Source organism: Cotesia typhae, unplaced genomic scaffold, assembly GCF_013202065.1.
Source record: "Cotesia typhae breed Kobodo isofemale line unplaced genomic scaffold, CoteBio_Ctyphae contig_26, whole genome shotgun sequence".
NCBI classification, from domain to species: domain Eukaryota; kingdom Metazoa; phylum Arthropoda; class Insecta; order Hymenoptera; family Braconidae; genus Cotesia; species Cotesia typhae.
This window is the reverse complement of record NW_027423732.1, coordinates 1713234-1852330: the sequence shown is the minus strand read 5'-3', so window position 1 is coordinate 1852330 and position 139097 is coordinate 1713234. Positions and strand designations below refer to the sequence as shown.

The 139097-nt window shown below is 28.3% G+C and overlaps 21 protein-coding genes and 1 pseudogene across 44 annotated transcripts; 11 read left to right on the top strand and 11 right to left on the bottom strand.

Moving 5' to 3' along the window:
* Positions 1–682: 682 nt before the first annotated feature.
* Positions 683–12374, top strand: P5cs (Delta[1]-pyrroline-5-carboxylate synthase). Of its 3 annotated transcripts, XM_074239642.1 has the most exons (6): positions 683–891; positions 1098–1431; positions 1511–2976; positions 3106–3396; positions 11996–12175; positions 12243–12374. In XM_074239642.1, exons 1-5 carry the CDS (start codon positions 796–798, stop codon positions 12152–12154), a joined length of 2346 nt encoding a protein of 781 aa, XP_074095743.1. In that variant the 5' UTR covers positions 683–795; the 3' UTR covers positions 12155–12175; positions 12243–12374. The 3 variants fall into 3 exon arrangements, with proteins under 3 accessions (XP_074095743.1, XP_074095742.1, XP_074095744.1); XM_074239641.1 differs by lacking the exon at positions 12243–12374 and having other exon boundaries at positions 11996–12220; XM_074239643.1 differs by lacking the exons at positions 683–891; positions 12243–12374 and having other exon boundaries at positions 1299–1427; positions 11996–12220.
* Positions 7651–11980, top strand: LOC141525248 (uncharacterized). Of its 2 annotated transcripts, XM_074239648.1 has the most exons (3): positions 7651–9068; positions 9165–10127; positions 10500–11980. In XM_074239648.1, exon 2 carries the CDS (start codon positions 9381–9383, stop codon positions 10077–10079), a length of 699 nt encoding a protein of 232 aa, XP_074095749.1. In that variant the 5' UTR covers positions 7651–9068; positions 9165–9380; the 3' UTR covers positions 10080–10127; positions 10500–11980. The 2 variants fall into 2 exon arrangements, with proteins under 2 accessions (XP_074095749.1, XP_074095748.1); XM_074239647.1 differs by lacking the exon at positions 7651–9068 and having other exon boundaries at positions 9122–10127.
* U4-u6-60k (U4-U6 small nuclear riboprotein factor 60K) lies at positions 12024–14942 on the bottom strand. 2 transcript variants are annotated; one of them, XM_074239646.1, is made up of 3 exons: positions 14778–14942; positions 12228–13825; positions 12024–12162 (listed from the first exon to the last, which is right to left on the bottom strand). In XM_074239646.1, exon 2 carries the CDS (start codon positions 13807–13809, stop codon positions 12229–12231), a length of 1581 nt encoding a protein of 526 aa, XP_074095747.1. In that variant the 5' UTR covers positions 13810–13825; positions 14778–14942; the 3' UTR covers positions 12024–12162; position 12228. The 2 variants fall into 2 exon arrangements, with proteins under 2 accessions (XP_074095747.1, XP_074095746.1); XM_074239645.1 differs by lacking the exon at positions 12024–12162 and having other exon boundaries at positions 12185–13825.
* Positions 14943–15618: 676 nt separating this feature from the next.
* Positions 15619–17032, bottom strand: Uba5 (Ubiquitin-like activating enzyme 5). Its single transcript, XM_074239537.1, has one exon. The coding sequence runs from the start codon at positions 16945–16947 to the stop codon at positions 15787–15789; it is 1161 nt and encodes a 386-aa protein (XP_074095638.1). The 5' UTR covers positions 16948–17032; the 3' UTR covers positions 15619–15786.
* Positions 17033–20783: 3751 nt separating this feature from the next.
* On the top strand, positions 20784–43628 carry Creba (Cyclic-AMP response element binding protein A). Of its 2 annotated transcripts, XM_074239535.1 has the most exons (6): positions 20797–21402; positions 22592–22742; positions 35079–35361; positions 37119–37717; positions 39697–40026; positions 43589–43628. In XM_074239535.1, exons 2-5 carry the CDS (start codon positions 22680–22682, stop codon positions 40024–40026), a joined length of 1275 nt encoding a protein of 424 aa, XP_074095636.1. In that variant the 5' UTR covers positions 20797–21402; positions 22592–22679; the 3' UTR covers positions 43589–43628. The 2 variants fall into 2 exon arrangements, with proteins under 2 accessions (XP_074095637.1, XP_074095636.1); XM_074239536.1 differs by having other exon boundaries at positions 20784–21402; positions 39700–43628.
* Positions 43629–49454: 5826 nt separating this feature from the next.
* LOC141525597 (spermine oxidase-like) lies at positions 49455–57732 on the top strand. Its single transcript, XM_074240149.1, has 8 exons — positions 49455–49734; positions 50202–50475; positions 53132–53345; positions 53563–53922; positions 53989–54188; positions 55000–55123; positions 55204–55310; positions 55405–57732. The coding sequence occupies exons 1-8, from the start codon at positions 49470–49472 to the stop codon at positions 55424–55426; spliced, it is 1566 nt and encodes a 521-aa protein (XP_074096250.1). The 5' UTR covers positions 49455–49469; the 3' UTR covers positions 55427–57732.
* On the bottom strand, positions 51020–53044 carry LOC141525600 (uncharacterized). The gene is made up of 4 exons (XM_074240151.1): positions 52871–53044; positions 52364–52797; positions 51234–51726; positions 51020–51157 (listed from the first exon to the last, which is right to left on the bottom strand). Exons 1-4 carry the CDS (start codon positions 52882–52884, stop codon positions 51031–51033), a joined length of 1068 nt encoding a protein of 355 aa, XP_074096252.1. The 5' UTR covers positions 52885–53044; the 3' UTR covers positions 51020–51030.
* Positions 57629–62783, bottom strand: LOC141525599 (spermine oxidase-like). Its single transcript, XM_074240150.1, has 8 exons — positions 62492–62783; positions 61270–61531; positions 60416–60629; positions 59987–60223; positions 58645–58767; positions 58360–58562; positions 57976–58096; positions 57629–57913 (listed from the first exon to the last, which is right to left on the bottom strand). The coding sequence occupies exons 1-8, from the start codon at positions 62703–62705 to the stop codon at positions 57803–57805; spliced, it is 1485 nt and encodes a 494-aa protein (XP_074096251.1). The 5' UTR covers positions 62706–62783; the 3' UTR covers positions 57629–57802.
* Positions 62784–63323: 540 nt separating this feature from the next.
* On the top strand, positions 63324–67315 carry LOC141525601 (uncharacterized). Of its 4 annotated transcripts, none has more exons than XR_012478869.1 (3): positions 63324–63475; positions 63757–64249; positions 64819–65474. XR_012478869.1 is itself a non-coding variant. In XM_074240152.1 (3 exons), the coding sequence occupies exons 2-3, from the start codon at positions 63918–63920 to the stop codon at positions 67241–67243; spliced, it is 351 nt and encodes a 116-aa protein (XP_074096253.1). In that variant the 5' UTR covers positions 63332–63475; positions 63757–63917; the 3' UTR covers positions 67244–67258. The 4 variants fall into 4 exon arrangements, 1 of the variants encoding a protein (XP_074096253.1); XR_012478868.1 differs by having other exon boundaries at positions 64816–65474; XM_074240152.1 differs by lacking the exon at positions 64819–65474 and adding an exon at positions 67225–67258 and having other exon boundaries at positions 63332–63475.
* A 94-nt stretch (positions 67316–67409) lies between these two features.
* Positions 67410–79568, bottom strand: Remo (Remoulade). Of its 4 annotated transcripts, none has more exons than XM_074240147.1 (7): positions 79286–79568; positions 78958–79075; positions 73736–74199; positions 73458–73529; positions 73275–73346; positions 73022–73105; positions 67410–71924 (listed from the first exon to the last, which is right to left on the bottom strand). In XM_074240147.1, the coding sequence occupies exons 3-7, from the start codon at positions 74152–74154 to the stop codon at positions 68132–68134; spliced, it is 4440 nt and encodes a 1479-aa protein (XP_074096248.1). In that variant the 5' UTR covers positions 74155–74199; positions 78958–79075; positions 79286–79568; the 3' UTR covers positions 67410–68131. The 4 variants fall into 4 exon arrangements, with proteins under 4 accessions (XP_074096248.1, XP_074096249.1, XP_074096246.1 ...); XM_074240148.1 differs by lacking the exon at positions 78958–79075 and adding an exon at positions 75003–75305; XM_074240145.1 differs by lacking the exon at positions 78958–79075.
* Positions 75998–77008, top strand: LOC141525478 (1-phosphatidylinositol phosphodiesterase-like). The gene has a single exon (XM_074239993.1). It carries the CDS (start codon positions 75998–76000, stop codon positions 77006–77008), a length of 1011 nt encoding a protein of 336 aa, XP_074096094.1.
* Positions 79569–80229: 661 nt separating the features above from the next.
* On the top strand, positions 80230–87400 carry Cyca (cyclin A). 2 transcript variants are annotated; one of them, XM_074239753.1, is made up of 5 exons: positions 80230–80341; positions 80497–80781; positions 83177–83707; positions 84242–84670; positions 85842–87400. In XM_074239753.1, the coding sequence occupies exons 2-5, from the start codon at positions 80608–80610 to the stop codon at positions 86169–86171; spliced, it is 1464 nt and encodes a 487-aa protein (XP_074095854.1). In that variant the 5' UTR covers positions 80230–80341; positions 80497–80607; the 3' UTR covers positions 86172–87400. The 2 variants fall into 2 exon arrangements, with proteins under 2 accessions (XP_074095854.1, XP_074095853.1); XM_074239752.1 differs by having other exon boundaries at positions 80248–80781.
* Positions 87401–88161: 761 nt separating this feature from the next.
* On the top strand, positions 88162–91638 carry LOC141525283 (uncharacterized). Of its 4 annotated transcripts, none has more exons than XM_074239704.1 (7): positions 88162–88309; positions 88581–88643; positions 89735–90003; positions 90863–90955; positions 91030–91101; positions 91182–91304; positions 91388–91638. In XM_074239704.1, exons 3-7 carry the CDS (start codon positions 89748–89750, stop codon positions 91432–91434), a joined length of 591 nt encoding a protein of 196 aa, XP_074095805.1. In that variant the 5' UTR covers positions 88162–88309; positions 88581–88643; positions 89735–89747; the 3' UTR covers positions 91435–91638. The 4 variants fall into 4 exon arrangements, with proteins under 4 accessions (XP_074095805.1, XP_074095806.1, XP_074095807.1 ...); XM_074239705.1 differs by having other exon boundaries at positions 88162–88313; XM_074239706.1 differs by lacking the exon at positions 88581–88643.
* A 901-nt stretch (positions 91639–92539) lies between these two features.
* Slx1 (structure-specific endonuclease subunit SLX1) lies at positions 92540–96492 on the bottom strand. Of its 3 annotated transcripts, XM_074239700.1 has the most exons (4): positions 96457–96492; positions 94973–95294; positions 94844–94895; positions 92540–93737 (listed from the first exon to the last, which is right to left on the bottom strand). In XM_074239700.1, the coding sequence occupies exons 2-4, from the start codon at positions 95146–95148 to the stop codon at positions 93189–93191; spliced, it is 777 nt and encodes a 258-aa protein (XP_074095801.1). In that variant the 5' UTR covers positions 95149–95294; positions 96457–96492; the 3' UTR covers positions 92540–93188. The 3 variants fall into 3 exon arrangements, with proteins under 3 accessions (XP_074095801.1, XP_074095802.1, XP_074095800.1); XM_074239701.1 differs by lacking the exon at positions 96457–96492 and having other exon boundaries at positions 92540–93629; positions 94973–95621; XM_074239699.1 differs by lacking the exon at positions 96457–96492 and having other exon boundaries at positions 94973–95610.
* A 144-nt stretch (positions 96493–96636) lies between these two features.
* LOC141525280 (uncharacterized) lies at positions 96637–98926 on the top strand (annotated as a pseudogene).
* A 2150-nt stretch (positions 98927–101076) lies between these two features.
* LOC141525296 (TD and POZ domain-containing protein 1-like) lies at positions 101077–104791 on the top strand. Of its 3 annotated transcripts, none has more exons than XM_074239723.1 (3): positions 101077–101205; positions 101730–101995; positions 103560–104791. In XM_074239723.1, the coding sequence occupies exon 3, from the start codon at positions 103580–103582 to the stop codon at positions 104528–104530; it is 951 nt and encodes a 316-aa protein (XP_074095824.1). In that variant the 5' UTR covers positions 101077–101205; positions 101730–101995; positions 103560–103579; the 3' UTR covers positions 104531–104791. The 3 variants fall into 3 exon arrangements, with proteins under 3 accessions (XP_074095824.1, XP_074095822.1, XP_074095823.1); XM_074239721.1 differs by having other exon boundaries at positions 101202–101225; XM_074239722.1 differs by lacking the exon at positions 101077–101205 and having other exon boundaries at positions 101661–101995.
* A 926-nt stretch (positions 104792–105717) lies between these two features.
* On the bottom strand, positions 105718–108454 carry LOC141525345 (speckle-type POZ protein-like). Of its 2 annotated transcripts, none has more exons than XM_074239798.1 (3): positions 108348–108454; positions 107134–108279; positions 105718–107063 (listed from the first exon to the last, which is right to left on the bottom strand). In XM_074239798.1, exon 2 carries the CDS (start codon positions 108216–108218, stop codon positions 107136–107138), a length of 1083 nt encoding a protein of 360 aa, XP_074095899.1. In that variant the 5' UTR covers positions 108219–108279; positions 108348–108454; the 3' UTR covers positions 105718–107063; positions 107134–107135. The 2 variants fall into 2 exon arrangements, with proteins under 2 accessions (XP_074095899.1, XP_074095898.1); XM_074239797.1 differs by having other exon boundaries at positions 108358–108452.
* A 708-nt stretch (positions 108455–109162) lies between these two features.
* Positions 109163–110827, bottom strand: LOC141525344 (speckle-type POZ protein B-like). The gene is made up of 2 exons (XM_074239796.1): positions 109413–110827; positions 109163–109337 (listed from the first exon to the last, which is right to left on the bottom strand). The coding sequence occupies exon 1, from the start codon at positions 110642–110644 to the stop codon at positions 109415–109417; it is 1230 nt and encodes a 409-aa protein (XP_074095897.1). The 5' UTR covers positions 110645–110827; the 3' UTR covers positions 109163–109337; positions 109413–109414.
* An 886-nt stretch (positions 110828–111713) lies between these two features.
* On the bottom strand, positions 111714–114845 carry LOC141525445 (uncharacterized). The gene is made up of 5 exons (XM_074239957.1): positions 114492–114845; positions 114164–114316; positions 113561–113915; positions 112980–113249; positions 111714–112880 (listed from the first exon to the last, which is right to left on the bottom strand). Exons 3-5 carry the CDS (start codon positions 113609–113611, stop codon positions 112107–112109), a joined length of 1095 nt encoding a protein of 364 aa, XP_074096058.1. The 5' UTR covers positions 113612–113915; positions 114164–114316; positions 114492–114845; the 3' UTR covers positions 111714–112106.
* Positions 114665–118673, bottom strand: LOC141525446 (uncharacterized). 2 transcript variants are annotated; one of them, XM_074239958.1, is made up of 6 exons: positions 118331–118673; positions 117541–117954; positions 116685–116891; positions 116324–116417; positions 115864–116070; positions 114665–115620 (listed from the first exon to the last, which is right to left on the bottom strand). In XM_074239958.1, the coding sequence occupies exons 1-5, from the start codon at positions 118436–118438 to the stop codon at positions 116012–116014; spliced, it is 882 nt and encodes a 293-aa protein (XP_074096059.1). In that variant the 5' UTR covers positions 118439–118673; the 3' UTR covers positions 114665–115620; positions 115864–116011. The 2 variants fall into 2 exon arrangements, with proteins under 2 accessions (XP_074096059.1, XP_074096060.1); XM_074239959.1 differs by lacking the exon at positions 116324–116417.
* A 269-nt stretch (positions 118674–118942) lies between these two features.
* On the top strand, positions 118943–127865 carry LOC141525444 (uncharacterized). Of its 2 annotated transcripts, XM_074239956.1 has the most exons (14): positions 118943–119058; positions 119141–120625; positions 121022–121225; positions 121382–121506; positions 121864–121975; positions 123823–123968; positions 124467–124606; positions 124910–125081; positions 125712–125838; positions 126416–126490; positions 126740–126824; positions 126894–126991; positions 127119–127284; positions 127584–127865. In XM_074239956.1, the coding sequence occupies exons 2-13, from the start codon at positions 119167–119169 to the stop codon at positions 127268–127270; spliced, it is 2895 nt and encodes a 964-aa protein (XP_074096057.1). In that variant the 5' UTR covers positions 118943–119058; positions 119141–119166; the 3' UTR covers positions 127271–127284; positions 127584–127865. The 2 variants fall into 2 exon arrangements, with proteins under 2 accessions (XP_074096057.1, XP_074096056.1); XM_074239955.1 differs by having other exon boundaries at positions 118989–120625.
* A 1297-nt stretch (positions 127866–129162) lies between these two features.
* On the bottom strand, positions 129163–138203 carry LOC141525443 (uncharacterized). 2 transcript variants are annotated; one of them, XM_074239953.1, is made up of 13 exons: positions 135362–138203; positions 134761–134964; positions 134480–134604; positions 134012–134123; positions 133167–133312; positions 132728–132867; positions 132244–132415; positions 131484–131610; positions 130821–130904; positions 130489–130573; positions 130323–130420; positions 130030–130195; positions 129163–129731 (listed from the first exon to the last, which is right to left on the bottom strand). In XM_074239953.1, exons 1-12 carry the CDS (start codon positions 138066–138068, stop codon positions 130044–130046), a joined length of 4152 nt encoding a protein of 1383 aa, XP_074096054.1. In that variant the 5' UTR covers positions 138069–138203; the 3' UTR covers positions 129163–129731; positions 130030–130043. The 2 variants fall into 2 exon arrangements, with proteins under 2 accessions (XP_074096054.1, XP_074096055.1); XM_074239954.1 differs by lacking the exon at positions 129163–129731 and having other exon boundaries at positions 130028–130195.
* Positions 138204–139097: the final 894 nt, after the last annotated feature.

Sequence of the window (139097 nt, the reverse complement as noted above, 5' to 3'; positions counted from 1 at the left end):
AAAATTTCATTCACTGGTAAACCTTGAGGTTTAAAACTACTTTATTGTTAAACATAAAATCCGAATATTCAATTGGGCTTTCAAGTTGATATGAAATAGAGTAATAACGCAAATTCGCAAGTGGCATATTTATCGAGAGAATCGAAGCCGCTATAAAAGTAAGCAGCTCAAACCGACTGATCAATATTTGATGCATTAAAGCTTATTTGTTTAGAATATTTTATTAAAAAGACTTTTTTAATAAAGAAAAATTAATTTTTTTCATCTCTTGCTAAGCTGCAAAAAAAATCGATTTCTTTTTTCAAACATTTTTCGCTGTTTTGCTTATAAATGATCAATTTTTCAACATCGATCATTTCTTCCAATAAATAAACATTTCTTAATCAATTAACAGTTTTCTTGATAAAAAAAACAATTTCTTCGTTGAAAAGCTTCCTGATATCTTTTCTGAGATCAATAGGTTAACGTCTTACGATTCACGGGTTAGTGACTTACATTGTCATTAGATTACAAATTAATCGTAAGAAATGAAAAAAAAAAAAAAAGTAAACAATGAATCAAATAATGATAAAATAACAAATAAATAATCACTTGCACTTTACTTCGTAATCTACGTTTCGATACCGATAAGGATGTCTCCCCCTCGGTGCAATAAGCGTTTGCTGGCAATATCATAGCTGCAGTAGATTATTGTTCGATCGTCGGAAATATTTTTTTTTTTGCCGTTGTGCGTTAGTTTGCCAGTATCCTTAGAAATAGCCACATATTTATATATTTTTTATACTTAGTGTAGAAATGTATACGAATTTGTTAATAAAATTTCCAAGGATAAAAAAATATTTCCAATCTGTCTGTTCTTCAAATTGGGCATGGTTGCCCAATAAAAAGCTCGTAAGTAATTTAAAAATATTTTTTTCCTCAACAAACTTTGAAAAAGATAGATTTGCGTTGGTCCAAACCGACCATGTGTTAACCTTATTGGATGTAAAAATTTCCGAGAATATAAAGCGTGTAAAGAAATCAATAACGCTCCCCTAGGGAATGGTAGATGTCTTTCACATGCCACTGTAATTTATCCAGCTGGTATTATATTCCAGGCACATCGCACAGATTTGCACCGTCAAGTCCAAACAGCTGAACAACCTCGCAAAGCGACATTTACTGACAGAAATCAGTTTAAATACGCCCGGCGTCTTGTTGTGAAATTGGGCAGCGCCATTATCACCCGAGAAGATGAGCAAGGATTCGCATTGGGGCGTCTTGCATCAATTGTAGAACAAGTCGCAGAATGTCAGATTGAAGGCCGTGAATGCATAATGGTGACAAGTGGAGCAGTGGCTTTTGGGAAACAAAAATTAACCCAGGAATTGTTGATGTCCTTATCAATGCGCGAGACACTCAGTCCACTTGATCACACGCGCAAGCATGTAGGTAAGATAAGAGTGATCTTTGAGCTCGCTATCACAAATAGATTGCAGATTTGATAAGTAATGTCATTGCAATTTTCTAGGAAATCTGTTGGAGCCTCGTGCAGCTGCTGCGGTAGGACAATCAGGTCTTATGTCACTGTATGACGCAATGTTTGCACAGTACGGCGTTAAACTTGCTCAAGTATTGGTAACAAAAACGGATTTTTTTAATGAAGAAACACGTAAAAATTTGTTTAATACTCTAAGCGAATTGATAAGCCTTAATATTGTCCCAGTTATAAACACAAACGATGCTGTGTCACCGCCTCATCAAGCTGATGAAGAAGTAGGTGGCTTGCATGGTAGACGAGGGATATCAATAAAAGATAACGATTCCCTGGCTGCTATGCTGGCAGCTGGTGTGCAAGCCGATTTACTGATCCTTATGAGCGACGTTGACGGAATTTATAACCTTCCACCTTGGGAAGACGGCGCTAAATTGCTTCATACGTTTAGCTCGGACCTGAGGGAAACGATAAAGTTTGGAGAAAAGTCTAAAGTCGGAACCGGTGGCATGGACTCAAAAGTAACGGCTGCTTTGTGGGCGCTAGATCGAGGTGTCTCAGTTATTATTTGCAATGGCGCACAAGAGAAGGCCATAAAAAGTATCCTTACTGGTCGTAAAGTAGGTACTTTTTTCACGGAGACATCAACTTCGTCAACGCCGATAGAAATAGTTGCAGAAAATGCGAGAGTTGGAAGTAGACTTCTCCAAGCTCTTAAACCTGAAGAACGGGCCTCTTGTATTAATTTTTTAGCGGATTTGTTAGAGACAAGACAGAATGAAATTCTGGCTGCTAACGCCAAAGATCTTGAAGAGGCTACTAAATCTGGATTAGCCAAGCCTCTGTTGCTGAGGTTATCATTAAGCCCAGCGAAATTGAAGTCCCTCAGCTCGGGATTACGTCAGATTGCTGCGGAATCTCTGACTAATGTCGGAAAAGTGCTGAGACGCACTCAAATTGCTGAGGGGTTGGAATTGAAACAAATTACAGTGCCTATTGGTGTTTTGTTGGTGATATTTGAATCTCGGCCGGACAGTTTGCCACAAGTAGCAGCGTTAGCAATCTCCAGTGCTAACGGATTGCTTCTAAAGGGCGGAAAAGAGGCTAAGTTTAGTAACAAGTGTCTTATGAATTTGGTCCAAGAAGCGCTGAGGTCGGTAGGCGCAGCTAATGCTATTTCCTTGGTCTCAACGCGCGAACAAGTTGGAGACTTGCTGTCGATGGACAAACACATCGATCTTATAATTCCTAGAGGCAGTTCCGAGCTGGTCAAGACCATCCAGGAGCAATCAAAGCATATTCCTGTTCTTGGTCACGCAGAAGGAATTTGCCATGTCTATGTTGATGCAGACGCTGACCCAGATAAGGCAATTGCTATTATTAGAGACTCCAAGTGCGATTATCCAGCAGCTTGCAATGCTATGGAGACACTATTGATTCATGAAGAACTTATGAGGGGTAATTTCTTTACGGATGTTTGCAATATGCTTCGTAAGGAAGGTGTAAGTTAATGGAGAGTTTAAATTCTCGATTATTCTCGAGTTTACTCGAGTTAATGGGAGTTTATAGAGAGTTTATCGAGGACTGTTCAAAGTTTCCAGTATAATTTTGGTTTGCCTTTTTCTTTACAGGTTAAAATTAACGCGGGACCAAGGTTAAGAGAGCTTTTGACATTCGGGCCTCCCGCTGCTAAGAGTATGAGGACTGAATATGGTGCTCTTGAGTGTACTATTGAAGTTGTACCAAATATTAATGAAGCTATTAATCATATTCACAAACATGGAAGTGCTCATACTGATGCTATTGTTACTGAAAACAACCAAAGTGCTGAATGGTTTAAGCGGCAAGTTGACAGTGCTTGTGTTTTTCATAATGCGAGCACCAGATTTGCTGATGGGTATCGATTTGGACTTGGTGCTGAGGTAGGTGTTTTATTTATTTAGTTTTTTTTTTTTTCGAAATTCAATAATTTTTGAAAATTCGAAAATTATTCATTTTAATCCAAATTTCAAAAATTGGAAAATTATTCATTTTAATCCGAATTTCAAAAATTGGAAAATTATTGTATTTTGTTAAATTTTCAAAATTTTTTTAAAATATTGATTTTAGTAAAATTTACAAAAATTTGAAATTTGTTGATTTTGAGAGAAATTTCAAAGATTTGAAAAATTATTGATTTCAGTCGAACTAAATAAAATTTTAATGTTTTTGATTTTGCCCAAAATTTCAAAAATATTAATTTCAGTCAATTTTCCAAAAATTTATCAATTTATTATTGATTATAGTCCAATGTAAAAAAATTTGAAAGTCACTAGTTTTGGTCAAAATTTCGAAATTATTGTATTTTGTTAAATTTTCAAAAATTAACAAAAAATATTGATTTTAGTGGAATTAGAAAAAAATTTGAAATTTGTTGATTTTGACAGAAATTTCAAAAATTTGAAAAATATTGATTTCCGTCCTAAATTAAAAAATTAGTCAATTTAATCAAATCAAATCAAATTTGAAAGTTTTTGATTTTGACAGAAATTTCAAAAATTTGAAAAATATTGATTTTTGTCCTTAATTGAAAAATTATTAAATTTAGTCAAATTAAACAAAATTCGAAAATTTTTGATTTGGGCTAAAATTTCAAAAATATTAGTTTAAGTCAAATTTCCAAAAATTTCTAAATTATTGATTTTAGTCCAAACTTTATGTCTGTTCAAACTTGTCATAATTCATTAGCGACTTGACTCATCAAAACACGTATTGCAGTATTTAAAAAAAGTTCTTTGAACTTAAATTTCTTAAAAATTTGAACCAATTTATATCAAAAATTTTTTTTAAATCTTAAAAACAAAATTATTCTTTAAATAACTCTTAAACTACTATACCAATCAATTACAAAATCTAATAAGCTCTCAACTTCAAAAACTGGATTGAATGCCGTAAATTGCATCTCAATGTTTTGGTTTAATCAGGAAATTCTAACAATATCTGTTCTGAGAGTTTCGGTATATACTTATTTAGTTACTTATAATTCAATTTCAAACTGCAGATGGAATGAATCTATTTCATTACAGTTGCGAATCTACTAGATTAGTTTCGCGTAAATTTAACTTAATCACAACAATATGTATTCGTAAGAATATATATATATATATTCTTGGTAACTTGGATGTTGTTTTTACTCGATATTGATTTTCAGTTGCCCGTTCCAGCTTCAGATATTTAAATTTCAAGCTTTGTAGTATAGTAGGTAATTATGAAAAATATAGAGTGAGCTTTAGCTTCCGGGCAGCGATTTAGATTAAATAAAACTTGCGGCATTATTTTAGCCAATTTTTGTTTGCGCTTATCTACCATCACAATATTTTATACCAATAGAGCATTTGTGGGTATAAATTTATAACAAAAGAAGAAATTGTGAAATGTTGATCGTTTTCTGTGGCAGGAAAAAAAAATAATAAATGATCGAAATTTATCGTGCGTCAATGTCGCTTTTAAAAGACTTTTTTACGTGACACGTTTAAATAATTCTCTAGGTACTTTACGTCGAATCGACGCGATACTGCACGATCAATTGAAACTCTGAGATAAAAAATTCTTCTAAAAAAAGAGCATTGTTGCGAAAAGAAATTTATTTATAGAAAATTTTAAACAATTTTATTTCTTAGCTGAAGTAATAAAAATTTTTCTCATAGTAACATTCTTGTTGACAAATTTTTGTTTTATTTGGAAAAAAACAATTTTAGATAGACAACTTGAGAATTTTCACCCAAAATTCTTTTTTCTCATATCTAGAAAACCTTTTTTCAAGAAAAAAATTACTGTGAGAAAAATTTTGATTTCTTCAGATAAGAAATAAACTTATTTAAAATTTTCAACAAATTTTCTTACTAACAACCTATAGTCACTATACGATTGCCAAGATTTATTTATTTATTATCTATACATATATATTAATTTATATTTATTAAAATTTTTTACACTATTTTTAAATCGGATTTATTTATTACTTTTTAATCTGGTTTTCTATAAAAACGAGTTTTTTAGTTTTTTTAAACTATAATTATTTATTAATAACTAGCTGTTATCCGCCCGCTTCGCTGGGCATATTATAGAATTATATTTTTAAATCTAAACTTGAAATTTAATTACAGTATTGTTTTGACTTTCAGAAATTCCAAATTTCATCGAATTAACATATACCTTTTATCCATGTAATTATTCCAGCTAATATTCATTGTAACTTTCAATGTGTAATCATTATAATGTTTGCGTGGCTTTTTTTTCAAAAATAATAATTGACACGAAGAAAAAAATTTGAAATTAAAATTTGGAGTCTATAGGAACTATAGCTTGGAAATAAAAAATTTTTAATGTTAACACCCACCTTCGCAAATCCCTGTGAGATGAGCTATCGTAAAATTTGCCCATAGACTTTTTCTACATCTTTTACAGAAGATTCCTACCAAATTTGGAGTCGATAGGAACTATAGTTTAAAAACGGGAATTTTTCATTATTAACGCCCCCGCAATCCTCTTTGGGGTAGAATATCGTAAAATTCGTTCATAAATGATTTTTTCATCACTTACAGAAAATTCCTACAAAATTTGGAGTCTGTAAGAGTAATAGCTTGAAAATTAAAAATTTTGATTGTTAATACCCACCCCCGCAACCCTCTGTGAGGTGAGATATCGTAAAATTCGTTTATAGATTATTTCTACATCTCTTACAGAAGATTCCTACTAAATTTGGAGTCGATAGGAGCTGTAGTTTAAAAATGGAAATTTTTCATTGTTAACGCCCCCGCAACCCTCCTTGTGGATGGAATTTTGTAAAATCCGTTCTTAGCTGACCTCTACTCGGCGAAAAGAATATTCCCGCCAAATTTCAAGTCTCTAGGTCTTATAGTTCCAGAGATATCATGATGAGTGACTATATCTACAGAAAGTCTCCTATATATATATATATATATATATATATATATATATATATATATATATATAGATTTTTGATCAATAACCATGCTCACATGTAGAAAAAAAAATAATTAAATGAATACATGACCTTTTATGCGAAATTCAAATCTATTTATAGCTACTTGGAAAACTTATCCTAATAAATTTGCTATTGCTGAAAAGCAGATGAAACATCAAAAAGGCAAAAATTCGAGTCACAACCTTCCCAATTATAGTAAATTTAGTTGAGAAAACTCATTTTATCATATAAATACGCCAGAGACAAACTTTTTCTTATTTGATTAATTATATAGATTACAACATTGCTTATTTTTTTCAAAATCAATTTTTTCTCTAGGAGTAGAGCATTTTTTTTTTTTTTTTTTTGATAGAATAAAAAAATTGGAAAGGTAATAATTTGGAATATCTTCTGAATTATTGATACATTAAAAAAAAATCAGGATAAGAATAGAAGAAAAATAGAACAGAGAAAAGGAAAAGATAACTTTCTTCTATTTATATCTCCGGTTTTCATAAAACAATGGTTTTTTTATTATCTTTCTAGCACACATTGTTTTTCGCATCATTTGTCCCATTCGGCGGACCAAACCTCGAAATATAATTTTTCAAGATACTTTTCACGCTAACAAAGATCGGTAAATGTATCATTGTATTCACCGTATTCTGTTTTGAAATTTATTTTATACTATCCAAGGTTAGATAACAATCTTTTTAACTCAAAAAAATATGCAATAATAAATTGTTACGAGTGTTTCCTTATTAAAACTGAAGTTACGAATTGAAAAACTAAGTGTATGCATTATAGATTTTTATAAACCTACATTGATAAAAGAAATTAGTTTAAGAAAAAAATCTTGAACCAAGAATATCATTTTGAACAAAAAAGTCGTTCTTGAATCAAGAAAAAAAATCTTGAAATCAAGTAAAATTTACTTGAGTAAAAATGACTTCTTTTTTCAAAAAATTTTTCACTTGATTTAAAATGATCAAACTCTTCAGAATGATTTTCTTTTCAAGAATTTTTCTCTTACAACAAATTCATTTTTTTTCATCAGTATACAAATTATAATGAGAATAATATAAATATTACACTTATAATATTTTCCATAAGAAAATTAATTAAACTTTAGCAACGATGTAACTATTTAAAAATTTTTTTAATTTAATTCTGGGAAATTTTAAAAAGTCAAAGGACGATTTTGAAAAGTATTACAATTTTAGTTTTCATATTGTACAAAAAAAAAGGATCAATTATAAACTAAAACCTGCTATAAGTACTTCCAGTTCACGCGCGAGTTTGTACGAACACTTCCGGCGCTCTATACGAGCATCAGCAGACCATAAATTTGTTTTCCTAATATGAGCTTCTCCCATGATTTCGATGGTTTAAACGTTGCGGTTAAGTATATGAGTGATTGGAATATAATTAAGTTTTAAATAAGTCATTTGTGACTTAAAACAATTTAAGGGGGATAGCCACTGTAAAATTTCGGAAAAAAAATTTTTTTTTTTTTTTCATTAAACTGAAGTTTATATATTCAAAATTATGTATTTCAAATTTTATAGAAAAATTCCGAATAGTTTTCGAGTTATAGTCATTTTTAAGAGCGCGTTGATTGACCGTTTTACGCGCGGCGCTTCGACGAAAACGTCGCCTGCTCGCTCCGTCTTTGATTCGTACGGGTTGGCGATTGTTTTCCCTCACGATTGTCAACCGTTACAATTATTTGACTTTTAACGTATATTTTTTCTTATTGTTGAGATACTGTACCTCATAGTTTAGTTGTTTTGTATGAATACACACTCGTTCTTTAATTTATTGAGTTTCTTAGTGTACTCGTTATTGTTTACTTACTTATTTTTTTTAAATCTTCTGATCTTTTTTTTTTTTTTGTTTATTTAACAAAAAAATTTGTTAAATAATGGATCGTAAACAAAGTAAAGTTATTAAAAACGAAAGAAAACTGCCAAACGACAGGAAAAAATTTAATCGACCGCTCAACAGATATGAAACTGAAAAAAATACTGGCTCTCAACGACGTGATAGTGCTTCCAAGAGGAAATTATCACAAAAATCTGATTGTACAATTGATTCGAGTATTAGCTACAAAATTATAAATTTTTTTTCGATATTTAATTTACTAAGTGGCTGTGTATCGTGTAAAAAGTGTGGTGGTGATGTAAACTTTACTGAGACAAGTATTCGAGAATTAGGTTTTAAACTAGTTGTGAATTGCAAAAAATGTGATCCAGTTTTGATAAATTCATGTCCACTCATCAAGAATGCGTATGAAATTAATCGCCGTTTCATCTTTGCAATGCGGATAATTAGTATTGGGTTATCTGGAGCTGAAAGATTTTGTGCTTTCATGGATTTACCACGACCAATGTTCCATAGCTTTTACGATCGTCTGGTCACACAAATCAGAAATGCAGCTAGAAACTGTTGTGATTTAGTGTTGAAAAAGCTGCTAAAGAAGAAATCCAAGAAACCTGCAAGCATTTAAAATCCAATGACATTCCTGGAATTTCTGTCTCCGGTGACGGTAGTTGGAAGAAAAGAGGGTTTAAATCTTCATTTGGTATATCTTCTCTAATTGGTTACTTCACTGGCAAAATCGTAGATGTAAGTATGAAATCCAGTTATTGTAAGATGTGTGCGCTAATGAGCTCAAAAAAGGAACAGCTGAATACGATCAATTTATGCAAGACCATGCTCTAGACTGTCCAATAAACCATGAAAATTCTTCTGGACAAATGGAGGTAGATGGAATAAAAGAGATGTTTATGCGATCAGAGTTATTACATAACGTTAAGTATGTAAACTATATAGGTGATGGTGACACTAAAACGTATAAAAATATTTGTGATGCTAAACCGTATGGGGACATGGTGAAGATAAAAAAAAAAGGAATGTATTAATCACGTGCAAAAACGAATGGGCAGTCGACTAAGGGCTTTGAAGAAGCAACGAACTAACAAGAAGACAAAAACAGGAAAAGAAGAAAATACACAGAAAAGTTTAGGTGGGAAAGGTCGATTAACGGACAAAGCAATTAATGAATTTACAAAGTATTATGGTTTAGCAATCAGACGTCATTCTAATGATGTTGATGAGATGTATAATGCTATTTGGCAAACATTTTATCACAAGTTTTCATCACCCGAAGATCCGCAGCATTTTCTTTGTCCTGAAGGTGCAAATTCGTGGTGTCAATTTCAAAAAGCTGTGGCAACAAATACTTTGGACTCATTAGTTGAAAAACCACCACTTCCTGCAGATATTGCGGAAGCTTTAATACCGATTTATGAAGATCTATCGAATCCAGAGTTATTGGAACGATGTGTCGGTGGGTTTACACAAAATAATAATGAAAGCTTCAATGCATTAGTGTGGCAGCTCGCCCCAAAAACAAATTCTTCTTATTCCCTTATTGTTGAAATAGCTTTATATATTTCAACAATTACATTCAATGATGGGGCTCTAGCAACTCTGAAGATATTAGAGAATCTCGATGTTAAAGTAGGACCAACACTCTACTCATACTGCGCTGAGCGCGACGCTACTCGGGTTAAAGCTGCTGAAAGCCGCATGGAAACGGCCAGTAAAAAAAAAAAAAGTCAAGGTCAATACTAAAGATAAGGAGGAAGAACCCTCATATGGCCCAGGACTTGATAGTTTGATGTGAGTATGAATATTTTGTGAAAGACTAGATTTTAAAGTTGCGAGAATCTTCTTAAAACTTTACTCGCGTTTTTCTCAAAACGACTTTTTCAAACTTTCCGGTACTGTAACTTTCGTAAATATGAACCGATTCTCAATTTTTTTGTTTCCCCGTATTCGTCTACTTAGTGGCTATCGTCGCACGTAGGGGATTTTGAAAATTTTAATTTTTAAGATTTTTTAAGGCTGTTTGAGTCCAAAAAATGAGGAAAAAGACGAAAAAATTTTCAATATGGCGCCATTTTTTCTCAAATCAAAATTTTCAAAATCCCCTACGTGCGACGATAGCGACATTCCTATAGATTAAAATGCCGTTTGGTTTTTTTGTTTCAGATAATCCGTTTTTGAGTTACAGTACCGGCAATGGAGGGGGAAATTTTTTTGGTGCTCTACAAAAATGTTTATAACTTTGTAATAACAAAATATTTTTGAATAAAAATTTAGGAGAATTATCCTCAACATATACTTTATAAAACAAAAAAAACCCGATCCCCAAATTCCTTTATTATCCTAGTAAAAAAAATTCCCGAAAATTGCCTATTTTTTCCAGCGTCACAGTGGCTATCCCCCTTAATTTTTACACTTTTACTTGAGAAATAGTTCATTTTTATAAATTTGCAACTGGTTCTTGGAAATTTTTATGTTAAAAATTATAATGGGAAAAATGTGGAATTTTATAATACAAATTATTTTTAATAAAAATTTAAGTGGTAGCAAATTTGAATTGTATCACATCTAGCTGCTATTGATTATTTAAAGAGCTTACAATTAATTGATTCTCCTCAGTAAGAAGCCAATTTTTGGAAATTTTTATTTTCGATCAAGTTCGTACTTTTGCTAAGTAAAAACTAAAGTTTGCTAAAATTTTTGGTAAGAAAAAAAGTTTCGTCTTTAAAAACGGCTGCGAATTTAAAGAAGAAAACTTTCTACGGCCTTGAAAGCCTGAGCATGTATATTTAAGCATGTGTCCTCAACAGATACTTTGATATTGTAAATTCTGATTAGTATTAATATCATAAATTCCAAATTTTAAAAATAAGAGAGAAGCTTACAATCAAAGCATGATTTGTTAGCAAAAAAAGAAAAATTTGATTTCCATTTCGGTAGTTTATAGTCTTTGAATCGCTTCTTTTCGTCCATGAATATACATTTAAAGAATGTTATTTCCGAGGAAATTACATTTAAATATTTTGTTCAATCAAAATGTGACCTGCCCATTAATATGTATCAACAAAATAATGTTTTGTCCTTTACAACCAATCAAAAGTGAGATTATCCCGGCATCATGCTCCGACAAAACATTTTTTGAATGAACTACGGAAAGCAGAAGACCTCTACTTGCCATTAAATAAACTTTCATTTTTATCTTCGCATTTAATTGTTCAAGAAAATTCGTCTTAGGGTTAATTTTTTATTTGAAAATTATTAACGAACATAGATGTTCGGAGAGCTCAAAATGAAACGAAATATATTTTTGAGCTCGAAGAGCTCAAAAACGTAATGAGTGCAATTTTGAACGCGTAATTACGGAATTAGCGGGAAGTTGCGGGGATGGCTTTCAGGGTCTACTGTTTACCTAATTTTTCTTTTTTAATTTCTTTCGGCCAAAAAATTCCAAAATTTTTTCGCAATTTAACAATAAAATAACAAAAAAAATCACTTACCCTCACGCGTACTAAAAAATAATATTATTTTTTTCTTCATTACAATAATCAAAAAATTCTTCTCTCAACATTCACCAACATTCAAACTTCAGGATCAAAAACTACATTAACAAAAATGAAAATATAAATAGAATAAAAAAACTGAAATAAAATAAATTTTTCTAGGTGGGAATATCAACCTCTCGAATCCACGCACGAGGACCAGTAGGTGTCGACGGTCTGCTGACAACAAAATGGATCCTCCAAGGAACCGGACACACGGTCCAAGATTTCACCGAAAGCGGCTCGCTGACTTACATCCACCAATCTCTCCCCATAAATTAACCTCAAAACTAAAATAAAATTGTAAATACATATTTTTATTTAAATTTATTAAACAAACCAACAGCATTCATACTTTACAAATTCTCAGGAGCCCAGAGCTTAAATGTTCGATCATAAGAGCTAGTAGCAATATACTTCTGATCCGCAGAGACATCAACCGCCATAACTTTTCCATCATGCCCTTGAAGAGTCTTCAGAGGCTGCCAAGTTTTGTTCGACCAGATCTTGGCCGTATTGTCGTAAGACGCAGTCACCAAATAGTGTCCATCCCCCTTCTGAAACTTAACATCGGAAAGGAGATTAGTGTGAGCTGGAATCGAGTACAAGCAAGTCCGTTTTCTCAAATCCCAAATCTTGCAAGTATTATCATCACTGGCAGTGACAATCTGGAACCCGTTCGGAGAAAAATCAATCCCGAAGATGCTCTTGGAGTGTCCGTCCATGAACATGATACACCTGCCGGTCCTCAAATCCCAGACGCGGCCAAAGGCGTCGTGGCCTCCAGTAGCAGCAACACTCCCGTCAACCTGAAAGCTGATGCAGTGGACAGCTTTTGCGTGGCCTTCCTGATGAAGAACTTCCTCCTGCTGCTCCAGGTCCCAGAGCCTCCAGGAAGCATCGTGGCAGCAAGTGCCCAGAAACCTGCCGGAGGGATGAAACGCGATCCTGGAGACGCGTTTGTCGTGGCCCTCCAGGTCAGCCAGAGGCTTGTCCCCCGAGCCACCTGCCCAGAGATTGACCTTACCGTCGGCGTCGCAGCTGGCCAGGACGCAAGTCGAGCCAGCAATCGGTCCGACGACTTCCTCAGAGATGGTCGCCTTGGGGTGGAAAACTATGCACCCAGCCAACCTGGTGTGTCCATTGAGCGTCCTCAGGAGTCCACAGTCAGGAACTGACCAGAGCTTGCAGGTTCCAGACCAGGAAGAAGTGGCAAGAATTTTAGAGTCTGGACTGAACTGGCAGGAAGATATGGGACGCGTGTCTCCAACCTGGGAGCAGTAGGTTGACAAACTCTGGAGCTTCCTCAGGAGCTCCTGCTGGTGCGCGGTTCTGGTGGCGCCTGGAAGCGCCAAATCTTCCCTCGCACGCTGCAATCTTGCTCCCGCTCGCCTCAAAGAGTACTCAGCGATCCAAGCGCGAGCTATCTGTAAAGATTCTGGACCTTCATGGTACCAGGTGGTCTCCATCTCGCGTTCAAGGGGTCGGACGTGTTTGTCATCGTCATCGTGCTTCTTTTTTATTACATCTTCCCCGCGGCTGGCTAGCAGCTCTCTTAATCGAGCGCGACGGTCTGCTGGACCCTCCCCGAAGAGACAGATCGGCTCACCTAGGACTCGAAGGGTTCTACGTACCTCGGAATCGTCTGTTGATACGTTTATCTGTCTTGCTTTTTTTCGACGCTCGAATTCTTCGAGCAAAGCCTGCTTGTCCTTTGACATTTCATCTTCTAATTCTAGGTACTCGTTCGACACGTGAACATTTCCTTGAAGAGCTAACGCTGATGATGGGACTGTTGAACCGGCCTCTGGCGAGTCTTTCGTGTCGTCCGATGCTTCTGCGGCCAGTCGAGCGCGCTCGCTGTCTTCCAGGGATCCATAGTGGACTGTCTTGGATTTACGGACGTACACCAGATCTTCGTCGTCAGACATTGTCATTTTTTTTTTTAATTTGCTGAAAAATATTTGTCGTTTTATTTAACAACTAAATTAATTCTAAAAAATTATTTTTAAAAGATTGCATTTTTTATTTTTTTGAATTTCTTCATGTCAGTTTTTTTTTTTTTTTTTCAATCAGACTTTTAACAATTATTTTTGTTTTTTTTTTTGTCAATTTAATTAGAATTAAAAAAATATTTTCAAAAAATTGCGGTTATTGTTTTTTAAATTTTTTAAATGTGGAATTTTTTTTTTATTTTTTTTTCTTATAACAAATTTTTCTATAAAAAAAAATTCTAAAAATTGTCAAATGTCTGCTAATTTTATTTTTATTAAATTTTATAATACGCAAATTGATATCGGATAATTTTTTTAACAAATAAATCATGGTAAAAACAATTAATTTAAAAAATTAAATCTTTAAAAAATTATGAATGCAATTTTTTAAACCTCGTTTATTTTTAAAGAAAAATCAAAAAATTGTCAAGTGTCTGACATTAGAACTTTTTAAGTAAATATTTTATTTTAATTTAGAATGACATTGAAATTAGCGGTCTCTTGGCAATTTTTTAATTTTTACTTAACAAACAAATTCGTTGCGAAAAATTGTTTTTAAAAAATTGCATTTTTAATTTTTTAAAATTTCCACATGTCAATTTATTTTCTTATTTTTTTTACATAAATTCATTTGTTAAAAAAATTTTTTAAATTATGAAATATCTGCTAGAATAATTTAGAAAAAAAATCAAAACATAATTCTGAAAAATTAGTTAGCCGACGTTTTTTTTTTTTTTTTTCCATTTAATCAATTATAACAAAAAAAAATTTTTTTTAATTTTCTACTTGTGAAACTTTTTCTTTTAATTTTTTTAAAAACAATTTTTCAATAAAATAAATTATTAAAATTTTTAAATGTTGACTAACTTAATTATCGTTGAATATTAACCTATATGTTGATTTTTACTTACCACTAAAGAATAATAAACTTCTTAACTTTTGCCTCAAGCAATTAATTTTTTATTTTTGTTATTCATTAATTATTATTAATATTATTTGATTAACTGTTTAAATAAATATACGTATTTAACAGGCCGGCAAAACGTAAACAAACGATGTATACCATGTTAACCTTGGATCGCCATTTTGAATTTTAAAAATTCTCAAGCGCATGCGCGCTAATATTTGCGCGCTAAATTTTTAAAATTCATAGAGAAAAAATGATAAACATGATTTTTAAGAATTAAATTTCTAATTATTATTGAATTTATGTTCTAAATTTCAAAATTCTAAACTTAATGATTATTTTAAGAATTCTGAATGCATAACAAATATCGTATTTGGTTTACATAAATAAATTTTTATAATTTCACACTTTTAAAAAAAAACTAAACTTAAAAAAAAAAATTTAGCAAGTAAAATTTACTTAAAACAAAAAAACTTCTTAAGTTCAAAAATGTTTTTTAAATCAAATTGAATTACGTCTAAAAAATATTTATTACAAATTAAATTTAATCCAAAGAACAATCATAAAATTATTCATATCATTTTTTTTTTATCTTGGAATAATTTAATTTTTGTAAATCAAAAAATCACCAGTTGCATTTTCCAATCCATTTCTATGAACCAAATACAATAAAAGTTCTCTAAAATTTCAGCTTTCAACTCTGAAAAATAAATGACATTAATATGAATAAATAAAAAAAATATTTCAAAATAAAAATATACTTACTTTAAAATACTAAATCATCATAAGTGACCTGGAAAAATTTTAATTAATAAAAACTAGCCTAAACAAAATCAACAAATTAATTTAAATAATTAAATATAAAATTTAATAAAAATTTTTCATTACATCATAAATTTAAACAATTTATCTGACTTAAAATAATAATTTTGTTTCTAATTTAATCATCAGACGCTTAACAATTTTTTTCGAAAAAACTATCAAAAGCCTGGTGATTTCTTCTCAAGATCAACTTAAATAGTCTTCATGGTAGCCATCAGCTCTTCAAGACTAAGCGCACTAGCATCAACAACATTTTCCTGAGCATGAGCATCAGGAACAACATACGCCTGCCTGAGACCTGGACAAAGTCCCTGAACATTATCTTCTTCAGCAACATCAGCAGTTTCATCAATCAGCGAAATTCCCCAGTCGTTGTCTTCATGAACCGGAGCTTCTTCAACCGCTTCAACCGCGATTTCTTCTTTGGGCAGTGCCTGGAACTCCTGCTGTCTCTGCCTGCAGAACCGGTCATCGCAGTTCGGATTGGGCCGGAGGACCATCGACGGGAAGAAATCCTCCATGGCGTTGTACCCGAGGTAGAAGGAGGTGTTGCCAAAGTTCAGCAGGAACTTGAGCGCGTTTTGAGTGAGGAATCCTGCTACGATGCCCATGGTGGTGGGCAAGGAAGCAGCGCAGACTCCTTCGCGCTTGAGGGTCTTTTCGTCGATTTTGGAAGCGACCACCAGAGGAGGAGCGCAAGCGAAGCACGCGGACTCCCCGGGGACGATGAACTGGATATGGCCTGAGACCGCGTTCTCAGAAACTCCGCTCTCGAACCACTTGAGGTTCAGCTCATTGCAGGCGGTGTTGATCGCCATCCTCGCTTCGAAATTGTCCACGCAGCTCAGCACCAGGTCCACGGGTCCGTTGGTCAAGCTCCCGGTGCTGATCGCTGTCATGAAGCTCTCAAAGTGTTCGACAGTTGTGATGTTGTAATCATGAGTTTCCACGACGACATCTGGGTTGATGGTCGTCAAGGTCCTGGCTGCTGCGTTCACTTTGCTAAGTCCGACCTGGTGCGGCTGGAAAAACAGTCGGTTCATGTTTGCCAGCTCAACTTTGTCGTAGTCAAAGAGAACCAGTTTACCAATTCCGCAGCGGGTCAACATTTCTGCGGTGACACTCCCGACTCCGCCGACTCCGACTACTGCTACAGACAGGGTACGGATTTTCTCGTAGTTGTCGACTATTCCCATACGCTTCAGAGCCATCAAACGGCTATAGGGGTTCGTGTCAACTACTTCCGAGGATAATACTTCGATTTTTTTACGCGACACATTTTTATTACGCTCTTGAGAGAGTTCTAGTTCTAGTTGGTGGATTTTTTCGGTTAACTCTTCGACACTGGACATTTTTACGGATTTTGACACTTTTTAGTCGACAGAATGGAGATAGACTAAGATGTTTAGGTGGACTGACGTAAACAGATGGTTTGACAATCAAGTTTTTTTTTTTTTCGACGACACGTGGATATGAATCAGTGGTTTTGATGATATCTAGAAATGGTTAAGAAGAAATAGATAATATCGTTGGTCGATTGTGAAGAAATCATTGTTATTGTTATCATCATTATTTAGTATTATTGATGTTATTATTATTATTATCGATATTATTATTATTAAGTTATCGAAATTTTCTTCATAATAATAATTATAATCGTGACTTAAGATTTTTCTACAATTTAATAATAATAAATTGAAAATTTTTTAGCATTATTATTATTATTTTGCTATTAAATGCTCAGGGGGGTTATCCCCGGAGTCCGATTCTCCGAAGGCCCAGCCTGAGCTCCATCCGTTACTGCTGGACCACTCCGCACAACAAGGCGGTTAGTGATCACAGCAGGCCAAAGTCATTTCCCTTAAGAGACGGAGAGAACCAAGTATAACAGCCTTCTGCATCCTAACTGCCAAGAACTCAGCTTTTGATGAACAAGCTGGAACTTTGGCAAGTGAGGATACAAAAGACTGTTTCATCCCTCCTAGGACGCCAACAATCAGGACGACAAGCCTGACACGGTAACCTGGGTAAAGTTTGCCAATTTCAAACAGGAGATCCTGATATATTTGTCTTTTGTGCTCTTCTTTGGCTGAGATGTTGTATTCAGCCGGGGCCGAGAACTCAATGACATAAATGTCACGAGTGGCCTTGTCGAAGAGCACAATATCAGGTTTGTTGTGATCTATCCGCCGAGTTGTTGCAAATGGCATGTTCCAATAAATTTTGTAACTGTCATTCTCAACAACCTGGGGAATATCTCCTGGCAGATAAGGCAGCACTGGTGTCACGTCAATTTTATTATTATTATTATTATTTTATTTTTTTTTCCTTTTTATATATATATTATTTTTATTGTTTCTTCCTTTTTTACTTTTACATAATTCTACAAAATTAAATATGAACTTACCCGCTTAAAAAAAAAATCGTCTTAAAATTGTTGTTTTTTCAAGATCTTGAACGTGACACAAACCAAGACTATTCTAAGACTTTTTAAGACATCAAAAAAAAATTCCGAGAGCAGATTTTTGAAATGTGGTTCTCGAATTTGTTATGAAAATAAGACGATATCACAGCGACAGCTTCGGATAATTATTATATATAGAGTCTTAAAATAATCTAAAAATCGTCTTAAAAAAATCTTAAAATAGTTTTAAAAAAATTTTTCAAGACTATTTTAATATGAGCTAAAACAGCGACAGAGTTCCGGAGCATTAAAACGGAGCGTCTTAAAAAAGTCTTAAAATTTTCCGATAATAAGTTTTCAACAATTTCAAATTCAATTTAAAAAGAGCGTACTCAAAAATGTAGCGGTTAGAAAGTCGTGAAATCGTCTAAAAATTAATTTTCATAACAAATTCAAAAACCAAATTTCAAAAATCTACTTTCAGAATTTGTTTTTTTTTTGGCGTCTTAAAAAAGTCTTACAATAATCTTAGTTTGTGTCACATTTAAGATCTTAAACAAACGAAAATTTTAAGACAATTTTTTTCTTCACACGGGTAACTCAAAAATATTGCTACATAATAATAAACAATATAGTTTAAAATTTAAAAATAATTTTGTAGATTATTGATCATAAAAATGTTATTTTTTTAACATAATCAAACTATTGATTCTGTTCTTAATCAGTTATTCATTTATTGAATCAATGTTTACTAAAATTTCTTAGACTATTTTTAAATTTACCTGTTAGATCAAGCTTTAAGATGTAGTTCACAGAAATTGAATAAGATATCACGTTTAATAAATACATACATATATAAACTTTTGAACCACCTGCATTTTTTGAATCCGCACAGTAAAAAATTTTGCGTCATTGCGTCAAAAAGTTTTGAGTTAACATTTTTTGTGTTAAATATTCAACACTTTTATGTGTAAATTTAATATTTATTGTGTTAAATTAACACAAAAAAAGTGTTAAATATTTAACATAAAAATTTTTAACACAAAATTTTGTCACGCATTGACGCAAAATTTTTTACTGAGCGCTTGACGAGCTGAGTCGAAATATAGTAAAATTTTTTGAAAGTTCCTTCATAAAGACTAAAGCAATAGATTTCTATAAAATCTACGAAAAAAAAAATTCATTCATAGATAGAAGATATATTCAGTAAAAGAAAATTTCGATAAAAAAAAACATTAGATTGTTTACTTAGTTTACTTAGAGTAATGAAAATAAATCAAAACAAAAATCCAAAATCTAACAGTTAATGTGTTTCAAAAGAGAACTGTTGACAGCCAAAAGATTATTGTATATTTTTATCTATGATTTATTAATTTCTTAGTCATATTTGAATAGATAATTTTTTGTTTCTATTTATAAAAAAAAACTTCATTTTCAGCAATTAAAATCGTCTATGACGCAAACAAGATTGTATTTGACCATTAACTAAGTTATTATAATCGATGGATAAAATAACTATTACAATATCAAACCATGACATTTTTTTTAATTTCTTATAAATTGATATTCATCTTCAGAAGACATATTTTCAAAATCACAATTTTTAACCAAAAAAAAAAACCAATTTCCTCAAAAATATTAGGCTCTTGTTTAATTTCGAACTTATAAAATCAATAAATTTTATTTTAATAAAAATTCCTTAATCATTTTTGCTAAATAAAATAAATATCTACTATAAAAATTAAAAATAGACTTTCTTTGTTTATTTATATTTGTATTACAAAAAAAAAGTATTACAAAAAATTAAAAAGGCTGTCCTTAAATGAAACTTCTAAAAAATTTCAACAGTTTGACAAAGACAAAGAAGAAACAACTATCTTATCTCTTCAATCTCTATCTCGTCAAGTTTAAGTATGTGCGTTAATGATTCTGGAAATTACATCAAGTTAATTATTATCTATTAGTAATTTCAGTAATAACCCTGAAGCATTCGACGAAGACTCCTCAAAAACTTTTTAAAAAAACATTAAATTCTATCAAACATAATGTGTTCTTCAAAAACAAACTATATACTTCACTGTAAAAAATAACTTAAAAATTCCACCTTTATTATACTAAGGCCTTAATTGCTTTCGAATAATTTTTAAAAAATTTAAAAATCCATATTTTCTAAATATTTTCACCGACGTCGAAAATTTTCATTAAAAAAAAACATTACCGTCCTAAATAAATAAATATTTACAACCGACCAAATAAAATAAAAAATTATCTGACGCAAATAAATATTTGAAATCAGTTCTAATAAAAAACTAATCTTATCCGACAATAAAAAACGTAAGAGATAAAAATTATTTTCCTCATGGTCTAAATTTTCTAAAAAAAAATAATGATAATAACAATAATAAATTGTCAGAAGTAATTTTTTTTTATCGCTAAACAATTAAATAAAAACTATAAAATTAAATTTAAAATTCAAAAATTCCCGCCACGCGCAGATCTCAATTTTTAGCTTATGCGCACTTACTTAACTGCGCATCTTTTTCGATGCACACAAGTCCCACCAACAGAACGTGTTTTTTTTAGGTTAACTGAATGAAATAATTCACCGTCGGGAATAAAATAACGCGAAGAAATAAAAAAATAACTAGTTTTTTTTTCTATACCGGCAAAGTCATATTGAATTGGAATTTCTCTGGATGCGCGCGCAGTGGTGAGCGATAAGCACGACAGTAACAGGTGGTTAATCGTGGTTGGCTGATTCCGTAACTTCAAAAGTATTGCCGGGATACCACGTGCATGCGTCGTCCGTTGTTATTACGAGTTATTACAATCGGCATTCGTGCTTCAGATGCTTTAGAACTACGACGTGCTGTGTTAGTTTCCACTACTCCCTCTTTCTCTCCTTTCTGTCTCTATATTTCTATTTTTAAACGGACCACGTTACTGAGAGGCTATTTTACTGTTTCCGTATTGTTTTCTGTGTTTGTTTTAAATATTGTTATTAAAATTATTATAACTGGATACATGTGCGCATGATAATAAATCACTAATTAAATACATAATTCATTGAAAAAAACAATAATAAAAATATTTACTAAATATACAAACATATTTTTGTGTGATAAGTAGTGTCTGTTAAAGTGAAGTTTTTTTTAGTAAATAGAAATACTTAGTGTTTTTTTTATTCTCCGTGTGTCGAACCCGTGCCGGTGCGGGTGTTGGCTGATATTGATATTGATTATTTTTTTTTATTTATTTACATAAAATATTTATTGTTTTTCTGGAACTGCTCATTTCAAGGACTTGAGGCTATTTTTTGGATCACTATTTTTGGACTACGTGATTTTTTTGTGAGATAAATGGTATTTTGAACCTCCTGGATTGAGGACGACCATCTGCACAGGTAAGTTCAATATGGTAGAATTTTTTCAGACGCGGGAAATTAATTATTTATTTTTTTTTTGTTTTTAGAAATTTTTTTCAAAAGATTTAATTTATTTTTAATCAAGATACAATTTGGAGAATTTTTGGAGCATTTGTTTTCTTTATGGATTGATTTGTTATTAAAATAATTTTTTGATTTTATTTGGAAAATTTTTTAAAAATTAAATTTAGTTTAATTTTTATTTAATAATTACAATATTTTTATTTATTTTTTTTTATCCTGAAAATTATTAGTCAATTAATTTCAATTAAATTATTTTTTTTTTTAATTTAAAAATATCAATTCATAATTTTTTGGAGTAAATTTATAAATTTTTAAAAATCCATATTTTTGCTTAAATTTTTTTTTTTAATTAAATTTTTAATTCTTGGGATTCAAAAAAAATTTCTAATTATTTTAACAAACTTAAAGAAATCAAATAAAATTAAATTAATTTCCTAATTTTTCATGACAAAAAAAATTATTAATTTTCAAATTGTTAAAATTTTTTCCAAAAAAAAAAATCAAAATAATTACAAAATATGTCTGTATACATATTTTATCAAGTACTTCTATTTTATAAAATTTCATCATGTAAAAATATGAAGCTTGTTTGCTATTTTTAGTATGACCGGTTTCAACAATTTAATTAAAAATTTGAATTTTTCATTCAACATTTTCTCCATATTCATCAATTAATAATTATTTCTATGAAAAAATAATTTAACCACAAATTTTTTCACTTTTTCTTAAATTAAACAAATTTTCAAAAAAAAAAAAAAAAAAAAACTAATTTTATTTTATTAAAAATTATAATTAATTATTAAAAATAAAATTTTACTGATTACATTAATAATGATCAATCTATAAAATTTTATACTATAAATATACCATATGTGAGCATAATAACGTGTAAAGATGCGTTGATTAAATCCATAATGATAATAAATATTTCTCACATTTTTGCTCATTAAACATACACATACACAGATTTTTTAATACTTAGTTATTGAAGTTATATTTATTTCGTAATCTTAGTATGTATGTATATTGTATCTTATAATTTATTGAAATTTTTAAAAGAAATTTCAATAATTCTCAATGATAATAAAACTGAAAATTTAAAAAGCGCATAGGAAGAAATAATAATAAAAATTTTCTTTCCCAGAAAAATGATTTTTTAAAATCATCAATAAATCACCGACGCCAAGGGTAAAATTCACGAGGTACAAAAGGGACTAACAATAACAACAATAATGGATATATATGATATGGGAAGTGACCTGCGGGATCTTTGGGAATCGTATTTGGGCGAGCCGGTAAGTCATATATATATTTTATAAGCTACAATACATAATATAACTTTTCACACCCATTATTATCGTAATAATTATTAATATTGTTATTATAATTATTATTATAATATATACCACAGGTTTTTTTATGCTTCAACTGCCCGGCGACCTATAAATATAAACATTAAATTAAATCGACTGCATGGTATCACCTGTTCAAATGATTTAAAATTTTTTTTTATTCCATTCAGCGTAATAAAATAAAAGTGCAATAGATTTACATAACATACTTATAATAAGTCTTACACTTGTTAATAATTTATTTCTTCTTTTGTGAAAAGTCAAATAATAAATTGGTGCGTGGTTAACTAAACTGTGTAAACAGTCTTTCACTTTGGTACATTTCCGGGAAGCTACAGATAATACTTGGCCCTAATTGTCGTCGTCATACTTGTGATCTTTATCGTTACGAATAACGAATCGAGTACAATATAATAGTTTTAACAAATTATATTTATCTTCTTCAGATATGTTTATTGATTATAATTATGTTATTTCAAAATTATGTATTCATAATTTTGATATGATTTTTAATTATTTTTTTACGATAATAAAACAATTAAGATTAAGTATTTCTTCATCAAAGGAAGAAAAAATAATTTTATAACTAGCCCAGAAATTTGGGTATTTTTTAAATTGGAGAAAAAATTGTTTAAGGAGATCCTTTCGCCATCGATGTTAAATAAAAATTATTAGATTATCCATAAAATTAATTTTTTTTTACTATATTTAAAGTCTGCTCTCAACAAAGTATCTTAAAACCAAAAACTAAAAAATTTTAATATAATATTGACCAAGCATGATAAAAATTTAATTTTTTTTTAATCTAGTGATTTAATTTTATATAGTCAAAATTAAAAAATTCTTGAAAATTTATAAATTTATTTACGTAGCCTAATAATTAATAAAAAAATTAAAAAACAGTATTTTTCCGTGATATTTAATGAAATGAAAAGTCTGTTCAAATACACAGAAAAAAATTTTTCTTCCTAATTATTTTCTTGAGCAAAAAAAATTTTTTTTTGACAAGAAATTTCACTTATTCCAACAAAATTAATTCTCTTGCTTTAAGAAATACGTATCTTGATTCAAGAAAATTTATTTAAGTCAAGAAAATCTTATTGTTTTGAGAAAATTTAGCCTCTTGCTCCAAAAAATTTTGTTCTTGATGGAAGTAAATTTTCTTGCCTTGAGAAAATTTTTTCTTGCTCCTCGATAGTAAAATAGTAAAATATCTCGATAGTAAATTTTCATTAATATTTTATTGACTAACATGTCAAATGGGAAGATCAAATAATATTGAATCATTTTTTTTCATTGAATATATATAATTGCAAGCTAAAAGAATATAAAATGGGTATCAAATATTCAAGAGAAAAATTTTCTCATGGTAAGAAAATTTTTTTCTCAGCTGAAGTAGGTGGCGCTATTTCCCTAAAGTATCTAAAAATTTTGATCAAATATAAAAATTTATTGTATCAAGTATTTATGATAATTTAAATTAAGAAAAAATAACTTTCACCAAGAATAGAATTTCACCTGAAAATTTTCTTGAGCCAAGAATTTTGTTCTCCAGTCAAGAAATTTTTCTTTCTGTGTACAAAAAATACTATTTATCAATCAGTCATTGCTTCATATTTGGACTACTGTAGCTCACTAATGTTCAATTTCAGTGAAAATAAGCTTAATTTAAGCAGAAAGTTCAAAAAAGGGCAATGAGACTTGTATTAGGTGTGAACAAATATATTACCATAAATAATATAATACCTACAGAGAAATGTTTAATATATGAAGGATTTAAATTATATAATAAGATCCCTGAACGCATTAAAGCAGAAAATAGACTTCCTCATTTTAAAAGAAAACTGAAAGAATATGTAAAAATTTTATTTTGAAAAATGTGATATGTTTATATTTTAAAATCTTATTTTTTGATGGGGAGAAAATGAACTTTTATAATTTAACAATGATTCAAGATTAGTAAATGATTCAACTCGTAGTAAAACTAACTTAAAATCAATACTATTCCCCTATCTAAACTACATGTTGCGCTGGGTAAGAAAATTATTTAATTTCAATAATACATTGTTGATAATAAAATATTGTCTTGCTTTATTAGTAAATCTAAATTCTGACGTTTATAAAAAAAAATCTTTTACAAGTTTCAAAATTAGTAGAAGAAATTTTAATTGAATAATTGCAATCATTGAGATTTATTATTTATACTCAATGGTTTTAATTTGATATTTTCGTGTAATGTTGCAATTTTATTGTTTTTTTCCTTAAAAATTCGCTCAGTGTAATAATAAAATTTCAAGGTTTATTATTAATAATAATATAATTTATAATCCACACAATTTCGTAATAACATTCATGATGAGTTAATTTTGAAGGTTGAAATTACTCTTACTAGTAAAGGATAAAATTTATAATTAATTAAACTGAATATAAAAATTTTTTACAAGATTGAAATTAAAATATAAAAAAAAAAAAAGTGAATTTAGATTTAATTCCAGGAGAAATAATAAACCCGCATTGGTCGAAATAAAAATTTTACAACAAAAAAAATTATTCTCATATATTGTATTCTTAATTCATAGATATTATGAATGAAATGCATGAGTCGGGGAGTATTGATTTGTAGAAAAGTTTGATGACATCTGTTGCAACTGAAAATCGATTTTCACTGTCATGTATTATATTTAGAGTGCTCGGAAATTTTGTTAGTTTTCCCCTATTTTTTTCATCGGAAGAATTTTTTTTTATTTTGATTAGATAATTGGGAACGGAGATTTTGAGAGGAGACTTCTGAGAAAAAACTTGGGATCATGTTCATCGGGTTTCAAGATAAATGCATCAAACGATTGAATAGATAACTCGGGGGCTTTGAAAATTAGTTTCTATGCTTGAGAATTAAATACGATCATGCTGTTTGTTATGTTTGAAGTAACTCCGGCCAATGTTTAACTTCTCAAAGTCTTTAGGCTGTGTTAAATATTTTTTTTTAATTATTTTAATTGAAGAATATTTCTTGCAACAAATTTGGGTAATTGTTTAATTAATTTTACAGTTGCCTGAGTTTTTTTTTTTTTTTTTTTTTGGTAAAAATAAAAAAATTAACAATTTTGATCCTTCAAATTATATTTAGCAGCAGATTTACAATAAAATTAATAAGAATTTGTAAAAATATAATTCTTTATTGAGTTTCAAAATTTTTAATATTAGCAATAATTTTATTTCGACCAAAAATATTTTTATGAAATAAATTTATTGATGTTTAGTTTATTATTTTATCAACTTTTCAATAAAAATTACCATTTTAAAAAATTATTTTACTTTTGAAGAACTTCAAGAAAAAAAAATGATTCAAATAAATTTTAGCTTAAAAAATTAAAAAATTTCTGAAATTTCAAAAATGTTTGATGAAACTTGAATTTCTTAAGAAGAAATAAAAAATGTTAATATTTACAATTTGATTACAATTCTGTGAGAAGTGTACAGCAAATCCTAAACTCAGGTGCGTGTTTGCGCGCGCAAATTTGAATTCTAGTATCTATATATATGAATACTCTGTAGTTTACGTCTCCACGGGTACAGTCTTGCGTAAAAATTATGGATTACTCAGTTAAAAGTTTATATACTTTTTCGGCGCGTATAGTCTCTCATTTTTTGACAATATTGTATCACTACAACCACCTTAAGGGGTTATATCCACTTGTAAGTTCGAAAAAATGTATTTTTTTGTTAATTTTTTCTGGAGAAGCTTTTTATTGAATATATATATAAAATATATAAACATTTAGCGAATTTAACGTATTTTAAGAATTCATATTTTATTAATAAAAATATTGGGTTCCGTCGTTCCTGTAGAAGATCTCCTGAAGGTCCTCTACAAAAAGGTGTCAAGCGGTGAGAAAGATATCTCTGATCCAAATTATTTAAAATAAAAAAAACCAAAAGGATTACTTTTGGGATAGATAAATACAGGTAATGATCGAAGAAATAGTCAAAATTTTGATTTTAGACAAAATGGCGGCTTCCCAACAAAAAAAAATCTTTTTTTGCACGAAAATTTACACTTTAAAGTGACTTAAAAAATCGAAATTTTTATCAGAAACTTTATTCCTTCGATCATTACCTGACACAAGTATCTAAGAAAATTCTGTGAAAATTTCAAGTCAATCGGTCAAGCCGTTTCGGAGAAATATTCCTCACTGACTTTGAAAACATCGTTTCGAGAAAAACGCATTTAAAATTTTGGCTATTATTTAAAATTACGGTTCCACTTACTTTCAAATGCTCGGAGACGTCTTTACAAATACGCTCATTACTCCGAAACTATTTACCGGATTACTTTGAAATTTACAGACAATATTCTCGAATATATATATATATATATATATATATATATATATATATATATATATATATATATATATATATATATATATATATATATATATATATATATATATATATATTCAAAATATGCAAAAAAAAAAATTCGATTTTTTCAAAATTACGAGTGGATATAACCCCTTAAATGTAAAAAACATAATTTTTCATTTTTTCCTTCCATTCAATCTTCTATGACTGAAATTATATTACAGCGAATTTCTAAAAACTTTCCGGTAATTTTAAACTTGATTTTAAAAAATAATTTGAAGAATAGCACAAAAAAATTTTTCAAATATTTCTAAATGATTTTTTTACATTTCCATTTTTGTTACAAGTAAATTTTTTATACACAGTAAAAAATTTTGCGTCAATGCGTCGAAAAATTTTTTGTTAATAATTTTTATGTTAAATATTTAACACTTTTTTGTGTTAATTTATTACTTTTTTATGTTAATTTAACACAATAAATGTTAAACTTACACATGAAAGTAAATATTTAACACAAAAATTTTTAACAGAATATTTTTTGACGCAATGACGTAAAATTTTTTACTGTGTAAAATACAATAAAACACTAGATAAATTTGGAAAAGGGAGAGAAAAAAGGATGAAAGAAAAAAGGAAAGGGGGCACTTCGTGGGAATTTTTTTAGTAACCGAAAAAATAATTCGGACAGCCCGGTCCGGGAATCGAACCGGAATTTTCCAGTTACACGTCCAGAGTTCTCCCGGTTGCGCTATCTGCGATATTTGTCAGTATAAAACGTATTCATGCATACCACCAGCGCCGCGGAAAAACGCGGTTGGAATTTTTTCAGAAATACACAACTGCACAACACAATTTTCTTTAGAGTAATATAGATATCAGTACGCGAATCAGTGAGTAGCGTTCATCATCGATTTTTAAGTGAGTAGACTGTCTAAATTATTTCGAAATTTTTTCTAAGTAAAAAACATTTTTACTAAATTGTCTTTCAAAATTTTAGTTTAGTTTGTTTTCGCAATTAATTTTCACTTGTCTGCTTAAATATTAAAAACTTAAATATTTGAATACAAAATTTCTTACACCGAGGGAAAAAATTTCGGAGAAAAATAAATTGCAAGTAATAATTTAAATTGTAAGTCAACCATAAAATATTTCGAAAAAATTGAATACATTAATGATGACATTTTAAAACACTTGAGTCATTAACAATTGTGTAAACCTTCTAATGTAAATATTGAAGTATTTTTTCTTTTAATTATTACAGCCCAAGTATTATATCGATAATATTAAAATTATAATTATTAATTCCAATAACTGTAATTAATAATCGGTTAAGTTTTGTTACATAATTACTTAACCAACAGAAGTTTACTATTAACATTTATTTTCTGTGCTATTTTTTTATTTATTTCTTATTATGAAAATTAATTATAAAAACAATGCGAAGGTGTTGAATTACATAATTGTTGTGTTTACTTACAAGTCTGTAAATAAACATCTTTATTAAAACTATCGACGAGAAGCTGAGTTATTAATTACTCGTGATCGATAATTTATTAATTATAAAATTTAAATGATAAATAAGTACGAAATGTCAGGGCTTGAATAAGTAAAATATTAATTGAGAATTTTGTTGCATTAAAAATAATAATTATAAATTATGCAGTTAATCGTATCTATCCAATCTAATTAGAACACGAGAAAATTATATTCTTACCCTCTTTACATTGTTATTATTTATTGACATAAGTAAATACGATTTATGAATGGTTTTTTTCTAACCCTGGACTAGGATCGTAGTTCAGAGCATAAAACTTTTGCATACATTGTCGAAGATCTTTGATCTCAATATTTCAATAATTTATAATAATTATTGTAATACAGTGATTATATTTTAGTGACAATTTATAAGAATTTTTTGATTATTGTAATGAAGAAATAAATAATATTATTTTTTAGTACGCGTGAGAGTAAGTGATTTTTTTTTGTTATTTTATTGTTAAATTGCGAAAAAATTTTGGAATTTTTCGGCCGAAAGAAATTAAAAAAAAAAAAATTAGGTAAACAGTTGACCCTGGAAGCCATCTCCGCAACTTCCCGCTAATTCCGTAATTAAGCGTTCAAAATTGCACTCATTACGTTTTTGAGCTTTTCGAGCTAAAAAATATATTTCGTGTCATTTTGAGCTCTCCGAACATCTATGTTCGTTAATAATTTTCAAATAAAAAATTAACCCTAAGACGAATTTTCTTGAACAATTAAATGCGAAGATAAAAATGAAAGTTTATTTAATGGCAAGTAGAGGTCTTCTGCTTTCCGTAGTTCATTCAAAAAATGTTTTGTCGGAGCATGATGCCGGGATAATCTCACTTTTGGTTGGTTGTAAAGGACGAAACATTATTTTATTGATACATATTAATGGACAGGTCACGTTTTGATTGAACAAAATATTTAAATGTAATTTCCTCGGAAATAACATTCTTTAAATGTATATTCATGGACGAAAAGAAGCGATTCAAAGACTATAAACTGCCGAAATGGAAATCAAATTTTTCTTTTTTTGCTAACAAATCATGCTTTGATTGTAAGCTTCTCTCTTATTTTTAAAATTTGGAATTTATGATATTAATACTAATCAGAATTTACAATATCAAAGTATCTGTTGAGGACACATGCTTAAATATACATGCTCAGGCTTTCAAGGCCGTAGAAAGTTTTCTTCTTTAAATTCGCAGCCGTTTTTAAAGACGAAACTTTTTTTCTTACCAAAAATTTTAGCAAACTTTAGTTTTTACTTAGCAAGAGTACGAACTTGATCGAAAATAAAAATTTCCAAAAATTGGCTTCTAACTGAGGAGAATCAATTAATTGTAAGCTCTTTAAATAATCAATAGCGGCTAGATGTGATACAATTCAAATTTGCTACCACTTAAATTTTTATCAATACATAGTATAAAACAAAGTCGCTTTCGCTGTATGTCCGTACGTATGCTTAGATCTTTAAAACTACGCAACGGATTTTGACGCGGTTTTTTTTAATAGATAGAGTGATTCTTAAGGAAGGTTTGTATGTATAATAAATGCATAATATAGTAGAGAAACACTGATAAATTTAAAGGTTTCTAATGTGATGTCGTAAATAAGCACGTTTTTTTGCGCTTATATTGCAAACGCTGGCTGAACCCTACGGGATAGATCAAAATAATGTACTACAGTATTGTTCACCTTAAAAAGTTCAACAAAAAAGTCCGCGATGGTATATGTCTATCTCTTAGGGATAACCCAGCATAACCATTTTTATTCTTTACTAAAAATGGTTACACTAAAAAAATTCATAATAGAGTGCACAATACTCACCGGATGTGGTACCGGAGAAGATGTACTAATTCCCCGAATTCCTCTGATACCATCAGATTTACCGTTCCAATTTAAACGCCTACAATTTCCGGTAAAGATATCTTTTGCAATGATCATTAATAAATCGCAGGGTCAAACTTTTAACGTTGCAGGATTAGACTTGAGTGTTGAGTGTTTTTCACATGGCCAATTATATGTCGCGCTGTCAAGAGTAACGTCTAAGCAAAACATGTTTGTATTGGCTAATGACAAAAAAGCTGTGAACGTTGTGTATAAGGACATTCTGTAGTAGGTATATTTTGCATTGCACCCGTGCGAAGCCGGGGCGGGTCGCTAGTTAAAAATAATTTGTCTTATAAAATTCCACATTTTTCCCATTATAATTTGTAACATAAAAATTTCCGAGGATCAGTTGCAAATTTATAAAAATTAACTATTTCTCAAGTAAAAGTGTAAAAATTAAATTGTTTTAAGTCACAAGGGACTTATTTAAAACTTAATTATATTCTAATCACTCATATACTTAACCGCAACGTTTAAACCATCGAAATCATGGGAGAAGCTCATATTAGGAAAACAAATTCATGGTCTGCTGATGCTCGTATAGGGCGCCGGAAGTGTTCATACAAACTCGCGCGTGAACCGGAAGTACTTATAGCAGGTTTTAGTTTATAATTGATCCTTTTTTTTTTTGTACTATATGAAAACGAAAATTGTAATACTTTTCAAAATCGTCCTTTGACTTTTTAAAATTTCCCAAAATTAAATTAAAAAAATTTTTAAAGAGTTACATCATTGCTAAAGTTTAATATATACACATATTCTTAAAGTGGCTAGCGCAAAAGTTATAACTTATAACACAAGTCTTATCAGTTATCGATATCATTTTAACATTAACTCGTACAAAAGAGTTAGAGTCTCGCCTTGACTTCAATCCTATCAACATTACATCGTGCTGTGCTGGTATCGTTAAATATTAAAAAAAACTAACTAAATAAAATATTATTTCTATTAACATATTTACTTACTCAGTCGCTAGATGAATGAATTAAAATAAATTTATAATTAAACTAATTAATTAGTTAACATTTTTAATTGGTCTAATGCTTTTTTGTTTTTAATCATTATGAAAATTTTAGATAAATTTATTTGTAAATCAGCCTACTGCAAAAGAATCTCTTTGCAACTTACAGAAAATTTTGCGAAATATTTTATTTAGAATTTAAAAAAATAACAGAAAAGTTTGAAAGCAATCCTTAAAGAATCTTGAAAAAAAGTTTCAAAATTTCTGGAAACATACATTTTTTAATCATCAAAAATTATAATTATCAAAAAACTTTTAAAAGTGATCACTAAATTCGTAAAATTTATCTTATAGTTAATTTAAGGCTTAATTGACGTAGTAACTTACGTCTGATAATTTTTCCGAAATTGTCTCGAGCTTTAGAAATGATCAAAAATATCGACGAATAGTCACTGTTATTCGAGTTTGTCTTAAAATAACTTCCGAATGACAAATCGTATCTTGATTCAGGAAAATGGATGCGATAGCTTCGGTAACAAGCAACAATTTACACTATCAAATGTATAATCTCACTAGAGTCTAGAATTTCAGTCGAGCACTCTAAAGGTAGCTTCTAAAATTATATACAGTTAAATGAATGATAATGTTGCGATTTCTTAGCATCCATTGTTGAGATATAAAGCCTTAATTTGAAGTTACAATTCAGTGGTCAATAAAAGTCTAATTAAACAGTAACTATCGGTGGATTAACAATGCAAGCATTGTTGTGTATTATTTCGACTTGATCGTCACTCTGCATTTTAAAGTTTTTGGTTGTAAGATCAGTTATAAGCACCGAAGTGTGTTTAACTTAAAAATAATTTACAAAATTTGCTGTTTCCTTGGTAACATTTTCGATTTGAATTTTTAGATTATGTTCTTTTCAAAAACAAATTAGGAAAACGGTTGACCCTGAAAAAATTTTCTGATAAAATTTTCTGTTTTCTTATTAAAATTTTTGATGCAGAGTTTTAGATTGTGTTCTTTACAAAAAAAAAAAAGTTCTTAACTTTTGGATATTCTAATGAGTCTAAGACTAAGATACATTTTATCTCAACATCAAAATCTCGTATATTTATACGATTTTTAAAATTTTAAGACAAAAAATGAATGTAATTGTCTTGAATTTCTCCACACCGGGCGTGGTCAACATCTCTGGTCGATATCTCCTGAAATTTGAATATTAAAAAATGATCTTTTTCAAAAAGTTAATAGAGGAGAAAATTTATATGAAAAAGAAGATAATGTTTGAAAAAAGTAAGCCTTGTATACCTGTATATTAAGTGTAGAGTTGTCCAATATAATATGAGGGACTTGACTCTCACTCAGACTTGAAATATCTTATTTTTTTTGTATCGCCGTCTCTTTTTATCAGCAATCGCCAAGTCCCGGTAGTTTTATCTCTTTTATTTGAGTGAATTGAGAAAGGATAGAAATGGAGGTGAGTCTTCATTCCAGCTCCTGTCCTACCTGAGGACGTTCACCTTTTTTCGTGACTTAACTTGTACTTGTATATACTTGTGTATCGGGACTGCTTGGCCGAGTCATTGAAACCGCTAAGAAACCTTTACACCTTATTCCAGACCAGTTAGGATTATTTTCCTTTAAATTTATATCCATTGTTTTATTTCTAAATCCTTCGTCATGCTTCATTTTAACTTGATAATTTACAGGGATATTGTTTTTAACTTTCCCTTCCTCAGTTTAGATTTTTGTATGGGTCAAATTTAAAAAAAAATATTTTTATTATTGTTATTAACATTGAGGTCAATATTTTACGATTGATAACTTGAATTCGTGACTACTAATATTGAAGAAATTTTTTAATAATAAAAAATTAAAATGCTTAGTGCGAAAATAATTCGAGCTAAATTGCTATCCTTTGCAAATTCATTGTCTTGCGGTTTTATATATTCACGACTTTGCATTTCTGTTGGTTCTATCAGATATTAACAGGTTTTACATTCTTTGAGAAATACATTTTTATTATTAATTAAAACATTTATCACTTTCTTTTTTAATTATTTTAACATCTTTTTCACTGAAATATTTTTTATTAAGAAAATTATAATTCTAAAAAAATTAAAATTTTTAATTTTTATCTCTACTTGTTCAATTATAAAATTTCTGCTTGATTTACAAATTTAGATCCAGCCATTTAAAAATTTTTCTTAACCAAAAAGAATTACAAAATTCGTACAAGTAGTTTTTTAAATGTTACAATTTTTTCATAATTATACTTGAAGTATTTTATTTAAGAACATAATTCTAACATTTTTTTTACTAATTTCGGAATCATTTATAAAAATTTATTTTTTTCTAAAAAAATTCAGTTTTTAATGATTTCAATTAAAATATTAATTATTTCATCAATAAAATTAATTGAAAAGAGTTTTCAGTCAAAAGTTACTTTGGCAACAAAATCTTTTAATTTTTTTCTCTTTTTTCAATGTTGGCAATTCGGAAAATGACGTACATAGGTGGCGCATGGAAAACGCGCGTAATTTGAATTATCACTTGCTCAGTATCATTTAAAATAATTTTTTTTTTTTTAAATATAAAGCTTATGTCTTCTTTTATTTCTTCTCAAATAAATCAATCTTGAAAAAAATTGTAAAATGCTCAAAAATTCTTAAAAATGATCTTTGATGCAATAAAAAAAATTATTTTAAAGCATTTAACGCTCATTCAAGTTAAAAAAGCAATTTTTCTTAAAAATTTGTAATTAAAATCAACTATTTTAATTTTCTAAACTCAAAAATTTATGTATAGACACAAACGGTAAGCGTCAAAACAGCGGGAAATTTTGGGGTCTCTTAAATTCTTATCAAGATTTATTTTCTCAATAGTTCGTAAAAATTCTGAGAATTTAACAAAAATTTTTCTGAATAAATAGACTTAAATTTTTTTTTAAACTTTCTCGACTTATAAAAAAATATCGTTTCAATTTTTACAGGCAATAACTAGCTTACCCATAACTTTAGGGTTACTAATAAGGCCCTAAAAATCGGAAAACAGTTGATAGAAAAAATGACGGAAACACGGTTAAATAAAATTAAAAGTACTATATATAAAAGTGTAGTTAACCTTGAAATGCAACAGTTCCGCATAGTTGGAGCATAAAAAGACTTTTCTTCCCCTTGAATTTATCAACTTACTTATTTTTATTATTATTACGTCTTTAAGTAAAATTTATTTTCTATTTAATGAAAATAACAATGAAGAAATAATAAATAATTTCACAGTATAAAAATACAATAAAATAAATGAATAATATTTAACTTTTCAACCTTAAACTTGACCGGCCCTTTCACTCATGTTATTATGCAGGAGTGATGTAATGGAGTCTATTTTTAAAACAAGTTCAAAATACCCATTTGTATCTTTAGACTAAACATGTCTGGCAGGTTAATGAATTTATGTTACTTAATTTTCTACCTGAAGTTAGTTACTTAGTTTACAATTTTTTTTTATTAATTATTTTCCGGTTTTCACAGATATTGGGCCAAGACATTCTCAACAAAGACGACGACTGGAATCTTCTGGGAGTGAAAGAGAAAAGCTTAGAAGTTGTCTTACGTGATCGTTTGATGACTGACGCTGCTCTAGATGGCACAAGACCCATTAAAACAGAACACAGTTACAGTTTATTGGCTTACAGTCCACCAGCATCTCCAGTTACTACTAATTGTCCGTCACCATCACCCACAGTCAATGTTTCTTCTAACAAACGGGAAATTGATATCGAAGGACGTATAAGAATAGCCACTAAAATGGATGGTGAGGGCTTTTATTTTTAAGTTAACAATAAGCTTATTTCAATTATATTTAGAACTTTTGTTCAACAACTACAAAGACCCTTTAAGACAAATTGGGGGAACTTATTTTGTTTATTTTTGGCCAATAAAAAAAAATATTGGCACTGGATTTTCAAAAAATTGACAATTTTGTGTTGTCACTTTACTTTTTGAAGACTATGTTAAGAAGAAATAATTTAAACAACGGTTTATCTTCAAATGTACAGTTTTTTGGTTTTAAATTCTTGATTAAAGATTTTGCACGCCTCATAAGCGAAGCGTTGAGGTTGTGCTCTACTCTCGACATTTCAAAAAAAGCAGTTTTCTTGTAACTGAAATTGATTTTTTGTTATTTATATCGCACTTACAGGTTAATATGAGTACACTTATATCAAGTCAAATAATTTGTCAGGCACATTAAATATATTTCAATAAAAATTTTCGGTCATTTTTTGGTCAAGTTTTTAATGATTTTTTAAGTCGTTTTATTTATAATTTAGCGGGAATCGCCATTAAATTTGAAAAATGACCGGTAGTTATTTTTTGAGTTGGTCAATTGACGTCAAATGACGAGCACGTGCTTTATTTCACATCAATATTTCAAAGTAAAACTTATTCGACCCTACTTCAAAATATAAAAATGTAATTATTAGTTCAAATTAGTGATTTTCGTGAAAATATAAACAATTTTGAGTTGATTGAAGCTACTACACAATTGTTCAACTACTACTCAATTTTGAATTGAGTAGTAGTTGAACAATTAATTCAAATTAATTAAATTAAAGAAATTTTTAGGAGAATTTAAATTGTTTTCAAACTAAAAAATCATTATCTTAAGATGAAAAAATTTTTTTTAAGGTAGTACCCTCGCCAGAGTCGTTTTCTTAAGATTTTAAAAAAATTTTTGCAGATTAATGTTCATATAATTCTGCATCGATTGGCGCAATTTGAAAATTTTTGACCATCTAGTTTCAGAGATATTTAATTTCAAAGTTTGAGTTTTAAACGCTCTTATAGTTTACCTACAAACATTTTTATATCTCAGAAACTTTCCTTAGGATCTTTTTAAAAAACTAGAGTAACATTAACTAACAACTAAACAATTTTTTAAAAATAATTTCATTGATAATTACCACACAGTTTCACAAATATTTATTAATAAGTAATGAAAAATTTACTAGACTTTAGCCGAGGAAGGGATACGTTAATAAAGCTATGGCAACAACGCCAATTTTGTGAGCCGCGAAAAAAGTATGAGACGCGCATGCGCTGAAAAATTTGAAAAGTTTAATGTACCTCAGGTGTAATATTATAGTTATTAATTTTATTTATTTAAAAAAAAATAACAATGATTATTTTATGAAAATAAGTATTTTTCTATATTTATTAAAAATTCAAAAAAGTTAACAATTTTAATATAATAATATATATTAATCTTTGATAATTTATAAAAATAATAGACAGATGAAATAATAAAAAAAAGTAAAATTTAAAATCAGTTAATACATCAACACAAAAAATTTAATTACTGATTTTTCTGAAAAAACAAAACAATACTGTCAATTATTTTTTTTTCAGACATTGTAATTATATTTCCGAATAAATGTATGTAAATAAATAAATAAACGCGTGTATCAAAACAGAGGTTAGTCTACAGCTGGTCCAAAACACTAGAGTGTAACCACTATAATAATTTTTTTTTAAAGAAGAAATCTGATGATTTTAATTCTATTATTGTAGATATGGAAGAAGAATGTTTCCCAGCAATATCAATGAAGAAAGCATCCAGTCACGGTCGCACATCACCTTCAACTTTATCAGAAGTCCCTAACGATATTCTAGAAGCCGTCGAAGAGTACATGGAAATAAAAGAAGAACCGGCGCAATCAACAGAAAATGCCAACGACGAAATAGAAATCGATGTTGACATCGACGACAAAAATTTTATTGAAATGATTTCACCGAACAGGTTGCAGTTGAATCTCAAAGTCAAAGAGCGTCCTTTGAGTGACAGTGAAGCTGACGATGAAGATTACGAAGATGCTGTTCTTGATGAGTACCATGTCTCTCAGTTGATAAACAGTAACAGTAGCTGCAACGATGATACTCAAACGTCATCACAGAGCTTACCACCGACACCACCCAGTAGCAATAATTCTGACAGTGAAAGTGGAAGCAACGGTGGCGTATCAGCATCTTGTTCGCCAATAAGACGCGCTGATAATAATAATATTTGTACAGTACCAAATATACGGGGTATTTATGGACCACGTTTGTATGTTACCAATGGACATACTACCAGACAACCTATTCACACCTCGTTAATATCATGCCAACCGGTAATTTTATTTTTTTATCTATTTTTTAGATTTTACGAAAAAATTTAGATTAAAAAAAATTTTTTTTTCTTGATTTTTTAAAAGTTATGCTTCAGTTACGACCGACGTTTATCATAATCTAAAATTAAGAATGTCAGGTTCAAAAAAAAGAGACTTTGAATAAAAAACAAAAGGTCAATTTATCCTTAGGTAGGATATTTTTTAAAGAATGTCTCGAGGGGAAAATCGATAGGAAAAATTTACTTTTAAGAAACCCCGATTAGAGTCAGGAAACTCGCTTAGCGGGTGGATTGTCCTGACTTTAAGAAGATGGAACATGATACAAAAAAGATTCAGTTATTCGATAAATATTTTATTTTTCGGAAAATTTTCTTTTTTAATTATTATAATAAATATGAAAAATGTGAATTATATATTATATAGAGATGAATACATGATTTATTAATAATAATAATAATAATAATAATAATAATAATAATACTTTATATTCTTAGTTTTATTGGCTGTCTAGTCTAATACAACAATTTTTTCTCTAATTTTTCGTAATATTGTGAGCCTGTGTTTCTCTCCAGGCATAATCAATTTATCTTAAATTCATATCTAGATAAAGATAAATTTGACTGAAAATTTGACGGTCCTGGTCTGGTTTTTTTCAGTCAAATTAATTTGAAAAATTGTTATTTTGTAACTAAAAAAAAATTTATTACGAAAGTAAAAAAACATTTCTATTTGGAGGATTGAAAACTAAAATGAAATAAATTTTGGTTTTTTTTTGCTATAAATTCGCAAACCACCAAAATAACAGTTCCCTGGGCTGTCCCATTCCCAAAATTCAAACTTAAAAATTAAATTTTTAATTATTCGTCCATAATATATAATTTGGTCCATAATGTTTATAAACTTAATTAGTTAACTGACAATCTTCTTCAATAAAAAGTACCGAAAATTAATTTGTTTCATTAAATTCATTAAACCAAAGTTTGTCCCCGGCGTTTTAAGAACAGTCCCCTGCCAGAAGTTCAAAGCCAAAAAAAAAATCCAGCGTGTTATTTTACCTTTTGTAAAGTTTATAAGGATCTAACTAGCCTTAAGTTAATAACCATAGGGCTGTTAGCGCTTTATCGCCATTTTATTTAGTGTCAAAAACACCGTTTGTGCTGGAAACATTTTTTTGGGCCACGAGAAACTCAGTCCCCTGGCAACTATTTTTATTTATAATTTATTTATAAAATTGGATCCACAAGTCTTAATATTATTCTAATTAATGTAAATATTCATTGAAAACTTGAAAAGTTGAATGCATTGAAATAGTTTGCTTGATTTTTCTCAATTTGATAAAAAAAAACAGTCCCCTGTCATGTTATATGGCAAAAGATACACAAATATCGAAAAAACAAAAATTTAATCGGCTGTGTATTTATTATCATTAAGCTGATAGTTTTGTAGCCCTTGTTAATTTTTTTTCTAATAAAATCAAAAATAATTTGGTCGGACAATTTTGTACAGATTTAAGACGTCTTTACAGAGAATCATCCATATATAATGTATATAAATATATGAAAAATTGATGTGGGTTCTCAAATGAAAGGTCTCTTAATTATGTATCTATAGAGCATTTTCAAATTTAGCCTAAATACTTATCATAATAAATTGATTAACGGTGAGAATGATATGAAACCTTGAAAAGGCACAAATTCAAGTCAAAACCTTTTATAAAAAAAAAAACCGATTTTATCATATGACTATCCTGGACACAAAATTTTTCTTCTTCTTTTAATAATATAGATTACGTAATAATTGACTTGAATTTTTTGATAGTTGTTCTATTAAAAACTACCAAACTACGGAGTACTTAAAAATAAACAATAAAAATAAAGACATAAAATAACTTTAACAACTTAACAACTTTAACAAAATAAAATGTAATTATTAGTTACCAAGCGATTAAATAATTATAATTATTAATATTTTTATTTCAGAAGGGATCTACCGGCACGTTGATACTTACCGAAGAAGAAAAACGCACATTAATAGCCGAAGGTTATTCAGTACCAACAAAATTACCATTAACAAAGCAAGAAGAAAAGTCTTTGAAAAAAGTCCGCAGAAAAATAAAAAACAAAATTTCCGCGCAAGAGTCCCGCAGGAAGAAAAAAGAATACATGGACGGCTTAGAGAGAAAAGTTAGTTTGCTGTCTAACGAGAACATTAATTACCGCAGTCGCGTCAATACACTCGAGCAAACTAACCGGGAATTAATGAAGGAGCTTGAGTGTCTCCAAGCTCTTGTTGCTCGTCAAAAATCTTAGGTAATTTATAATATTATTTATTTAAAGTTAAAAACAATAAAAAATCAATCATTACATTAGAAAAAATTGGTCTTGATTTTTTTTTTTTTTTATAGTTTATCAACTTATTAGATGGTAGTTTAATTAATTGATTAATTTATTTATTCACTTTTTGAGGAATTTAATTATGTTTTATAGATGATTTATAAAGGATCAACCAAAGTTTGTAGAACTGATTTTGTTTAAGAGAATCTTTGAAAATTAAATTAATATTTTTAGTAAATTTTAGCTCGGTAAATTTTTTCACGCTTCAATTTTCTGTATAAATTTAATTAAGGAGTTATTCTGGTTTCGATGCTCGAAAAAAAGCCAATATTGATGACTTTTTCAGAAACTATTTTATATATTAATATAAAATTTATTTAGCTCAACAAATACACTCTTGAATAACAAAAAATATCTAAATTTATTTTATTTTATATTTTTTTTATTAAAAAAAAAAAAAAAAAAACGAGTGGACGGAGATTAATATTTATTGATAAATAACAAAATCACGGAGATTTAAAAAATAATGCTTTTTTTTTTTTTTTTTCAAAGTTTTTAGTCCTAAAAAATAGTAAAAATCAAAATTTTGATTTGGTTGTAGCTGATGCAAAAGATACTAAGGTGAAGTAGCCAGTAGTTGAACAGATTTCAAAGTAAAACGTATTTCACCTTACTTGTACTATTTAAAGATATAATTATTACACAGAAAAAAAGGTTCACTGAGCCAAGAAAATATTTTTCTTCCTAATTATTTTTTTGAGCGAAAAAAAAAATTTTTTTTGACAAGAAATTTCACTTATTCCAAAAAATCAATTCTCTTGAATTAATTTGCTGGAATAATCTTCGATTTTTTTCAAAATCTCCCTTAGCTAGGCCTTATTACCCGCCGGTACCTTACTGTTCGTTATTTCTGACTTGGAATAACTGTTTTTTAAAAACATTTAAAGACGTTTATTCGCAAGATTTGATAGTAGGCCAAAAAAGTGTCAATTGAACCATTCGACTTAAAAAATCAAAAAAATTGAAAAAATGCTTCATTCTCTCAAAATTAAATTCGAGGAAATTTTTTTCAAATTTTGCTTTACATTTTGAAAAAATTAAAAATCCAGCAGATTATGGATGGTGTGGGTTAAATTGCCATAACTTTTTCAAAAATTGACTTATCAGGACGTTTTTTTTTTTTCAAAATTTTTTTAATTAAATTTTCTTTTTAGGAAAAAATAGAAAAAAATTATTCAAACCTATCTTCATCGTTATTTTTTAGATTTTCCAAAAAAACTCCGAATTTCTCAATGATAAAATTTTTTAATTTTTTTTTCTTTCATATGAAACTGATATTTTCTACAAATATCCTGAAAATTTCAAAATAGTGTTTTTTCGATTTCTATTTTTTTTTCAATTGAAAAAAAAATTTTTTTCATGTCATAAATGAATTTTTCCTATGGATATTTTTATCATGTTAATAAAGAAAAAATTTGTATGTTAACATTGGGAAAATAGGGGAGATCCCTATTTTTTTTTTCGCCGTGTGTATCATTAAATAATTATAATTATTAAAAAAAATTTATTTTCTTCCACTCGAACATCCACATAAACATCATAAAATAATATAACTGTAATGATCCGATGACTTAAAAATTTTCACAATACTTTTATACGTAAAAGTGTTTGAAAAATGTAAAAAAAAAATTTCTTTTGAAAGTTACGAACCAGAATGACCCCTTGAAAAAAATCAAAATTTTTTTTTAAATTACTAAGATCTCCTGTTAAACAAAAACCATGTCTTCCTGTAATCTCATATAGCTTTCTTCATTTATTCTTGTTAATGTTTATAATAGATAAATAATTAATAAATGAATAATAAATAATTAATAATTCCGTGCCTAGTCTACCAATTGACAATGTAACAGGTCAATTATTTGTGCAAGAGTCTTAACTTCCAAAAACATATTGAATATTAAAAAGATACAAAATATATTTATCACAATTCGTCCATAATATAAAATAAATAATATAAACAGATTTATAAAGTTTGTTAAAATAAGAATGATATTTTTTAAGTAATGATTTTTATATAGCTCGAAAAAAAATTAATCAATTAATTATATTATAATAATGACACTGAAGATTGTACAAATAATCATTTAAATATAATAAGTGTCTTATTAATTTAAGAATTCAATAAATTCTTTTTATACTTCATTTGTTGAAGAAAAATCTTTTAATATAATAAACAATTAAAATTGAATTCTTAACGAAATAGTAGATAAATACTGATAATAATAATAAGTACGATAAAAAAAAAACGTTGATAAAATTTTATTTAAGAATATAATTAGTTTTTGTTCTAAAAAAAATTTTTTCTATTAACTGAATGTGCCTCGTTAAGAAAAACAAAATTTTTTGTTTTTATTTTTTATTTACCATAAATTTTTATAAATTCGCACATTTTTTTATGGAAAATTAATTTTTTTTTTTTTTCAATTTCGAAATCTTTTTATAATTTTATATCTTGATATGTATCATAAAAGTTTATATTTTTACCATGCATAATAGAAAAATTTTATTGTAAGGTTATGTGATAATTTTAATGTAAGATTAAATTGTGCATTAAATAGACTAATGTATGAAAAAAGACCGACTAGACCAAATGTAGAGTATTTTTCTTACACTTTTTATGTTGAATTTTAATTGTAAAAAATTTTAGTATAAAGGGAGCGGAGTATAAAGGCAGCACTTTCGCGTTTAGGTAGCAAATTTTATAGATTTAAAACAATTATAAATTTTACAGCTGTATTAAAAATTTTTAAATGATTTCTTCTTTGTAAAGATACATTTTTTAAGTTTTTTATAATGAAGTTCTTAAAAATTTTATTAATTTATAAAATTGATATAATTTTTACCTCACGGCTGAATTTTAACAGTACAAATTTTCATAATTTTGAAATTTAAAAAATTTATAATGATAATGTTAGTAATTAAGGAAAAATGAAGAAATATTATCTATTATTGTAAAAATAATTTTATTAATTAAGAATGAGCACGGAAAAAATGACTCATTTTTGCCTCGAAGTTTAAATTTTTGCCGATAGGTGGCAGTATATGCACGTTCCTTATTTTACCATGCTGCTGAAAAAATTAATTTAATTTTGTTAAATTTAAATTAACAAATTTTATTTAACTAGAATTTGAATTTGCGCGCGCAAGCGCGCTCTTGAATACAGAATTTGCATATATTTTCATGCTTATGATATATTTGACCAATCACATTACGAATAAATTGATGCCACATACATTTCATCTCAATTTTATATTAAGGATTTTTTTAATGATAATTCTAAATTTTATAAATTTTTTAGTCTGAAAAAAAATGACGCAGTCATTTTTGCTTTAAAATATAAATTTTTGCCGACAGGCGACAGTCTATGCACGTTCCCTATTTTACCATGCTGCAGAAAAAATTAATTTTGTTAAATTTAAGTTAACAAATTTTATTTAATTTTTTTAATGCTAATTCTAAACTTTATAAATTTTTTAGTCTGAAAAAAAAAAAAAAAGGAAATAACAGGTTTTTTTTTAATATAACAAAAGAATAAAGAAGACATCTAATAATATATTAAAACTGTGAGAAATTTTTCAATCTCATAAATGTAAAATGAAAACCTGTTATGCAACGGAGTGCATCAGAAAAACTTTTATGGGCCGGTTAATATCTGAGGAAAAATACAAAAGAGTAGCAGGTACAAAAGATTTTAAAAAAAGTGTAAGAATTTATTCTATAGATAATTTTTATCTTTTTTAAATCGGGTGTATAAAATAAAAAAAAAAAAAAAAAGAAGAAGAAAACAGCTCGCTTTAAAGAATTAACCACATTTTTTAAAAATTAAATTAGTTTGTAAACAACATTTATAATTTTGTAAATAAATTTTTACTATTGGTAGTAAATTTTTTATATAAAATTTGGAGGCTGATTAATTTTATGAAAGCGGGTTTGTGCATTAAATAAAAAAATGCAATTGTCTTAAATAATTTGACACTTAATAAACAATTCATAGTATATAATTACAATTATAATCATTATTTTAATTATAAAACAAAAAAATCCCAATTTATTTTTCATTAAAATGTAAATAATGAATTTCTTCTTTTACCATCGCATTACACTATTGTTATAAAAATTAGTTATAAAATAAAATAGAAATAATTTTTGTAAATAAAACTTTTGTTTTTTAGCAAATTAAGAAAGTTGACTTTAAAATGATAACTATATTCCATTATATTAAATAAGAAGATATATTGTTTGTGAAGAAATGATGTAGCTAATTATATATTTATAAAGTGTGCTGAATAATTTTAAAAAATGAAATCTATATTTAAATAAAATTATATATTTGTAGAAAAAAAATGGATATCGTTATAAGTTGTTAAATAAATATAATATTATAAAAATTATGTGATTTTTATAATTACTTTTTACATTTCTTAAGTAATTTTTAATTATTTATTTGAGGGGTTATTTTTAACAATTTTTTTTCAATAGAAAAAATAAAATATTTTATTCTTCCTACGGAGATTATTTCATTCAAGAGATTATTTTTTTTCTTATTTACACTATTATTAATTTATATTTATTAAAATTTTTTAGACTATTTTTAAATCGGATTTATTTTTTACTTTTTAATCTGTTTTTCTATAAAAAACGAGTTTTTCAATTTTTTTAAACTATAATTATTTATTAATAACTAGCTGTTACCAGCCCGCTCCACTGGGCATTTTATAGAATTGTATTTTTAGACCTAAATTTGAAATTTAATTAGAGTATTGTTTTGACTTTCACAAATTCCAAATTTCATCGAATTAGCATATACCTTTTATCCATGTAATTATTCCAGCTAATATTCATTGTAACTTTCAATGTGCAAACATTATAATGTTTGCGTGGCTTTTTTTCAAAAATGAATAATAATTGACACTAAGAAAATAATTTGAAATGAGAATTTGGAGTCTATAGGAACTATAGCTTGGAAATTCAAAATTTTTAATGTTAACACCCACCTTCGCAAATCCCTGTGAGATGAGCTATCGTAAAATTTGCCGTTAGACTTTTTCTACATCTCTTACAGAAAATTCCTACCAAATTTGGAGTCGATAGGAGCTATAGTTTAAAAACGGGAATTTTTCATTATTAACGCCCCCGCAATCCCCTTTGGGGTAGAATATCGTAAAATTTGTTGATAAATTATTTTTTCATCACTTACAGAAAATTCCTACCAAATTTGGAGTCGATAGGAACTATAGTTTAAAAATGGAAATTTTTCATTATTAACTCTCCCGCGACCCCCCTTGTGGGTGGAATTTTGTAAAATCCGTTCTTAGCTGACCTCTACTTGGTGATAGGAATATTCCTGCCAAATTTCAAGTCTCTAGGTCTTATAGTTCCAGAAATATCGTGATGAGTGACTAAAGTCTTCTATATATATAGGGGAGAAGGGGGTCAAATGAACCAAAAAAAGTTTAGTAATTTTTTACTATTCGAATTAAAACTAAATAATAAATTTTATTTTCTTGGAATGTTAGTTTATTATGTTATGGTTACTATCATTATCAATACATAAATTAGTCAATAAACAACGTGAATTTTTAAAAATTATTAATTTATCCAAACGCGTCGAATGGTTCAATTGACCCCCGCTCGGAGGCAATTGAACCACTGCTTGGGGTAAATTGAACCAATAATATTTAAAACTCAAGCCCGAACTTTTAATAAATAATATATTAATTGTTACTTGCTAATATTACTGCTACACCGTTTTAATGCACAGATATTGTATTAAATAAATTAAAAATCAATTTAAAAATAATTTTCATTATAAATTCAATTCATCAAATTGTTAGGTTATTTCCGTAAGTTTTTTCACGTAGAGTCAAGATGCGCGCGCATGTCCCATGCTTCTCCGTATGGTTCATTCGTCCCCGGGACTGCTGGTTCAATTGACCCCATATAATTTTATAACAATTAATAGTAAATAATAAATAAATAAACTATTATATCACTATAAACAAAGTTGAGGATTATAAAGTATAAGTATATAGAACGACTACAATTCAAACTTTATCAATTAATTCAAAAATTGAAATATTATTAAACAATTTGTCACCAGCCGAAAAAAAAGTTTACATGCCTAAAAATAAAAAAATCTCAATTTTTCAAAATTTATTAATCGCAATGATTTCAAATTTTGATCATATTCAAGTTTAACATATTAGAATCTAATTACTTCTTTATTATTTTAATGAATCTTAAAATATTTCGTACATTATTATATAAAATTATATTTTATTTTAATTTTAATTTTAATTAAATTAATGTTATTAATTTTATAAATAATAATAATATTGATTAATTTTAATATTATTATTATTATAAAGTTAATTTTTTAAATTTATAATTTTATAGAATTATATAACAAAGAAAGAAATAATAAAATAATAAAACGTTAAAATATATGATACAACGCAAAATAAATTTTTATTCTAAAATAAATCGATCGAAAGCGTCCGTATAAAAAATATCAGTACGTCGACGTAGATGACACTAATAAGCGATGTTGACGTAAATTAGACGTCAGTCAGCCATATGTATTTTGCCTCTGAAAATCTCCGATTGGATTAGGACATCAGGAACGGAGTGAAGTAATCAAACAAGTTGTAAAAATTAATGATACTTTCTTTTATGGTATCCTAATACTATTAGGATAACATACGTGGCAAGGAGTGTGTAACTTCAGACGTGAATACGTCTAAATCTCTCTAAAGCTTCGCAGGTTGTCTTCTTTGTTCTAGTCAGTAACTTTCGCAGAAAATGAGACATAATACTAAAATATACAGAGATTTTACTGAAAACAGATACTCTTGTGACTTATGTTCGCCTGGTAGTACTAGGATCGCATGTGAAGGATGTAGAAGTGAGTTATTTAAAATTTCTGTATAACTTTTAGAAGAAACTCCTGCAGCTTCATGATTCCCTAATCCGATCTGCGATTTTCAAAGCCCAAAATGAACGTACGCATTTTATACTTTTTATTGCCATGGATCTTTCGAACAGTTTAGGTCTATTGTATCGATGATGAGTGTTGGAATTATTTTAAATATAATTATTAATGCTGATGTTTTGTATCAATCATCTTCTTTTGATACAATTTTACGATTCTTAGGAATTTATTTATTTTTATCATTAATTAATTGAAGAGTTGTTATAAAAGAAAAATATTTTCTGTGCTGAAATTTATAAACTTCCTGAGATTGTGGTAAATGCGGTATGTAACAGTAGTTTAATGGGTAAGAGTTTTTCTTTAATTTTATGGTAAAGTTATAAATATAAAATTTTAAAAAATATTAAAAATTTTTTTTTCATTTATTTAAAGTTAAAATTCAAAAATTTCATAGATTTAGTATTAATTTATAGGGAAAAAGGGGGTCAATTAAACCATTCGAATTAAAAATTCGAAAAAATTGAAAAATCGCTTCATGCTCTTAGAATTAGATTTTAATATGTTAAACTCAGATATGATCAAAATTTGAAATCATTGTGATTAATGAATTTTGAAAAATTGAGATTTTTTTATTTTTAGGCATGTAAACTTTTTTTTCAGCTGGTGACAAATTGTTTAATAATATTTCAATTTTTGAATTAATTTATAAAGTTTGAATTGTAGTCGTTCTATATACTTATACTTTATAATCCTCAACTTTGTTTATAGTGATATAATAGTTTATTTATTTATTATTTACTATTAATTGTTATAAAATTATATGGGGTCAATTGAACCAGCAGTCCCGGGGACGATTGAACCATACGGAGAAGCATGGGACATGCGCGCGCATCTTGACTCTACGTGAAAAAACTCACGGAAATAACCTAACAATTTGATGAACTGAATTTATAATGAAAATTATATTTAAATTGATTTTTAATTTATTTAATATAATATCTGTACATTAAAACGGTGCAACAGTAATATTACCAAGTAACAATTAATATATTATTTATTAAAAGTTCGGGCTTGAGTTTTAAATATTATTGGTTCAATTTACCCCAAGCATTGGTTCAATTGCCCCCGAGCGGGGGTCAATTGAACCATTCGACGCGTTTGGATAAATTAATAATTTTTAAAAATTCACGTTGTTTATTGACTAGTTTATGTATTGATAATGATAGTAGACATAATAAACTAACATTCCAAGAAAATAAAATTTATTATTTAATTTTAATTCGAATAGTAAAAAATTACTAAACTTTTTTTGGTTCAATTGACCCCTGTCTCCCCTACTCAAGTTTTAAATTTCTAAAAAAATAATAATAATCAACTGTTTGGCCTAACAACCTTGAAGGAGATAACAATTCGATTGGTATGTAACAATCATTAGAAATAAATTTATTGACACTTAATTCAATGTCCAGCACGATCCTGCCGAAATGATATTATTTAATTTTATTAATGATTGATTCATTTTTTATTCATATATGAGAATGAATAATTTTTTGTTTCTATTTATGAGAAATAACCTCATTTTTCATGATTAAAATCATCTATGACGTAAACAAGATTACATTTAATCATTAACTATAATTATTGTAGTCGATAGCACAATTTTTACGATAAGAAACAATAATCTGTCTTTTAATTTCATAAGATAATCATTGTTATTTTTTTATAAATAAATAACTATAATATTACACCTAACTTACATAAAACTTTTCAAATTTTTTAGCGCATGCACGTCTCATACTTTTTTCGCGGCTCACAAAATTGGCGTTGTTGCCATAGCTTTATTAACGTATCCCTTCCTCGGCTAAAGTCTGGTAAATTTTTCATTACTTATTAATAAATATTTGTGAAACTGTGTGGTAATTATCAATGAAATTATTTTTAAAAAATTGTTTAGTTGTTAGTTAACGTTACTCTAGTTTTTAAAAAGATCCTAAGAAAAGTTTCTGAGATATAATAATGTTTGTAGGTAAACTTTTGGATATCCCGTATACCGTAATGTATAAGAGCGTTCAAAACTCAAACTTTGAAATTAAATATCTCTAAAACTAGATGGTCAAAAATTTTCAAATTGCGCCAATCGATGCAGAATTATATGAACATTAATCTGCCAAAATTTTAAAAAAATCCTAAGAAAGACTTTACCTTAAGTAATGGAGAGATGAAATATTTTTTTTCTTATTCAGAGAGTATACTTTTCAATTTCAAATTAAAAATTTTAAGTTTGGCGCTCTTATTCAAAGAGTATATTTTTCAATTTCAAATTTCAAATTTCAAATTTGGCGCCTAAAAACTTTGAACTTTTCGCTGCGGAGCTTACCAACAAAAAAAAATAAAAGCAACAAAGCAGAGGGAGGTTAATGTACGACAATGTACAGCAATAAAGTGATAAAATTAATAATTGTTTATTTGGTTATAGATATAATAACTGTATTTAAAGGTTATTCAAAGTATGCTCAAGGTAATAATCTAACGAGACGTGGCAGTATGAACATCAAGACAAAAGTTTTAATTATTGGAGCCGGTGCATCCGGTATATCAGCTGGCTGTCAGTTGATTAAAAATAATTTCAATGATTTTATTATTTTGGAAGCAAAAAATCGCATTGGTGGCAGAATTTTTACAACTAAATTTGGTAAGTTTTCTTTTATTATTATAAATTATTTTTATTATAATTTTTAGTCATAACATTGAAATTTCAATTAAAATTACGTCAGCCGACATCTAAAAATTTTATGAGAATTAATTTAACAGATATTTATGAATTTTTAAACAAATAAATTATGGCAAAATTAAATGAGAAAAAAAAATTGACATTTAGAAATTTTAAAGAATTATAAATGCAATTTCTTAAAAATAGTTTTTCAGAAAAGATTTGTTTATTAAATAAAATTAAAAAATTATCAAGTTGCTGCTAACTTTAATGTCATAAAAATTTTTAGAATTTTTTCTATTGAAAAAATTATTACAAAAAAATTTGATTAGTCAAAAACTTTAAAAACTATTTGTACAATTTTTTAAAAATGTTTTTTAGTTATAATTTAATTAGTTAAAAAAATTAAAAAATGCGAATTTTTATAATTGAAAATAAATTTTTTTTAGGTGACAATGTAGTTGATCTAGGCGCTCAATGGGTCCATGGAGAAAAAGATAATGCTGCTTATAAATTAGCCCATCCGCGTGGATTATTAGAATCATCAAGTAAATTACACAATTACAATAATCATGTTTTTGCCATGTCTGATGGTAAAATTGTTCCATCTGAAGAAACTGCTGAAATTTGGAGATTGTATTACTTGATAAGTGATGGAATTCAGGAAAAGTTAAAAGGAAATGAAGATAAATTTAATTCCTACGGAGATTATTTCATTCAAGAGTAAGTATTCATTTAAGAGCACACAAAATTCAAATAAATATCGAATTTTTTTGATTTTTTAAAATGAGATTTGAAACTAAGGAAGTTGCAGCGGTCATAAAAAATCGAGTTAATTTTTTCAATTAAAGAGATTGATTTTTGGAGAAATTTGAAAAAAAAATTTTTTTTTAAATTAAAAAAAAATTTTTTTTTTTTTTTTATTCAAACTTCTTGAAAAATTAATCTTTTTGATTGAATAAATAAGATTTTTGAGAAAAAAAATTTTTTTCAAAAATTGTTAAAATTATCGAATATTTGCTAATAAATTAATTTTCATAAGATAAATCTAAAAAATTTAATTCACGAATTTATTTGTTAGAAAAATTATCACATGTCTCACAGTTACATTATTATGTTAATTTTATATATTTATATATACGATTTTATTTTATTCTAAATTAATTATTGAAAAGAAATTTTTAGTAAATTTTCAAAAAAACAAGCAATTAACGTAGTTACTAAGATTACTGATAAGTAAAATAAATCACTCCTAAATTTTTTATAAAAAAAATTTTATTAAAATTTCTTCAACAATATATTCTTAGTAAATGGATCAATATCAGAATATTTAAACCACGCTTGCAGACAGGGATGTAAATCAGCTTTAATTACATCCAATAAGTTTTCATTCGGAACAATGCATCTAGACAAAAAAAAATCAATAGATCATTAATAATAATAAATCAATTAATTAAGGATAATTAAAAAAGAATAATTACCTGATTCGATCGTTATGACAATTATTTTTACAATACTCAAAACGCATCAAAGAGTATAAATATTTCACATATTTGTGGTCCAAATTACTGACCAAATTTTCTTCATCATGGTTATTGGTCAAATTGTTGATATGATTAATATAACCAGTGGTTAAAATTGGAATAATATAATTAACTTGCTTAAAACAATCATCGATAAATTCTTCCACGCGAGAGTAGACAAATTTTTCTTGCTCTTGTAAAATCAAAACACCGATTTTAGGATTTTGCTTCCGGAATATTTGACAAATATTCCTGGATATATCTTCACCGTCTTTTGTAAATGTCAGCATCACAATACTCCCATAACTTCGTTCATTTACTTTCTTCTTTTGACTAGTGCTGTTTAAGGAGCTTAATTTTTTTATTGGTGGATTGGTCGAACAAATATTCTCACTTATCAGTGGCTTTAAAACTAATGGCACTCGGGGTAGTGTTTTCGGCCTTTGAATTCCTGGAATTAAAAATGTTGTTGAATTTTTTTAACATTATTTTGATTAGTCTTTTGACTAGAAAATTCATGTTTTTTAAAAAGTAATCTCTCAAATTAAATTATTTATTTAAAGTCAATCAAAGTCAATAACCCAAAGTTATTTATTTGCTGAACTAAATACAACTCAAGTATTAAAAATATATATTTATTTATTCCTTATTATTCAAATTATTTTTAATATTTTAAAAATAAATCTTTAGGATTAAAATAAAAACAAAAAGTTACCGCACTGTCTAAACTTACAGTCAACATCACCCAGCTTAAATTTCATGTATCAATTATTGAAATCCATTATTGCAAAATTAATAATTATTAAACAGATTGCAAATATTTAATACTGTTGATTTTCCGTTTTTTTTTTTTTTTTTATTTATTATTTATAAAAAATATAATGTAAATAGATGAAAAAAATAAACTTTTTATTCGAGCGCTTTTCTTCAAAATAGTTAAGGAATTTTTTGTTCACGTCGAAATAGATTCGAGTAAACTTTTTTTCTTTATTAATTAATATTTATATATTCTTCATGACTATTACTTCTTTTATTAATTTTTAAATTATTAAAAAAAAATGAATAATAAATAATTATAATTTCTGTACCTTGGCAATGAGGATCTACTGATAATTTATCAATGAAGACATCTAAAGGTCCTATAATTCTATTGATGACATCAAAGCGTTTTATATCACGACAAGCTATCAACAATTTATCAATCGTTGACTCCGACAATTGTGCAAAAGTCAACAAAACATAATAAGTCGGATCTTGGAGCCCCTTAAAATTATATTCAATGCACAGTAACTGTTCTCTCGTCAATCCAAGCTCACTTCCAAAGTCTTGCCATCCTTTGTACAGTTTTCCAGCAGGCGTTGAACTCAATAACAAGCATATTAATTGCAATAATTGTTGATTTCCGTCAAATATAAATCCAATATGAATATTGCGTGTCTTTTGCTGTAATTTAATCACCGCTGTGTCTAAATTGGGCGGCCTTGCTATTTTATCTTTCAATTTATCAACTTCTACATTCGTCCTGAAAAAAATTGATTATATTATTAATATTTTCAATATTAATACTTATTATTATTATTTTAAAAAGTACTTACCGTCGCAATTCCATTTTATGGAAACTTTTAACGTTCGACAATAAATTTTAGAGGCTAAGTCATTATTTTTTTTATATACAAGGAAAATATTATCGCAGTATTAAAATCGTTGTATCGCTTGTGACGTCAGTGATTGTAAATTATTGCAATAATGATAATAAGAAATAATATTTTATTCAAGGCTGCTTATTTAAATAAATGGCGGGAATATTTAAAAAATCATTTATTTTTTTCAAGTTAATATTTTTTAATATTTTTCAGATACAACAAAGTGTATGAAAAAAACAAATATACCAATGAAAAAAGAGCTAAAGAGTATTTGGGATGGATGGAACGTTTTGATGACAGTATACAAGGAAGCGATACATGGTACGATGTATCAACGCGTGGTATTCTTGAATACTGGATATGTGAAGGCGATTTGCTGTTGAACTGGAAGAAAAGTGGATTTCAAACAATACTGCAGTTGATGATGGTAAATATATTAAATATAAAATATAAAAAAGGCGTATAAAAATTTTTTTTTTGTCAACCACTTAGCAAACATTTTAAAAGTTATTCAAAAAATTTTTTATGTTAATCTTGACGTTTTGAATAATTTTGAGTTGAATGCCATGCAATATTCTTGAATTCAAAATTATAAAAAATTTTATTAAACACCAATTAATAAAAAAAAAAAATAATAATTACAGAATGATAGTAAAGTTAACTCAGATGTGAAAATAGAAGACAAAATAAAACTATCTCAAGAAGTTGAAAACATAAATTACACGAACCCAAATAAAATAATTGTAACTACCGCTGATGGTAACAATTACACCGCATCAAATGTAATTATAACGACGTCGTTGGGTGTTTTGAAAAATTATCACAAGAAGTTATTCAATCCTTCATTATCTCCAGTAAAACAACAAACTATTGAAGGATTAAACTTTGGATCGGTAAATAAAATTTTTCTCGAGTTTCCGTACCGTTGGTGGCCAGAAGACTCAGCAGGTTTTGGGTTCATTTGGCAGGATCAAGATAAGAAGAAATTTTTGGCTGGCAATGAGGTGAGTTTAATGATTGTAAATTATTTAGAATGTAAAATATTTTATCAATTTGAATAACATTTTTAGGAAAATGAATGGTTACTTGATGTCTTTGAATTTATGACTGTTGACTACCAATCGAGGATACTTTGCGGCTGGATAATTGGAGAAAGTTCTCGTTACATTGAAAAATTAAGCGACAAATACGTTGAAGATCATTTATATGAATTGTTGAAGAAATTCTTGGGGAATTCATATGATATACCACGTCCAACTAGAATTTTAAGGTAATGTTCCTAGATTAGAGTTATATAGGGCAAGTTTGTGCACCCAAGCTTCAAACTAGTGCCAAAATTAAATGATAAGCTATTGCATAGCATTTTTTATCAACTTATACAATTATAATTATTTATTTATTTTATTTATGCAGTATTTTTTTTTCTTTGATATTAATTGAAGTTACACTTTTTTAGCGTGGTGACCGATAAGAAAACAAATTTTTTTCTTTTATTAAATAAATAAGAAGTTAATATTGTTCAAAATATTTTTATTATCTTACAATACATGTAGGTTATTCAGGAATATTTATCATTGAAACTATATGTTTATGGTAAGTGAAATAAAAAACATAAGTTTCAGTTTCATTTCAAAAAATCATTAAAAATTCTGCTATTCATCGATAGATGGAAAAACTAAAAAGTATCACCGAAGTAGATAGAATCGCATACCCTGCAGGGCTACGAATATCGCTCACCTAGGTTCCTGTTAATTATGTTGAGCATTTGTTCGAATGCTGTGACCGTAAAACGATATTTCTTGGATCCGCGTCTATTATTAAGAAAATTGTGTTTTTGAGCATTTCCAGCTTAAAAATTTTGTATGTACTTTTCTGAAAAAAATATATCAAAAACATCAAATAAAGAGAAAATAGAAATTTTATCCAAATCCATTAGAGCCAAAATTTTTTCCTACTTTTGAAGGCAAAAAAGCTATCGAAATCTTTATTTCTTCCTTTGGAAGTTGAATGCTTTGTAAAATTTAAATGAACCTTTTTTTTGTTAAACTTACAAATTAACTATGAAAAAAAATATCTTTCAGATCGCAATGGTCAACGGATAAACATATACACGGTTGTTATTCATTCCGTAGCTTAAAATCGGAAGAATTAAACGCTACTGCTAATAAATTAGCGGAACCTATTCTTGCGAAGAACGGAAACCCAGTAAGAACAATTTTAATACAAAAAGATTAAAATACTATATTTATTTTGTTTTTATATTTATACTTCTTTTTGTGTCAAAGGTAATTATGTTTGCCGGAGAAGCAACACATGATCACTACTACTCAACAGTTCACGGTGCAATTGAAGCTGGAGAACGTGAAGCTAAACGTTTGATCAATTTTTACCGGTATGTAACTATTCAAAAATTTATGTAGACAATTTGTTACTGAAATTTATTATCATCTTTTTTTTTTTTTTTTTTTTTTTTTTTTTTTTTTTAGGCAAACGTCTTCTCGCTTGTAGAAACAAGTTTCTTCCATTTATGAGTATATATAATCAAATATGTAAAAAAAAATTATTTTGAAATTTTTTAATAGAATTATATATTTTATATACTACGGATTATTAATCTTTTTTATATTAATTATCTATAATGTTTAAAAAATAATTATTTTCTTAGTAATTTATTCAGTATTTTAAGAACAAATATTTTTAATGTCAATAAAAACAATATTTTTTATTCAGTACAATTTTAGATTATAAACTTTGTTTAAATGTTTTTGTAGCGACTTTTTACATTTAATTTCTTTAAGTCTCAAAAATTATTTTTTTATAATGTAAGAAGAATAAATACATTAAAAAAATATTACTATTTTATTTTGTAAAATATTTTAATTATTAAATGATGTAATTAATTATTAACACAATATTTAACACTTCAACTGAACAAATAAGCATCTTTTACTTAGGATTTATATCACTTTCAAAACAGTTTAATATTAAAATGATTATCAGTATAATAGACAATATCGAAATCTTAATATCGAAAAAAGTTTATTCAAAAATGTAAATTTCGAGTTTTGTTCTCAAGATGAGCATGATTCTCATGAAGTAAAATATAAATCGCGACATGGCCAAGCAATCACAATAAAAAATACGCGTCACTTTTATTTTTTCGAAAGTTACAATAAAGCCTCCCTAAAGTGTAAAATTTTAAAGATTATGAGATTTATGACTGCATGACTAATTAGTTACTTCGCAAAATTATCAAACAATCGAAAATTTAGTAGTGAAATTAAATTTTAAGCAGCTAAGCTCTAGCATGAAAATCGAATAAAGAATTTATAACTGTCTGAAAATAAAAAAAATAGATCTTGAGGGTGAGAAATTGAAATTGTATTATCTTCTTTCCAACTATAAGAATAATTTGGTAAAATAATTTGATTACAAAACACAGGACTCCAGAGAGTAATCCAAAAGCTAGAAATATAAATGCAAAACAGAAATCTCCAAATTCAACAGGACGGTAGTAATTTTCGGCGCGATCTTGAATTATTTTGAATTTTCTTCTAATCGATTGATTTCTATTTTCGTGCCAACGGGTTAAAATATGAGATTCTGCCCACTTTATTATGACTTTGTTCACTCGGTCTCGCAAGCCCCAATTTCCTGGCATCACTAGTATAGAGAAGTCGAATTTAAGATACGTCTTCGATTTGTGGAGATTGTATTCGAGTATTAACGAATTTAATTTTTCTTCATAATCAATCAAAGATATACCATTGCCATCGCTTAACCAGTAATTTCTGAAGAAATCTTTATTCATAAGTTTATCCATCAACAGTTTGTCCGCGATAAAGTCCGAGTCATAAAGTCTTATTGGCACATAAATGGATCGGTAATGAGGATCTTTTAGGTCTTCAAGAGTCTCGACATTTTTTTTATGCACAGGTTTAGTCAAGAATGCCGCAAGATGCCCGAAAAATGTCGCCTGTATGATTAAGAAGTAAAGAAATATATTCTTTAATGTCGAAACTATCCCGGAGAATATTAAGAATTTAAAAATGTATTTAACATCGAAGTCGATAGAATCTCGTACCCTGCAGAGCTACGAATTGAAATTCCCCGCTTTTTTTAAAACATTTAAATATTTTGAAATTTCCCGCTTTTTTTTAAAACATTGTAATATTTTAAAATTTCCCATTTTTCTTCAAACATTATAATTTCATGATAATTGTTCATGTCTTTAAATTTTATAATTACTATTTCTTAAAATAAAAAGCGAGAAAATAATCACGCGTACTTTATTGTTTTTTGGATATATTTTCTTTTGTAACTTAAAAAAATTGGACAGTTGAGGTTTTACGCCGCTACTACCACAGAAAGTTTTTTTTTTTTCACATTTTTAAACTACGATTATGTTCCTTTGTAAACTGGCCGAAAAAAAATTACACGGGAAAAATTAGATGGACCTGTTTCTTCATGTCAATAGAGTAGATTAAACTCTTATTAATTTTTCGTCACTCTAGAATGTGTCTATTTAAGGTACACATCGCGTTCATCTTCCATTTTTTGATGAACACCGAGCTTCTAATTTTTAGAAGATTAAACAAATTAATAAATATATCAAACTACCATCTAATTAGTTGATAAACTATAAAACCAACGTTTAGGAGGAGCTCTGTTCACCCCTTTTTTATTCACACAAAAAATATACGAAAAAAATAAATTTAGATATTTTTTTAATGATTCAAGAGCGTATTTGTTGAGCTACATAAATTTTTTATTAATATTTATGATAATTTCTGTGTAAAAAAATCATAAAAATTGGCTTCCTCCTTTAGGAAGCTCTTCATCCCTTAATCTAAATTTTTGCACTATTATCATAACATAATTCTATTAATTTTCATATAATTTAATTAATCGATCAGCTTCCCTCCAACCTGAATGAATAGCTCCATGTACAGTTGAAAAATGTTGATCCGTAGCTTCTCCCGCGAATAAAACCACCTAGAACGTTAATTTATTTATTAACAAAACTTTCAGATAAATAATTTATCTTGATCACTTACCGGTCTGTCATTTTTCATTATCGGCTCAGCTAGATCTTTATTCTGTGCATTTTTCAAATCTGAAGTTACACTTCGATAACTATAAGTTCCACGGAAGTTATCATTTGTGTTCCACATTGATCTAAGAAATTTTTTTATACATAATTAAGGAGGTTCGAGCGAATCTTATATGAAAAATAATTTCCTACTTTGAGCTTTGAAATTAAGTATAAATAAATACGTCATTTATCTATCTAGAATTCAAATTTGCGCGCGCCTTGACTATAGATTTTGCATATATTAACATGCTTATCATATATTCAACCAATCACATCACGAATACAATCAAACGCGCTGTTGCCAAATCTGTTTTGCTAACTTACAACTAGCGAAGTTATTGAATACCTCTTTATAATAGAAGGCTGCGTTAAATTGTACAACTTTCCGAAAAATTGATTAACAAAATGCAGTGTTTTATTATTGAATTCTTCTTCTGGTACTTGTTCCATTTCTGTTACATATGGACCTGTCATCCACAGGCATAAGACTTTTGGTTTATGCTCAACTTTCACCGCCGTGTAATATCCTAACAACCATCTCTTCGCCGGCTGAAATTACACACTATTGATAATTACGAATTAAACGAAATTTTCATTTTTTTCATACTTAGAAAAGATTATTTAAATTTACATCAGCCTCCATTTGTTTCCTTTCTTCATCATTCCATAGTATAAATTTTACAAAAATTTCATCATGCCACCATGGATCTTCGTAGTACAAATAAATTTTTGCTACATGTCCCATTTCAAGATTCTATATTCAACAATAAAAAAAAAAAGGAATAATAATATAATTTAAAACTTCTAAATTATGAAAATAATAAAAAAGTAATTTTGTAGATTATAAATCATTAAGATTTCATTTTTTAATATAATTGAACAATTCATTCTGTTTTTTATCCGTTATTTATTCATGTAATCAATTTTTACTAAAATTTCTCAGACTATTTTTAAATTTACCTGTTTTGAAAAAGTACACTCTAAATTAAAAAAAAAAAAAATTAATTTAGACACAGAAGATATTTTTAGTAAGAAAAATTTTGATAAGAAAAAACGTTTATAAGATTATAAATAAATTTTCATATTTATTTTCATATAAATAGAGTTGGTAACAGTTTTGGGTAAAACCGATTTCTTAATAATTTTTAACAGGCTGTATTTGGTATGGAATGACCGATATATAAATCGTGTACGTAAATGAATATACATTATTAAATAATATAATTTTAGAAGCATGTGAATAATTGCTTGAGCAAATATTGCACAATCTAATGGTTATTGTATTGACAATAGACGAAGACAGATGGCGTAACAGTAGAACTTTCTCGCATGTCCTTATGCATAGGGTAGTTTCAATATATAAGAATTGACACCAGGGACCCTCAAGGCGGTCCAACAAGTCATGGTTGGAAACCTGTAAAGGCTCGACGATGCAATTGAGATTTCAATTACGAGTAAATGGGGTACTCTAACGGATTGAAACTCAACAGCCTCGGGGAGATGAGCCCTTATCGGGGAAGAAGTAATGCAGCTTCCATACCGTTAAGGGGTGTGCTTTGAATGGCTTTACAGCGATGTGTCGCCGTCATCACATGAGTAATTACCATCTCGTCCCGTGAGGAATCCTTTGTCATTTTTTAATCATTCACTTTGTCATGAAAATTTTCCTTAATCAAGTAATTTTTTTTATTAAGTTTCGTCTAAGTTATTGTAATCGATGGGTATAACGATTTTTGCGATATCAAATAATGATATTTCTTTTAATTTTTCATAAATTTAGTATTAAAGCTGACATATTTTTAAAAATATAAAATTTCAATTTTTTAAGCAAAAAAAATCTAGTATTTTCAAAAATTTCATTCAACATTACAAACAATTTTTTTATTTCTTCCATAATAAAAAACTTGTTATTTAGCAATGAACGATAATTTATGACCATAATAATGTAGCCAACAATAATGATAATAACTTACTTGAATAGCATTAATTTGTTTATCTGGTAAAGGTGGATTGAACAATTTTTCATGATCAGCTTTTAAAACTCCCAAAGACGGAGTTACAATAATATGATCAGCTAAATATTTTTTACCATCTTCAGTGGTTATTTCAACGGGCGCATCTGATGAATCATAATTTATTTTAACAACTTTTGAATTTAAAATCGTATTATTCAAAACTGGTAGTTCTTCTGCCGGATTTGGATATTTCTTCTGTAAGATTAATAAATTTGTAAACATAAATTATCGCTAATCTTATCTCAGTCAAAAATAATGTCATACATTTTTATCTATAATTTAAAAAATAACAATATTTCTTCTTGAGTCATATTTCAAAGAACTACCGCCACAAGTGTAAATTTTAAGAGCTATAAGATATATTAGCAAACCAAAACTATAATTTACCATCAGTATATCCAATATTGTAGTATAAGTGCGTTCTTTCCAATTAATCGACAAATCGCCTTTACAAACTGGGTAATCTCTAGCCATTTTAGGTGAAAGTTTCGTCCAATCATCAGAACCATCGGAAGATCCTTGTACCAAATTAAAAAGATACAAAATCGACTTATTCATGTCATCTGTAACTTCTGGCAATGTTTTAAAGTATTCTTCCATTCTAAAAAAATTAAAGGATCAATTAAGGGAATTCTGTGGTAGTAGCGGCGTAAAACCTCAACTGTCCAATTTTTTTAAGTTACAAAAGAAAATATATCCAAAAAACAATAAAGTACGCGTGATTATTTTCTCGCTTTTTATTTTAAGAAATAGTAATTATAAAATTTAAAAACATGAACAATTATCATGAAATTATAATGTTTGAAGAAAAATGGGAAATTTTAAAATATTCAAATGTTATAATTTTAAAATATTACAATGTTTTAAAAAATGCGGGAAATTTCAAAATATTTGAATGTTTAAAAAAAAGCGGGAAATTTCAAAATATTTGAATGTTTTAAAAACAGCGGGAAATTTCAAAATATTTAAATGTTTTAAAAAAACCGGGAAATTTCAAAATATTTGAATGTTATCTATCATTGTGATTTTTTTTACGTAATTTGTTTTTGATTGATTCATTTTCTATTTGTTTATATTAAACTTTGTAAATGAGGCTCTTATTTTAGCATAACTCGTCTTGTGAAACTATTATTTAACATTTGGTATCAAAACTACAATTTTTTTTTTAATTGTTAATTTACTTGTTAACATAAGTTAATTGCAAATTTTTAGTGTAATATTAAAAGAAGAAAAAAACATACTTTGCTATTATGAAATCTCCATAAGACTCAGCTTTTGCAATATCATTAACATCAGAATTTTCCGTTAGATTAAAATAAAAATAAGTCACATTGCTCAGTACTTCTGGAAGCAATTGTTCACCAGAAGAATTAAAGAATCTTGTGGTAAAAACATGACTGCCATTAAAGTGTTCAAGGAGTCCTAAAGGCCAGGCTAGTTCGAAGGCGACGTTATCTTCTTCACCGTGTACCCATTGGCCTCCCATATCCATCATATAATCGCCTACAGAAGAAATATACTCAACAATTAGTAACCAGCAAGACCTGTGCTCAGAACTTTAAAAATTTTTTTACTCAACCTAAAAAAGTTGTAAATTAGAAAAAAATGAATTTTTTTTTAAATAGCCAATTTTTTTTCAAAATTCAACTTATTGGAACGTTTTATTATTTTTTTTAAATGTATTTTTTGAAAAGAAATACAAAAAAATTATTCAAATCTATTTTAATTGTTATTTTTTATATTTTTGGAAGAAATCATATTTTTGATTTTATAAATTATATTAAATTTCAACATTTTCAAAAATTTTAAGAATTTCATCTTCTTAAAATCAACTTGAATAAAAACAAAAAATTCTTAAATCAAGTAAAATTTCTTCATTTAAAAATTTTTCTGTTTAATTTAGATCAAGAAGATAAAATTCTTCAAAATTATTTACTTGATTAAAATAAATTTTTTTTTCTGTGTAGAAAAATGCTTAAACTAAGAAATTTTCCTTAATTCAAGAATTTTTTGTCTTGATTCAAAACAATGAAACTCTTCAAAATTATTTTCTTAATTAACAAATTTTTCTCTTGCTTCAAGTTAATTTTTTTTTCAGTATATTCTATTTTTTTAAATTGAAGAAATAAATTTTTTTTTAGTTTTGGCTCATTTCTCATTTCTTCTTCTAAAAACTTCTCAGAATCTTCGAAGAAACTAAATAATTTTCTATTAACTTTACATTTATTATTGGCGCCAATTTTTAAATTCAAAATTTTACAAAAACAGGAGGAATAATAAATTAACTAAAAAAATTGATATTATTGAAGATGATATTATCCTTAAAATTATATCAACAATCTGAACAATAAGTTTGTGATTTCTTCTTAAAAAGAGTGCAAACATCTTGAGCTTATTGTATTAATAATGATGATGATGACGAAAGAAGAAATAAAAAATAAAAGAATTAATAAACAATCTCACCGATTTTGACTGCCCAAAGCCGACCACCAGTTCGGTTTTCCGCTTCAATAATTTTGACATCATTAAAGCCATTTTGAAGCAATTTCGACGCAGCCGCTATACCTGCTGCTCCTGACCCAACAATAATTACTCTTGCATCGTGAACTGGCTCTGCCAATACAATGTTGTTTATTGTTGCGGAAATAACAAACAAAAACAAAGGAAGCTTTGGCATATTCTTCGCTAAAATTCACATTCATACGTTCCAAAAAATTTATTATGAATTTACACGAATGAATTAAACAATATCAGTCTGCAAGTAAGACTAGTCGTCGCTTGCTACGATTTATCAACTTTATAATCTCAATTTGACCATGACTACTTGTTATTAAATGAATTGTGAAGTAACTTTGATACACTTTACTCTCTATGCACTTAGATAATATGTTTCGTTCTATTATGTCAATAGTTTAAGGTCACGCTCAGCGAGTCTTTTATTTTTTAAATAATAAATTACACTGGTCATTTGTTGATAATGGTTTTTCCTATCTGACGTCCAAAGTTTTGCTATATTATGCTGATCAAGCGATATTTCATCTATTTGTTGATTTCAATTAAGACAAGGTTCTTAAAATTATTAATTACAAAGACGAAATGATTTTATGATATTACAAATTTTTTTTATAAAATCTTTTAATTCATAAAAATTAATAAAAGAAGTAATAGTCATGAAGAATATATAAATATTAATTAATAAAGAAAAAAAGTTTACTCGAATCTATTTCGACGTGAACAAAAAATTCCTTAACTATTTTGAAGAAAAGCGCTCGAATAAAAAGTTTATTTTTTTCATCTATTTACATTATATTTTTTTATAAATAAAAAAAAAAAAAAAAAAGGAAAATCAACAGTATTAGATATTTGCAATCTGTTTAATAATTATTAATTTTGCAATAATGGATTTCAATAATTGATACATGAAATTTAAGCTGGGTGATGTTGACTGTAAGTTTAGACAGTGCGGTAACTTTTTGTTTTTATTTTAATCCTAAAGATTTATTTTTAAAATATTAAAAATAATTTGAATAATAAGGAATAAATAAATATATATTTTTAATACTTGAGTTGTATTTAGTTCAGCAAATAAATAACTTTGGGTTATTGACTTTGATTGACTTTAAATAAATAATTTAATTTGAGAGATTACTTTTAAAAAACATGAATTTTCTAGTCAAAAGACTAATCAAAATAATGTTAAAAAAATTCAACAACATTTTTAATTCCAGGAATTCAAAGGCCGAAAACACTACCCCGAGTGCCATTAGTTTTAAAGCCACTGATAAGTGAGAATATTTGTTCGACCAATCCACCAATAAAAAAATTAAGCTCCTTAAACAGCACTAGTCAAAAGAAGAAAGTAAATGAACGAAGTTATGGGAGTATTGTGATGCTGACATTTACAAAAGACGGTGAAGATATATCCAGGAATATTTGTCAAATATTCCGGAAGCAAAATCCTAAAATCGGTGTTTTGATTTTACAAGAGCAAGAAAAATTTGTCTACTCTCGCGTGGAAGAATTTATCGATGATTGTTTTAAGCAAGTTAATTATATTATTCCAATTTTAACCACTGGTTATATTAATCATATCAACAATTTGACCAATAACCATGATGAAGAAAATTTGGTCAGTAATTTGGACCACAAATATGTGAAATATTTATACTCTTTGATGCGTTTTGAGTATTGTAAAAATAATTGTCATAACGATCGAATCAGGTAATTATTCTTTTTTAATTATTCTTAATTAATTGATTTACTATTATTAACGATAAAAAAAAAAAGCATGAATTAAGAAACAATTCAACGATCTTAATTATAAATATCTTTAATAGCCGATAAATGAATATATTTTGATGAATTAACATAAATTTTATGTATTTCACTTTATCAAGTACAAATTATTTACAGTATATATATATATATTTATATATATAGTAAACATTCATTCATTAAACATTAGTCTATAAATTCTGTTGTATAATTTCGTTGTAAAAAAATTTCGTTTTCAGTCTTAATAAAAAAGAAAATATAAAAAATTTTTCAATTAATTAAATTAATTGATCGATAAAAAAATAATTTTGTTCTTCCCAACGGTTATATCGATATGTAAAAAAATTTTTAAATAAACATTCCATGATTATAAATGCACACAATTAAATTGTTAAAGCGAGCACAAAAGCGTATATTCTTATTTTATATTTTTATATACTAAAACTCTAACTACAATTATCAATATTTTGTTTTTTTGCAATTAGATTATATACAATATGAATTTTTTTTAGTAGTATGACTGGTTGGAAAAAAAACAGTGGAAAGTTGTAGTGAGTAATCAAATCACTTGGCACAAAAATATACAATGGAAGATCTCTTCTTGAATACCATGGTATGAGAACAATGTGTAAATGGAACAATAAAAATTGTTGTATTTAAGAATTTTCAGTGCCATATCAGGTAATTTTTTATCATCGCATAGATGGTAGTAAACAATAATACCATAATTAAAATTAAAAAAAAAAAAAAAAACTGTTAATGTTTTTTAATTTTTTAAGTAGTTTTCTTCCCAAAAGATAAATTTTGAGTTGGGCATTATTGTTTCTTATCGTCTTCAATTTCACAAAATTATCAACGGTTAAAAATTTTACTATACCCAGATAGCCATATGAACTGAAACTTGACTTCAATCTCATCCAGAATCGGCAAGAAAAACGGAAAGAGTTGAAAAAGCAAAAGTTTCAGTTTAGTTGACCGTAAGTTGCTCTGCAATTTGAAGTCAAGAAAGCTAAAAAATAGAAAATACATTTTGATAAATTTAAATTAAGAGTAGTGTTAAAAATTTTGATAAATACAAATTAATTCTAGTGTAAATAAGAATAAAATATATAAAATAAATATAATAAAAATTCTATTTTTTTTTTTTAAGTCCAAAAAAATTTTTAGTTTGAAGAAAAATTTTTTTTTTCGGAAATCAACGTATTTTTGTATGAAACGTGAAAAAATGCAAAAAAAAACTTTTCTCCAAACTAAAAATTTTTTTTGGACTTAGAAAAAAAAATAGAATTTTCACTATACACCGATTTTATTAAAATAAAATATATTTAATTCTAATTTACACTATAATTAATTTATATTTATCAAAAATTTTAACACTATTCTTAATTTAAATTTATCAAAATTTATTTTCTATTTCTTCGTTCGATTTTCTATAAAAAGCGTGTTTTTTAATTTTTTTAAAACTATTATTTATTTTTATATACTTTGTTGTATCTAAAAAATTTTAAAAAGCAAAAAAAAAAAACGCGCTCTTTTAGCTTGCAAAATTTTTTTTTGAATTTCAAGTTTAGAATATTTTTGCAAAATGATTGCTTAAAAAAAATTTTAAACACGCCCTTCTGGCTTTTATCACTTTTGTTAAAGTTCACTATAATAACTTGTACAGTTTTCTTATAGTCAACTTTTACTAAAATTGAGAAGAAATTTTCAGTCAACTCCACTGCACACTTTGCCTTTCCAACTTTCTTTAAATTTACAAATTCCGGTCCCAGATTTTATACAAGTTTCCATCACTAATGGCTATCTGGGTATATATCACTTACACTATCGCCTACGAATCCTCAGTATTTCTTCTTTACAGCCTGATCTAATAATATTCTAACTTTATATAATATATGATCATATATATTTAATATCTATCATGATTTTGTTGTATATTGACGCATAACCACAGTTTATAAAATTTAAATCTCAAAAGTCGTATATAACCCTAAGGTTATATCAAAACAGGTTATTATTAATTATCCTTAATACCTATACAGTCATTTTTAATGAAACTTTTATCTATTTACGGATGACCACTAAATCTATTAAAATTTCAATCTTTTTTCTTAAGAAAAGCCCATATTTGATCACATGAACTCTTTCTTCCCGAATTATACAATCGTATATGACTAAATAAAATCATTGCCTCCAGATTCTTCAAAGAAGACAACGCTGACCTCAAAATGCACATTTCTTAGCCTTAATATAACCCTACAATTTACATATCGCAAGCCAAAAGGTAAAAGGGCGCGTATCTTTAACTGTGCGCTCTTTTAGGAATTTGAAAATTTTATGATCTAAAACTAAAAGGGTCTAGAAATTTTTTTCTGAGAAATTTAATAAAATGCTTATTTTAAGACTAAAAATTAAAAAGAAATCGTACAGTCAAAGAGGCGTATTATAACCATATGCTCTTTTAACATTAATAATATAAATATTTTTAGAAAAATGATAACATTTGTAAAAAAATCAAAAAATTAATATTTTTTGAAAATTATTCTAATTTATGGTGTACTCAAAATTCAAGATAAAAATTTTTTTTTCATTTTAAAAATTTCTTTTTTAATTTAAAAAATTTTTTTTAATTTTAAAAACTTCTTTTTCAATCTTAACAATTTTTTTAGTTTTAAAAATTTCTTTTTTAATTTAAAAATTTTTTTTTTAATTTTTTATAATTTAAAAAATTTTTTTAAATTTCTTTTGGAAAAATTTTTAAAGGTTTTTAAAAAAAAAAAATTTTTTTTTAATTTTTCTTTTGGAAATTTCTAAATAAGAATTTTGAAAGGTTTTCTAAATTTTCTATTATTTAATAATTTTGTAAAAATGTTTTATGTAAAGAAATATTGCTAATATGTAATTATATTTGTATGTTATAGATGCCTAAAGAAGCCATGATCCATGGCGAAACGTCGCTGAATTGAAAATTAAAATTAACATAAAAAAAAATTGATCCGTAATAACCTGAATCACTTATTTATTTAATAAAAAATTAATTTTTTTATAATTTAACTTTTTAATTAATTTTAAGAAAAAAAATGCCATAAGAGCGTACCAAAAAAAGTTTTTTTTTTTTTTTAGAATCGACGTATTTTTACTTTAAATGCATAGAAATGATAAAAAATTTTTTAAATTAACTAAAAAAATTATCACAAATTTAAAATTCCAAAAAATTTTGATCAAAGTTAATTTCAAATTAAAAAAAAAAAATTTCTCATCATTTAACTTGTCTTACAAAACTATTCGTCACCATTTTGTATCAAAAAAATTCTTTCATACGCTCTTTAAGCACTACTTTACTAAAAGCTAAAAAGTTCTTTTTAGCTTTAGGGTGGTCGAATTTTTTTTTTTACAGATCTTTGTGTTTTGAGTGATTTTATAATAGAAGAAATGACAAAAAAATTTTTTTTGTGCGCCTTTTTACCAAGGATCGTAACCTGTAGTAACACGCCCTTTTATTTTTTCACACGCGATGTAATAAACCTCCTTATATCCATTTAGTCACCAAAGTTAATTTCTTCTCTACAATTACAACTAACCATGACTATATATCCATAGAAACCTAACTTATCAACATTAAACCCTATAAACGATCATAACAGATAATACTATCCTCCAAGAACTGTTTTGTACAATTTTATTCCCATGATTTTATAAAAAAAAAAAATCTGAAACCTTAATAGGAACTATTTTCGTAACTTAAATTTCTTGGCCTTAAAAAGAAGAAAAAAGATAAACTTATCGCTACTAATACTTATTTATCACTTATCAATAAACTCTCTAAACTTAAACACTAGTCTCCTTCTTAATCGGATTGTCCAGCAGCATTTCTTCATCAAGCGCGGCGTCATCCGTGTAATGCACAGTGCTATAATTAGTATCTTCATAATCAACGCCAATGCTCGCATTCATATCAAGATGTCTAGTCGCTCCAAGGGTGACATCAATAGTCGCTAAGTCCGTGAGCGAGGAGAAATCTTTCCCAAAGCCCGTCGGAATTCTAACATCGGTCAGCGAGCCACTGAACAATTCCTTGAAGCTTCCATCAGCGTCAGAATGCCGCGAATTCTGCCTTGGTCTCGACCTGGAAGAGCTTCCACTAACAGATGTCGCTTCATGCTTCTCCCCAATTTTTCCACACTCAGAATCCAGGTCATAAAGACTAGACCTTCTTTTACAAGGTTCATCTTGAAGTCCAACACCTCGATCTTGACCCTGAGAATTAACATCTGCGCTAGAGCATTGGAAGTCTTTCTCAGAGACCTTTTCCGGGGTTTCTGGAGTCTCGCCAATCTCCGGAAGGTTATGATCGCTTCGCTCGCTGGTCAATGCAGCAGTCAAGTCAGCTTCTGAGCTGTACTCTAAACTACACTGCTGGGACACATTGTGCAGATGTTTTTCTTCATCGGATTCCGGAGGACTCAGTCCAGCTTCAATCCTCTCAATCCTCCGGTGGTCATTGTTGACCTTCTTGCTTCCCTGGCGGACTATCTCTTGCCCAATAACATACCTCATCCCCTCCGACATGCTTCCGCTATCAGACAACATGTTAACGTTCTTCGCATCAGCAACAGGATTCAATTCAACATGAATATTCGTATTATTAACCTTCGCACCACTTCCAAAAATAGTTTCAATCCGCTCGCGTCCATCTCCTGAAACAGCTGGCCTTGGAATGGAGATACAGCTCCCTCCATCACTGGTGGCGCCGCCATCACCCTGCTTCCGAGGTCCTAAATTGTTGTGCTTGTGGCGGCGCTGTTTCTTGAAGAATTTTCTCGCTACGCCGCTCTGGTGGGGATTGTAAAACATTTCAACATTAACCGGCGCGGACTCTGTGTAAGTTTTAACGGAATTATTCGAACGATACTGCTGACGATGAAGAACCACAAGGTTCACGTTAGTCTTCTTGCTAGGCGACTCTCGTTCTGGGGCTTTTATCGCGTGAGCCAACGCTATAGGCGAGACATTAGTGTGCAGAGAGCTGACGGAATTAGAATCCGAAAAATGAGTCGGATGATTGATGATCGGTAAGTTAGGAACCAGCGACTGGGCGGGAAGAGTTGGACGCGCGTCACAGACACTGCGGGTCCGACAGCAGTTATTTTTCTTCCGTCTCAGCCAGCATCTCATCAGCGTCCATTGAGATCTTACGTCGCTGCGCGCTAGTCCGTAAAACAGAAAGACAAAGCAGCCGAGAGTTGAAGAAGAAAGAGCGTAGCAGATAGAAAAAACTGGCTCAGCGTAAGGAAAAGGAAGAAACACAGGAGAAACTGTTGTAGCAGCTGCGGATGTCCAGGTGACTATGAACAGAACCAGGACGATCAAGTGTCCTTTAAGTTGGGTCATCTGCGAATGCTCCAGATCTTCAATTTCAGAAGACACGGTGACACTCATGCTGGCTTGGTCTCGGTTCTCATGAGGCTCCAGGAGTTCCAGGTCCATGTTCTCCGTCGCTTGGGTTCCTTCGCTCAATTGGCCGTTGTGGTCGACGTTCCTGATAGTACAACGCACTAATAAGTAGAAAATAGATAAATAGACTATCAGCATGATCGCTGGAACAAATAGTGCTGTGAGTGCTGGGGCTTTTGTAAGGAAGCAGTAAGAGTATCCAGCGTACTCTCGCAAATTTACTGCTCCGCTGATGCCACATACTATCAAAGCAATCCCCCAACCGACAAGATAGAGACCCAGAAGAGGCTTTTGGATCGGTTGCTCGGGAATCTCATCATCGGAAACAAGCTCCTGGCTGTTCTTTGCAAGTCTCTTGTACATGTTGCTCGCGCTGACTGCCATCCAGAGCAGAGAACACAAGGACAAGTAATGGAGAATCAAGCCGACACTCTGGCAGATTTCAATGTTCTCTGTTTGCTGGATTCCAATGGTGTAAAGGAAGCTCAGAAGTGTGATGGAGATCCAGGTGTTGATCACGCTGTGCTTCGTACGCTTTGGCATCGAGATCGAGGCATAGCAGATTATGTAAGTCACTGATGTGATGGTCAGACTGATGATTAGCATTGATGTTCCTATGTAGACTAGCGGGTGTGAGTACCGGAAGAGAGCGCCAGTTTTATTCACCGTGCGGTATGATAAGTCTTCAAGCAGGCCGTAGTACCCCAAGCGATTGCACTGGAAGACAACAAGGTTGTTGATGAAATTTGCTAACTGACAGCCTTCGCGCGTCCACCGGGATCCATTGATTGAGATTTCAGAGTTCCAGATCACTGGAATCGGGTGCGAGTACGAAGATTTCAGCATCACGATCACCGGTTCTGTTAGATTGACCTCCCGGTCAATTACTCGGCTGCCGATTACTGCTGAGTTCACTGCCCGGGTGGCAGGTGATGGAAAGAGACGGCTGTCGCTGTACATGCTGACCATCAGCGACATGTCTTGCTCATGTTGCTGCTGAGCTAGAAGCGAAGAAGGCAATCGGATTGATGCTTCGATTACTTTATCCTTGATATTTAGAATTGCAGTTCGATTGCTGGTAGCGCAATGCAGGAACCGGGTGTCCAAGTCTTCTGGAAGAACACTGGAGTACCAAGTGCATGAGAGTCCAACAAAGCTCTCGGAGTTGACGCGGAACTCTTCTAAAGCTAGAGTCTTTTCATGGATCTGCAAAGCTGACGTCGCTTTGGTGACAGACTCTACAATTGAAATCAAACGACTTGCTGCTTTATAATGGACTTCTGCGCGTTGGATCAAGTCTTTGGGGGACTTGAGCAAGGAAGTTATGGCTGCGATTATCAGCAGAGGAAGATCTTTATCGTAGGTTAGGTAGTTGAGGTAATTTTCTAGGGTTTTGGCAATGAAGTCCAGGTCAATTGGATCAGATAGTTGATGAGGGTGGGTGTAGTTTGCGAATCTCTTGAAAATCTCCACCAAATTGTCGGCCAAAGAAAGATTCATGTTGGCGTTCTGCTGGAGCGCGCGGGTCACGGGGGAGATAAAGGGACAGGACTCGGTGTCCAGGTTGGTCCAGTGTCCGGTAGCGTTACATTGGTAGGTAGCACGAGACAAGGATATCAAATTGGATAGACTGATCCCCTCACAAGGCAATTCGACTTTCCAACCAACGATTGTTCTGGGCCAGGCGTAGACGCCTTTGTTGGTTCGGGTGATTGCTAAGGGACAGTAGCGGGTGTCATTGGAGATTACTATTATGTTGATGGCCTTAGATTTGTTCCCGTAGATTGACACCAGGAAACAGTTCCACTGCCCGTTGTGCTCTTTGGTCACTGGGAAAATACTCAACGCGCTGTCGATTATCCCGCTGTCCGCCAGATAGCGGTTGTCGACTTTTACGTTGGACAAGGTGTCCACCGGGTCTGCTAGAGGAGTTAGAGGAAGTAAGCTTGGGGTCCATTGCCAGAGGAGTTTTGCTGTTCGGTCGCCGGTTATACTCGGTGCTGAACACTTGAGGGATATGGAATCCCCGGAAAATACTACTTGGTGTTGGGAAGGAGAGATCTCTAAGGTTGGAGATATCCAGTCACATTGGAAGTCGTTGGAGTATTTTAGGTCTGGGATTTGCTTGCCGTGGACGTTGCCCGGTGAATTGCACGTTGGTATCGGACTGTAACAGATTGATGATTGTTTGTTTGTTAGACTCATGATTAAGGTAAAGTACCTAGAACACTTATAAAAATGGGACTAGTAGGGGAGAAGTGGGTCAATTGAATCATTCGAATTAAAAAATTCGAAAAAATTGAAAAATCGCTTCATGCTCTTAGAATTAGATTTTAATATGTTAAACTCGGATATGATCAAAATTTGAAATCATTGTGATTTTTTTATTTTTAGCCATGTAAACTTTTTTTTCGGCTGGTGACAAATTGTTTAATAATATTTCAATTTTTGAATTAATTGATAAAGTTTGAATTGTAGTCGTTCTATATACTTATACTTTATAATCCTCAACTTTGTTTATAGTGATATAATAATTTTTTTATTTATTATTTACTATTAATTGTTATAAAATTATATGGGGTCAATTGAACCAGCAGTCCCGGGGACGATTGAACCATACGGAGAAGCATGGGATATGTGCCCGCATCTTGACTCTACGTGAAAAAACTCAGGGAAATAACCTAACAATTTGATGAACTGAATTTATAATGAAAATTATTTTTAAATTGATTTTTAATTTATTTAATATAATATCTGTGCATTAAAACGGTGCAACAGTAATATTACCAAGTAACAATTAATATATTATTTATTAAAAGTTCGGGTTTGAGTTTTAAATATTATTCGTTCAATTGACCCCAAACAGTGGTTCAATTGCCCCCGAGCGGGGGTCAATTGAATCATTCGACGCGTTTGGATAAATTAATCATTTTTAAAAATTCACGTTGTTTATTGACTAATTTATGTATTGATAACGATAGTAGACATAATAAACTACCATTCCAAGAAAAAAAAAATTATTATTTAGTTTTAATTCGAATAGTTAAAAATTACTAAACTTTTTTTGGTTCAATTGACCCTCTTCTCCCCTAATTGATTTATTTAATTCAAAGTTGTTTATATTTTCAAGAAAATCGCTAATTTGAACTAATAATTATATCTTTCTATATTAAAAGTAGGATCAAATAAGTTTTACTTTGAAACCTGTTCAACTGCTCGGTACTTTACCTTATTAGATTTGGGAAGACAGAGGAGATTACTTACTTTAATTTGAACATTGATGTGTTCTTCCAATTACTCAGCCAGTAGAGGTAGCAGTCACATTCCCATGGATTGTTGGACAAATCTCTGAAAGGCAATAAATTTAGTTTCGTAAATAATTAAGAATATTTCCAAAAAATACATCTTAAATTTTTTTTTCCAGCAATGTCTTAATTAATCTTTTTACTTATCAAATGAATCATAAATCTCTTCAAAAACTGAAGGAAGATTTTAAAAAAATTACACTTTTACTTACAATTGCCTCAACAATTTTAAACCGTAGAACGTTCCTTCCGTCAATGTCTTGAGTGCATTATTATTCAGTTTTCTGTAAGAGAAAAAAAAATATTTAACTGTATTTTACACAACAATGTTAGAACTTTAAGAATCTAGTTATTATTCCAATGAAAATAATAAAAAAGAAGCAAAAGATACTTACAAGCGTTCTAATGACGTTAGATCATGAAACAAAGTCGAGTCCAGCGAGCTCAGTTTATTAAACGACAAATCACTAAATAAAATAACATGAAAAAAAAGTAACAAAAATTAATTGCAACGAAAAGAAAAAATTTCAAATTTAAGAGATCATTCTAAAGTGAGCTAAATAAATTTTGTATTAATATCTATAATAGTTTCTGTACAAAAAAATCAAAATGATCCTTTAATTAAAATTTAATAAACTTAAATAGCATGAGTATGTCTTCTTTAACAACTTACAGTTTCTTCAAACTAGTCAGTGGTCGAAAAGCCAACGCGTCAATAGAAGTAATTTCATTTTCACTCAAGTCCAAGCGTTCCAAATTTTCCAATCCATCGAACGAGCCCTCAATTAAATATGATATTTTATTGGCCGACAGATCGAGACGCTTTAAATTTGTCAAATTTTTGAAGACTTTGGTGCTGATGAAGTGGATGTTATTCTTACTCAAGTCAAGGTGATACAACTCAACGCTGACAACATCGATGTTGATGGCTTTAATGTCTTGGATATCGGCTCCTTTGTTACACTTGACTTTCAAACGCTCCGCTTGTGGTCCAACATGCTTGCAATCGCACGGAGCTGGACATATGTGTCCGTGTGTTGAGTCAATCAAAGCACCAAGTGATAGACAAAGGATTATAAAAATAATCCTCATTGTTGATAGAAATTTGAGTGACTAGTAGAGGATGAGGGCCTCTCTCTATGAGCAAAAATAAATGTAATTGATAGTTATGTAATGAAGAAAGAAATTAGGCGTAATTTTGAACAAAGCAAATTGTCCTCAAGAAAATTTGGATATCTTCAAAAATTATTTTGATTTTCTAATTCTTAGATTAGTATTTTTAGTACTAGAATTTAAATTTGCGCGCGCAAGCGCGCGCCTAAGTTTAAGGTTTGCATATATTTTCATGCTTATGATATATTTGACCAATTACGTTACGAATAGTTTGCTTACATGATATATTTTCATATTTTTCATCTAAATTATAAGAGTAGAAGATCTATGGTTAGTAATTATTATCACTTCATTTAAAAGTATGTTATCTTCAATCGATGAAATAAGATTTTTCAAATCAAGTATAAATAATTTAAATTATTTTGTAAAGATTTATCAATACTTTAACAACATAAAATGGTGTACAAACTTTGAAATTAAATCCTATAATAAAATTAATATGAAAAATATGTGTTGCAAACTATTCGTAACGTGATTGGTCAAATATATCATAAGCATGAAAATATATGCAAATCCTAAATTCATGCGCGTGCTTGCGCGCGCAAATTTGAATTCTAGTATCTCTGAAACTAGTTGGTCAAAAATTTTTAAAGTGTGCCAATCGATGCAGAATTATGTAAATATTAATCTGCCAAAGTTTAAAAAAAATCTTAAGAAAACGACTCTGGCGAGGGTACTACCCTTAAGGAAAATTTTCATGACAAAGTGAATGATTAAAAAATGACAAAGGATTCCTCACGGGACGAGAGGAACGAGATGGTAATTACTCATGTGATGACGGCGACACATCGCTGTAAAGCCATTCAAAGCACACCCCTTAACGGTATGGAAGCTGCATTACTTCTTCCCCGATAAGAGCTCATCTCCCCGAGGCTGTTGAGTTTCAATCCGTTAGAGTACCCCATTTACTCGTAATTGAAATCTCAATTGCATCGTCGAGCCTTTACAGGTTTCCAACCATGACTTGTTGGACCGCCTTGAGGGTCCCTGGTGTCAATTCTTATATATTGAAACTACCCTATGCATAAGGACATGCGAGAAAGTTCTACTGTGACGCCATCTGTCTTCGTCTATTGTCAATACAATAACCATTAGATTGTGCAATATTTGCTCAAGCAATTATTCACATGCTTCTAAAATTATATTATTTAATAATGTATATTCATTTACGTACACGATTTATATATCGGTCATTCCACACCAAATACAGCCTGTTAAAAATTATTAAGAAATCGGTTTTACCCAAAACTGTTACCAACTCTATTTATATGAAAATAAATATAAAAATTTATTTATAATCTTATAAACGTTTTTTCTTATCAAAATTTTTCTTACTAAAAATATCTTCTGTGTCTAAATTAAATTTTTTTGTTTTTTCAATTTTTGAGAGACTTGTGATCTTATTACAATTTTTACTTATCAGGAATCGTTTTTAAATTCAAATTTAGGAAATTGCACCTGTGAAATTTTGTGTATTTGTCTGATTTTGTAATTTTAATTTTTTCATTGAATTTTCCAATAATAATAATTTATTATTATTATTTTAATTTTATTTATTTTCAATGAATTTTTTTGTTACATCAAAGAAATACTTCAAACTTTATATAACAATAATTAGCCTCAGCTGCAAGCTAGTATTAATGACATCGTTATCATTGAAAACTAATTCACTTTTAATGGCATTAGAAAAAAACCTGGTAGTACTTGATTCAATAATTTTCAACAAAAAGTCAGTAATCATCCATTATAGTAAAAAGCAAGAATGTCATTAAACTTGATAATTTTACTTTTTTCGGCTTTAGAAGTGCAAACATGCATGTACTCATGTGCAAGATTTCAGTACAAAAACTTCGAAGATCGTCGAGAATTCATATCGCATTTGTCAAATTCATTAAAAATTGGTGACCTAGCACTTATCGGCACGTGTTACTCAGCATCGTATAATACGTATATGCCACGTTTTAAAAGACAAGCCTTGAACATAAAGAATCAACTGAACCATGGAATACGTGTTTTAGACATTGGTGTTCGACCAACATCGAATCATTTTGCAGTGCATAATCAACAGAAGTATTTGCATCTCATGTTTGGAAACGGTATCTTAAAAGAGGTTGATGACTTTTTAGAAGCTAATCCAAGAGAGTTTGTCATTATGCTTTTGCACAACGAGCATTATCCAGCTAACGATGTAACACTAAGTCATTGCGAAATATTGGAGTTGTATCGCAATCTTAAAATCGGATCAAGAATTTCAACCAATTGGTCGCTGAATGACACTATTGGAGATCATCGTGGGAAAATTCTACTCACTAATTTAGATCAATCATTTTCAAGCTGCACTATAAACATCAATACGTTTTGTAAAGTGCAGTACTCATTAATACCTGTTGGAAGTAAATCGCGGATTCGTGATAAGTGGATCAGTATCAAAAATTTACAAGAAGAAAGCTTCTTGAATGATAGTGGTAAATGTTTTGTCAACTTTATGTCGCCTCGGAAGGCTACTAATGCTAAAGAGATTACAACTGAAAGCTACTACACTAGGAAATATGGCTGTGAAATGCCGATCAACTATCGCATGACAATTAATTTTGATAATCCGCATGGATCACTGATTATTGTTATGGCTGATTTTGTCAATCAAGAATTAATCGATCGTATTATTGGCAGCAACTTTGAAAATGATTTCATTTCTTCAAAGAAGACAGGTTCCAAATTTCCATTGCCTGATGATATTTTTTATTACTTGGAATTTAAATTAGCAGCAGCTTGAAATTGTTGGTAGAAATTTTGAAGAAATAATTTTTTTCATTTATTGAAAGAAAAAATAATTGAGGAGCTTGCAATTAAAGCGTGAGTTATTAGAATAAATAAAATGTTGTTTCTTTCGACGATTTCTAGTCTTTCCATCACTTCTTTTGTCCAACAACAGCATAAGTAATTCTGCTATTTATGAAAATTCTTTCCTGATTCATCGAATAAAAATTTGAAATTCTTTATCGGCTGATATTACAGTAATTGATAACTTCGAACATTTTAAACAAGTTTGTTGTAACTTCCTCTTGCAATCAATCTTTCAAATTGTATTGCGAACAATGTATTTAATGTGTACTTGTACACATTATTGTGATACCCAAAATTAGTTTTAAATATTTTTAACTATCTGTAATAAAAATAACTATCATGTAAATTTTTAATAAATTATAATTGATTAAAAAATTAGAAAAAAATTACTGGTAGTTCAAAATATTAAATATTAATTGTTAAAAAAAAATAAAATTAGCACCAGTTCATCAAACCAGCTTAAGAGTATTCAATTGTCGTTACTTATAAAATATGTTTACTCAATTTAATATTTTTATAGCAAGTCACGGGTTGAAATTTGTTATTTTCAATTTTTGAATACTTGAATATATTTATCACAATTAGGTCAAATTTGTTTAAATTTATTTTCATTTACACAGTAGCTAAAACCATTTTTTATTTAATGTTTCATAAACAGTAGACTTGAATGGAATGTGACTTTATTTTTTTACACGTTTAAATAATTTACATATCCTAAATTCAAGAGAATTTGAGTATTTTTTCACAAGTTTATGCGTTGCTCCAAAATGGACCGAACAGAAATTTCATTTTTTTATTTTTGCATGTAGTTTTGGAAAAAAAAACACGAAAAAATAATTCAATGCTTCTTTTAATTTTTGATCTAACTTTATTGGAAAATAATCAAATCTTATCGATTTTAATTTTTGTTTTTTTTTTTTTCTTAGATTTTGAAGTTTTCCAAGTCTGCTGAAAAATTTTCAGAGTGGTATAACGAAAAACAAACATTTAAAAAAAAAAAATTTCTTTTTGGCGTCAATGTTTTTTTTTATCTTTGTTTTTAAATATAGATAGCAAAAAAAAAATAACAATAAGCTTGAGGACAATGAGGATAAGTAATTTAAGATTGATTGCAAAAAAAACTATTTTATAAATTTTCAAAGTTGATTTTTTAATTGAAATAATAATTTTTTTATATTTTCGCATTCATCACTAGAAATTATTTCATTCAAGTTAGCAGTCGCTTGAATATTTTTTAATTTCATTTAACAAAGAAATTTTTCTAAAAAAATTATTTATAAAAAATTGAATTTTTAATTTTTTTTTAATTTCTACATTTCAATTTTTTTTTTTATGAAAATGAAGTTAGCCGACATTTCAAAATTTTTAGAAATTTTTTATTAAAAAATTTCAATTAAATAATTAAAAAAAAAATTGTCACATGTAAAAAACTTGAAAAAATATAAGTACAATTTTTTATAAATATTTTTTTAGTTGTAATTTAATCAATAAAAAAAAAACCAAAAATTTTTAGACGTCTACTAACTTCAGTTTCATTTTTTTTGCCATCATTTATTTGTTAAAAAAATTCTTAAAATTATTAAATATCTACTAAATTATTTTTCATCTATAAATTCGCCATAAAATTACATTAAATTTAGCAGTCACTAGAGAATTTTTAAATTTTATTTAACAAAAAAATTAGTTCCAAAAAAGGATTTTAAAAAAATTGGATTTTTAATTTTTAAATGTCAATTTTTTTTTCCTATTTTTTTTTTTGCCATAATTTCATTGTTAAAAAAATTCTAAAATTTATTAAATATCTGCTAAATTAATTTTTATCGTCATAAAAACAAAGAATTGAAAAAAAAAAAAAGATGATGATTTATAAATAATTACCAAAAATGATCACATGTCTCTCAATTTTAATATCATAAAATTTTTCATGAAAACTTTGTTTCAATAATCATAATTTTCAAAAATAAACCATCTCGTGTCAACAAAACAATAAAGAAACCTTAAAAATAAAAAAATCATTATTAAAAATGAATAAAAAATTTTTCTGATTAAAAACTTCTTAAATATAACCTCAATTAGTCATAACTCATAACATTTTTGTTTATTTTAACTGCATCCACTCATTCTTCGCACACAACCTCTATTTACTGACACTACCTGGAAATCAATAAAAATAACAAGCAATGAGTAGATAAGCATATGAACTTACAGCCAATTAACTTGAAATTTCTGATTAGATCACATTTCATTTAATTTTTGTCATCAACAATCAACCGCAGCATTATTTTATCGTAAAAATAATCATGTTAATTTATTGCTGGACCCCAGAATATTCATTTAGGTTCTGGAGCTGCTGATTTAGGCGCACACATGTCGAGGTTATTAAATTTTTTTAAAGGAATTTATTAAACGCGGGAAGATGATAATATTAAAATTAATAACAAACAACTTTTTTACTATTTACTATTTTAATTATAAACATTTATTCTAATGTGCTTATACCAACAATTGACAGATTAAAACACTGCAGCCAATATTGAAAATTTTAAATGTGCCGGTACTCGAGTTTTTATTTGTTAATTTGTCATTAGCCTAATGGTAAGAAAGATTTTCTTCTTATCCACACTGATATTAGAAAATTCTCAAAAATATAAAGAATTTGAGTTGATAATTATTAATTTTTGATTTTAAACTGGTTTTTAAATAAAATCTACCAAAAAGTTAATGACACTGAAGTTGACAGATATAAAAATTTCTTTAAATAGTTAAGCAATTAAATTATTATAAAAAAAATTAAATTAAAAAGTTTCACATGTAAAAATTTTTAGAAAAATTTTATTGTAGGGTAAGTGTGGGTATTACAGTGTCATTTTGTCAACACACCGGAAAGCGCATGAAATAAAATAATGCTCCTTAAAAAAATTAGTTTAAATTCTCACCGCTCGTAAAAAAAAGCGCTTTCTTCCCACTGTCTTATCAACCGACTAAAAACCAATGAGAACCGCTCCCTCAAAACAAATGCCTGGCTGTCATTGGCCAATTTCAATTTTCTGCAAAGGAGCATTTTAATTGGTCAGAGGTGAGATCATAACGACAGCTGTTGTCCGTTTATTTCTAGAGCGAGTGAGAAACCGTGTGCTGGAAAGAGAAGATAGCTCCGCAATACTGTTACTGTTGTGGTCCCTCGTTCCGGCGATTCGGTCGGTTGTCCTTTATCAGCTCAGATCCTAGCCTCAATTCTCAACAAAAAAACTCGTGTACACTCGTAAATATTCATCAAAATTTACTATATTTTATAAATTAATTAACTTAATTATTTATTTACAATCATGCGGTAATTTATTTAATATATTTATTTAAAATAAACTCATCGGCAACGTGGTTTATTTTGTCTCGCAATTCGTTTATCGATTTGTGTAGCGTCGTAGGTAACCGTTGGAAATAATTTCTTTTTGGGTCCTGGCTAGCGTGTGCAAGAGTTTACTTTTCCATTAACCGGCAACACTTATTTATTAGCACATTTTATTTACAATGGCGACGATAAGAATTTACGAGGACCAAGAAAATCGAATTGCCGAGACAAAACGCAATAAAGATAGTAGTCTAGGACTCAAGGATCACAATCAACAAGGTCAGCCGGGGTTACAACATCAAAAGCGTGCTGTTTTGGGCGTCCTTCATAACAACTGTCATAGGAACAAACCTGTAAGTGCCCGCCTTTTCTAGCCTATAAATATTTTCGTTATTTATTTTATTTATTTTATTCTAGGTAAGTACTTAAAGTTTATCTTAAACTGTGCTGTAATAAGTATGTTTTTATTTACTCCATTTTATTTTTTAGAATTTGCGCATTCATTTTTCTCGAGTACTTGTTTTACTGGAAGCAAAACACCTGATCATTTTTTTATTTTTTTTTTTTTAATTTTAGTTCTTGAAAATTATTTTTGAACTTTTTTTTTTTTTTTTTTATATTAATAACTAAGAAATCTTTTTATAATTATAAAAAATTTTTTTTTAATTTAAAAAATGATTTTATTTCATTGTGAACTCTTAGTACTTTGTAGAAAAAATTTTCGAGTTGAAAATGGCTGACTTTTTGAATATTTGGTGTACTAAGAAAAAAAAAAAATACAAAATTAAAATTAACAGGTTTAATAATTTTTAGAATTAAAAAAAATTTATACAATTTTTGGTAAATAGTTTTTTTTTTTTTTGACGACTTATTTGTTTAAAAATCAAGAATTAAATTATCCTGATAGTATATTTAAAAAAATTTTTTTTTTTTTTTTTTTTTTTTTTTTTTTTTTTAAGAAAAATTTATTGTTTTTTTTTTTTTTTTTAATTTGTTTAAATCAAATTTTCAAAATTGTTGGATACTTAGTTAATTTATTAAAAAAAAAAATTATTTATACAATTTTTAATAAATAATTTTTTAGTCAATTTATTTGTTTAAAAATCAAGAATTAAATTATCCTGATTGTATATTTAAAAAAAAATTTTTTTTTTTTTTTTTTTTTTAAATTTATTGTTTCATTTAAATTTTCAAAATTGTTGAATATAATACTCAGTTAATTTATTAAGAAAAAAAAACTAAAAAGGATTGAAATGAAAAGATTTGATAATTTTTGAAATTTTTTAAACAAACTGCAAAAAAAAAAACTTTGAAAGAAATTCTAAAATTTATGGTGCTAAAAAATATTTATTTAATAGTAATTTGTTCAAAATTAAATTATAATCAGACATCACATGATTCCAGGCGGCTAATTTTAGTATCATGAATAATTAATCGATACAAGATATTTTATCTCCTGCAAAGAATTAATCTTTTTTACTAACGCACCGTTATTTGTATGTTGCTGAAAGTTGGAGACGTTCTACGATTTTTGTGCAAAATAATTTACATGTAAATAATTTAAAAAGAAAAATTTACAAATTTTTTTTATAAGTTTAGAGTAAAATTATGTGATATCTACTTCAGTATTATTTTCGTTCGATATTATAAATGAGAACTTTAATAAGTAAGAAAATTTCTTCTCACAAAACGAGTCACTTATTATTAAATACTGACTATTACAACAGTGTAAATATACAAATTTTAATCCGGCTTATAAAAGTTTATAATTTTAATCGGTTGAAATTGAGTTTATTCAAAATTTAAATAATTACAGACCGATTAATAATAATAAAACACAAAAAAAAAACAAGTAAATGTTAGAATTTAAAATTCTTAATCTGATTCATTGCATGAAAATATACATTTTTATTCATAATTTATAAAAAAAAATATTTGTATTAGTTTTCAAGAAAATTTGATACTTAGATGAAATATTAAAAAAAAAATGAACTAATCTTGATTTTTATTTTTACAAATCTTGTATTAACTTTTCATAATTGAAGTATAAGAGTATTTTAAATCTTGCTAATTATTTCGTTACCTTCAAAATATACAAAACATTTAATTTCAAGGTAATTTGACGATAAAATTAAACTTTTATTCAATTGTTTTTTTTTTTTTTTTTTTTTTGGAAAATTTCATTCAAATTGTGTATTTTTGCTAATTTCATTATTACTAATGCGCTATCATCAAAATATTAAAATATTTCTAGTCAGTTGAATGAAACATTTTTTATTCAAATGAATCAATTTTTTTTTATATTTTTTAGAGATAAAAAAAATCCAAAAATAATTTTTTTTTTATATAACTAATTTTAAATTCATAAGTCAACTTTAAATAATTTTTTTTTTTTTTTTCATTAAGAGAAATTTTTTCTACCTAAGTTTAAAAAAAAATAAATTGATTTTTAACAAAAATTTTAATTTTTAAAAATAAAAATAAAAGCTTGAAAATTTTTTTATTAATTAAAAAAATTTACATGTTTTTAATTTAAAAAAAAAAGACAAACGAATTAATTTTTTAATTTACGAAAATTAAAAAAAATGACAAATTTACAAAATCAAAAACTTCAAAATTTTTAATTTTACAAATTGTTTTATTTACCAAAAAAATATTTTTCAATCAATTAAATTAATAAAATTAATTAATTTTTATTTAAAAAAAAAAAAAAAAAAAAAAAAAACTAATAAAAATTTGAAATTTCAGGAAATCACAAAAGATGACAAATACACAAAAGCAAAAGCTTACATCCCGCCACAACTGGAATACAAAGTATTCGAAGATAAGCGCGATGCGCCGTTCAAGGTCTACGAGGAAAAAGTTGAAGAAAAGCAACATCAGCACCAACAAAAGACCGTGGTGTTCCGAGATCACGATACTCAAGTGCAAGTAAACCGCGTGACAGAGATAACTTCATCGAGCACATCAACGGTCTCGATAAAAGACAATGAACGTCGTCCAGTATTGGAAGTAAATCCAGTCAGTATTGTCTCAACGTATCGTCCAGTTCTCCAGGAGATACCAGACCCCACCATCGAGCTGTGCAAACGCACTGATGAGTATCATCCAGGCAGCCCGATGTCCCTGGACAAATCAATAGTTTCGATGATGTCTATCGAGTTGCCTAAGAAAGACTCGAGGAATAACAAACGCGATGTTGTCAAGACACTCAAGAATAATTTCTATGATGTTGATGAATATCGAGCGGATATTTACAATTACTTGCGCATTGCTGAGGTAATTTAATTTTTTTCTTTAATTTTTACTATTAAGGGATCATTCTGGTTTCGACGCTCGAAAAAAAACTAATCAGAACTAACATAGATATTAATGTAAAATTTATTCAGCTCACCAAATACACTCTTGAATAATACAAAGAATATTTGAATTTATTTTTATATTTTTTATATGAATAAAAAACGGGTGGACGGAGCTCCTTAAAAATGTTGGTATGTCGCTAATGTACATTATACCTTGATAACGGCTTATCTGAAATACAAAACTCAAAATTCTTTACCTTCAATATATAAGTAGTTGTTGTATTAGGTACGGAGATTATTTAGTGATAAATAACAAAATGGTCATTTACAAAAAAAAAAAAAAAATCTGAAAAATTAAGTTTTTTTTCAAAATTTTTAGTTCTAAAAAAATAATAAAAATTAAAATTTTGAATTGATTGTTTTTTGAAAGTAACAAACCAGAATGTTCTCTTAATGTCAACTAGCCATCAGTTGATTGATTATTACAATTTTTAATTATTTATAATTTTAGACTCACCATCGACCGAAACCTGGCTACATGAAGAAACAACCCGACATCACATACGCGATGCGTTCAATTCTCGTCGACTGGTTGGTCGAGGTAGCTGAAGAGTATCGCTTACAGTCAGAAACCCTTTACTTGGCTGTGTCCTACATTGACCGTTTCTTGTCCTACATGTCGGTTGTCCGTGCTAAACTCCAATTAGTCGGCACAGCAGCCATGTTTATTGCTGCCAAGTACGAAGAAATTTACCCACCAGATGTTGGTGAATTTGTTTACATTACTGATGACACGTATACAAAAAAACAAGTCCTCAGGATGGAGCACTTGATACTCAGGGTTCTGTCTTTTGATTTAACTGTACCAACGCCTTTAGCTTTCATTAGGGATTTATGTATCAGCAATAATTTGTCTGACAAAATTTTGTATCTAGCCATGGTGAGTTTATTAATTTATTAATTTTTGATAGATCAATCAAAAATCAAAACTTGGTTTTTATAGTTATTTACTGGGTATATTATGATTTGAGCACTCCAGTAGTAATTAAGCAAAAAATAATTTAGAAATTTTAAAATAAACAGAAATATTTTTACTTGAAAATTTTGTTTATTTTAAAGACACTAATATGATTTCATAGCAAAAATTTAAAAAAAATTTTTAAATGATATTTAAAAATTTGTTTGATACAATGAAAAAATAATAATTATTATTATTTGTTGAAAAAAAATTTTAAGTACAATTTTTAATTTAGATATGATTATTTAGTAAAAAGAATATTAATTTCAAAATTTAAATAATTTTATTCACTTTAAGAGCAATTAGCGCTCAAAAACAAAATTTTATTTTACAATATTTTGAGGTGTCATTAAATTTTCAAAATTAATCATTAATTTTATTTCCTAAAAAAAATTGGATTTTTTCTTTAGTCAGAAAAAATTATTAAACATTTTTAATTTCGTTCGAACCAAAACAATAGATTATTTCATTTTGAAAATTAATGAAGTAGCTCAAAATTTTCAAATGTAGTTTTATTTTTAGTAGATTTTATTAAAAGCTTTTGTCATAACGCAACATTCTAAAAATTTTACTATTTTTTTACTCTAAAAAATCTAAAATAATGCACTAATAAATAAAAAAAAATTGTGAGCGATCTTTCAAAATTTAAATTTAAAACTGAAACTTTCAAAAACTTATTTTTTTTGTCTATAAAATTATACCGTGACAAGAAAAAAATTTTTTTAAAAAATTCGATTTTTGCCGATTTTTGAAATTTAAAAAAATTTGGAGCGACCTCTTAAAAAATTTTTTTCAATTCAATAACTTATTAAATTCCTGTAAACTCAATCTGAAAGCTTATAGAATAATCTCTTATTAATCTGTCAATATATTTAAAAAAAAAATAACAAATTAAATATTTTCCGATAGATTTAGTGAAATTTAACTTTTGCATTAGTTTTTACAATTTATTATATAAATTTATTTATGTATTTTCTTAATTTCGTTAGTATTTATATTATCAGTGCGATTTTATTTGAATGGAAAATATCTGCGGCTGAAAATCTACTTCTACTTATAATTATAATTAATTGTAATAATTTTTTTTTTTCAGTACTTATGTGAATTATCAATGCTGGAGGCAGACCCGTATTTACAATTTTTACCAAGCCACCTTGCATCTTCGGCAGTAGCAGTTGCGCGTCACACACTCCAAGAAGAAGCATGGCCGCATGAATTAGAATTATCAACAGGCTACAGTTTAAACGATCTGAAAAAATGTATCAAGTACTTAACCGACACATTTAGTAACGCTCCAAATATCCATCAGCAAGCGATACAAGAAAAATACAAAAGCAGTAAATACGCGCACGTTGCATTACTCTTACCACGTTCCACAGAGGTATTAGCGTACGATGATGATGATGATTCTGAAAGCGCTTGATTATTAATTATTGGTAGCTGAGTAATTTTTATAATTAATTTTTAATTAATTAAGTGGTCAAATGGTTGTACTAACGAACCTCGATGTCTTTGGAGGGAATTTTGCCTGTTTTTTTAATTTATCCAAGACTGGTCAGCTACTGTAATCATCGATACTTTAATTACTTTTTTTTTTTTTATGAAAAAAAAGATAATTGAAATTGTCTTAGTATTTTTTTTTTTTAGGAATTAATACTCGGTAAAAAATGATGAAAGTAATTTGTGAGTTGTGAAAAAAATGGATTTTTTTATTTCGGATTTAAATTAACAAGAAAACTTTCAAGTTCTGTATTGATTTTTATTTAAATAATTTTTTAATTTAAATTATACAGAATATAATTTTTTTTTATCTAATACGCAAAGTTTGGATTATGAAAAAAAAAAAAAAAAAAAAAAAAAATAGATTTTTGGTTCAGTTACGAAATAAAATTGTATGCGGTACAAATATTTTTATTATTTGTTAAAATTTAAGTTTTCAGTTTTTAATGGTGAGAATTTTTTGATAAAAAGTTATTTTAATAATTTAATCATTTTTACTTGCAAAAAAATTTTAGCTTTACGAAAAAAAGTCTTGACATAAAATTTTTAATTTGTTTTATTAAACAAATTTAAATTGTAAAATCTAACAGTCGTTGATATATTTTTTGTTAAGTCTAAAATTTTTTTAATTAAAATTTCCTTTGTTATTTTTGAAAAAAAATTGTATGAAAAATTTGAGTTTGATAAATTTACTTTAATATTTTAGATGAAATTAGTTTATACAAATTATTTTGTAACTGTAATTAAAAATAAAATTTTTATAAAACACTTGTGTATTAATATAAAAAAAAAAAATTACAATATTGTACCAAGTGCTTTGGATGAAAAATTCCAAAAGTTAACAAATATTTGAATATAATTTCCAGTAAAAATAGTTATAGTATTATTTATAAAAAAAAAAAAAAAAAATATATATATATGAAATTACAATTGATTAATTAAATTACGCGCGATACATTCTGCTTAGGCATAATTTTTTTCAATTGAATATTGAATAATAAGTAAATTGTAAGACTAGAGCATTCGAACAATTTATATTGACGAGACAGTATTTATTAAAATATATATTTGTTTTTATTTATTTAATTACGCGAACATTTTTTTTTTATTAATTTTTTAAATATTTGCATGTTTTAGAAAACTAGAATTTTTTCACTCTTAAAAACTCGTCAATTTAAAATAACTTTTTGCATATGAATAAAAAAATAAATGCTCTATCTTTGTTATGTAATTAAAATTAGTTGTTATGAGGCATTGAGTGTAATTAAAATAAAAAAAAAAGACAAAAAAATAAAAAATTGAAAAGAATAAAATTTTTTTTTTATGAAAAAAAATTTTTTTTACTTTGTATAGAAAAAATTAAAAAAAAATTTGACATTTAAAAATAAATGAATTTTTATAATTGATATAAATATTGATTACTGTAGTAATCTGATAATAATTTTTTATATTAGTTATAATATTATAATGATCAAAATAAATATTAATATAGTAGCATAATAATAAATTGAATAGATATTTTTCCATTTTGTAATTGTAACTTTTTTCAGATAATAATTTCCATCCAATAAATAATTTTTTAAATAATAAATTCACGTTATTTTTTTTTAATTTTTAATATTTTTTAATTTTTATAATAAATTATATTTTTTCTAAATTTTTTACAAGTTGTTTTAGTAGATGACAAAAATTGATAAGGTACAGTATTGTATTTAATTTTTTAATTTCATTTTTTATGAATGATAGCAAATTTTTAATTATAAAAAAAAAAAAAAACAATTTAAAACGTTCATTAATTTTTAGGTTTAAAATTTTCCGAAAATTTACGAAATAAGCCGAGAGGTTCCAAATTTTCGAACATTCATTATTTACAGTAGAAATTATAATTGTGCGCTGTTGTTTACTTCATATTAATGTATCAGTGTAATAATAATAATAATAATAATAATAATAATAATTAGCAAAGAACTAAGAAATTTTATCAAGAATCAAAATGGCGGGATTAAAATTCCAAAAATTCTACACGAAGCTAACCTTACATTAATTCAACAATTAATTATTGTTTGTAATAATCTTAATAAATTTATTTACATCACAAATATAATTTATGACATTAAAGTTAACTGTCACTTGTCAATTTTTTAATTTTCTTTAACAAAAAAATTTGTTCTAAAAAATTATTTTCAAAAAATTGCATTTTTAATTTATTAAAATTTCTACAAGTCCATTTTTTTAAGAATTTTTTTTTGCTATAATTTATTTGTTAAAAAAAATTAAAAGTATTGTGAAGTTACTGCTAAATTTAATATCTTATATAATTTTCTAAAAATAGATCGTAGAAGAAGAAAAATAGAAAAATTTATTTATTCTATTGATTGCATCTATTTAACTAAAGGTAACAATTTTTTAACTTTATTTTGTACTAATTAATTTTCTGATTAATTAATACAAATTCTTGTTTCACATCACTTCGTTTTATAAAATATAATTTTTTTATTATTATAAAAATTGAATTAGCCGAAATCTGAAAATATTTGTAATTTTTTTTTTACTGACAAAATTATTATAGCAAAAATTTGATTTGTAAAAGATTTGAAAAATTGGACGTACAATTTTTTTTCTAGAATATTTTAACTTGTAATCTAACCGATAAAGTAAATTAAAAATCGTTATGAAAATTAATTTAACATATATTTTATAATTTTAAGAGTTTTTTTAACAAATTAATTGTGCCCAAAAAAATAAGAAAAAAAATTGACATTTAGAAAATAAAAAAAAAAAATGCAATTTTTTAGAAATCATTTTTTGCAGCAAATTTATTTATTAAAAAAAAATTAACAAATAGTCAAATGACTGCTAACTTTAATGTCATAAAATTGTTTTTTTTTTTACTTTTTAAAAAACATTTTTTTTTTTCAAAATTATTGAAAATAACTTATAAAAGTAATAAAAATTTTTTTCTAAGATACCAAAATTAATAGACAGCTGTTAGATCTTCGGACTTTAACAACAACTAAAATAAAAATTAATTTAGCAGATACTTAATAATCTTAAGAATTTATTTAACGAATAAATTGTGGCAAAAAAAAAAATTGATGTAGAAATTAAAAAAATAATTTTTTCAAAAAAAATGTTTTTGTTAAAAAAAAAAATCTAAAAATTGTTAAGACTGCTAATTTTAAAGTTATACAACTAAGTTATTATAAAAAAATTCTACATCTAAAAATTTAAAAGAATTTCAAGTGCAAATTAAAAAAAAAATATATATATATTTTTTATCAGATGTCTCCTGATTTAGATATCATTTATTTCTTCAACAAAAATTGACAAACATTGAATTATATTAAATAAATTCTAACGCTAAGAAGAATTCAATTCTTTTAAATTTATAATTGTGCGTCGAAGCGCAAATGTTAATGAAAAAAACTATCAAGTTTATTTGAACGCATAATTTTACATAAAATTTAATTAAATTTGAACTTTCAGCAATTATACAATTATGAGTAGTGATAAATCAGTTAGTAAGAACACTCCAGGCAGCCCATGGTTCAGTACGCCAGACGCTGTGCCAGCTAAAAATCTAAAAGAAATAGAACTATCATTATCTTCAATTTCGGATTCGTCTTCACACAAACGAAAAAGACTTAGGTTTCTTGCTTCAAATTATACTTATCGTGATCGCGGTGAGGAGGAAAACAAAGAAGTTAATAGTTCTATAATTTCTTCTGTTCAACAAGGCCTAGAACTATTTCCAGGTATCTAACTAATATATCATCATCATTAACAACATATTTATTATATTTATTTATTTAATTGCTTTTTATATACATTGCAGTGTTGCCGAAGGGTGAAATCTCGATTACCCTTTCCTCGAAGTCTGATTACCCGTTTTTACCCAATACTGTTACCAACTCTATTTATATGACAATAAATATGAAAATTTATTTATAATCTTATACTCTTACAGTATTGACAATATAAAATGAATAAATTTATTAATTATTAAATAAAATTCTTTATTTTATATGAAAATTTTATAATGTTTGTAGCAACATTATTCTAAATTTAACATTTAAAATTTTTATAAAAGTCATAACGTAACATACATAAATATTATAATATCTAAACGTTTTTCTTATCCCAAATGTTAGTATTTAACATTTCTTCATTTGGTTCAAAGTTAATAATATCACTGTCTTTGGATAAAAAGTTTTTAGTAATTTAAATAGACTTTAATGTATCAGTTGATAAGTTATTTCTATGATCAGTTTTTACATTTTTAATATCACTGAAAATTCCACTCTCAACGGTTACATTTGAAAATGGTAAAACTAGTAGAAAGTATATAACTATTTTTAGATTCTTAAACAATAGTTCACCATTAGCTTTTTTTATATTAAAGATTTCTCTCCAATAATCTTCTAAGTCTAAATTTATATCAATATTGAAATCAGTCAAATCCAACAACATAAATCAAATAAACGCTCTAAAGATAGTTTCAAACATTTTAATTATTACTATGTGCCAAAATTGAGAAATCTACTTTTTCATTTCGGGTGTGGCTGAATGGAATTTTTTTTCTTATTTCAAAATTTTTGATACAATCCTTTTCAGGTGATCATGAGGAGGAGCAGAGTTCTTCACAAGAAGTTCCTCCTCTCTATACGAGTTTATCAAGAGAAACATCCTCTGAGATTGAACTTATGAGTACGAATTTCCATTTTTTAACACAATACAATCAAAATTATGAAAAAATATATTTATATTGCTTATTTCTTCAGGACAAAGTCATCCGAAGAATTATAGCCGTGCCAAGCCTAATACATCAACGAGGAAATTTTTTACTAGCAAAGGTAACAATTTATTTTCTTTACCAGATTATTGTAGTTACAATATTTATCATCATGATACATGAATAAGTAATTATTTATAGAAGTGAGTCCTGAGCCTTTTACTTCTCAAATTAGGAAACGTCCTCAAAACATTAATAAAAAAAAATTTGCTGAAGGATCACTTTATTCTTTACATATGCCGCTTGGATGGATGGCGGTCCACGGTAAACTTTTTTTCCTCTATGATATAATTAAAATAAAAAAGTTATAAATATTAAAATAATACTGATATAATATATTTTTGCAGGGATTGATGAAGAAATTTGGGAGAAACTCCAACAAGAGTACCCTTAGATTAAAAAAAGTTTTGACGTTGGAAAACGCGTCATGAAATATCAGCATATTGGAAACTAAACGCTGCTTGTAAGTCTGATATTTAAAAAATTGTTTATTGAATGATTAGATACATTTCTTCAATCATGCCAAAAGATTTATTTTCATAAAAATATATTATTTACATAATGAATTAAATTATGCACAATTTGCAATATCTATAAACTATTATATTTTTTTACATGTATTTTGACCCGCTGAATCCGAATTTTAAGTTCGTTTTACCTGGGCACCCTCTAGTTTTGAGTAAAATGCAAAAAACCCCAAAAAAAGGCAAAAAATTTTGCAGTCGGTAGTGAAAAAATTTTTTTGGACCCAGATCAAGTATGTTTTTTATGTATTTCAATTTACTGAATCTGAATCTGAACGTTAATTAGCCCGCTGAGTCGTCAAAATTTGAAAAAATACCAAAAAACTCCAAAAAAATTGCAATAAATAATAAAAAATCGAAATCATCGAGATAAAAACATTTTTTTGGATTCAGATTGAGTATTATGATTTTTATGTATTTTGTTGGATTGAATTTGAATTTAAAAATCACTTACAACAATCTTACCTATCTGTCAAAACATCTGCGACGCATTTACTTAAATCTTATAATTTATGATGACCTAAACCTTTAGTTACAAAAATGAAAACTCAACAGTGATCATAAAACCTAAAAAAAAATAAGCTACAGCCTAATTTTACAACTCTACAAAAATATATACACATGTTTAAAATTCCTTTAGTTGAAGAAGAACTTATAAAGAATAAATCATCTTTATGCTCTCGTTCGCAGTATTCAGCGTCTTGGTATTTGGTGGACAATTCATAAGATGAAAGTTGAAGTCATAGCAGAGCCTGATTTCACTCAGCCAGAGTTCGCTTGTTCTCTGCAAGAAACATACATTTCAATGCACCAAGTGAAATTTTGATAAATCAGCATAATCATGATCATAGAAATACTTACTGTATTCTCAATAGACTCGAGGGTAACCCTATGCCCTAAAATCCTTGAGATCTCATCATGCATGTCTTTATTGGTCATCTCTTTCCTAGGCCTGAAGATAAAGATGGTTTTTTTGAAATTTCTCAAAATCTACCGGTTCAAATCAGTCCTTACAATAAAAATACATGAGATTGTGAAGTTAGTCAATAGTCGAATAGAAACTCGCTAAAAATGTGACCTGATTCCTTATTGGTCGAAATTAAGGCGCGCGCGAAGCGCGCTATTTAAATTTCTAGTCTGTATTTATTTTGATTTTCCATTTTGTGTAATATGTTTGAAGAGTGTTTATATGATGTTGTGTTTGATAAAATAAAACAAATCAATCCTCCCTACGCGCGGTAGTTAATTTAAATAAATGTTGAAAAAGGGGAACTTCTGACCTGGCAGGTCAGGCTCAATCTGGAGACTAGTGGGTAAAAAATCCGGTTACTTGGTTCGATTCATACTCTCGGCATTTCTTCTATTGGATTGTTCGGAAAAGAGTGGGGATTGTCAGTTAGTGTTAGTGTAAGTAAGCGATTCATTGTCGAACTATGAATTGCCGGGCTACTAATCAAACCAAGTATTTATCTACACTTTTATTTCTTAAAATTTATCTCTCTAATGAAATCTAGATTTTTTTTTAAATTAGCTAAGCTTGTTAATTTTTTAATGAAAAAATATTTATTGAAGTAATATTAACAATATCGTAATTTATAATTCATAATACATATAATCAAAATAACTAATCAATATTTACACAACATCCAATTTTTTTTCTAACAATATCACCCCACAAAACGACATTCTGACAACTCGGACAAATTCCATTAATCGGCAAAATCTTTTTATCATTCTTCCGAAACAATTTCGCTAAACAAAAAATGTGTGTGATACATTGACAACATTTGTACACACACTCAACTCTATTTTTCTCGTCAACAATTTTATCCTTACAAATAAAACATCTATTATTAAAATCACTCCTACATTCTACATTTTCTTCTTGGAGTTTATTTTTCTGAAGCTGCTTGGAGACCCAGCCAATCTTCTTGGCTTCCACAGTTCCATAGTGAACTTCCATGTGTCTCGGAAACTGGAGTTTCATCATCCAGTCAGCGGAAAACTTCAAATCCAGCCACTGAATTTTAAGCGGAAGTCGGCACCACGGAGAAACTTGCAACATCTGGGCCATTGAAGATATTAAATAATTCACCTGGGCCTGGTTTGATTTTTTTTTTTGCAAATGCCGCGTGTGTCGACTTAGTTCTAGATGCTGCCATGCCCACTCAAACTATAAAATAATTTTTTTTTGTTATACTCGCTCCAAAAGTTCAACTTTTGAGCGCTGAATGGCATCCGTAAAGGGACTCTTTTCTTGAGACTCTATTATACCGTCTTTTTCCCTCCTCGGCTACGCTTCGGACGTTAAAATTTCGCCCGTTTCGATCCTTCCCACCACAAACCTTAAGCTCATATCGAAATATCGTCGCTATCAAAAAACCGCCACTTTACGGCCTTGTGACATAAATATCTATTTCCTAAATCTAGAAAACTTTTTATCAACCAGAAAATTACTTTGAGAAAAATATTTATTTCTTCAGCTAAGAAATAAAATTTTTAATCAATTAATTTCTTATTTCAACATTGCTCATTTTTTTCAAAGAATTTTTTTCTCTCATTAGTGTAGTAGAAAAAATATTAATGATGTAACGAGCTTACACACACCAAAAAAAAAATTACTTGATTCAAGAGAAATATTTTTTTTTTTTAATTTCACTACTTCAAGATCTTTAATTTCCGTAATTCAGAAAGTGTCTTGGGTCTTCAAAATAATTTTTTTTTGTAAAAAATATCTTCTTGAATCAAGATAGTTTTTCTACAAGAATATTTATTTTAAACATCTAAGTGCTCTGAAATGAAACAAATGATTAATAAAGTAAGACATTAAAAAATTCGAACTCGCAAAAAAAAAATTCACGGAGTAGTCTTCTTATTTAATTGTTAAAATACTCTTCGAGAAAAAATCAATCTATAATTTCTCAAGCTACAGCATTAGTTTGGCTTTTGCTTATAATTTTTTTTTCTTCTTTTGTAATGAACCCACCAAAAAATTTGGCGTTTTTGAAAGACACTGGGGTACAGAAAACCGCCACTTCACGGCCTTGACATAAATATCTATTTTAATTATTATAAAAAAATAATTAAATTTGTTAAAAATTTTTGGTAACAATTTTAATTAATAATTCTCCTATAATAAAATTAAGATGAAAAATATGTGTTGCAAACTATTCGTAACGTGATTAGTCAAATATATCATAAGCATGAAAATATATGCAAAGTCTATAGTCAGGCGCGGGCAATTCAAATTCTAGTTATTATTGATTTTAAAAAACTTACCCTTAGACCTAACCTAGAATTTGGAAATCCGTGAACGATAAGAATCATGTTCCTAAAAAAAAAAAAAAAAAAAAAAAAAAATTAATTAAACTCCCGATAAAAATTAAAATAAATACAATTCAACCGTACCAAGGACCTTTATTGTGAGTTCTTTTCGCTCCTCCGAAATCCATGCCCGCATTATGTCTTTTCAATCTTCTGACAGGATCCACAGTGTATCCTATATAAGTTCGTCCTTTAAATTTTGGATTTTGGCATAGCAATAAATAAACCCCATTAAAATTTTCTATGACTTGACTTTCCATTCTTTATTTAAAAAATGATCACTTGGATGTTCACACAGTTTGTTATTGTTGTGTCTTATCACTATTTATCCCATATGGTTTTTCCACAGCGCCACATGTTGTTAAAAAGATGCAGCGTTTGACGCGGCAAATCTTTAAATTTAAATCTATACAGTAATTATACATACAATGAGAGACAATAATTTATCCCTGCTTGTGTTGCTTTGGCATCGATAAAAGTTTAGATTTATAAAAATTTGTCCGAATAAATATGGAAGTTTGTAAAAATGCTGATGAATCTAAATCAATAAAAGCCTTGTGACAGCATGGATCAAGATACTTTAGAAAGATTTTAGATCAAGACTTGTACAAGAAATCATGTAACTTAGCTTAGCAATACTTAATTTAATTTATACAAATATTTCTAGTTCATCTTGTAACATATCTTGTAATAAGTTATTCTTTTCTTACTTATGTAATTATTATGTAAATAAATATTTTACTATTTCTTGCAATAATTCAGCTTTTTAGTTCTTACATAGCGTAGCCAGTTGAATTAATTTTTCACAACAGCTGATGAGATCGGTTAAAAAAAAATGATTTTGTGAATAATCGACTTAAACCAAATGTATTTTTATTCATCTTAATCTATTGAAAAACTTCCGAAATTTTTTTAGTGCTGGAAAATTCTGGAAATAAATTTTTCTAAGCATTACTACAAACTTAATGCGTAGTTGTAAAAAATCCTACTATAAAATTAAGATGAAAATGTGTTGCAAACTATTCGTAACGTGATTAGTCAAATATATCATAAGCATGAAAATATATGCAAAGTCTATAGTCAGGCGCTTGCGCGCGCAAATTAAATTCTAGTAACATTTTTAAACTTGTTGACGAGAGTACAAATGAGAACAAATGTACAAATGAATACAAGGGACAAGAGTACAAATGAATGTTATAATTCTATGCTTGTATAGCTCCAATAACTCCCCCGGAACTACCCCTTCAGCCACCCCAAAGACTTAGAAATACCATCCCAAAGACTTAGCATCTTATGTAAAGAAAAAGATCTTTTAGTAGCACGTCTTTTCATACAGAAACTCACAAAAAAGCTCTAGTTTACTACCTGTATAGCCAGTTAATTTTGATTTATTAATAACAAATTGAATGATTGTTGTACGTGTAAAACTACTATGCAAATATTTTCTTGAAGATTTCAATTACAAGAAACAATTTTTTTTAATTCAGAAAGCTCAAGTACGAATTACTTATAATTGAAATAAAAAAATCCGCAATAACACCTACACCCGCAGTAATACCCACACTTACCCTAATCAAAAACAGTTTTTTAATCTTCAGTTTGTGAATGTATCCAAAGCCGGCTCTGACAGGCATAACTGCTGCTCGGCGGGCATGCGCTCTCACAATTAACTTCACATTAGCGTATGCAGTGCTGCCTTAGTGGTTTCTAGATGAAAATAATCTATCCTCAAGGCCGCCGATGTTGAGCTAAATCTGCTAAATAAACGCAAGCAATATGGCTGCTGGCTTTTATTGTGTATTGATATCGCAAACACCTCGTTGAATTAATTCACCATCTATTAGCTACAAACAAATTGATTATATTAAAATAACACCGAATTTCCAATCCGAAGTTAATGCAGATGTAACCAGTTCAAGTTATTAAGTTTTTTGAGAAGTAAGATATATTTAGATTTGTTGGGGAAAAAAAAAAAAAAAAAAAAGGTAGGTTAATTTGAACAAATATATTAAATATTATGTTTATATGGATTTTTGTAGTAAATCTTGATGATGTTTTTTATTTTAGTAAATAAAATGCAACTGATGACTAAAACAGGAACGAATAAGTATGAATTTTGTTGCGCTTATTTTAGTTTACACCACGAGCGGGAAACTCGTGGGGGAAGGGAAAGGGAGTGGGAAACGTCGGTATTTTTCGGTTCCAAAGATATTCCTAATACTGAATTTAACGTGCTTGCACGAGTAGCTAGTGGTAACGAGAGCGTTAATATACAAGTACAAAAAAGTGATCATCGAGAAGCAGTTGCAGTCATAAAAGTACAATTGGCGAAGCAAAGGCCGATGATTAGCCGCGTAGTAGATTGGAAGAAAACTGTTGATTTTAATCATTTTACCCTTTTTTTTGCTTATGAAGATAAGACTAAAAGATATTACGAATACCATGTAACAATATTCTGGCATGGATTCGTTGATGATTTGTACTGCTCGCTTGGATCCAGGCGTGTACAAAATTTTTACAAAAGCACTGAATTTAGTGATATGGTGATTATCGTTAGTGATAGTAAATTTCCTGCTCATAAAAATATTTTAGCTAGACAAAGTTCTATGTTTCATGAAATGTTGACCAGTAACTTAAAAGAGTCTGGAGAAAACAGTATTTCTTTCCCGGGTGTCGATGTCAATGTTATCAAAGAAATGATTTTGTTTTTCTACCAAAATAAATTAAATGATGCTGAAAAAAATGGAGAAATGGCATTGAAATTGTACCATTTTGCAACTATGTACCAAATTGACAAGTTAAAAACTGCTTGTGAATATCTTTTGGTGAAAAACTTGAAAATTGATAATGTATTTGACCAGTATTCTGTTGCTAATGATTATAATTTAATAATGTTACAGCAGCATGCAACAACGCTCATTAAAAACAATATTTTTGAAATGGGCGTAATACCTCAAGAAGGCAAGAATGAATTTATATTAAATCATACGTTCGAATTTGGAACCTATTCGTACGAAAAACAATCACCTGCTTTCAATACAGCAGATACGGTAAACATTCCTGATACAGAATTCACCATTATTGCCAGAAAATACATTCACAGAAGAGACATTAATCACAACTTGAATGTAAAAATAAAAAAAAGTAATCCAAGATCAGCAGTTGCGATCATTAAAGTACAAAACAGGAATCAGAAGCCGATCGCATACCAGTTTGCTGATTGGGAAACAACAGTTGATCTTAAGAACTTTGTACTCTTTTTTGATTTTACAAATACTTGTAGAAGCAGATACGACGTGCCAATAAATATTTCGGTAATCTGGCAAGGGTACATAGAAGAAGTTTATTACCTAGATGTAAGCAATCACATGAAAAACGATTGCGATAATACTGAATTTAGTAATTTAAAGATAAGTGTCGAAGACAGCGAATTTCCTGTTCACAAGCATGTTCTAGCATAACACAGTCCTGTGTTCTATAAAATGCTAACCAGTGATATGAAAGAATCGAAAGAAAACAGAATTTCTTTCCCAGATGCCGATGTTGGTACTATCAAACAAATGCTTCTGTTTTTCTATCAACGCAAATTAGAAGCAGCTACAAATGATAAAGAAGAGATGTTGAAATTATTCCATTTTGCAACCATGTACCAAATTGACAAGTTAAAAACTGCTTGTGAATGGCTTTTGATGAAAAATTTAAAAATTGAGAACGTATTTGACTTTTATTTTGTCGCTAAGGATCATAATTTAATTGTTTTACAGCAACATGCACTTATTTTCATCGAAAATAATGCCTTTGAAATTCTCGATGCAACCTGTGGGATCTTGGAGTAGCCATTTCCAATCAAACATTTAAAAAATAATTTAAACTCTTCTATTATTATTATACTACTATTATATTATTCTATTATTCAAAAAAAAATTTTTAAACGACTTTCCATAATTAAAAAAAAATAATTTTTAATTTTAATAACTTGATGATAATTTTTTATACTTTTTTAATGTACGAGATAAATAAACTTTATATTGTACTTTATCTTTGGTTTTGTTGCAACAAATATACTGAGAAAAAAAAATCTAAATTTCATGATCCTAAATTATATACATATTACTTAATTGTAATTGTTTTTAAAAAAATGCATTCTTAATTTTTTTTGTTTTAAAATATCAAATTTTTTTTCTATTTTTTTATACAGTAGGGTAAGTGTGAGTATTACTGAGATTTTTTCGGTAGGTCTTACTTCAAGAGCGTTTTTATTAAATTTTTCAAAAATAACAATAATTTTTTTTTTTTAAACCAAAATAATAAACATTTAAAAAAAAGTTCATATGCATTTATTACTGCGGGATTTGAATCATTTCAAATTTGAGATTAATCTTTCGTTAAATCAAAAATTTAACCACAAGGAAAAAAGAAAAAGACAAAAATTAGATTATAAATAGTGATAAGTCCCTTCATTTAAAAACCGAGAAAAATTTCAGTTCAAAATAACATTTTTATAGATTCAAACTTTAAATGTTATTTTTCAGTGTTTTCAATGTGATTTTTATATTTTACAATGTAATTCTTATAAAATTTTTAAAAATTACAATCTGAAACTTTAATTTTTCTAGTTTTTTATATGAAGCGCCATGTTACATTATATAATATAATTTTTCTCTTTTTTTTTTCTTGCAGTACATAGTTATTAAAAAAGTATTTTAGAATAATTTGAAAAATTGAATTTTTGTAAGAATTCAGATTTGAAAATATTTAAAAGGATTTAATGCTCGAAAATCAAGAGGATTTAAATAGTTCAATTAAAAAACACTTCATCATATAAATACCCAATTGGCCGAACATTTTCTTCAAATTTCTTCAGAAATGTTTTCAGAAAATATAGTTCCTAAGTTCAGAAAAATACCTTAATTATAAGTTTACAAGCATGTATGGGCAGTGTTGCCAATGCCCGGGTAATTATCCATTTCCCGAGTAATTTGATGTCGAATTGGTAAGTAGACGAGTAATTAGATTTGGGTGGGTAAAATCGGGTAATCTGCTTAATCAAGATGGAATATTTTAAAAATATTGTACTGCAAGAGTTAGACAATGAATGGAAGCGATACGAGTTGTTGGATTTGACTGATTTCAATATTGATATAAATTTAGACTTAGAAGATTATTGGAGAGAAATCTTTAATATAAAAAAAGCTAATGGTGAACTATTGTTTAAGAATCTAAAAATAGTTATATACTTTCTACTAGTTTTACCATTTTCAAATGTAACCGTTGAGAGTGGAATTTTCAGTGATATTAAAAATGTAAAAACTGATCATAGAAATAACTTATCAACTGATACATTAAAGTCTATTTAAATTACTAAAAACTTTTTATCCAAAGACAGTGATATTATTAACTTTGAACCAAATGAAGAAATATTAAATACTAACATTTGGGATAAGAAAGACGTTTAGATATTATAATATTTATGTATGTTACGTTATGACTTTTATAAAAATTTTAAATGTTAAATTTAGAATAATGTTGCTACAAACATTATAAAATTTTCATATAAAATAAAGAATTTTATTTAATAATTAACAATTTTATCCATTTTATATTGTCAATACTGCAAGAGTATTAGATTACAAATAAATTTTCGTATTTATTCTTCAATTCAAAGCTGATTCATATTTTAAAATCTGGGAAATTTTCTATCATAAATTTACGATTTTAAATGACTTATCAATTATTTAATAATTACATCAGATAACATCTATGAACTCTATTGTATTGTTCAGTTTCGTTTAAAAAAAATTAGGAATAATTCTTTGTAAAGCTGTATCTATTTTATTTTCAATTGTCATTTAGAATATTATGGTCATTATGATACCGATCGTTTAAGAACACTAGACAATATTGTAAAATGTTACATTCTTAATTTATTTACATAAGTATGTCTAAAAAGATATAATCTCTTAAGTAGCTTACTTTCCAAAACGTTTGCTAAATAATAGAGAGATTTTTCGATTACCTGAAGCTAGATCATTAGAGCCAGACATCCAGGCAAGCGTTTATGACATGGGAATATCAAGGGTCGTCATTTCAGTATGGTTCTATTTTGTAATATCAAGAGGGGAGGCAAGCTAAAGAGAGGATGACAGAAACGCCCATAACTGCCCTCACTACACTATAGGTTTTCACTTCTCCAGAAAATGAAGGTCCTATGCAAATTAGTCGAAAACCGAGGAACAGGACAGTTATCGTTCAACAAGTGTTCACAACGTCACGCGATTTTTTGACATTTTTCTATAAAATTACTCTAACAAATTTCGGTAGTTTGTTTATAAATAAAGTAATAGCTTGAGCGTAAAATAATTTTAAATAAAATCTAAATTTATCTGATTTATCAGATATCCGACAATTAATAAATTTTTTTTATTAAAAAAAAATAAAATTAAAAATTTTACATTTAAAAAAATTGAAAAATTTTGAATGCAATTTTTTAGAATTTTTTTTTGGTTCTAATTTAATTAATAAAAAAAAAAAAAACCAAAAAATTCTTTTAATTTCTGGATCAAAAATTTTTTTGAATTTAAATTGACAATTATTAATTTTATTACAGTTACTTGAAGATTTTTAATTTCATTTAACAAAAAAATTATTTAAAAAAAATTGCATTTTTAAATTATTTAAATTTCTAAATGTCAATTTTTTTTTGCCATAATTTATTTGTTAAAAAATTTTTTTAAATTGTCAAATTTTTTTAAAATTAATTTACGTATTAATTTTTGACTTCTTGTGTTCTATAAAATCTTTAAAAAAAGTAAAAATTTTTTATATAATTCTATAATTACAGTTTATATTTTATATAATTACAATTTTAAATTAAATCTCCCGCTTTTATTAATTTACCGCGAGTGGAACGCCATTCCGCGATTAAACGGGTGGCTACAAAACGTAACATTGACGTATTGTGTAAACTCACGTTAAGTTTCCATTCTCTAAACAAAGATCTAACAACTTATTAAAAATTGAATCAACAAATTCTACAAATAATTTTGGTACTGCAAAGAACAGCTGATCACAACAATAACAACGAGCTGGTGATTTTTTGATGAACACGTAAGTTACTAAATTACTAATAATTAAATTTTAATTTATTTTTATTAAATGCAACTAGGGTATGTGTAGATATTACTGCCGTTTTTTCGGTAGGTCTTATTTCAAAAGCATTTTTATTAAATTTTTCAAAAATAACAAAAATTTTTTTTTTTTAGACCAAAGTTTGACTTATTATTGACTCGAAAAAAAATCAAGAGTACGATAAACTAATATTTTCTGTAAATAATTAGCATTTAAAAAAAAAAAGTTCATATGCATGTATTACTGCGGGCATAAAAGGAGCTTGTGTCTATTACTGCGTGCCAATTACTGCGTGCCTATTACTGTGGATGAAATTCAATGATAAACAACTTTGGGATCATATAAGAAATTAATAAAAAGTTGTTTGAAAGATAATTATTTGTTTAATAAAATGACTGGATTAGAACGTATTCCTCAAGTAATTTGAATTCATATCAATTAATATAATAATCACCGGAGTAGTGATGTATAACATAACAAGCAGAGTTTTTATAGTAATTAAAAAAATGAGCTTTATCGAAGAAACACAAATCTTGATTTAAAAAAATCATCTTGAATTTTTTTAAATCAATCATAAAAATTTTGAACAAAGTTACATTCACTTAATTTAATGAAAATTTCTTGGTTTTAAAGTTTTTTTGTTTAATTTAACACAACAAATTCTTTATTATAATGACCGCTTGTATTTTTATCAACTTTGATTTATTTGTTTTATTTTTTATCAATTTCTGTTTATAATTTATTTTTAACTAAGAGCAATTTGAAGGCAACTTGAACTGTCAATTGACAGGCAATATTTTATTTTTAGTTTAGAATATATGCATTTTACGTCCACTGTAATTGGTAGAAATGCATACAAATAGAGATGCTTCTATTACTGTGGATTATTGAAAACATTCGCAGTAATACAAGCATGTTCATTTTTTTTTTTCTACCAATTACTGCGTCCTTAAATAAATAAATAATATTAATTGATCAAAATTTAATTTTTAATGCATAAATGATATTAAAGAAGGATTATCTTACTTTTATATGCAAAAAATTTTAAATTTGAACCATTTTATGTAAAGAAGAAGATGTATTAGTAGCACCTCTTTTCGTACAGAAACTCAAAAAAAAAGCTACAGTTTACTACCTGTATAGCCAGTTAATTTTAATTTATTAATAAAAAATTGAATAATTGTTGTACGAGTAAAACTACTATGCAAATATTTTTTTGAAGATTTCAATTACAAGAAACAATTTTTTTTATTTCAAAAAGTTCAAGTACGATTTATTTATAATTGAAATAAAAAAATCCGCAGTAATACCCACACAGGAAAAAACAATTAACTTGATTCAAGAGAAAAATTTTGGAACCAAGAATATAATTTTGAAGAGGGTAATTATCTTGAATCAAGACGAAAAATTCTTGAATTAAGTAAAATTTCCTCAAATCAAGAAAAATTTTTTGAGCTCTTCAAAAATATATACTTGATTCAAGAACATTTTTTTTTCTGTGCACACTTACGCTAACTTTCTAATAAAAAAATTTTTTTTTCAGGTGATTTATAAAATTTAAAAATGAGCAAAGAATCAGTGAGAAATCAAGTGATTACCCACGAATTTTTATTAACCCTGGAAGACAATTATCACGAATGGCTCAAGTCCAGTCATGTAAAATTAATAGACGTGGAATCTTGTGGAGAGTTTTACATTTCAGTAAGACTAAACAAATTAAGTAGTTTGGACGTAAAAGTATCAAAGACTATTGAAAAATCAGCGATGGCAATTATCGAGTTGCGAACAAACGGAATGAATTGGCACGTGAAGGATGTACCTAATTGGAAGGATTTCTGTAACTTCGACGTTGATTTTCCGTATTACTATCTTCAGTACTCAAACAATGAATCTGATGACAACTTTAAATTTTACCTGAGTATCAAGTGCAAGATCACGTGGTTTGGGTTCAAAGATGAGATGGTGTTTTCAAACTTGTACCAAAGCATGAAGCAGTTTCTTCATAGCATCGAATGCAGTGACGTTATTATTATGGTGAAAAATCGGGAATTTCCAACTCACAAAAATATTTTGACATCCCAGAGCCCGGTGCTGAAGTCATTGCTTACAACTACTGACACTCAGTATACAAAAAAGCTTGTTCGCTTGAGAAAAATTGAAGTTGACGTTGCTGAGGAGTTATTTCTGTTTTTGTACACGGGAAAAGTCAACAAAGCTAATCATGATTATGATCTGGCTGTGAAACTTCTTGTAGTCGCAAAAAATTACCAAATAATTCCGCTGATTAATTTGTGCGGATTAATACTCAGTAATAGTATTACAAAAGAAAACGCGTTGCAATTGTTAAAATTATCTGAAAGCCGTAAAACAGACAACGTGTTTATCTTGCAGGAAAGAGCAACTGCGTTTATTTGGAATAACCGCAAGGAAATTCTTACTTTAGAGAATTTCAAAGATCCTTCCAAGTTTTCGCCTGAGTCTTTGTTTAAGATCATCGAAAAAATACCAGATTAACAAGTAGAATTATATTAAGAATTAAATTATTATTAGTACTTTTAAGTTTAAGATATTTTTTATAATTATTTACAATTTGATTTATCGAATGAAAAAAATTATAAGATCTTTTTTTTTACAGAAATAATTTAACTTCAAAAATTTTTTATAGTTCTTCTCTTATCGACGAAATATTAAAAATAATTTGACAAATTTTCTTTAATGAATATTCGAAATAAAAAATTGTCATTTTTAATTTAAAAAATTCTATTAAAAATAATTAAATATTTTTATTAGTCAAGTCTTTTGATAATTTACTCACATTAATGTTTAAATAATTTTTGACTTTAACAAGAATAAAAATTTTAAATGGTAGTAACTAAACATTTAATTACTGAAATAATTTAAACGATTAATTTTTAATTGTTGTATTAATTTTTATCGAGTCTGAATACTAAAGTGATTAAAAAAAATGTACAAAAGAATGTATCAAAATACTCATAAAAAAATGTTTACATTAAGGATTGAATAATTGTACAATATAAATTATACAATTATAATTTTATATTGTAATTAGAAGTTTAATTATTATTAATAGATAAATTAATTAATTAATTAATTAATTGTATAAAAAGAAATAATTTTTATATTTTTCCAACAAAAAAAAATAAACTGCCTACATTTATAATTATAGACTGCTGCTCTTATAAGTAAAAAAATTATGAGTACTTTTTATTTTTATATTATTAGGAAGAATATTAATTTTTATTTCTTACTTATTCGTAATTATTAAAAAGTTTATAAGAATATTTATATTTGAGCAAAAATATAATAAGTCAATGATAAGTTTAGTTTGTTAAGAAAAAATATAAATTTGAATATATTTAATTTTGCATTTGTATATTTTTAGTTCATCTATTATAAATTACTTCTTGTATTATATTATAATTATAATAAAACGTTCTTTTCATTATCAATTGTGTATTGTTTATTTACTTTACAAATTTTTTGCTTAGTAGTATAAAAGCAAGCAATTTCTTCTCAAAGATTCAAAATTTGAAGTTAAAAAAATTCTATAGTCTTCTTTTTATTTTAATAATATGAATAACATTTTGATTATTAGTAATGATGATGAAAATAATTTATTATGAAGATATTTATTTACATTGATTATTATAATAATATTTTTTAGTATTTTTCAAGTTAATTTTTGTATCAATTGATGATACTAATGACTATGGTAATTAGTATTATCAATTATTGGTTATTTAAAATTACTACTAAATTTTTTTTAGTTTATAAATTATAAAACAATAATATGATAAATTTCTGAAATTGTTTAATATTTAATTAACAATATTTTGATTGTATTTGAACAATTTAAAGTGAAGATAATTTAAAACTCATGTAAAACATCTTATTAAGTATGTTAATAAAGTAACAAAGAAATGAGAAGAATAATTTCAATAAATTTATAATTCTCGTTCAAATGCAACCGCCTATTAAAAATATTTTTAGTGATTTATAAATTATACTTAAATTAGAAAAAAATTCAACAAATTTTTTAGTTTACTTGTAAAACAACACGGAAAGAACAAGATGACACTGTATATCATCCCAGATTATACTAAGTGAAAAAAAATTTCGGATAGTAGCTAATATAATCCACATTGCAATGAGTATAATCCAGATATCATGAAGTATACACAGTAAAAAATTTTGCATTGCGTCAAAAAATTTTGTGTTAAATATTTAACACTTTTATGGATAAATTTAACATTCATTGTGTTAAATTAACACAAAAAAGTGTTAAATATTAAACACAAAATTTTTTGACGCATTGACGCAAAATCTTTTACTGTGTAATCCAAATTTTTCTAGATACTATCTGAAATTTTTTTTTACCACAGATATCACTGAGTATTATCTGAGATGATATTCAGTGTCATCTTGTTTTTTCCGTGAAGATTTCAAAATCAAAATATAATACGGAAAATTCAAAACCTTAATGAAAAATCACATCTTCATTTTTCGTTTGACTTTTTAAAATAAATCTGATGAAATATAGTAGACATTCGAAATATACTCAAAATTTGAAGTTACAAATGTTCAATAGTCTTTTTTTTTATTTTATAAGTTTGACTAATATATTAATTATTACAAAAATATTTATTTAAATTAACTATTACAGCAAAAACATTTTCTTAGTAGAATATTGATTATAAAATATTAATTTGATTGATAAATGAAATTTTGTAATGATTAATTCTATCTTGATATATTTCAACTGCAATAAAAAATGAAGATGATTAAAACCTCAGCAATATCTTTATCTTCTCAGTATTTTTTAACTTAACCCAATAAATGATTGACTAAATAGATAAAAAATAATTGTTCCAATGCTTAGTACATTAACGTCGCAATGAAACAATTTAAATTTAAATAATAAAGAAGAAATTACAAGTGAATATGAAAAAGATCTTCAATCTTAAATGAGGTAAAAGAATCATTCACAAATATCCAGTAGCTGAAGAAACTTCTTTTGTATAAAAATCTGAAACATTAAAAAGAGATGTATTAAAAAATCTTCTTAATTATTGCATAAAAAATTGAAAGTTTCCTACCATCAATTAGTTTTTATTCCATCTGCATATTTTTGAACCAAAGCACGTGCGAGAAATGGCTGAAACTGTTTTAAAGCTCCATAATCTTCAGTAGTCGTCAAAGTTGGCAAGTTGATGACAGCGTAGTTCATAGTAAATTTCTTCAAGTGTTTCGCATTATGACAATCGGCTAAAATTATTATTCTTATAGCATTTTCAATCGATACGGTTTTTGCTAAAGAATCTTCACACATTTCTTTAAGTCCTTGGAGCTGATACTTGTCAGATGCTTCTAGTAATTCTTCAGCGAAAATGTCTAGATATTCAACTTTATCAGTATAAATGTACTCGAGGAGTTTTTCAAATATTTCACCATCAATGTCTGTAATAGTTACTTCATTTTCTTTTTTTTCTTTCGTATCATAAGAAAACATAGCTTCAAATACGCAGCTACGTGTGGTCAAAATAAACCTGTGCGCATCAAATTTATTATCACCCACGAAAATAACTACATCAGAATTTTTCTTAGAAATCAAAAGTTTCTCAAAATCCTCGCTTAATTTTTGCGTAGTAATTTTCATTAAGTTGATTGAATTATCAACTTGAAGATAATCATCATACACAGTTAGATTAACACATACCGTCAAAATATCATTTGGTAAAATTTCATCTTTTTTCTCCAATAATTCATCTATTACCGCAAAATTTATGAAACCCCAAGAGTCTATGGAAGATGAAAAAAAACGGCCATACTGAAAATTTTTTGGATTAACTTGCTTGACTAGATTGTGATTTAAATTCATGTACAGTCGTTCTTTTTTATTATTTAGAATGAAAACCGCAAACATTGCTCTAACGGTCGTATCGATGGTGGAATGCAAATAAAGTGTCATCCGTGATTTGCTATTTGATGAATCAGAATCACTTTTGAGTAGTTGTAAATACCACGAATCATTCATTTTAGCACCTGTTGAAAATGCAGGTGAAGTTATTTCTTCAAATTTTTCCGACCAATTAGCAGCATCGAGAAATGACGTTATTCCGTTAATTTTCCACTCGTAAACGATTGAATGTTCTGCTGAATAGGAATAACCTACTTTTTTCATTTTTTTATTATTTTTTTTTCACCGTACCTGACTGAGCTTCTTCAACTTAATTTTACGATTTCTGTAAATTATTTATACAATAATTAGTACTTCATTCGATTGGTAATTTCATAAAAAAAAAAAACTCACTTATCCTTACAATAAAAATACATGAGAGTGTGAAGTTAGTCTAGTCGAAACTCGCAAAAAAAATGGAACCTGATTCCTTATTGGTCGAAATTAAGGCGCGCTATTTAAATTTCTAGTTTAATAAATTTATCATGACACTGAAGTTGGCAGAAATTCAAAATTACTTAAAAATTTTATAATAATGCAATTATTGTAAAAAAAATTTAATTAAAAAATTCTGAATGTGAAAATTAATAAAAATTACAAGTGAAAATTTTTACAAGCATTTTTTTATTGTAATTGATTTGTTATTAAAATTTTTTAAATTGACAACTGACAGCTAACTTCAGTATTATAATTTATCAGCTGTTTCTTTGTGAAAACGTTGCGATTACTCGACGTTACTTTATCGACATTTTGATTAGGGTAAGTGTAGGTATTACTGCGGATTTTATTATTTCAATTATAAATAAATCGCACTTGAGCTTTTTGAATTAAAAAAAAATTATTTCTTGTAATTGAAATCTTCAAAAAAATATTTACATAGTAGTTTTACTCGTACAACAATTATTCAATTTTTTATTAATAAATTAAAATTAACTGGCTATACAGGTAGTAAACTGTAGCTTTTTTTTTGAGTTTCTGTACGAAAAGAAGTGCTACTAGACCGCTTGTATTTTTTATCAACTTCGATTTATTTGTTTTATTTTGTATCAATTTCTGTTTATAATTTATTTTTAAGATTATTTATTTTTAACTGAGAGCAATTTGAAGGCAACTTGACACTGTCTTGCAGCCGTATTAAATTACAAACTATAAATCACATACACTACCAGTTATCTTCATGGATTATTTATTTTCAATCGACATTAGAACAAAAAAAGAAATTAGTAAATGTCAATTATAATAAGAATAAAAATACAACACAGATTGCGTGGTCGCTTTTTTTGCAGTTTGATATCTTTTAACATAAAATCAAACGAAAAATAATGTAGACTTTAAATAGCAGCACTGAAACAAAGAAAAAGAGTATTAATTAATAAAACAAATTTTTTTTTTACTTTGAAAATGATTATAGCAACATACCGTTAATCAGTTCCGATTCTATGCACGTGTTCCTTCAGTAGAGCCAAAAATAAAGCTGGATAAGACTTTTCCAGTGCTTTATACTCCTCAGTATTTTTTAAACTAGCCAACTTGACGACAATGTAATTTTTTGTAAATTCCACCAATTTCTTTAAATTGTGACGATCTGCGAGAATCAGAATCCTGATAGAATTTTCAACGGATAAATTTTTTGATAAAGATTCTTCACACATTTCTTTGAGAGTTAGAAGTTGATATTTATCGGACACTTCTAATAATTCCTCAACAAAAATGTTTAGATCGTCGACTTTGTCTGTGTAAATGTAATCAAGAACTTTCTTGAAAATTTCAGGATCAACATCTGGTATGGTTATTTCATTTTTCTTGTTCTCTTCCATTTCGTGTGAAAACATGGCATCAAACACGCAGCTGCGTGTGATTAAAACGAGCTTATGAGCTTCAAATATTATTTCACCGACTTGAATTTTTACATCAAAATTCTTCTTAGCAATAAAAAGGTCTCCAAAGTCGTCACTTAATTTTCGTTTTGACGCTTTTAATGGATTTATTGGATGACTAATCGCAACATAATCATCATAGACAATCAGATGGACACCAACTGTCAAAGTATCATTTTTTAAAAATTCAGCTTTTTTTTCTAACAACTCATCTATTTTTGCAAACTCGACATAACCAATGCCACTCGTTGAATTAAAAAGGGATTTCGAATAATAATCCATTGATTGACTACAAACTGTAAAGTTACTGACATTGTGGACAGATCGTGCGATTTTTTTACCCCCACTTTGTACCGCATTCGTTGTAGTCAGATAAGAGTATTCTACAAAGTGGGGGTAAGAAGAGAGCACGTTCTGGCCACACTGGTTACTGTATACTTTTTCCTTCTTCTTATTAAGAAAATAAATACAATAATTTGTTCGAACTTCTCGATTTCCATTATTTGAATATAAATAAATTGATACCCATGATTTATTTTTTGATCCATCATTATCTTCTTGAATTACAAGTTTCAAGTACCATGAATCTTTTATTTTTGCACCTGTTGAAAATTTCGGAGAATCTATACCAAACATTTCTTTTTTCGTCCTGGCAGACTCAATAAATGAAGATATCTGATCAATTTCCCATGTGTAAGTAATCGAATGTGCCTTTGAATGGGAATAACCTGCTTCCTCTTTATGAATCAAACTTTGCTTAGCATCGTTCGACATAATTATTTTTTAAACAAAATTTCAATACAAACAATAATATAGATGCAATTATATACTTAGGCGTTACATCAATAATCAATAAATAATAAAATTAGTAATGTATAACAGTAACAATAAAGACAGTTGATGTATTACGTATTAGAAACTTTTTAGTTGTGAGAGAAAAATGCGTTGATAGTTTTCTGTATTAAGGTGCTTTTTCATGCTGACGCTCGACGCTGGCTTAGAGCGTCAAATAAGGTCACACGGTATAATTTCGACTGAAACGCCATCTTAAATTAATGCAGCGTCAAAGCTAACTAGAATTCAAATTTGCGCGCGCAAACGCGCGCATGAATTTAGGGTTTGCATATATTTTTATGCTTTGATATATTTGACCAATCACGTTACGAATAGTTTGCTTACATGATATATTATCATATTTTTCATCTAAATGATAAGATTGGAATTGTAAATATGTAAATATCGTAATTAATTGATGTAATTAAAAATTTCCTAAGTCAAAAATAAATAAAATGTTGAATAAAAAAATATCATTTTTAAATTACTAGAATTCAAATTTGCGCGCGCAAGCGTGCGCCTTGACTATAGAGTTTGCATATATTTTCATGCTTATGATACATTTAACCAATCACATCACGAATAAATTGGTTTCACATACATTTCATCTCTATTTTAATATTAAGACTAGAATTCAAATTTGCGCGCGCAAGCGCGCGTCTTACTATAGCGTTTGCATATATTTTCATGCTCATGATATATTTGACCAATCACGTTACGAATAGTTTGATGCCGCATACCACGGAGGCTAGATATAAGGAGGACGATCGTAATGTATTACAAGCGTCCGAAAATTGGAGGACAGATCTTTCACCACTAGAGTGCGCAAGTGTCTCTAATGTCAGGTTTTTAAATAAATGACGCGGAATGCAATGTACAATCACATTTATCAAAAGAAAACATTAAAATTTCATTTTTAGTTGCGAATTGGGATAATAATAATAGTAATAGTAATAATAATAATAATAATAATAATAATAATAATAATAATAATAATAAAGTATTCAAATAGTTTAGGTAATTTTATTCTTAATTAATAAGCGTATATATGTTGAAAGTAGAATATTACTGAAGAGTTTAATAAGTTAAGCTAGTTTAGAAATTTTACGATGTTTCTTGGCCATCATCTTTCGTTCGTTAAGAGTTCGGTTGATAAGATTAGCTAAAAATTACCTCTCATAATTACAAAATTATTCAATATTTTAGCCGTAAGCTCCTTTTTGTGTTCATCACATCCTAGGATGGGGAGGCATTTAGCTTTTGCTATTTTCTCTAGCACTTGGTGCATAGTATTTATTTTAACAGTTTTAGTACCAACTACGGTTAAAACTATTTGTTCCAATTTTTTAATTAGTCTGAATAAATTTTCACTGGGAAAAATTAATCCACCATTGCTCATTAATTATATGACCCGATCACGTTCAGAGGAATTCGCAGAGCGTAATGTTTCAATACATTCACAGCAAGAAGTCATTCGCTGAAATTTTCTCGCAACATATCCAGCAATATAAGCAACTATACCATCACTGGTGGAAACAACATCATAATCATGATGGTAATGCTGGTCATCACGAAAACTATTACTTCCTTCCCAATCATTTTCACTTTGTAAAAAGTTTTCATTTGAATCAATATTAATTTTATTTTGATTATGATGATTAATGTTGTTTTCAGTAGAAGAATCGTCAACCTCAGTTAAATTTTCGAACGGATAATGATTATCGTGATACAAATCATCATCGTCCTCTATATCATCCTCACTATCTTCGTCTAATAAACTTTCGAATGGTTTTCTAATAAATGACGGTATAGTATCATCATTATCGTCATCACTATCTTCGTCTAACAAGCTTTCAAAGGGTTTTTTAGCCACAGAGGTATTTGGATGAGAAAATGTATTATTATTATCATCACTAGACGAATAATTATTACTAGAAATACCATTTTCAACAATAGCGTCAATTTCATTCAGCCAATTTTTTTTTAATGCATTAGCTGTAGCCAGAGAATCTTTGGACTGCATTAAAGATTGTAGTAATTCACCAGCTGTGACATTGGACCCTTTCGGCGGCGTGACTAATGAATATGAACACAATAATCGAAAAACTTGCCCGAAAAGGATTGTATCCGGATGATCGTTGCAACGACAAACACTCCGCATTATACCGAAGAACTTCTATAAATTAAATAAGATTCAAATATTAAAAAAAAAAGAATATTTACTATAACAATTTTTAATTATTCATTTGATAAAAATCCAACGATTAATACATACTTCTAATTGATCTTGATTAAGCCGCGATGTCATCAAGTACTCAAAATTACATTCTTTTTGCAAAAATTCACTTAGCTCTAAAGTAGCCTGTAACGTAATTTTTAATCCAGTAAGAGTACTAGGAGTAATTGCGAAAAAAAATTTATCATCAACTTCATTTTCATTTTTTGATTTTTGTTTTTTGCCTTTCTTCTTCTTTTTATAAAGTTCTCTTTCTTCATTAGCTTTGGCTTCCCAAATCTTCAGATAATCAATAAAATCACTTATTACCTAGCAAAAATAAATAGCATTACTTATTTATCCTCTATCTTATGGTAGTAGAAATTACTCTAGAAAAATGCATGTTTCAGAAAATAGGATACATAGTCCAAGAGAATATCAGCTATGATAAAGATTAGGAACTTCCGCAACTAATAAACTCAAATTCATTGAATTTGACTATCATTTGAAGTTTCGTTTAATAAGTTTCATATTGAAAATGTAAGTAAACTTGCGAGACTGGATTATGTGCAAACATTAGTAGGAATAATGTCATGATAAGATTGGAGTGTCTTAAATTATTTTTATAGTTATATACTTACATATATATACTTTATAAATATTTTCCAATATTGGTTATAATATGTGATCATGTACACATGGTATAATGATGGTTTTATGTTGACAATGGTTCTCCGTTTAGAACTATAATTTTCGCTTTATTATTGCGAAAAAATTGTATGAAGCTATCAAAAGACCTAATGTATATATTAAAAATTACCTTTTTCGGGGACAATTATCATTTAAACGTAAAGCATTCAAAGGAGTACGTGAACTCATGGCTTCAATTAAATCATTTACTCTTTTAATAAAAACCACTGTTGGATCGCAATCACTGAGCTCAGGAGTAGCGTTCTTATAAGTCGCCATTGCAACTTGTATATTTTTCGAAAAAAGCTAAAAACAAAAAGTTTTAATTTTTCTCATTAAAATTAGATAAGCAGTTGTTATGATTGAAAATTTATAAAAATTAATTTTTTATCAAAATAAGAATAAATACATCTTATTATTTATTTTAACTGAATCAGCTATTTATAATATGAATTGTTAGAAATTAAAGATAAATATTAGGCCAGTTACCTCGATGTTAATGATAATCTTAAATTCATTTTAACTTACTCTCGCAGCTTTATAATTATAATTACCTGATAAGCCAACGGGACATTCATCTTTTGATATCCTTCTGGATTTAAATGCTGGGGAGTTAGTTGATAAGCTATTTTTAGATTGGCTTTCAGATAAATTTCATGCAATAATAAAGCTTCCTAATGACTTTTTCTTACAAAACCATCTGGAGTCTAAAAATAAATAACATTTTCATAAATAATTAAATACAATCATTGAAAAATTTGATAGTTGTAAAATTAAATAGGTCACCTATGAATATATTCATTCCAATGCTAACTAAATTGAAAATTCAATCGTGAATAACAGTACACTGGTGTTAAAAATCATATTATAAGAGAAGCTTACCCAAAAAAACAATCGTTTCATAATTTTGTTCCTGAAACATTTTATTAAGTGTGGAAAATCCGAAATAAACCAAAGTCTGCGGTCAAAATTGCATGGATGATCACAGCTACATTGTCCATCTTTGACACCGAAAAGTGTCCATGCTCCTCTGTTCCATTGAGCTGCATCAGAAGTAACGACATCAACATAAAACCCAGCATTCTCCAGTAATACGATGCATTCAATGAGTAATTTGTGAAGAATGGCACTCGTGACAGAATTTCTGCTCAGGAAGCTACCAACTACTTGCACCCAGTTACCCTGAAAAGGTTGGTACATGAAGACTAAGGCATGATCAGCCCGACTGTTGATTAAATTTTCCGGAGTATGTGCCCCAAGTCTACAAAACCATCAAGCTGCATAGTTCTCCGATTTAGCTTCACGGCTTCACTTAAAGCTACTTCATCTATTAAAAAGGTACCTAGGAGAAAAAATAAAAAATTGTTAGAATGAAATAAATGTGAATCAGATGTAGTCTAACAATAATAGCCAGCTACTGTTAAAAGTTAATGAAGCTTTTAAAGAGTTATTTAAAAATATCAAATACGAATTACTTTTTCAGCTAAAAACTTATGCGCTCGGATTTGTTAATATAATCATACTCGATAGCTAAGTAGAGTTGTTAGATATAGTTAAAATGGTTGCGTTTTTAAGATTTGCATTTTTAAGATTTGCAGTTAGTAGTAAAGTGTGACAGGAATGGTGCATGGATACCCCGTTTTTCATGTGGTTCCATACGTGAACTTTTAATACGAAGAGTGTCGAATATGGCTTTAGGGAAACCAAAAGCGCTATCCAACTTCTGGATATATTTGTTAAGGGTGTCTTTGCAGGGAAGAGGGAGGATTTGACGTTCTCTGAGTCGTTCATATACCGCAGCATTTTTTATACCAAGTAGCAAACATTCATAAACCCACTCAACCGTATATCTTCGTTGTTTGGCATTTTTAGCTTTTACTGCATTAAAACAAGCACGAATTGCTAGTTGTTGCACGGGAGGCAAAATAGAAATTTCCGCTCTTAGAGCTTCATCTTTAATTGCCATACAATTAAGTCGTTGCGTTTCTATAATTTTGATGAGTGATTCATTCTGTAAAGGGTTAAATAGTTAAATAGGCATTTACAGGTGATTTAATTTAAGTTCTCAGATTGTAGTTGATTAAATTTGTATTCACAAACTAAACCGTATTGACGAAATGATAATGTAATGTAACGAGCATTGTATCAAACTTTTAAGTTTATTGAAAAAAATAAAAGAATATTGATCTTAAACACTCACAACCTGTAAATAATCAAGTATACATGAAGAAACGATAAATAAGTAAATACCTACTTTACGTTTGAGGCGCTGAATTTGTTTAGTTTTCAGGCTCTCCTGGTACTTCAAGTCAGTGTACGAACTTTTAATGTCGGGTTTGACTTTGTACGATCGATTTGCAATTTCCGTCTCAATTGCCGACAAGCAAAGCATCGAAAAAGATTCATTTGTTTCTTATATTGTTCGTCAGGCAATGACACACCAGAACACGCCGATGAACATCTATTATTAATGAGAAATGATACTAGTAAAGTTCATTTAACAAGTAATAAAAAACCTTAGAATTATCATTTTTAGGCAATTGTAGAGTATACTAATGTGCTCCGTACTTAAGATACACAATAATTATTAAGTTTGGTAATCGATTTTTTAAACATGGAAAATCGATAGCAAATTTTTTAAATTTATTAATAACAAAAAATTAATGTCCGTAGCCAAAAATGGAAAAGTAATCCAGTCCCTTCACATAACTCACAGTTTTCCAATTCCTTCAAAAACTCCCAAAAATCAGATATTTGGGAAAAATTGGTATTGAATTCTACCGACTCTTGCGTTTTCAAGTTAAGTAACTAATCAAAAGTATAATGTTAACATTACCACAAAAAAAAAAACTGACGTTCGAACATTAGATTCTTATGAATTTTCAAAATTCTTGAAAGCTATTCTATCAAAATCTTCAAAAATACGCGAAAAAAATCGAGAAAATAACTTTGAGAACTGATATATTTCTGTGTAATGTTCGCTTCGAAGAAATTTGAACATTCGTTAGCAACCAACGTTCGGAACTTTATGTTTATACTGTGAAAAAATAAATTACAAGATCTAAAAATTCTTACTGATATATTGAAGTCTTCACTTATTTTTATACGAAATTTTAAATTCATGGATACTTTATCTAAATGACATAAAACTATATTTTTTGGATTAACTAAATCTATTGTCCAACTCCAATTTTGTGGCAAAGCATTGAATTTCAACACGTTGATAATTGTTAATAAAGAACATTTCTCAAGACGTAATTCAGGAGTAGATAACTCACGTGGCTTGAAATGATTAAATAAACAAAAATTAATGATTATTTTTTTGTAATAATAGTTCTAAATTTATAGGAGACGATATAAGAGACATGTCTAAAGACTTAACTTTTTTAACATATTCATAATTCAGATTGTTTGACTTATTGAAATATCTTATAACATGATTCTTTAATTATTTCATTTACTTTTGTTTTAAAGAATTGAATAGAGAAAAGAACGTGAATATGAAAAAAAAATAATTAATAATTTCTTTTCGAAAGACTATTTGTTTTATAACAATATTTTTCAAATTTAACTCTCATACACTGCTATAATAAATTCGAGTAAACTTGATAATTTTTATAGTGAATGTTTCTTATTATTTATAATAGTATATTACACACCTACGGAAGAAAAGTAAGAAATGTCTCAGATCACATGTAATTGTCGGCCGAGGCGAAGCCGAGGTTGACAAATATGTGATCTGAGGCTTTTTATTTACTTCCCGTAGAGTGTATACTATTTTTTTGCTCCACGAAGGCAGGGAGCTTCACTTTCTCAATATCTCAAGTACTTAAATAAATATTCTAACAAACAAGAGTAATTAGGCCTCCTAATTGTTTGTGCTTTTATCTTAAGTTGCAGAGTAATAATTCGAAATTTTAATTTTTCTTACCTGCATTTCGTTCTCACAATTATCATTTTCTTCAAAATTTTCAAATACGTCAATGCGTTTTGGTGACTCACAATTAATTATGTTTATGAGATCATTACTAATTATTGGTTCTTGGTTTTGTGGTGAGTTAGTTTTATGGTCATTTGTAATTAATAAATGGCATTGCATATACTGAGCTTCGTTATTTTCATTGTTGCAAGCTTTGTTTACACGGTTCGGATTCAACGTCGGAATAGCATCAGGCTTTAGCGAGTATCTTTTTCGAGGTAATTCTTCATAAATTCCAGTAGTCAATAATATTTTATCAGTTTTAATAATATCTTGATCATTAAAATGTAATTCACAGACATAATCTTTTTTTGGGGTGAGATCTTGCTTTAATCCACAGTACCACAATTTTAACAAGTCTGGACACTTGAATAAACAAACAAAAAATTGACATGAAGTTATATTTGGAAATAATTTTGATAAGTTACTTTGAGTAAAACGTTAGCTCCAAAAAAATGGTAACGATGCAATTTTTTTAAAACTAATTCTAAGAAGAAAAAAATTACGTTATACCTTTTACAATTTCTTTTTTAATTTGATCAAAAATGATACTAAAATCTACTGATATAAAAATTTTTGGGACTCTTGTAACATAAATTATTTAAAAAAATATTTTGAAAAAGAGCACTTATAATTTCCTTTAATTTCTATAGGTAAAATTTTTTTATAATCATTTAATTAATATAAATTTAATTAGTATAAAAATTATTTCTTACAAAAATACTAAGTTAGGTTATATTACCTGTGGCACAATAAATAAAGACGTGTTTCGACTATTTAATTTTAATTTTTTATTACGATCTTTTATCCGGCCACTCAAACACCCATCAACTATACATTTATTTACCATTTTAAACTATTATCACTTTGATTATTAATTAAAAAACTAATTAACTAACTGAATGTCAATTTGGTGTTATTAATAAACAATAACAAACGGACGCCATGATCCGGACATTAGCGAACGTAGTGACGCCCTAGCGGCTTCTTTTTGAAAATGATCTATCCTCAGTTTTCCGGACGCACTAACTGTACATTTACCTATGTCGATCGTCCTCCTTATATCTAGCCTCCGTGATTTCCATCTAAATTATAATAGTTGATTCAAGATATATATAAATTAAATGTTAAAATAATCAGGTAAAAAAAAAGACTTTATAAAGTAAAAAAACAACAAATTTACAATTTATTAATTTTTTATGTTGGTACATACTGCGATAACAGGAACGTAAAGTTAATTCTTTTCTTTATCACTAGTGACCCCACTGAAACCGACGCCAGTGTGGCCAGATCGTGCGATTTTTTTACCCCCACTTTGTACCGCTTTCAATATAGTCAGATGAGAGTGTCCTACAAAGTGGGGGTAAGAAAAGAGCACAATTTGGCCACACTTATCACTGGTCCGACGCATCACCTCCAGTGGTAGTAGGAATCTATGTATGAACTTCGCTGTGCATTCACAACCACTAAGTAAGCATAAAAACCATAAAAATTGTTTAATTATCTGAAGTAATTTATTAGGAGTATCTATTGAAAAATAATTGAATATAAGTAAAAGAATAATAGGAAGCCGATATTATGGATCACCGCCAAGTGCCTCCGGTTATGAAGGATACTTCTCAAAAGCCGAAGCAAGCGTCACGTTCTATAACAGACAACAAGCCGGCGATGGATTCTGACGATAAAATGAAAGTCCAGAGTAACTTGGCAGAGCAAGATTCAACTGCAAAAAAAGGAATAAAAGTTCAGGAGGACTTAAGTAAAGAACATTCAACTTCCTTTTCGCCGATGAGCTTTGAAAGTCCTGGAGCGTCGTCAAAAATAAGCTCTAGAGAAGTTAAAGATTTACAATCCGTGTCATCGAAGTCAAGTTATTCGGACGTCTCAGCCAACTTGGAAAGTCCAAAGTTTTTGAAAAGCAGAGATTTCTCTTTTATGTCATCGTTACCATCGAGCATTTCCAACGAGTCGGTTGCTGGAACAGTTGCATCTGAAGCTCGAGACAGTTCTAGTCTTCAAGGAAAGATCAGAAGCCCACCGCGGCCAACATGTTTAATTGATAGCAAAAATGCATCTTGTTTGTCTCACTCGCAATTAGGCAGCTCCAATTTAAGAAAATCTGTTTCGAACTTACATAGTTCAAGTATCTACGACATTCAAGGTTCTAGTGAAGGTCCGGAGTTGTCAGAATTGGCTTCAATAATAGAATCTAATCGCAGCAGGAATTCAAGAACTTCTTCGAGCGGCGTTAACAAGTCTTCTGCTCAATCTTATCATCCAGACACCCCAACCATTGAAATTAATAAATTTTCTCCGACGAGAATTTTTGAGCAGTATCATACCAGGTCTCGTAGTGTCTCACCCGACAGACGTTACAGCAACATTTTCACAACTGAGGGGCAAGATGATTCCAACATTGCACCGAGAAATCTTAATATCGTTGAGGAAGAAACCCCATATCAATGTTTCACAGAGCCACCTCTTACCTACGATGATTATAAAAAAATTTATTATTATCCTGGAAGACTGTTCATTGTCGAAGATGACGAAAACAAGGATTCGTCTAGCATGATTGTTGAAGTAAATTCTGGCCCGATCAGTATCAATGATCCCACCGAAGATTTTAGTATGCTTAATCAAATAGCTGGCGCAGAGAAATGTGATTCAACTATTCAGGTAGACGATACACAAGAAATCAAAGATTCTTTGGTAGACACTTCTGTCATGCAAGCTTCAGGATCTGAATCGATGGATAAAACTACATTCTACGATGCGTTGGAGCCATTAAACTCTTTGTCAATCGAGGAAACACCTTGTGTTTCAAAGCCAGTTGAAACTGTCAAGTCTCCAATGACCCCAAAGTCCAAAAAAAAATCCGAAAGTTTGTTCCGAAAAATGATAGAAAGATCACCGTATTTAAAGTCAAAGCCCATTGCCTCCTCAAGTAAAGTTGAAGATTTGAGCGACAGTACCATTGTAACCGAGGAAGAACATTCTCGAGAGATCAAACGTATAAGAGATGCGCGACAAATGCCAGGTAAATATAATTTTATTGTTTAAAATTCTCAATTTTATTTAATGCTTATATTTATTTCTAGCTGGTATGTTGGTTAAAAGTAGCTTTGTTGTGTTATTAGACGGTAATTAAGGTCTTATTACCTGCTCGTACAATTCTTCCTATTACTTTGTAATTGCTTAATACTTTCTCTTCCGGTTTTCTGGTAATTGCCAGGTAGAAAATCTGTAGGGTCAATAGATAATAGTTTCTTGGCAAGCAGAAATTAAGTATTGCTGGAACTAGCTTGATGACGAAGCATAAATTAACTCTTGGCAACAATACCTTTGAAAATAATGTTACCTGAAAGTTGGGAGTTTACGGGATAAACATTGATTAAAATTAAATTAAATTCTAATTATTGAATTTTGTTTACAGAGGTGCCAAGTCCACCCTCGCATAGACTGACAGTAACAGAGGTCGTCGATGCAGAGACAGGAAAGCCTCGACTAGATGTCCTCAAGAACCACTTCATTCTCGAAGGTAGAATCGATGAAGAAGCAGCATTGCGTATCATCAATGATGGCGCTACTCTTCTACGAGCCGAGGAAACAATGATGACAGTTGAGGCTCCAGTTACTAGTGAGTCATTTTTTTCATTTTCTTGTAATTTTTAATCGTAAAACAGATAATTGATGGATGGCACGGTGTGAGAAAGAATCGGAGTAAAAACCTTGCTAATAATTTTTAATTTTAATAAATATTAATTTTAATAATTTTTTTGTTGTTCAATTGCAGTTTGTGGTGATATTCATGGACAATTCTACGATCTTATGAAATTATTCGAGGTTGGAGGTGACCCCGAAACTATCAACTACCTCTTTCTAGGTGACTACGTAGATAGGGGTTACTTTGGTATCGAGGTGAGTTTATTAATATTCTAAATTAATTCTCATCCGGGCTAATATCACTAACTATCTATGAACATATTGTATTTTCTGTATTTTTTTCCATTTAAACTTTTTATGCTTCAATACTTGCATGCCTTTTTGTAAAAAAATAATTTGCCTCCTATCACCAGTTCAGACTACTTCTATCATTATACTATAAAATATTTTCAGTGTTAAAAAAAAATTATTTTTTCAATATAACTCTACGATCCAAAATATATAATGAATATAAGCTGATTTTTCTCGTAAAAAGAAAGTTTTTAAAAAAACTTGTCTCAATATCATTTTCCATTATATTGATCTTAATTTAATTTAATTAATTTATTTTAGTGCGTATTGTATCTATGGGCACTGAAGTTGTGCTATCCAACCAAAATGTTCCTACTCAGAGGTAACCATGAGTGCCGGCATCTCACGGAATGTTTTACATTCAAGCGAGAATGTAAGTTTGTATGTTTAAATATTAGTACCCAGATAGCAATATGACGTCTTTTACAGTTCTTAAAGAACTCTTATTTAAGATTTAGACGTCAGAATTTTGATCAAAATGAGGTCTCCAAGACGTTTCGAGGACGTCCAATGCGCCACCTAAAGAGTGAATCAGGACTTCATAGAGAGAGTTCTTAAAGAGCTCTTTTTCTGACTTCAAAAAAAGAGTTCTTAAAGAAGTCAGAATTAAGAGCCCTTTCTGACTCCAGAAAAAAATAGTTCATAGAGGGTGATTTTCAGGTTTTAATTCTAATTAATAATAAAAAAGAGCTTAAATTGAGAATAATCAAGTATATTAAAATATATTTTCTTCGAAGTAAAAAAAAAAAAATGCTATCGCTCGCAGCTTAGAATATGAATTTACTAGCGGTCACCCATCCAAGTATTTACCATGACTAATGCTGCTTAACTTCAGTGATGTGGTGCCCTCTGGTCTGCCTTGGCTATAGCTGCTCCTAATGAGATAGTAAATTTTTTTTTTCTACATAAGCTCTTATGTTCACATAAGATTATAAACGACTTATAGCAACGATAAAAAACTTGATATCAACTTTTCTACCCAAAAATAAAAAAAATTACCTTTCGATTTAATTATCGATAATGATTTAATTTTTAATAAGTAGAATTACTGAACGTTTTGTTATTTATGATAATATTTTTATAATACAAAAATAAATACACAGCGAAATGAGTTTACTCGAATGCGATTATTTTTATTTTTCTATCATTTTAAAAATTCTTCAATAACGTGAAAAAATTTTTCTGTTCCATATTTTGACGACGTACATAATCAGAAAAAAAACCTATTCAAGAGCTCCTATTCTTGATGTCTTACGAAGTCAGAAAAAAAGAACTCTTAACGAGCTCATATTTTTAATGTCTTGGAAAGTCGAAAAATAAGACTTCTTAAACAGCTCATTTTTTTGACTGCTTACGAAGTCGGAAAAAAGACTTCTCAAAGAACTCATATCTGTGATGTCTTATAGAACTTAAAAAAAACCTTCTTAAAGACTTCTTAATTAAGAGTTCCGAAAAATGAGGTCTTTAAGACGTCACATTTGGAGTTCTCAAGGAAGTTTTTGAAAAGACATCTTTAAGAAATCCTTCTGACTTGGATGTTGTCTGGGTAATGTTCGGAATAAGTTGAGATATTCAAGCTTTTCTGTCATACCTGGTTCCATCCTCATTCCCAGTTCTGGCTTATCTGATTTATATCGAGAATTTCATGTCTTTGACGTTAAATGAAAGTAACTATTCACAAATCTAATTCTGATTTGCTATAAAAATTTTCTAAAGCCGCTGGTAATTTTTTTTTTTTTTTTTTACAATGAAACTTTCAGTTATGCATAAACGGGGATACAATTATTGACTTCCCATGTTTTTTTTTTATTACGTACATATATCTATAATTACTTAGTTTTTAAACAGTTTTTTAAAACGGAGATTGTTAACAATTTTTCTACTCCAATCACTCTACTCACATCAATAGTATTAGTTATTAATGTATACTTCTATTTAAATTATTTTCATTCTATGTTTGAAAGTTAATTCAAAATACAATTTTTTATTAAACTTAAATTTCCTGTCTATACAACTCTTGAGTATTGACTATTTTGAGTGTTAAACCCATCATTAATGTTAAATATCAGCCAGCTTAAATAATAAGATTCAATCATGATTTTTGATTATTCTAATATTTAATTATCTTTGAATTTTCTTAATGACCATTCATCCTTCCGCTTCATCAGTAATTTGTATGCTAGAAATTTTACGAAAAACTAACATATTTTATTGTTTCAGGCCTTGTAAAGTACTCGGAGGAAGTATACAATGCGTGTATGAATGCATTCGACTGTTTACCACTAGCAGCCCTGGTAAACAAACAGTTTCTGTGCGTTCACGGCGGCCTATCACCACAAATCCTGGTCTTAGAAGACTTCCGATGGGTAACGCTTTAATATACACATTAATACACCAAAAGATTAATTCCATTCTGATTACTAAGCATTTAACTTTTTTCAATATTCACCGTTTTGGCTGTAAAAGTAAAAAATTCACCTTTTAATCAGTTATAAAAAAAATCAACTTTACGACTAGGATGATTTATTTTTAAAACCTAAAAAAACTTCGGCACAAAACAAATAAAAAGGAAGTTGGATGTTGTTATGCATCAATGTGTTAAGAACTATTACAATTTTATGTTCTTAACACACTATTCCATAACCGAGTCAAGATTTGCAAATAAAAATTCTAAAAATATACAACGGAAGAATAAATAGAGATTAATTAATATTAGATCCATAAAGATACACTGAACTATTGTGCCAACTCTGTAATATGAATCAGCTCTATATATTTGACATGTTATTCATTGTGTGAAATAGTGTTAATAATTATTTGTAATATTTATAACTAATAATAATTTTATTTTTTTCTTTTTGCAGTTGAACAGGTTCAGAGAGCCACCATCACATGGTCCGATGTGTGATTTACTTTGGTCAGATCCAACCGAAAACTATGGTAATGAAAAGCATTCGAAATACTTTATACATAATAGCGTTCGGGGTTGTTCATATTCCTACAGGTAATTTTATTATTTAATAAATATTGAAACATCAACTTTTATTTTTCTTATTAAAGAAAAATGATTTTTCACATTAAAATAAGTGATTTTATACTTACCTTATTTCTGTTAACTTCTCGGAATTTAAATTTGCAAATTGAAGCTTAAGGGAATTTAATTTTTTTTTATCTAAATTTTGAAAATTCAAATTTAATTTTTTTTTTTTTTTTTTTTTTTTTTAACATGAAAACTCTAAAATTTGTCATTGCTTGTAATTATTAATCTTACATCACTGTAATTCATTATTGTTACTTTTATCAACAGCTATGCAGCGTGTTGTGATTTTCTGAAAAAGAACGATCTTTTATGTATCATAAGGGCGCATGAAGCACAGGACGCTGGTTATCGTATGTATCGTAACGACGAGAGAACAGACTTCCCATCGCTCCTAACTATCTTCAGTGCACCCAACTACCTCGATGTCTACAAAAATATGGTCACTTTTATTTTTATTTATTCCTCAATTCGTTTTATTATATTTTTATTCGAATGATAATCGTTAATCACTTCACACTGTCGTTTATTTCTGATTTTTTATTATTAACTTTAACTGCGTTAAATAAAAATCAAGCTAAATTCTGAAGTTTAAAGTAAAAAATTAATTTTTTTTCCATTTATTCGTGGATGTAATTTGATTTTAAATATTCAAGAATAATTAATCAAAAAATGTTGATGTTTGCTTTTATCGCAAAGATGTTGAAATTAATTAACTAATAAGGAACTAACTTCTATTTTTTCATTGTACAACCAACTTCAGAATTATCTCATACATTTTACTATGAGATAAAATCTTTAAATTTTGAAATGAACAATTTAAAAATAAAAAGTTGGAAAAACAAATTCATAAATAGCTTTTTTATATTTTTCTTCTCAAATTTTTCTATATTTTCACAATTAACTTAATAATGATCAGAAAATTGTGGTTTTGAAAGAATAAATCAGATTAAAATGATTAGAAATCTTTGTAAGTGATTAATGGTGACAACGGAAAAAAAGAGAAAATTTTAATTAGGAAAAGAAGTATAAAAGTAAAATATTATATTAATATATAACTTTTAATTTTCAGGGGGCTGTGATCAAATACCAGGGCGGCGTACTGAATGTCAGACAATTCTTTTGTTCGCCACATCCATACTGGCTGCCAAATTTTTTGGATGTGTTTACGTGGTCCTTGCCATTCGTTTGTGAAAGAGGTAATAGAACGTTTTCAATAGCTATTGAGAAAATACAATTTTAGCAAATATATCTCCACTGTGTAATATATCGATACTGCCATTCTAATACGTCGTATACCTTAAAATTTGACAAAGTGACTTTTTTTGAAAAATAGAATTCTAACAATATCGTGCAAGTCGTTGTAAAAATTTAAAAGTCAAACAATTTGATAACTATTTTTAAATAAACAATTTTATTCTTAGGATTTTATTCTATTTAATTAATTTTAAAAAATGAACTAGTCTTACTTCACCATTTGCTGTGAAATTTTCTAAATTTGGGATACGACGTAATAGGATTGCTGTATCGATAAGTAATTTATAACTTCTTACTTCAAAACTAAAAAATAAAAATCTCAGGAATAGTCCATTATAAATCCAGTTACAAAAAGTCGCCATTAAATTAAAAACATATTTTACTATTGGTTCCAGATATACTCAACTTTTTTTTCTATTTAATTCTAAAAATTAAATTTTTCACACTATTTCGAAAATCTAGAAATAGAGCAAGCAAATAATTACATTAAATAATATAATATGATTTTACTTTTTGCAGTTACTGAGATTCTAGTTGGTGTATTGAACATTTGCACAGATGACGAGCTCGCGAGTGAAGCCTCCCTCGAAGAAGGTAAAACAGGCCTTGTCTTACTAACTTCTATTGTTCTTGGTGTTTTTGAGGAAAAAAAAATTAATTGAGTAAAAAACAATCAGAAAAATAAGGACTCAATCATGAAATAGAATTGTTTGAATACTTACTAAATTTATTTATGCTAATAACTTTTCCTTATTTGTTATAAGATATTCTTATTTTTTTTTTATGGAAAATTGTTTTTGTAATTATGGTTCACTGATAATTTTTTTTTTTTTTTTGGTTTAGACGCAGCCGCAAATTCACGTAATGAAGTCATCAAAAACAAGATAAGGGCGATTGCAAAAATGGCTCGAGTATTTTCCGTCCTCAGGTAAATTACTTATTTATTTTTACGAATGCTTTTTTTTTTAAATATAGTAATAATAATAATATTTTTCAGAAAAGAGAATGAGATGGTCTTGAAGTTGAAAGGACTAACGCCCACAGGTTTCCTTCCTATGGGAGCACTGTCCGGTGGCAAACAGTCTCTGGAAAACAGTAGGATAAAAATTTTAATTAAACAGAACACTTAATAAATAATTATCTTGACAATTTACCTGGATTAAAAATATCATGTATGTATGTGAGCAGACAGGATAAATAATTGTGATGAAATATTTTACAGTGCTCAAAAGTTGGGAAAACCTATCGTTCGACGAAGTTAAGCGTTTGGACGCTATTAACGAGCGAATGCCGCCGTTTAAGGACGTACCGCCTACGCCAGCAGATGAGGAAAAGCCTGCCGCTGGTGCTACTAAGAAGAAACAAGAGTCGTAAACTTCTTGCTAGAGGTTAGCTAAATTTATTATAATTTTATCTAAAAATTATTTTTTGATTTGATGTAAGGATATTTTTATTTATTTTTGTTTATTATTTCAATTAATAAATCTCAATTATTTAATAATGAGAAATTTATTTTAAGTTTAATCATTAACAATTTTTAAATAGAATGCAAATTCAAAATTTGAATTTTATGTTGAGATAAATTTCAATTTTTTTATGAAAAATTATTAATTAGTTTTTTATTATTCTGAAATAATTAGTATTTTCTGTAATTACATTTTAAATTAATATAAATTTATAATTTTAGGTAAAAACTAGGAGTTTTAAATTCTGGATTCCTCGAAATATCATCGATGCTGTTGGAATAAGTCAAATCTGATATTACCCCGAATAAACACTGTGAAAAATAAAAATCCGAAAATGAATTAAATTAAAATAATATTAAAAAGAGATAAACACATGGATGAGGAAATATTCAGGATATGATATAATTTATCACAAAAATTCTGAGTAGTTATTATCACCAATATTTACTTTTTTTTTAAACATATACGTATTAAGATCTTTTTTATTTTGATTATTATGTCTTCTTGATATTTTTTAAGCATATGGAACAATTATGGAAATTTATTGTGTTTCATTTTAATGAAAATGTTTATATTTTTTTTTAACTTGAAATAACAATTTTTATTCAAGTTGTTGTTTACAAATATTATCTATTTTAATTTTTTTGCATTCTCTATTGAAAATGGAATGGGATATTTTTTTTGCGTTTTAATAATTTCAATTTGCTCAAAAACGTCTGTAAAAAAATTTATTTTGTAAGTTTTTCTATTTAATCATCAAATTCTGAATAAAAAAATAAAAAAAAAAAATGACGAATTAATACGTGTATAAAAATTGAACACCTGTTTTATAATTTATTTTATACTGGATAATCTAAGCAACCACGATATTTGTCGATAAGTATTTTTATGATTAATTTATTTATTTATAATTAATATTATCAATAATAATTTGACATAAATTTTTTTAAAACTGGTTTAAAAAATTAATTTTTAATTTTTAAATATTATTTACAGTTTTTGCAATTTTAATTCAAGTAATTTGTTTTAATACAATCACGAACAATTAGTTATAGAATAATATTCGAACTGCTAGCTCTGACGTCACGCGAGAAGAAAGATATGTGTCGCAAACCAACGCTTCGGCCGATCGTGTCTCTCTATCGCTTATTGCGCGCTTTCACTAGCGCGCTTAGACTCAGACGGAACGTGACACTTTCTCACGCGTGCTGTCGGTGTTCATCAATTTATATCAAACGTTATCACGTCAAAAAAAATTTCTTTTCCTTCACAAAAAAACGTGAAATAAAAAAAAAAAAATCCCAGTAACCGATATGATTGTATATAATTTTCGGAAATTAAAAAAAAATTTTGTCGTAAATTTAAAAATTAAAAAAAAAATTTTGGAATGTACTTGGTCGTCATGAAAATTAATTTGGCAGATATTTAATAATTTTAAGAATTTTTGTAACAAATAAATTATGACAAAAAAAAATTTTTTGTTTTAATTTTAAAAAACTAAAAATGAAATTTTTTAAAAATAATTTTTTTAGAAGAAATTTATTTGTTAAAAAAAATTAAAAAATTGTCAAGTGACAGCTAACTTTAATGTCATTTGGTGTTCGTGGTTGCAGAATATTTTATTTTTTATTAAATTCGTGAAATCCGTCTATATGTACTAGCTAGGACGTGAAAAAATTTCAAGTACACAAAGACGCACATCAAGTAAATAAATACACATTTTATAATTTATACTATAAATTTTATAGACAAATAACAACTATTTTATCAATTTATTAAAAAAAAAAAATAAATTTAAAATAATTCGTTATTTTTATTTTAATTCAGAGTGTGATGATTAAATAGAACAACTTACACAATAAAATTTTTTACAGATGTTTTTGAGAAAATTAAAATTATTGATACGCAAAAGAAAATATCACATTCCATTTTTAATAGAAAATGCAAAAAATTAAAGAAGATAATACTTGTAAACAACAACTTGAATAAAAATTGTTATTTCAAAGTAAAAAAAAATATAAACATTTTCATTAAAATGAAACGCAATAAATTTCCATAATTGTTCCATATGCTTAAAAAATATCAAGAAGACATAATAATCAAAATAAAAAAGATCCTTATACGTATATGTTTAAAAAAAAAGTAAATATTGATGATAATAACTCCTCAGATTTTTTGTGATAAATTATAACATATCCTGAATATTTCCTCATTCATGTGTTTTTCTCTTTTTAATATTGTTTTCATTTATATCATTTTCGGATTTTTATTTTTCCCAGTGTTTATTCAGGGTAATATCAGATTTGACTTATTCCAACAGCATCGATGATATTTCGAGAAGTCCAGAATTTAAAACTCCTAGTTTTTACCTAAAATTATAAATTTATATTAATTTAAAATTTAATTACAGAAAATATCAATTATTTCAGAATAATAAAAAACTAATTAATAATTTTTCATAAAAAATTGAAATTTATCTCAACATGAAATTCAAATTTTGAATTTTCATTCTGTTTAAAAATTATTAATGATTAAACTTAAAATAAATTTCTCATTATTAAATAATTGAGATTTATTGATTGAAATAATTAATAAAAATAAATAAAAATATCCGTACATCAAATCAACAAATAATTTTTAGATAAAATTATAATAAATTTAGCTAACCTCTAGCAAGAAGTTTACGACTCTTCTTTCTTCTCAGTAGGAACAGCGGCAGGCTTTTCCTCATCTACTGGCGTAGGCGGTACGTTCTTAAGCGGCGGCATTCGCTCGTTAATAGCGTCCAAACGCTTAACTTCGTCGAACGATAGGTTTTCCCAACTTTTGAGCACTGTAAAATATTTCATCACAATTATTTATCCTGTCTGCTCACATACATACATGATATTTTTAATCCAGGTAAATTGTCAAGATAATTATTTATTAAGTGTTCTGTTTAATTAAAATTTTTATCCTACTGTTTTCCAGAGACTGTTTGCCACCGGACAGTGCTCCCATAGGAAGGAAACCTGTGGGCGTTAGTCCTTTCAACTTCAAAACAGTCTCGTTCTCTTCTCTGAAAAATATTATTATTATTACTATATTTAAAAAAAAAGCATTCATAAAAATAAATAAGTAATTTACCTGAGGACGGAAAATACTCGAGCCATTTTTGCAATCGCCCTTATCTTGTTCCTGACGACTTCCCTGCGTAAATTTGCGGCTGCGCCTAAACCAAAAAAAAAAATAATCAGTGAACCATAATTACAAAAAAAATTTTTCCATAAAAAGAAAATAAGAATATCTTATGACAAATAAGGAAAAGTAATTAGCTTAAACAAATTTAGTAAGTATTCAAACAATTCTATTTCATGATTGAGTCCTTATTTTTCTCATTGTTTTTTTACTCAATTAATTTTTTTTTTCCTTAAAAACATAAAGAACAATAGGAGTTAGTAAGACATGGCGTGTTTTACCTTCTTCGAGGGAGGCTTCGTCGCCGTCACTCGCGAGCTCGTCATCTGTGCAAATGTTCAATACACTAACTAGAATCTCAGTAACTGCAAAAAGTAAAATCATATTATATTATTTAATGTAATAGTTTGCTTGCTCTATTTCTAGATTTTCGAAATAGTGTGAAAAATTTAATTTTTAGAATTAAAAAAAAAAAAAACAGTTGAGTATAACTGGAACCAATAGTAAAATATGTTTTTTATTTAATGGCCACTTTTTGTAACTGGATTTATAATGGACTATTCCTGAGATTTTTATTTTTTAGTTTTGAAGTAAGAAGTTATAAATTACTTATCGATACAGCAATCCTATTACGTCGTATCCCAAATTTAGAAAATTTCACAGCAAACGGTGAAGTAAGACTAGTTCATTTTTTAAAATTAATTAAATAGAATAAAATCCTAAGAATAAAATTGTTTATTTAAAAATAGTTATCAAATTGTTTGACTTTTAAATTTTTACAACGACTTGCACGATATTGTTAGAATTCTATTTTTCAAGAAAAGTCACTTTGTCAAATTTTATGGTATACGACGGATTACAATAGCAGTATCGATATATTACACAGTGGAGATATATTTGCAAAAGTTGTATTTTCTGAATAGCTATTGAAAACATTATATTACCTCTTTCACAAACGAATGGCAAGGACCACGTAAACACATCCATAAAATTTGACAGCCAGTATGGATGTCGCGAGCAATTGAATTGTCTGACATTCAGTACGCCGTTCTGGTACTTGAGTACAGACCCCTGAAAATTAAAAGTTATATATTAATATAATATTTCACTTTTATACTTCTTTACCTAATTAAAATTTTGTCTTTTTTTCCGTTGTCACCATTAATCACTTACAAAGATTCCTAATCATTGTAATCTGACTTATTATTCTTTCAAAACCACAATTTTTTAGTCATTATTAAGTTAATTGTGAAAATATAGAAAAATTTGAGAAGAAAAATATAAAAAAGCTATTTATGAATTTGTTTTTCCAACTTTTTATTTTTAAATTGTTCATTTCAAAATTTAAAGATTTTATCTCATAGTAAAATGTATGAGATAATTCTGAAGTTGGTTGTACGATGAAAAAATAGAAATTAGTTCCTTATTAGTTAATTAATTTCAACATCTTTGCGATAGAAGCAAACATCAACATTTTTTGATTAATTATTCTTGAATATTTAAAATCAAATCACATTTACGAATAAATGGAAAAAAAATTAATTTTTTACTTTGAACTTCATAATTTAGCTTGATTTTTATTTAACGCAGTTAAAGTTAATAATAAAAAATCAGAAATAAACGACAGTGTGAAGTGATTAACGATTATCATTCGAATAAAAATATAATAAAACGAATTGAGGAATAAATACAAATAAAAGTGACCATATTTTTGTAGACATCGAGGTAGTTGGGTGCACTGAAGATAGTTATGAGCGTTGGGAAGCCTGTCTTCTCGCCTTTACGATACATACGATAACCACGGTCCTGTGCTTCGTGCGCCCTTATGATACTCAAAAGACCGTTCCTTTCCAGAAAATCACAACACGCCGCATAGCTGTTGATAAAAGTAGCATTAATGAATTACAGTGATGTAAGATTAATAATTACAAGCAATGACAAATTTTAGAGTTTTCATGTAAAAAAAAAAAAAAAAAAAAAAAAAAAAAAAAAAATTAAATTTCAATTTTCAAAATTTAGATTAAAAAAAAATTAAATTCCCTTAAGCTTCAATTTACAAATTCAAATTTCGAGAAGTTAACAGAAATAAGTTAAGTATAAAATCACTTATTTTATTGTGAAAAATCATTTTTCTTTAATAAGAAAAATAAAAGTTGATGTTTCAATATTTATTAAATAATAAAATTACCTGTAAAAAAATGAACAACCCCGAACGCTATTATGTGTAAAGTGTTCCGAATGCTTTTCATCACCAAAGTTTTCGGTTGGATCTGACCAAAGTAAGTCACACATCGGACCATGTGATGGTGGCTCTCTGAACCTGTTCAACTGTAAAAAGAAAAAAAAATTAATATATGCTATAAATATTAAAAATGTAAAAAATCGTTTAGATCCAGAAAATCTTGAGACACTTTAATTAACTTAAGTAAAATAATAGAGTAAGTAAAAACTATTTTTTTTTCACTATCTATCATTCTAGTCGTAGACTGGATTTTTTTTTATAACTGATTAAAAGGTGAATTTTTTACTTTTACAGCCAAAATGGTGAATATTGAAAAAAGTTAAATGCTTAGTAATCAGAATGGAATTAATCTTTTGGTGTATTAATGTGTATATTAAAGCGTTACCCATCGGAAGTCTTCTAAGACCAGGATTTGTGGTGATAGGCCGCCGTGAACGCACAGAAACTGTTTGTTTACCAGGGCTGCTAGTGGTAAACAGTCGAATGCATTCATACACGAATTGTATACTTCCTCCGAGTACTTTACAAGGCCTGAAACAATAAAATATGTTAGTTTGTCGTAAAATTTCTAGCATACAAATTACTGATGAAGCGGAAGGATGAATGGTCATTAAGAAAATTCAAAGATAATTAAATATTAGAATAATCAAAAATCATGATTGAATCTTATTATTTAAGCTGGCTGATATTTAACATTAATGATGGGTTTAACACTCAAAATAGTCAATACTCAAGAGTTGTATAGACAGGAAATTTAAGTTTAATAAAAATTGTATTTTGAATTAACTTTCAAACATAGAATGAAAATAATTTAAATAGAAGTATACATTAATAACTAATACTATTGATGTGAGTAGAGTGATTGGAGTAGAAAAATTGTTAACAATCTCCGTTTTAAAAAACTGTTTAAAAACTAAGTAATTATAGATATATGTACGTAATAAAAAAAAAACATGGGAAGTCAATAATTGTATCCCCGTTTATGCATAACTGAAAGTTTCATTGTAAAAAAAAAAAAAAAAAAAATTACCAGCGGCTTTAGAAAATTTTTATAGCAAATCAGAATTAGATTTGTGAATAGTTACTTTCATTTAACGTCAAAGACGTGAAATTCTCGATATAAATCAGATAAGCCAGAACTGGGAATGAGGATGGAACCAGGTATGACAGAAAAGCTTGAATATCTCAACTTATTCCGAACATTACTAATATTTAAACATACAAACTTACATTCTCGCTTGAATGTGAAACATTCCGTGAGATGCCGGCACTCATGGTTACCTCTGAGTAGGAACATTTTGGTTGGATAGCACAACTTCAGTGCCCATAGATACAATACGCACTAAAATAAATTAATTAAATTAAATTAAGATCAATATAATGGAAAATGATATTGAGACAAGTTTTTTTAAAAACTTTCTTTTTACGAGAAAAATCAGCTTATATTCATTATATATTTTGGATCGTAGAGTTATATTGAAAAAATAATTTTTTTTTAACACTGAAAATATTTTATAGTATAATGATAGAAGTAGTCTGAACTGGTGATAGGAGGCAAATTATTTTTTTACAAAAAGGCATGCAAGTATTGAAGCATAAAAAGTTTAAATGGAAAAAAATACAGAAAATACAATATGTTCATAGATAGTTAGTGATATTAGCCCGGATGAGAATTAATTTAGAATATAATAAACTCACCTCGATACCAAAGTAACCCCTATCTACGTAGTCACCTAGAAAGAGGTAGTTGATAGTTTCGGGGTCACCTCCAACCTCGAATAATTTCATAAGATCGTAGAATTGTCCATGAATATCACCACAAACTGCAATTGAACAACAAAAAAATTATTAAAATTAATATTTATTAAAATTAAAAATTATTAGCAAGGTTTTTACTCCGATTCTTTCTCACACCGTGCCATCCATCAATTATCTGTTTTACGATTAAAAATTACAAGAAAATGAAAAAAATGACTCACTAGTAACTGGAGCCTCAACTGTCATCATTGTTTCCTCGGCTCGTAGAAGAGTAGCGCCATCATTGATGATACGCAATGCTGCTTCTTCATCGATTCTACCTTCGAGAATGAAGTGGTTCTTGAGGACATCTAGTCGAGGCTTTCCTGTCTCTGCATCGACGACCTCTGTTACTGTCAGTCTATGCGAGGGTGGACTTGGCACCTCTGTAAACAAAATTCAATAATTAGAATTTAATTTAATTTTAATCAATGTTTATCCCGTAAACTCCCAACTTTCAGGTAACATTATTTTCAAAGGTATTGTTGCCAAGAGTTAATTTATGCTTCGTCATCAAGCTAGTTCCAGCAATACTTAATTTCTGCTTGCCAAGAAACTATTATCTATTGACCCTACAGATTTTCTACCTGGCAATTACCAGAAAACCGGAAGAGAAAGTATTAAGCAATTACAAAGTAATAGGAAGAATTGTACGAGCAGGTAATAAGACCTTAATTACCGTCTAATAACACAACAAAGCTACTTTTAAACCAACATACCAGCTAGAAATAAATATAAGCATTAAATAAAATTGAGAATTTTAAACAATAAAATTATATTTACCTGGCATTTGTCGCGCATCTCTTATACGTTTGATCTCTCGAGAATGTTCTTCCTCGGTTACAATGGTACTGTCGCTCAAATCTTCAACTTTACTTGAGGAGGCAATGGGCTTTGACTTTAAATACGGTGATCTTTCTATCATTTTTCGGAACAAACTTTCGGATTTTTTTTTGGACTTTGGGGTCATTGGAGACTTGACAGTTTCAACTGGCTTTGAAACACAAGGTGTTTCCTCGATTGACGAAGAGTTTAACGACTCCAACGCATCGTAGAATGTAGTTTTATCCATCAACTCAGATCCTGAACCCTGCATGACAGAAGTGTCTACCAAAGATTCTTTGATTTCTTGTGTATCGTCTAACTGGATAGTTGAATTACATTTCTCTGCGCCAGAAAGTATTTCGGCATCAGTAGCTGGTATTTCGCTGATGCATTCCACGGAATCATTCAGCTCAATGGTAGTATTTCCTATATCTTCTGATTTATCTTGAATATCAACTAATTGAATTTCCCCCTCGGTCTTAACTAATCCAGTCATAGAAGCTTCACAAGCTTCTAATTCAGCTGTTTGATTAACCATACTAAAATCTTCGGTGGGATCATTGACACTGGTCGGGCCAGAACTTACTTCAACAATCATGCTAGATGAATCCTTGTCTTTGTCATCTTCGACAGTCAACAGTCCTTCAGGATTATAATTAATTTTTTTATAATCATCGTAGGTTAAAGGTCGCTCTGTTGAACATTGACTCGGGCTTTCTTCCTCCAAGGTATTAAGATTTTTCGGTTCAATGTTGGAATAATCTTGCCCCTCAGTAGTGAACATGTTGCTGTAACGCCTGTTGGGTGAAACACTACGAGACCTGGTACGAAACTGCTCAAAAGTTTTCGACGGAGAAAATTTATTAAATTCAATGGCTGGGGTGTCTGGATGACAAGATTGAGCAGAAGACTTGTTGACGTCGCTCGAAGAAGTTCTTGAATTCCTGCTGCGATCAGATTCCATTGCTGAAGCCAATTCTGACAACTCCGGACCTTCACTAGAACCTTGAATGTCGTAGATACTTGAACTATGTAAGTTCGAAACAGATTTTCTTAAATTGGAGCTGCCTAATTGCGAGTGAGACAAACAAGATGCATTTTTGCTATCAATTAAACTTGTTGGCCGCGCTGGGCTTCCGATGTTTACTAGAAGACTAGAATTGTCTCGAGCTTCAGATGCAACTGTTCCAGCAACCGACTCGTTGGAAATGCTCGATGGTAACGATGACATAGAAGAGAAATCTCTGCTTTTCAAAGACTTTGGACTTTCCAAGTTGGCTGAGACACTGGAAATTTCTGAATGATCAGACTTAGGTTCGCAAGCCAGCGATTCGTCCGAATAACTCGACCTCGATGACACGGATTGTAAATCTTTAACTTCTCCAGAGCTTATTTTTGACGACGCTCCAGGACTTTCGAAGCTCATCAGCGAAAAGGAAGTTGAATGTTCTTTACTTAAGTCCTCCTGAACTTTTATTTCTTCTTTTGCAGTTGAATCTTGCTCTGCCAAGTTACTCTGGACTTTCATTTTATCGTCAGAATCCATCGCCGGCTCGTTGTCTGTTTTATCAACTTCATACGACAAATTCTGAGACTTCTCATCCCATGCATCAGTGATTTTAGCGCACTCATTATGAAAACTTTTCAAAAAGCTGTTTCGAACCAAGGTCACTTGTTCTTTCTTCAATAAAGCCCCCATTTTCTCGTCTATCGCTTTTTGTAGTATATCTTCTCCCATGTTGTCTTTGGATGGGTCCTCGACTTTCTCAGCTTTAGATTCTTGACCGCGGGTGGCTTGTTTTTTTGCAGCATGCTTGTTTGAGAGCTGTAAACACAAAAATACTTGAGATACATAGACTAAACTCTCGTTAAGCTGATTATTTTCTGCTAGTTGAAGACACTGGAGTTGAGTTGACGCTGACTCTGCTGGTGTACTTGTCATCTTGCATTCTTCAACATTTTTACCTTCATCAACATCAAATTTATTTACTTTGATGTCAACCTGAGGATTTTCTGACTCCTCTTCGGCTTTCGAATCAATTTCAAGTGAACTACTAACATCCTGATCCTCGGGTATCTGACTGGTTTCATGCTCCGTCGAGGATTCCCAGGGAATTAAATCTGTTGGTAAAAATGATTCTGAAATAGAAAACTGATCAGACAATCGTTTGCAATGAGTATGAGTTCGCTCAAGAACAATACTTAGCAAATCATTTTCAATTTCTATTGGTGACTGAGATTTTTCCTCAGAAACTGACTCATCAAATAAAGTTCTTCTGGGAGTTTGATGAGTGGATTCTTGCTGGACGGCATCTTGACTCGTAATACTCTTGTTGAGCAAAAGAGCAGATCTTCTGGATTTAATTGCATCAACTGGAGTCATCAATCCTAGGCGATTCATGCGGCGAATTAACAAGTCCATCGATGGACTATTCTCGCACAAAATGGCGACATTTTCTTTCAACGGTGTCAAGACTTGATGCGCGGGAATTGATTTCTCATCCGGTATTTTCATAGATATATTTGATGTGTCGGCTGACAAAAAACTTTCATCACCCGGATGATAATCTACTGGTACATTTGCGCCAGGGGGGATAGAATGTGACGCTTGCTTCGGCTTTTGAGGAGTATCTTCCATCACCGGAGGCACTTGGCGGTAATCCATAATATCGGCTTCCTATTATTCTTTTACTTATATTCAATTATTTTTCAATAGACACCGCTAATAAAATACTTCAGATAATTAAACAATTTTTATGTGTTTTACGCTTTCTTAGTGGTTATAAATGCACAGCCAAGTTCATACATAGATTTCTACTACCACTGACAATGATTGGTTGTTTTTCAGTGGCGCCACCAGTGGTAAAGAAAAGAATTAACTTTACGTTTCTGTTATCGCAGTACCAACATAAGGGAGAAAGGTGCGTTGATAATTTTTTATATCAAGGTAGTACCCTCGCCAGAGTCATTTTCTTAAGATTTTTTAAAAATTTTGGCAGATTAATGTTCATATAATTCTGCATCGATTGGCGCAATTTGAAAATTTTTGACCATCTAGTTTCAGAGATATTTAATTTCAAAGTTTGAGTTTTGAACGCTCTTATACATTACGGTATACGGGATATCCAAAAGTTTACCTACAAACATTTTTATATCTCAGAAACTTTTCTTAGAATCTTTTTAAAAAACTAGAGTAACGTTAACTAACAACTAAACAATTTTTTAAAAATAATTTCATTGATAATTACCACACAGTTTCACAAATATTTATTAATAAGTAATGAAAAATTTACCAGACTTTAGCCGAGGAAGGGATACGTTAATAAAGCTATGGCAACAACGCAAGTTTTGTGAACCGCGAAAACAGTATGAGACACGCATGCGCTGAAAAATTTGAAAAGTTTAATGTACGTTAGGTGTAATATTATAGTTATTAATTTTATTTATTTAAAAAAAAATAACAATGATTATTTTATGAAAATAAGTATTTTTTAATAAGTAATATTTATATAAAAAAGTTAACAATTTTTATATAATAATATATATTAATCTTTGATAAGTTATAAAAATAATAGTCAGATGAAATAATAAAAAAAAGTAAAATTTAAAATCAGTTAATACATCAACACAAAAAATTTAATTACTGATTTTTCTGAAAAAACAAAACAATACTGTCAATTATTTTTTTTTCAGA

Excerpts from the sequence above, each read along its gene's own strand:
- LOC141525597 (XM_074240149.1), top strand. The coding sequence starts at position 49,470 with ATGTACAGCAATAAAGTGATAAAATTAATAATTGTTTATTTGGTTATA. Across the intron at positions 50,476-53,131 it reads GGAGATTATTTCATTCAAGA|ATACAACAAAGTGTATGAAA; the intron begins GTAAGTATTCAT and ends AATATTTTTCAG. Across the intron at positions 53,346-53,562 it reads CAATACTGCAGTTGATGATG|AATGATAGTAAAGTTAACTC; the intron begins GTAAATATATTA and ends TAATAATTACAG.
- Cyca (XM_074239753.1), top strand. The coding sequence starts at position 80,608 with ATGGCGACGATAAGAATTTACGAGGACCAAGAAAATCGAATTGCCGAG. Across the intron at positions 83,708-84,241 it reads ATTACTTGCGCATTGCTGAG|ACTCACCATCGACCGAAACC; the intron begins GTAATTTAATTT and ends TTATAATTTTAG. Across the intron at positions 84,671-85,841 it reads AAATTTTGTATCTAGCCATG|TACTTATGTGAATTATCAAT; the intron begins GTGAGTTTATTA and ends TTTTTTTTTCAG.
- LOC141525283 (XM_074239706.1), top strand. The coding sequence starts at position 89,748 with ATGAGTAGTGATAAATCAGTTAGTAAGAACACTCCAGGCAGCCCATGG. Across the intron at positions 90,956-91,029 it reads CTCTGAGATTGAACTTATGA|GACAAAGTCATCCGAAGAAT; the intron begins GTACGAATTTCC and ends TTATTTCTTCAG. Across the intron at positions 91,305-91,387 it reads TGGATGGATGGCGGTCCACG|GGATTGATGAAGAAATTTGG; the intron begins GTAAACTTTTTT and ends ATATTTTTGCAG.
- LOC141525446 (XM_074239958.1), bottom strand. The coding sequence starts at position 118,438 with ATGGTAAATAAATGTATAGTTGATGGGTGTTTGAGTGGCCGGATAAAA. Across the intron at positions 117,955-118,330 it reads CTTTATTTATTGTGCCACAG|TGTCCAGACTTGTTAAAATT; the intron begins GTAATATAACCT and ends TGTTTATTCAAG. Across the intron at positions 116,892-117,540 it reads ATTGTGAGAACGAAATGCAG|CCACGTGAGTTATCTACTCC; the intron begins GTAAGAAAAATT and ends AATCATTTCAAG.
- Creba (XM_074239535.1), top strand. The coding sequence starts at position 22,680 with ATGGATATATATGATATGGGAAGTGACCTGCGGGATCTTTGGGAATCG. Across the intron at positions 22,743-35,078 it reads AATCGTATTTGGGCGAGCCG|ATATTGGGCCAAGACATTCT; the intron begins GTAAGTCATATA and ends CGGTTTTCACAG. Across the intron at positions 37,718-39,696 it reads CGTTAATATCATGCCAACCG|AAGGGATCTACCGGCACGTT; the intron begins GTAATTTTATTT and ends TTTTTATTTCAG.
- LOC141525345 (XM_074239798.1), bottom strand. The coding sequence starts at position 108,218 with ATGAAAAAAGTAGGTTATTCCTATTCAGCAGAACATTCAATCGTTTAC.
- LOC141525445 (XM_074239957.1), bottom strand. The coding sequence starts at position 113,611 with ATGATCACATATTATAACCAATATTGGAAAATATTTATAAAGTATATA. Across the intron at positions 113,250-113,560 it reads TATTTATAAAGTATATATAT|GTAATAAGTGATTTTATTGA; the intron begins GTAAGTATATAA and ends TATTTTTGCTAG. Across the intron at positions 112,881-112,979 it reads TTAATCAAGATCAATTAGAA|AAGTTCTTCGGTATAATGCG; the intron begins GTATGTATTAAT and ends TTTAATTTATAG.
- LOC141525600 (XM_074240151.1), bottom strand. Across the intron at positions 51,727-52,363 it reads AGTAGATCCTCATTGCCAAG|GAATTCAAAGGCCGAAAACA; the intron begins GTACAGAAATTA and ends TTTTAATTCCAG. Across the intron at positions 51,158-51,233 it reads TGTCATAACGATCGAATCAG|ATGCATTGTTCCGAATGAAA; the intron begins GTAATTATTCTT and ends TTTTTTGTCTAG.
- LOC141525248 (XM_074239648.1), top strand. The coding sequence starts at position 9,381 with ATGGGCAGTCGACTAAGGGCTTTGAAGAAGCAACGAACTAACAAGAAG.
- Remo (XM_074240147.1), bottom strand. The coding sequence starts at position 74,154 with ATGAGGATTATTTTTATAATCCTTTGTCTATCACTTGGTGCTTTGATT. Across the intron at positions 73,530-73,735 it reads CTGACTAGTTTGAAGAAACT|TGATTTGTCGTTTAATAAAC; the intron begins GTAAGTTGTTAA and ends TATTTTATTTAG. Across the intron at positions 71,925-73,021 it reads ACATCAATGTTCAAATTAAA|TCCGATACCAACGTGCAATT; the intron begins GTAAGTAATCTC and ends AATCTGTTACAG.
- LOC141525296 (XM_074239723.1), top strand. The coding sequence starts at position 103,580 with ATGAGCAAAGAATCAGTGAGAAATCAAGTGATTACCCACGAATTTTTA.
- Slx1 (XM_074239700.1), bottom strand. The coding sequence starts at position 95,148 with ATGGAAAGTCAAGTCATAGAAAATTTTAATGGGGTTTATTTATTGCTA. Across the intron at positions 94,896-94,972 it reads ACTCACAATAAAGGTCCTTG|GAACATGATTCTTATCGTTC; the intron begins GTACGGTTGAAT and ends TTTTTTTTTTAG. Across the intron at positions 93,738-94,843 it reads ATTCTAGGTTAGGTCTAAGG|TTTGAGTGGGCATGGCAGCA; the intron begins GTAAGTTTTTTA and ends ATTATTTTATAG.
- LOC141525344 (XM_074239796.1), bottom strand. The coding sequence starts at position 110,644 with ATGTCGAACGATGCTAAGCAAAGTTTGATTCATAAAGAGGAAGCAGGT.
- LOC141525599 (XM_074240150.1), bottom strand. The coding sequence starts at position 62,705 with ATGCCAAAGCTTCCTTTGTTTTTGTTTGTTATTTCCGCAACAATAAAC. Across the intron at positions 60,224-60,415 it reads CAATATTGGATATACTGATG|AAGAAATATCCAAATCCGGC; the intron begins GTAAATTATAGT and ends TTAATCTTACAG. Across the intron at positions 58,097-58,359 it reads CAGCCTTCTATTATAAAGAG|ATCAATGTGGAACACAAATG; the intron begins GTATTCAATAAC and ends AAAATTTCTTAG.
- LOC141525443 (XM_074239953.1), bottom strand. The coding sequence starts at position 138,068 with ATGGATTACCGCCAAGTGCCTCCGGTGATGGAAGATACTCCTCAAAAG. Across the intron at positions 132,416-132,727 it reads GGTTGTTCATTTTTTTACAG|CTATGCGGCGTGTTGTGATT; the intron begins GTAATTTTATTA and ends TTTTATCAACAG. Across the intron at positions 130,196-130,322 it reads CAAACAGTCTCTGGAAAACA|TGCTCAAAAGTTGGGAAAAC; the intron begins GTAGGATAAAAA and ends AATATTTTACAG.
- P5cs (XM_074239642.1), top strand. The coding sequence starts at position 796 with ATGTATACGAATTTGTTAATAAAATTTCCAAGGATAAAAAAATATTTC. Across the intron at positions 2,977-3,105 it reads ATATGCTTCGTAAGGAAGGT|GTTAAAATTAACGCGGGACC; the intron begins GTAAGTTAATGG and ends TTTTCTTTACAG. Across the intron at positions 3,397-11,995 it reads GATTTGGACTTGGTGCTGAG|GTGGGAATATCAACCTCTCG; the intron begins GTAGGTGTTTTA and ends AAATTTTTCTAG.
- LOC141525601 (XM_074240152.1), top strand. The coding sequence starts at position 63,918 with ATGCTGACATTTACAAAAGACGGTGAAGATATATCCAGGAATATTTGT.
- U4-u6-60k (XM_074239646.1), bottom strand. The coding sequence starts at position 13,809 with ATGACAATGTCTGACGACGAAGATCTGGTGTACGTCCGTAAATCCAAG.
- LOC141525478 (XM_074239993.1), top strand. The coding sequence starts at position 75,998 with ATGTCATTAAACTTGATAATTTTACTTTTTTCGGCTTTAGAAGTGCAA.
- LOC141525444 (XM_074239956.1), top strand. The coding sequence starts at position 119,167 with ATGGATCACCGCCAAGTGCCTCCGGTTATGAAGGATACTTCTCAAAAG. Across the intron at positions 126,825-126,893 it reads CGAGTATTTTCCGTCCTCAG|AAAAGAGAATGAGATGGTCT; the intron begins GTAAATTACTTA and ends AATATTTTTCAG. Across the intron at positions 126,992-127,118 it reads CAAACAGTCTCTGGAAAACA|TGCTCAAAAGTTGGGAAAAC; the intron begins GTAGGATAAAAA and ends AATATTTTACAG.
- Uba5 (XM_074239537.1), bottom strand. The coding sequence starts at position 16,947 with ATGTCCAGTGTCGAAGAGTTAACCGAAAAAATCCACCAACTAGAACTA.